This window comes from Citrus clementina, unplaced genomic scaffold, assembly GCF_000493195.1.
Source record: "Citrus clementina cultivar Clemenules unplaced genomic scaffold, Citrus_clementina_v1.0 scaffold_2, whole genome shotgun sequence".
NCBI classification, from domain to species: Eukaryota; Viridiplantae; Streptophyta; class Magnoliopsida; order Sapindales; family Rutaceae; genus Citrus; species Citrus x clementina.
This window is the reverse complement of record NW_006262688.1, coordinates 26,942,045-27,072,655: the sequence shown is the minus strand read 5'-3', so window position 1 is coordinate 27,072,655 and position 130,611 is coordinate 26,942,045. Positions and strand designations below refer to the sequence as shown.

Below are 130,611 nucleotides of genomic sequence, written 5' to 3'. Positions count from 1 at the left end.
ATTGTGAGTCAGTAGACTCGTTGACTAGATTAAAAAGAATATAATATTACTTAAATTTTAAAAAAAAAAATTGCAAGATGCATCTAATATTAAGTTGATTTCTCATTGAGAAAATTATTATTATTATTTTGCATGGTATTGCTAGAGTAGGAAAATTACACCAAACCACTTGAATATATTGTCTTAAAAGAACCCTAGCTAGCTATCGAGCTAGCTAGTAGCTATTATTAAATAACATTTTCTCATGCTTTTCGATAAAACCCATAAAAATCGGATGAAAAAAAAATAAAAAAAATGCATTTAAGTTGCTGAAATCCTTCTGCCGTGTCCGAATTTAACCCTACATTTATGCATTACAAGATTATTAATCGCAAATTTAATTAATATTAGGTGGGTATGTCCGATCTTCATCTTTAGTACATAATTGTAATAAATAAATAAAAAGTAAATACGTCATAGTTATGATTATTCAAAGGAGTGGTGTAATCCCATAAAACAACAAGTGGCGTATTCAAAAATTAAAATTGCTTATTATTTTTTTTAATATGTGACTGGATGTTTACTAAGTACATGCGATGCCAGACTGCTGAGTTGTTGTGACGGTGAAAAGAGAAGAGACACGACTTTAATCCAAGCTAATATAATAATTATAATAAATAATTATGAGAATAAGACAAGTCTTGTAAAGAAGCGCGAAAAAGGCAGAAAGGTGGAATGTCAAAATCAAGGACACGATGCCGTTTGAACACCAAGCAGCACATGATTTGTTTCGTATCAGCGTATGCTTATTATTATTATTATTATTATTATTAGGAATTTACTGAATTGAATTTTTGAATTTTAATTTCAAATGAGAGAAAAAGGAGAGTAAGTTTGAGAGTTGTTGAGAGAGCAAACTACTATCAACCTCAACTCCAAATCAAATCCTTTTTCTTTGTTTATTTTATTTTATTTTTCTTTTTAAGTGAATACTCCCTTTTTGAATATGTACCTAGTGGGCATCGTTTTGTGAAATTGCTTATACAAAATGTGTTTGATATGCAATTTTGAATTATCAAAATTAGGAAAGGGACATTGTTTTATATATTTTAATGTTGTCAGTGGTTTTTTTTTTTTTTTAAAAAAAAGACCTTTTTAAAGTCACATACTCAGTTTTCTTTATGTTTAGAAAACATCTTTTTTTATTAGAAAAGTCACATACTCAGTTTTTAATTCTAGAAACGCCATATATAGTATATACTAAGCCCAAAAATAAAATCAATTTTAGACATATTAAAAATTTTTGAAGCTGTTTTGAAAATTACTACCAAATGGCAATCTTGATGTTTAAGAGCATGCTTCCTCTTGTCTTTTTTGTTCATGTTGATTCTTGAAGGGATAGCAACATTGTCCAGAGGCCAGGGCTGCAACTTTTGCTTTACTCTTTTTCAGTTTCTTTAATTTATCCTCCCATTTTCCTTCACACACAAAAAAAAAAAAAAAGAGCACAGAAATTCAGAGAATTGTTTGTGGTCCCGTACTAGAGAAAATGTCATGCATTTTCTGTTCTTGCATTAACTCAGGAAACCTTTATTTAAAATAAATAACCCATTTCATTTTAATTTCTTTGGTTTTATTTCATTAATATTACTTTAATTATTAATATACTTTGCCATATCCACATTTGAACCAATCATAAAAAAAATCATCATTATATTTTTCATTAATTAAAAATGATAAAGTTGTCTTCCAAAGAACAACTATAGCGTAAATATGCAAAGGAGGACTTAAATACTTCTTTTTGAAAAAAAAAAAAGTAATAAAGAAACTATTTTTTTTTAAGAACGTATTATATTGGATATTGTGTTTACGGATTTGGCTTCATAGGTCCCAACAAGCATGTTCAGTGGAAGCCCATTAAAAATCATTGAACCCACCAGAAAAATGTTTCAAATTCTAAATAATTTTTATTTGGTTATCATAAAGTAATTGAAACCTTTTGCACAAACTTGCAAGTTTGGATTTCCCTATCTCAATTTCAATCTTAATTTTTTTTTTTCTACCAAAACTTGGAATGGCAACTTCATGGAAAAACAGAGGCAAAAAAAAAAAAAAATGAATTGAATTGTGATCAACAAGCTTGTTGCCATTTTGGTAGATTAAAGCTTTTCAAAGGCTGATTTTGAACATGCTGTGGCTGTGGCTGTGGCCCAAGCTAGCTAGTTTCCTGGTTGAATTTTATAGAACTCGATTCTCTTTTGCTATTTGGCTTAAATGGATTGCTTTAAAAAATCTCACTATCCTAGCATAGGTTCTTTGACAGCCAATTATTTGAATTAGATGCATATTCTAAAGCACAAAGATTTGAAATGTCAATCTATTGTACTAGTTGCGTTGATTTATTTATAAATAGAAATATTTAGTTTACGATGTCGATCAAAATGATGGTAAAGTACAAATCTAATTATTATTTTTATAATTATATCATTTAGTGGGGCCGGGTTACAGTGCACCAGCCGTTGGATCCACTTAAATGAATGTGGTCCATTTAAATGGGTGGGAATCCAACGATTGGGTGCAACTGTAGCACGGTACCATATTTGCACCACAGTTTTATCTCATTTAGTGCCACTTTTTTTGAAAATTTCTCTCTCAATTATTGATGCATTTCCCTTAATTTAGTTTAGAGTACAGTAATAGTCTCCAATTATCATTTGAAGTGGGCAATTACCCCAATCAACGCCCCCAACACAACTCAAAATTTGGCATGATCAGCTAAAATTATGCCATAAAAATTCGGACTATTTATAAGAGACGACTAGACATATATGACATATGTCCATTGTTGTTATACGGTATGTTGGTATCATTTCCTTTTATCCACAATAAAGACAAAAACGTCTTCTCATATATAATTTTCTATTTAACTTTTATCGTATGGTACTTACAAAAATAATTGGCCCCTAATAATCTGTTGCCGGGTTGCCCGTGATTTTCGCACGTGTACCATATGACTTGCCGCTATCTCGCTTCCATTTGTTGCCTCATTGGCCTTGTATGCATATTGTAGTATGTATTTGTTTATATATATATAAATTATGAAGTGACTATTAAAGTTTTTTTTTCATATTTTAAAACTTGAAATTTTAAAATGAAGTATAACATAGTCCTCAATGGCGTATCATCAAGCGTGTGCTTTCATTTTTTTTTAAATTTATTTTAAAAAGTTATGGATTTTATCATTTTAGTAAATTACTTCAATTGTGACAAATAACACTGAGAGTGCTTGGATGATTTTTGTATCCACTAGAAGATTGTACACAAGTAAGTAGGGATGGCAATGGGGAGGGGAGGGGAGGGGACCAATCTCTCCGTACCTATCCCCGATATTTTGCGTATGTCCATGTCCCCTCCCCATTTCCGTCAAAATTATTTAAGAGAATCTACATCCTCTCCCTGAATAATAACAGGGGATCCCCGAATAATTAATACATTTTTTTGTTTTCGATTTTGAGTTAATCATATTAAAATAAAAAATTTAAATAAAAGTAAAGTTCGAAATATATCTTACATTAATATCTATTACAAAAGTCACATACATTAAATTAGTAAGTAACGCAGCATGCAAGGGATACAAACTATCATGAACAAATTAATAGTCTAATACAAAATTGTTACAAATAAAATCAAATTTAGATTCAAAATTAAATTTTCAATGGTGGCGTGGGCACTTTATAAATATGGACTATTCCCTTTACAATACAATAGTTAAGTCGAAGCAAATCAAGAGCAAATATTAGATTAGATTAGATATTAAAATTGTGATTTGCTGTGGGCAATTATAACATCTAAAAATAAATAAAAAATGGATTTAAGATAAATAAAAAAATAGATTTAAGTTTAAAATATTTAATGAATATTAAAATTAAAACAAAAGTTTTGGGCTAATAGAATCTGTCCGGTCTTTTTAATGTCATAAATAAAAATTTAGGACTTTAATTAGTTAATTAGGCCTAAAAGTTTAATAATATAAATATTTTGATATTTTTTTATTTTTTTATTTTTACCAATACTTATAATTTTATAATTCAAATTTCATTATTTATTTACTAGTAATTTTAAAAAATAAAAATTAAATTAAAAATTAAAATGGGGAAATGGGTAGGGGATGGGGATTCCACCTCATCCCCGTCCCCTCCCCGAATAAGAAATTGGATAAAAAAATTTCTCCATCCCCTTCTCCGAATAAGAAATTGGGTATGAAATTATCCTCATACCCTCCCCGAATAGGAAAAATCCCCGAGGGTACCCGTCCCCGTGGGGATTTTTGCCATCCCTACAAGTAAGATGGATAGAGTCTAATAAGCTTAAAAGGTGTGCACAATGCTACTATACATTTCATGCTTAATAGTCTTATATAATATATTTGGCAAACTTATTTAATATTGTCAAATACATAATTGGGATTATAATGGTAGTTAATTTGGTCGTCGTATCACTTGACTTTTTGGTTTTATAAATAAGGATCCATCAATAAAAATGAATAAAATTAATATACACATGATAACATATATATTAAGGTATTGATGAAACAATTCCAAACCTAAGTTAATGAAGAGATTCCACAAAAGCAATCAAAGAGAAATAATTTGTAGGTTCCAAATTAATTCGTAGTATTATTGTACCTAGCTCAAAATAAAACTACGTGATATTATTGATTTGAACGTTTATATACTTTGCAGTGGTGGAAAGGTGTTTGTGTTTCGGGTTGCTATTTTTGTTGCTGACTCCACGGCAATGCCATAGCAGCAAATGCAGCCCTCTTTTACCCCTCCAAATGCTATTATTACTGCCATTTTGACAATGTGACTTTATTACAAAGCACAACTGCTTCTGATGAAGATAGCAATTTAAAGAGAATACCAAACGGTTGTGGCTCAGTTGGCGGCGCAGGCTGGGTAAGTGGGAAGAGCTCTTGGGTTCGATCCCCACTAAACACACTATTTGGGAGGGGTAAAGAGCCTTAACTGTGACTATACCCCGAATCCGAATTAGTCGGGGTCCAATGCGGTCATTGGAAATCGGGTGATTTAAACAAAAAAAAAAAGAGAAAATGAAAAGTGACTGAAATTGGCTAATTTGAATCGATGCATAGTAAAGGCTTATAAAATGTATAGAGCTAGCTTGGTTAGGAGGTCAATTAGAATTTTTCAAATTGTGTGTTATGTATTTTCTTTTTTCTTAATGTATTTGTATTTGTCAATTAAGATGTAGGCTTTTACAGCTAGGCTAATGAGAAATTGTATTAAAGATCATGCTCATATTATTTAATTGCTAATTTAGTCTACAATATGTTGGAACAATTTTAAAAATAAATGATGTCTTATTGTAAAATCATTTCCAATTAATTACTCATTATAAAATAAGTGTCTTTTCACTTAAGAATACGTTCATTCATGGTGGTATTTCATGGAAAATGGTGATGATTCAATTTAGACCATTGATTAAGCCCAAATCTTGATTCAATGGCCATGTAATAATGTTTGAAATCCCAACATTTGAGTCATAACTTGAGTTTTAATGTTATGTGTCACTTATCTATTAGATGATGAATTTCATAACTAGTAAAATTACTTAATCGATATCCAATGAATGAATGCCACATTAATTAGGACTCAAATTGAGACTTATAATGTGGGATACCTAGCATTGTTCATGGTCACAAATGAAGGGATATTATGAAAGATGAAAATTCAAATGGAGGGGCACAATTATATTTATAAATATACGTCATGTTTAGGTCATTAAGACATGAAAATAATGATCCTATACCACTTTTTTTTTTTATCCTTCTTTTCTAAAATGAATTTTATCATATAACCTCTATGTTTTGTGCATCAGATATCTAATATATTGTTTTTTACATAAACAGTATATTGATCCTCGACAGGCTTGCAATATTCAAGAGTATTCATGTTTGCTTTCGACCTTTCGTCGATGCATAATGCAAACAAACAAATAAATGTTTTATTATATCATAAAGTCATTTTTATTTAATCCATGTGCATTACTCAATTGGTGAGAGCAAATAACATTTTAAAAAAATGACATTTATAACGTATCTTAAAGTATATATTATTTTTCTCTAATTTATCTATTACTATAATTTTATTTCTACACGTAGAATTGTAAACATAGTACTTATATAATAAGGTTCCACCATTACCACTACAATTTTCTATATTTGTCATTCCCCACGAAAATATATTCCCAACGTAATAATCAGAGATGCCATCACTGTGATGGAGTGTGAGTCAATACATTCATTTTATGTATTGCATATTTAATTTATGCTTTGAGTATTTTAACTTTGGTACATAAGAAAGTCAGTTGTTTGTTAATTAATTAAATATAAATGCCACATAATAAAGCAAATGGCATTGGCTGTAATTTTTTCCTATTTTATATTAATTCTTGAGTTTATATTAAAAAACTATTTTGACAAATTTCCTCGACGCCGTTTTTGATATCACTTTCTAAAATTTGGAATAAATATATAACATATGTTAATTATAAAGTTAGAAAACATTGAATTGTCATCATTAAAAAAAAAATCACCAGAACCAGAATGACAATCAATTAAAAAAAAAGGGACAATTAGACGCCAGACACGAAACCCACTTGCTAAAACGCGCCAGCGTGCGCATTACTCACACTTGCCTGGGTCACCTTCCATGCTGAAAACAGAGTGCGCAATACGCCAAGAGATCATGTTATCGTAGGCCCAAATCGAACCTACTGAACTTGAAAAAGCGCTGTTACAGTGTTTCCCCACTCTCTCGCACTATTGTCTGCTTAGCAGCAAAGCGTCTCTTCCTAAACACCTAACTAGTAACTAACCTTTCTTTAGCATGCACAGAGATAATATCATGCAAGTCCTCATTGTTTAAAGATTTTCTTAAATAAGGTAATAAACCCTATCCACAATTAAATAGATACTTATTTTGGGGGGAAGTCGAAATAATTTGACACTTAAAATTATGCTTGGTGCTTTTTTCAATATTAATATATACATATAAATAGGTTAAATAGTGTAGCCCACAATTGTATAGTCCACGTTAATGTCTAGGTTAAAAAAAGGAAAATTATCATTTGTATACCCTTAGTTTATTCTATTATCAAAAATACTACAATATCTTGAGGGTGTATCAATCGTCCATCTTAAGTTGACAAAATGTATCAGCTGATCACCAAACAGTTAGTTGCCGTTTAAATATGATGACGTTAGAAGGGTAATTTGGTCTTTTCATATGATACAAGTGATAAAAAGAGAATTTAAGGGTATACAAATGATAATTTTTAAGGGTAAAATTATCAATTTACTGTAACTCCGTTAACTTTCAAACGGCAACTAACGGTTTGGTAGTCGGCTGATACATTTTGTCAACTAAGGGTGGACGATTGATACACCCTCAAAGTATTATAGTATTTTTGATAATAGAACAAATATAGGGTATATGAATGATAATTTTCCTTAAAAAATACCTTTATAATACATAAGAAAACTCAAACTCTTAATATTAAAAATAAAGTGTAGAGTTGCACATAATTTAACTAAAAAGTGGTTTGAAAGTATATTTAATAATATATATCGATTATTAAATAGTTTTTAAATATTACTATTGAAGGTGCTTTTGATGAAATACTAGGCTTATGTGTTCTAATTTTTTTTTTCAAATAGGTGTTAGTCAATTTTTAAATAAATAATTATAAAATTACTTATCATTTTATGTCTTTAACAAAAGGTAGGTGATAGACAAAGTCAAATTATTTTTTTCATTCTTTATTTTCGTAGAATTTGAACTCAAGTGGTTAATCAAATGAAGACATTTGAAAACCACTTGGCTAAATTCTTGAAAGTATTTATTAAATTATTTCATTATTAAAGCCTGATTCTCATCTCACAAGTTTCTTATTTTTTTTTTATTTTTTTATTTTTGCAAAAAGTTGAACCTTAAATCTTACAAGATTAAAAAAAATTCTAAAATTATCGTTAAAGGTCTGGTGAAAATTAATTTTATTAACATTTGTCTCATGTTTAGGGAAAAAAAGTGCTAGTAGCTAATGCAAGTTTTAAAATTATTTTCATTTAATGCTTCACTCCAAGTTCATCTCTAGCAGACATTTAGTATTTAAATTCAAAATTTTTACTAATTTATTATTTATTTATAATAAAAGTCAAACTTTTACTAACTACAAATGGTACAATTATAAAGTAAGGCATTGATTTAACATTAAAAGAAAATCAAAGAATTTACAATGTTATTTTATATATTTTATTCTTTATCTCAAACAAGTCATTATATTTTCCCTTGAATTAGAATGAAGCTTATTTTACCAGCATTTTTAAGCCGACCAAACTACAAACACAAGTTATAATGTGTTCAACTATTTTTAGATATTATATTAATTTTGAACATATTTGTTATTATGGTTATTTTTAAATTATCTATTTTTAGAACATATTACCATTTTTTTACCAAAATAGAAAGTACTACAGTAAAGCTAAAAATTGATAAAGAGTACACTTTATAGTTTGAATTTCGTAACGTATATCGCTCGAGTTCATTGACTAGTTTTCCAGTACTTTTTATGATTTGTTAGTCTTAGAGATCATAGATTCTTAATACTGACAATTAGTCAAATTAAGCGTAAGCGAGGATTAATCTGCACGTATTTTGTCACAATTTTGGTTCGTTTAATAAACTTTAAGATAAGGGATCCAAATGACTTTATCCCTAAAATTATCTCTCTCTCTCTTTTAAAATTTTTAAAAAATGAAATGATAAATTTAAAAAATCAAATCACACTCAAATCACACACTGCCACTCTCTGTTACTCAGATTTAAATCACAGTCAGGAGAGAGAAAAAGAAACAAAAATAAACTTACTCTGTTCATTCTAGCTCAAAATCAACACTACACTGCACCTTCTCTCTATCTACCATTATTTGAGACCCTAGGATTTGGATCTTTGTTGTTGTCGTTGGATTTGAAACGGCAACGTTCTGGATCTTGTCGGAAGTAGCTCAGTTGGATGTGAGCGAGCGAGGGAGAGGAGGGTTGTTAGTTAGCTAGTTAGGGGATCTCAGATCGAGGAGAAAATGTCGGAGGTATCCGGCGACGGAGGGGCGGCGGCGCCGGAGTGGAATGGAAGTACTGGTGTGACGGCGACTCCGGCCCCGCCGCCGTTGATGTCGTCGGCGTCGTTTAAGGAAGGAGGTGGTGGAAGGAGTTCTTCGAGAAGGCGACCCGTGAGGCCGAGCTTCGACGCGGATAATGAGTTTATGACGCTATTGCACGGGTCGGATCCGGTGAAAGTGGAGCTTAATCGGTTAGAAAATGAAGTGAGAGGTGCGAAATGCGGTTCGATCTGGCGATTTGTATATTTATTTAATTTTTTGGGAAAAAAAAATTTGTTTTGTTTTTTATTTTTTCCTCTTGTTATTGTTTGCAGATAAGGACAGAGAATTAGTGGAAGCGCAAGCGGAGATTAAGGCGTTGAGATTATCTGAAAGACTCAGAGAGAAGGCTGTGGAAGAGGTCAATTTTATATTTCTAGTTTGTTTTTGAGAAAATATATTGCGTTCTTTAGATTTTCTCAAAAAACATTTCATAAATTATGAATGGGTATTTTTGTTATTTTTAATGTGGTTAAGCTGATCTCACTGGGAAGACCCAGCAGGTTTAGATTGTAATATTATTGCATTTTCAGCTAATGTGAGCCTTTTTCTGATTTTGCAAAGCTGAATGCAAAATGTGGATTATTTAGATCCTGGATTATCAGTAAATGTAAAAATGAAAAAAAATTACATTTCTATGTCCAGAGGCCCGGATATTCTACCTTTCACCAGATTGATAGGAGATAAGCGCCCTTCCATTCCTGAGAACAGTTATTGGCTATTATGAAATTTTGGCAAATTCCTCATTGTTTTTACCTCTGCTGTTTGTGGGAGAAGGGGCAACCTGTTAGCACAGTTTTTGCAATTTTAAATGTTTGATGTTCCATGCTGTGCCGTGCTGCCTTGTCTATCTTCATTGTAAGAATTTTGTAGTTGCCATGTCATATACATCTAGAGCAACAGTTTCATGACTATTTAACTGTTGCAGCAAAGGTAAATAGACTATTTCAAGTGTCTGCATATGTAGCTTTCAGAGAAGTCGTGGCATTGGGGTTATCATCTTTACATTTGAAGCTGTTTTAATATTAGTTGCTTCTTGCTATCTAGTATTTGGGGTTTGCTCCTGTCCTCGATGTTTTGTCGTTTTCGTGTTCTAGTTCTTCAATTGGTAACAGTTTTTGGAAGTTGTTTGGCATTTACATGTAGTTTATACCTATTCAAATGCGGACATGGTTACGCAAATAGGAATGTCTATATTCCCATTTACGGATTTCGATGGGACTTGCAACATGCAGATTTCTAATTTCATTAATTTTGATATGTGTATCTTTTCGATTTCTTATGTGGTGGGAGATTAATGTGGTTGCATCTACTCGGAACTTGGTTTTTCCAATGCTAGTCTATTGAGTTCTTCAAAATTTTGATATGCATGATTGATTTGATTAGTAACCTTTTATGTTCCCTTTTCTTTGCTATGTCTAAAATTACAATTCTATGTTCAATGGGTGCTGACTTTGCCCTCAATCTTCCTGTTTTTCCGAAGCTTACTGAAGAACTATCAAAAGTGGAGGAGAAGCTCAAGTTAGCAGAAAATTTGATCGAAACCAAAGTATTCTTTTAAACCTCTTGTAACTCTTGCTATGATTTTGTACTGATTTTCACAAAGCTATATTAATCAAATAAATTTTCTTGCAGAATCTTGAAATTAAGAAAATTAATGATGAGAAGAGGGCCTCCATGGCAGCTCAGTTTGCAGCTGAAGCCACACTTCGAAGAGTTCATGCTGCTCAGAAGGATGATGATATGCCTCCAATCGAAGCCATTCTTGCTCCTCTTGAAGCTGAGCTTAAGCTAGCACGCCAAGAGGTTTGTCCAATGTCTTCAGACATTGTGGTTCTATCTCAAAAATAGAATCACCAGCATTAAAAGTTCTTCTGAGTTCTTTCAATGATGATTTGTCTCATTTCCTTACAGATAGCAAAACTTCAAGATGATAACAAAGCATTAGATCGCCTAACCAAATCAAAAGAAGCAGCTTTGCTTGAAGCTGAGAGGACTGTTCAGGTTGCCTTGGCTAAGGCTTCTATGGTAGATGATCTCCAGAACAAAAACCAAGAGCTAATGAAACAGATAGAAATTTGCCAGGTATTACTATCATGCTCTTTTTTCTTCCTCTTTGGTGCAATAGAACTTGGGATATTGATTTGTCTGCCAAGTTTGTATATTCATCCCATGTGTGTTGCTTGTATATAGGAAGAAAATAAAATTTTGGACAAGATGCATCGGCAGAAGGTTGCAGAGGTTGAAAAGCTTACCCAGACTGTGAGGGAGTTAGAAGAGGCAGTTCTTGCTGGTGGTGCAGCTGCTAATGCTGTGAGGGACTACCAGAGGAAAGTTCAGGAGATGAATGTAATGAGCCAACGCATTTAAGTACTATATTTTGTTTTATTTCAATTGGTTCATATGGTTGTGGACAAACCTTACAGTGGCAACGATATTCCTTTTTTCATTTTCTCCCGTAGGAAGAACGCAAAACTCTTGACCGTGAGCTGGCTCGTGCAAAAGTAACAGCTAACAGAGTAGCGACTGTGGTGGCTAATGAATGGAAAGACGCTAATGACAAAGTGATGCCTGTGAAACAATGGCTTGAAGAGCGGAGATTCTTACAGGTTAGTTTTGATTTTTAGCTTCATTTTCAGATCCTGCATTTGATTTCTTGCTGGCAGTTTCTTTCCTTGATTGACATTGTCTACTCTTGCTCTTTGTATGTCCTTCTCATTACCATTCTGTCATTACAGGGAGAAATGCAGCAACTTCGTGACAGGCTGGCTATTACTGAACGAACTGCAAAGTCTGAAGCCCAGTTGAAAGTAATAATCAGACTATGCTTGCTTGTTCTTGGAATTGCTTACCTTATTATATCTGTGGTTTTAGAAATTAAGCATTTCTAATGTGTTTTACAGGAAAAATATCATTTGCGGCTCAAAGTGCTAGAAGAGAGTTTGAGAGGATCTTCAAATGGTAGTGGTCGCAGTACGTCGGATGGTAGGAGTATAAGCAATGGGTCCTCGCGTCGTCAGTCTCTTGGTGGAGCTGATAATATATCAAAGCTTACTTCCAATGGTTTTATATCCAAAAGAACACCGTCCTCGAGATCTTTGTCCTCTAGTACTGTTTTGAAGCATGCTAAAGGAACATCAAAATCATTTGATGGAGGCACAAGATCATTAGACAGGAGTAAGGTACTTTTAAATGGATCACCCAATCAGTCTATTGATGCAACCAAGGACAGTGATACACCTAATACCTGGAAAGGGAATCTGGAAGATAAGCCTAGTGAGTTCCAGTCAACAGATACAGAGGATAGTGTCCCTGGGGTTCTGTATGATTTACTGCAGAAAGAAGTTGTAGCTTTAAGGAAAGCTGGTCACGAGAAAGATCAGAGCCTCAAAGACAAGGATGATGCTATTGAGGTTGATAATCTTGTCTTACACCTATCTGTCTGTGGTTTTATAATTTATACTTTTGGTTAAATTTTTGGCTCTGACTTTTGTTTACAGATTTTAGCAAAGAAAGTAGATACATTAACTAAGGCAATGGAGGTTGAGGCGAAGAAGATGAGAAGAGAAGTAGCTGCAATGGAGAAAGAGGTGGCTGCCATGCGTGTGGAAAAGGATCATGAAAATAGGGCGAAGCGGTTTGGCAATACCAAGGGTCCTGTCAGCAGTGCTCAGCTGCTTCCTGGGAGGTACTTAACCTAGCAATTTATTTTTTCATTCTGCTTCTCAAGTAATGTCTTTGATTATTATTGTTCGAATCGTATCATTGTTGACAAGTCCTTTTACTTGTGCAGAAATGTTGCACGAAGTGGCTTAACACGCAGCACACAATGACGTTAAGTCACTGGGGCATCAGCAATGTGGAGTAAATCTGCATAGGCCTTGTTCGTTCATCTGTTCTATTTTTTATTTTTTTATCTTTTCTCCATTTGTGATTTTGACTATAAGATTGTAACGTGCATACCGAAGACCCCATGTTCACTGAAATTGGCTAGAAGAGAAGAAACAAAATCAGAGGAAGAAATCGGTGTGCTTCTGACATAGTCTCTTATTCCTCTGCTTTAGAGATAAGGGAAAACAAGATAATTGAAAGATATTGACTTTGGCGGGCTAACCTTTTTGTCAGTTGTTCTACTCGAGTGAGCAGTGGTTGTGTGGTTGTATAGGTAGCTTATTATTGGCTTTTCTGTCTACCCTTTCCCTTATTCGCAACTTAAATTTGTAATTTGCAGCTAGTGTGATTGTTGGTTCAGGTTTGTTAATATTCTTGTAATCAGATCGAAAAAATCAGATCCTTTATTGTTGTGGTGTTCAGTACAGTTCTTGTCGGACATATTATATGGCAGAATGATAAATTTGTCATTGTCACTACTATGGCCCCATGATACTTGGGAAGATTGGTTACTGCAAAATCTAGCCACATTGCTTTTCCTTAAATGGTTGCTTTTACCGAAGCTTTATTGATTTTGATGTTGCAGTTGAAATGCTTGGACACTTTGTGCATTCACGTTAAGTTTGCAGTTAAAGCAACAGAAGATTTTTAATCTTTTGCCCACAAGTGGTAATGTGGTATAATGGTAGTTTGATGAGCGAAGAAGCTAGTGTGCGTGATACGCTAAGCATCTTCCCCTGCCTTTTAAAGTAATGTGTGTTTCAACTTTCAAATACTGTTGTTGGGGTAGTTAACTTGGAGGAGCGCCTTCTGAGTAAACATTTTTATGTTTTGGGGGGGTTTTCATGTCCTGGGCTTAATTTGTAAGGAAAAATTACAATTAGGAGGAGGTAACTAATGATTTTAGGGTGCATTTGACTTGAATTGTGTTGCATTAAAATATTGTTCTTATGCTAAGTCATGATTGGCTGTAATTTCATTGCACTAAAACAGTGTTTAATGTAACCCATAGGGGTTACGGGTTGTATTGCATTTAAATAGTATTCATATTTTGAATACAATCGTATAGCTTTTTTATTTAATAAATTATAATAAATTTAAATTTATTAGATATTAATTTATTAATATATAAACAAAAAAAAACTTTAGTTTCATTAATAATATAAGATAATAATAAATCTAAATATTTAATAAAGAAATGTTCATGCATTATTTTTCTTTCATTACATAAAATAATTTTTATTATTTTACTTGAAATATGTAAAAAGTATTTTAGTTTTATTTAATTATTCATTATTAAATAAATAAAATAAATTTCTAATATAATATTATATTGTTTTATAATATAAAATAACTTAGATTATAGTATATAATTGTATAGTATTATATTTTTACAATGTAACATTAAATTATACTATACTAAAATATGATTATACTATATTATAATAACTCATATGTGAAAAGAATTATAGCATATTGTAATATTATTAATAATATAACATAATATTGATAATATTTTATTTGATTATATATATTATTATAAAAATTAATATATAAAAATAATTATTTAATACTTAATTTCGAAAATTAATAATAAAACCCTAAGATATTAACAAATTTAATATAGTCTATACTACATTTCATTACAACTTAATATAATGCACGTTAATATAGTGTATCAAACGCGCACTAAGTACTTTGAGGCATAACTTTGCTAGTTGTAATTTGTAAGTGGGTTGTTCTTTTTTGTCAAGTCTTTTAAAAAAGAAAAGGGGTAACGCTCATTTAGTTCTTGTGTTTTCATTTATATGTCCGTTTAATTCTTATATTTTTAAAAAAAAAACCCAAAACACTTGCGGTTAAATATGTTATATTCTTATTGTTGCTTTTTCTTTCTTTTGTATAATAATATCCTTCCAATAATATCTTGATATTAATTAATTATCTATAAAAAAATTTATTAGCAAATTAATCAATAATTATTATCAATAAATTAACCAGTAAATATTAGTATGAAGGAACTAGAATTTTTTGTACTTGTATACCATTCTTACTGATAATTATTTATAAATAAATTCGTATCAGCCAACTTTAAGCAATGTTTAATATTCATCTAATAATCTTACTAATAACTATTTTATAGAAAATTAATTTACCAAATTAATCTGCTAAATTAATCTTAAAAATAAAATAATAATATAAAAATGAATTAAGGTTTCTACATAAATAAGGTAGTCTGGTAGGCGCAATTTCAACTTGAAGCTTTCGGTCATCGTTCTCTCCTACTTAATAATTACCTCTGCAGCTAATCAAGGTACTTTTTATTGTTTTATTCATAATAGAACCTATAGTTGTTTCTTAACACGTGAAACCTAGCCGTTCGTGAAGCTTAGCCATGAAGGAATGCTTCAGCTGGTGCCTTCACCTGCAAGTTTATGATCATGGGAATCATTCGCAGCAGATTTTGGCGTCAGTCAGAAGAAGAAAATTGATTTGATTTCGAATATTCCAGACACAGTGATGAGCTTACCTGTTGAGATAATTAGTGAAATCTTGAGTCGGTAACCGGTAAAATCGTTGCCGAGGTTCAAGTGTGTTTCAAACAATGGTTCGTCTGAATAGAAGGTCGCCACTTCATCAACATGCAACTTTGGAACAAGTCACTAAAAGATACCACCTCAAGAACCCTGCAACCCGCTACATACTTGATTTGCCCACTCCATCTGTTATCATCAACAGCGATGGATATCGGTGGAGACCCCTTGACATCCCTTACTTTAATCGTCTTGAACCAGATTTGATAACGAGGTTGGAATCAGCACATTTACGTTGCTTGTTTCGCTGAAACAGGTCAGAGTCAGATATTCTTGGAATGGTTTCTATTGACATCAAGAATGAGTGTGCCACAGTTAACACTTCGTCCCAAGGTTGTTTCTCCGATTTGAACAAGGTAAAGGTTATCTTTCTGGGAAGATAAATTAGCATTTGCTAATGTTGATACAGTCAGTAGCAATCTTCGCGTCTTGGTTTTGGAACATCATGAGAAGCAACGCGAATTTAGTGACATTATTAGGAAGATTGATGTTCCCTCAACATTCAATTTTGCTAATGAAGAAGATGAAGTGATATTGGTTGAAAATCTAAAACCTTTTATAGTTTTTGGTTGTCGTGATCCGGTGAAATTTAGATGGGGAATTGATAAGCATATTTATTATAATTATAAAACCAAAAGAACACAGTTAAGCATGCATTTGAGAGTTAAGCATGCATTTGAGATTGAAGTTGAGTAGTTATATATTTTAATTATCGTATTAAAGTATTTGATAAACATTATCTGTTGTAGTTTGAAAATTATGTTGATATGATTTTTTACTTGTATGATGAAAAATTTATTATATTTAAAATTTATATTCACTGTATATTAATATTTATTTCATAATTACAGATTTTTTTTCACAACAGTTATAATTTAAAAGTTACAGCACCTTAATTACGACATTTGAAAAGACACAAAGAACTTGGAGTTTTTACTACATTTTAAGAGAATGCGATCAGAATACAATAAGGACGAAAAGAGACGATTAAATTTTTTTCTTTATTTTGTTTATTTTATTTTCGTTTATAACTTCAGCGATTATTCTTGGTTATTTCTGATAACTCGCGCCTCAATTTGAGATGCGTAATGCAACAGTTTACGTTGACATATTCTTAAATTTCTCTTGTGGAGACTATGTCAATAATTTATAGCGATACTGTCAGTCTGTCATGAATTGGCAGTGGAAAATTGTCGTACTTGCCGCTTCAATTCTACGTTGCCAGCGAGAAAAGCCCCGTGGTGAGAGTTCATAAATTGTGGTTAGTGAATGTAGATAACCTATGTGGGGCAGATAACTGAAATTAAGAAGGTCTGTATATTATATAAGTTGACGTAGTGATGTAGAATAGTTTTTGTAGATTTCTTTTTTCGGAATAAATTTAATTGAAGTTTTTGTGTATCCATCTCCTCTTCGAAGAATTGAAGCTGAACCAAGTAAGTCCATCCTTACTGATTAGCCTTTGGTCCAACAGAAAAAATCTTATACTTATAATATTGAATGCAAGAATTCGAACTTCCATAAGAGTTTTATAGGGGTTAATTTCAGTACTTCCTCAATTATCAACATAATTGAGTGGAGACAGTCTCTCCCTTACGAAATGTGAATGAAGTAGGCACCCCTCGAATATTAGAGTTGATTTAAAATATATAGGGAAGTGTTTCAGTGTGTCAATGTATGACGATGGTCCCAGTTATATAATATGATTATAAATATTAACTGTAATATCTGATTTAATGTCAGTAACATCTGTATAGAACAGAAAAAAAAAAGTCCATCCTTAAATTTGTAACAATGAAGCTGCTAGACAAGGGCCATTTTTCATAAAAAGTTGGGTGACTCTTCTTAGATTGAGTTAATTATCTCCATGAGGATTTCTTAGTGATGCCAATACTTCATTCTAATATAGAATCCTACGCAAGAATTAATTCTTACATGATACATTTTTAGTAAAATAGTTCTCTAATTCCAGTAAATTCTCCTTTTATGGTGTGTTTACTCGAGAGTTTAGGGAATGAGAATGAAACTCATGTCTGCTTGGCAAAATATAATTTAGGAATGAGAATAAAATGTGTAGGTGTCACACAATTTGATAATAAGAAATGTGAATCCCACTCCCATGAGGGGTTGGGAATGAGAATGAAATCCATGTTTACTTTTGTATCTCTCTAATTTTTTCATATTTTCTAAATTACCCTCGTTCAAATCACAATTAATTTTATTATTTTAAATGTCATTATTATTATTATTAAATTTATTATTTTAGTTATTATTAATTATTGTTATTATTATTTTTATTAATATTATCATTATTAACATTTATTATTATTATTAATTTTATTTTTTAATTAATATCATTTTTATAATAATATTTATATATGTATCTAGTTAATGAATATTATATTATTTAATATTATGAATATTTTGGTAAATTAATTATCATTCCCATTCATTATTCTCATTTATTTTGCCAAGTAAACGCATCAACGACATTTCAACACATTCTCATTCTCATTTATTTTTGCTAAGTAAACATTAAAATTTCATTTTTATTCTTCATTCTCATTTCCAGTCCATTTCTATTCCACCCCATTCTCATTTCATAAAGTAAAATCACCATTAATTTAAATTTCAAAATTACTCGGTTGGATGATCTTGAAAATGATCCCTCTTATGGTTTTCGATAGTAATTTTAAGTAGGGGATGTTGAAAATGAAATGAGTCACTGACCCAATCCACTCCAGAAGGTTTGCAAAGAGAGTGAAAATATTCTTCTAAAATTGAAAATAAGTAAAATATATTTGTTATTTTTCAGTAAATTTGTGAAGAGTGAATTTACGCAAGAGTGATGACATGTCCAATTCTTCGCCTATTAATTATAATACACATGATCAATAGGTAATTTCAAAATATATGATTTTTTTTCTTCTGAAAGTCAAAATATGTTGATTAATACATATCGGCGCGAAAGTAATGGAAATTAATTGTTTATTTTCCTATTTTTCACATCTTAGCCTTTGTAAAAAGCCAAAAAAAAAAAAAAAAGAAAAGGAAAAAACAAAATATAATTCCAACATGCAAATGCAAGGTGCAACTACTTCTTAAATCTTGAAATAAACGTCTGTCCGTCGATTCTCATTCTGTCACTTTGCTTTGCTTCCGGACCTAAACCCATCTGCATCTTTGATCCCGCATTGCCTTACTTCTCTGATCCAAATCTTCGCATTTCTTGATCCAAGACCACAAAAAAAGAAAAAAAAAAAAGAAAAAGAAAAAATGGCGACGATGACGAGCTTGATTGGGCTCATCAACAAAATCCAAAGAGCTTGTACTGTCTTAGGTGATCATGGCGGCGAGGGCATGTCCCTCTGGGAGGCTCTGCCTTCTGTCGCTGTTGTTGGTGGCCAGGTTTAATTTCTCTGATTCTTTTTTAATTCTGTAAAAGTTTAAATTTTGGAATCTGGGTTGTTGTGCTTTTCTTGTTTTTGATCTGGGTTTTTGTTTTTAGAGTTCCGGTAAATCTTCGGTTTTGGAAAGCGTTGTTGGGAGAGATTTTCTGCCTCGTGGATCCGGTAATGTCAGATTCTTTCGTTGTTGACTGTTTTTTTCTTTTTTTTTTGTTTTGCATGGTTTGTCAGAAACGAAAGGAAATAATTTGACATTTGGGATCTTGTCATTTATAGGGTTTTGTAATGAAAGAGATTGGAGTTGTCATGATCTGTCTACTTAGTGGTCAATTTATGCGTGTCAGTGATGAATTGGATGTGAATAATGTTAGCTTATTCATGTTAGTTTTTCAATGAAGAATAATCTATTTCCTTTCTATACAGTTACTTTCTTCTAATCTTGTCTTTATTTAACTAAAAGGTATTGTCACAAGGAGGCCATTAGTGCTGCAACTTCATCAGACAGAAGGGGGAACTGATTATGCAGAGTTTCTTCATGCACCAAGGAAGAAGTTTACTGATTTTGGTATGCTAAGTTTCTGCTGTAGAACTATTAATTTGGTAGTCAATTTTTGTTCTCAAAAGAAGACTTAGCTTATAAATGTTTGTAAAAGTCTGCCCCAAGGGGGTAGCCCAGTTGGTTGAGGGCTTGGGATCTGGTGCTTATTCTGGCGAGCTTAAAAATTCCACCCTTTGTTGTCACACGGGTCATGGGGTCACACCTAAGTTTTAGGGCTTGGCTGGGCGGATCCATGGTCCCAGTCAGTGCGGGAGTCTGAGTTATCAAAAAAAAGAAAAAAAATGTTTGCAAAAGTCTAATTCCTTTTGCCTGGTAAAAGATCCTTGCTGGCTTTGTTACTTCAGTGTTTCCTGAGACTTGTAGGCATGGTCATAACTATTCAGTTGCACTCCATCAGAATGATAAGACATATAGCATTTACTCCTTTTGAGACTGAATGTTGTCCAGAGACTGTCAGTGTATAGGCTGAGGGTAGGGTTTAGGTGTGCTGGGACTTCATCCATATTATATGTGAGCTTATATGCCAGAATTCAAATCCACATACTGTACTATAAGTTTCTATAAAGAAAGGTCAGCTTATTTAAGGAATAATTTTATTATTAGATTTTTCCGACTTGTTCTTAACTTGGGTCACATGGGCTGACTACATAAATCATTTTATGCCTCATTTAGCTCCATATAATACATATTCTTGCTGAAATCCTAGGCAAGCATTTCTTTTTACAACCTCTACCTACCTTCTCTTTTCATCTGTGTTTTGTGTATGATTTTAGGGTTCTCTTATTATAAATTCAGATTTGACCTTTAAGGTATTAATTATTTAACAGATTAAAAATTAAAAATAAAATCAATCAGTTGAATTGAAGAGGCAATTTTTAGCGTGGTGACTATTTGGGTTCACTTATTATTACTGCATAGGCAGTAGACAATGATTTTGAATCTTGATAAAATATTGCTGATTGAGAATTTGACATAGATCTATTTGTCTTTGACGGTCATAATGATTACATTTTCTTTTTATGTTATCTGTAGCATTGAGAATTTGAGATGTATCTATCTGTCTTTGACGTTCATAATTATTACAATTTCTTTTTATGTTATCCATAGCATTTGAAAGATCTTTCCATTGAAAGAAAATAAATTTCTTCTTAATCGTCCACTTCAGTGGATAATAAGCAACGTAACTGATAATCATGTGCCATGGCCATAAGAACATTTGGTCTTTCTTGTAGTTAATTTTCCTGTTATTGGTTCTCATCGACAGTGAATGTGCTTCAAACAATCATTTCCTCAAATATGGTATGCAAAGCAATAAGACATTGCATTGCACCACTTTGAGTTTATTGACATCTTTTGAGTTTATTGACATCTTTCATTGATTTTTCTGTCTTTTACTTGTCTATGGAATGAGAATTATCGGTTGCTTTGCCTCCAAATCATAGTCAAAATTGCATGGGTACAATTAGCTCATGTTAAACTATATCTGTGATGAATGTCTTTCCTATTTATTCTCCATTACATTTTTAATGAATCACATTCATGGAATAATTGTGTCACTACATTATTAACAAATATCAGGTTTTTTTTTTATTATTTTATTTTAAATTTACTAAATGTAAAACAAGCAATGGGCTCTTTGTTTTTCTCATGCAGCTGCTGTGCGTAAGGAGATATCAGATGAAACAGATCGCATAACTGGAAAGTCAAAGCAGATCTCTAACATTCCTATTCAACTAAGCATATATTCTCCAAATGGTTTGTATCTATATTTCCTCTTAACAACTTGCTAAATTTTATGAAGAAATGAGTTTAAGGCAAGCAAGCTGCAATAAAATATGTTCTCCAGTTTGTTTTCTTCATAATCATGATGCTTATGAGTATCTGTATGCTCTTCTCTCTCAGTTTTCCTCAGAAGAATTGTCTGTTAAGTATCCTGTGTATGCTTGATGTAATTGTCAACCTTGATTTGCAATAGTATTTGGCAGCATATGGCAAATGCCAAAAGTTTTTTCATATTGTTATGTTATTCTTCCCTTTTCTGTGTTTTCTGATTTTCCTCTCCTTTGAAGGTTTTCAACCACATTTTTAATTTCTCTAGTTTTTTACTGTTTCACATTGTCCTGAATTTTAGTTTTTTCATGTTTTTTGCCTGCCCAAGTAGGAAAGACTGATCCACCCTTCAGGACACTGTTTTTATGTTTGGTTTAGAAGTTTCATTATCTTTCCCTGCTCGTTAAAAATGCACTAGTTTGCGTCTCTTACATATGATTATATATGTAACAACATTCTATGGAAGCATGGGTTCTCATCTGTTTCTTTGTTGCTGTAGCTTTCATGGTCACTTGAAAGGTTGAGTTCCTGATTTTGTTCCTCCCTTACGGGCTATGATTTTTATCGTCTAAGAGCAGGCAGTCTAATATGTCTTGATTACTAATATTATAGCCAACAGTTGAGGAACTGGGAAGGGACCAGATTTCAGTTATCGTCTACCAGTAATAAAATGCAATGACTGACAAAATCTGAATCATATTGGTTTTCCATTATGGCTGTGCATTAAAGAATGATTCATGTTCATATTGCCAGTTATCTATGCCTGTCATATGCTTGAGGCAGTGATATATTATTTCTTGTAATCATTCTGAAGTTTCAATCTTACTTTTAATTTTCATTTGTTGTGCCCTTGTCAGTTTTATTTTCATTAGTTGCAATTATGAGATTTCCTTGTTGTAAATTCTCATTTGTTTTGTTAGCTGAATTTATGGGTTGATTTCTCATTTGGTTGTTTATCAAATTTGTTTCCCCTTTTGGCAGTTGTTAACTTAACCCTGATAGACCTTCCTGGCTTGACAAAGGTTGCTGTAGGTAATTTTTAGAACGCCATTTATTTTGAATCTGAACTTTTGGCATTGAATCCTTGATTTGATTTTCAATGATATGAATATATATTCTCAATTATGCAATCATGTAATTTTGACTTTTGTAGAGGGCCAGCCAGAGTCTATAGTTGAAGATATTGAGAATATGGTTCGTTCTTATGTTGAGAAGGTGAGAATTGATTGCATTTGATTAAAGGCATATGATTTCCAAAAGAGAAGATAAAATGCTGATGGGTACAACTATGTGATGTTCTGTGATACTGAAGTTCATTTTTGGGCTGCAATGACTGCCTTAGACATTCCCTTTCTTGAACTTTTGAATTAGTCATCCTTTGGTGAAAAAACTGTGCTAGCACCTTGGTGTTGTATGGATTCAAAATTTAAGAGCGAATCTAGGGATTTAGCCTCGCCATGGAAAGCACTTGCTTCAATGTCCTTTTCCCTCTGTTGGTTATCTGCCTGACTTCTTTGGGGAGTACTTTTGTTCTTTCTTTTCTGTCTTTGCCTTTATATTTTTTTTTTTCCCCACTTGAGTTAGCCTTATGTTACTTTGAACGACATCTTTAAACAGATAAAGGGTCTATTACTGTAGGAAAATAAGCAATTCTTTGAACGATACATCATATTCTGTCTTCTTTTTCACTTCTATGGTTTTATAACCTAGCTGCATTATGTGGGCTGGCCCTTCTGCTAATAACGATATTTATACTTCCGATTGTTGTAGCCCAGCTGCATTATATTGGCCATTTCCCCTGCAAATCAAGATATTGCCACTTCAGACGCTATAAAGCTGGCCAGAGAAGTTGATCCAACAGGTATTGCTGTTTAAAGCTAGAATGATTGGCTTCTTCCGAAGCATTGCTTTCCAATAACAATGATAACGGATGAAGATGCTAACGATTGCATCATGTTTTTATGTTTAGGTGAAAGAACATTTGGAGTGCTAACAAAACTTGATCTAATGGACAAGGGAACTAATGCTCTGGAGGTGGGAATTTGCTATACTTAATGCCGCAGCTGCTTGGACCATTATTTTACTTGTATAAAATATAAACACAAGTTACTTTGTATAAATATTTTAGGTTCTTGAGGGAAGGTCGTACAGGCTTCAACATCCCTGGGTTGGAATTGTGAATCGTTCACAAGCTGATATCAACAAGAATGTTGACATGATTGCTGCTCGTCGGAAGGAGCGTGAATATTTTGAAACTAGCCCTGAATATGGACATTTGGCTAGTAAAATGGGCTCCGAGTATCTCGCAAAACTATTGTCTCAGGTCTGTCCCCATCCATATGGTCTTCAGTATAGTTGCCTTAAACTACAGAAGTGTTGATTTTCTAAAGCTATAAAATCTTGTTCATGTTTAATTGTTGTTTCACTTTTTCCCTTATCAGCATTTAGAACGTGTTATCAGGCAGCGAATTCCAAGTATTATTGCTTTAATAAATAAAAATATTGATGAGATTAATGCAGAGTTGGACCGGATTGGCAGGCCTATTGGAGTGGACTCAGGGGTAATGATTTAGACCCATGAGGAACTTGTTTACGTACGTTGGAAATAATGTTGTTTCATGGTCCTAGTTTACTTACTCAATTTACCTATTCTCTCTGAGCAGGCTCAGTTGTACACAATCTTAGAAATGTGTCGTGCATTTGAGCGTGTATTCAAGGAACATCTTGATGGAGGGTAATCTCATGAACTTTTTCCTACCTTTCTTGACAGTTTCATGTTTGAATAATTTTGTGTAGGTTGTATTTTGAAATATTGTTTGATGGTCAACATTGCAGAACATCATTCTAACAGTCAAAATCAATTCTTTGTTTTCTGTTGTACCGTATAAGTGCAATTTTGAAAATTTTGAGTGTGTGTGTGTGTGTTGGGGAGAAAATCAGAAGAATGATGTGAAAGGATATGTAACTAGCTTCATAATGATTCCTGCTCAAAGGAAAAAAACCATTTCCATCCAATTTAGCAATAATAATCTATTTTTGGCGCATATATGGCTAACTTTGCCATTTTTAAATCTACTTTCTCTTCTCGTGAAATCGTTCTTTAGAGGAACTCTTGCATTTATGAATATCCATTTTTCCCCAACTCTTATTATTTTATTATAAAAGAAATTGTATGCTCCTCCAGATATTATTAATATGTTGAGATTTAGCTGAAGAGAGTTGCAATTCACACTATAAATCAATTTTTTAACCTAACTTGTGGTGAAAGGTTGTCAAGCTTCTTCAACATGGTACTTGAGTCAACCTAGGCAGTCATTATGAATTTGTCTGAATGGTACATTATATGTGAATATCTTCATTTTTAATCTGTTAGACATGATTAACATTTAACTTTTATGAGAAAGGGAACTGTAAAAATTTACACAAAAAGCATTTGCAAAAGGATTGTGAAATTTGGATACCACCAACCCGATAGTGACAATGGAGATCTAGATGTATCTTTTTACAATGTTAACTTCTTGACCTCCAAAACCATCTCTGGAAATATAATCTTTTTTGAAATATGAACTTGTAAAGTTTTTAGTTGGCTTTTAGTTTACATGGTGGGCGTCAATGAACAAAAATATGAAAGAAAGAAACAACTTGTTGTATGTAAATATTATGTTTGTTTAGATGTACAATTATTTGATTTGAATACGGTATTCTCTTGCAAAAGCAAAACCAAATGTAAGACTGGCAGATAGGAGGCTTGGCTGTTTTGTTATGGACAGTTCCATTTAACAAATTCTAGTAAATTTATTTGGTAGATGTTCGGAAATGTTGGTCACATTTGAAGCAGGTATTGTCTTATTAGCAGTTAACTTTGGTAAAAAATTATGAAATTTATGGAAGTACTACAATATATCTTTAAAGTAGCTTGAACTGGTCTAGTATTGGATGTGGCTTCTTGTACAATGGCTTGAAACCCTGCACTCCACATATTAGCTTAAACTTTTAAGATGAATTTCTTAATGGAACATCAATGCCCAAAAGAACAAATAATATTCAGAAAATGCTCCATTTGCACATTACATTGTCTGAAGAATGTGAACAATGGGTTGGAGTAGCTATGCAATTTGTTATAGCATATTTCTAAAGGGTCTCTTGACAATGTCATAAATTACTGTTTCAGGAGGGCTGGTGGTGATCGAATATATGGAGTGTTTGACCATCAACTGCCAGCTGCTTTAAAAAAGCTCCCTTTTGATCGCCATCTCTCAACTAGAAATGTCCAAAAAGTTGTTTCGGAGGCTGATGGATACCAGCCACATTTAATTGCTCCAGAACAAGGTTATAGGAGACTCATTGATGGATCTATCAGCTACTTCAAAGGCCCAGCTGAAGCCTCTGTGGATGCTGTAATGTTCTTACTTTTGCTGTTTCGAAGTTCATCATTTTACATCTTTTTAAGTGTTTAAATTAATTATAATTATGGATAGTAGTGCATAACTATTGTTATTTGGACTCTACCCGTCTGCTTAACTTTATAAGATTAGGGTTTTGTGCCAAACCATCATGTATATAACCTGAGGAAGCATTCATTGTGCAAAATGCATAGTGAATGGAGTTTAAGGCTGGTTGGCCATGCTGCTGTTTAGCCTGTGTTATTCATATTTGAGCCACGTTGGCCGCATGATGATTCCTTTCTCTTTACACAAGGGGCACTACCTGAATACCCTTATGAATACAGGAAAAATTACAACAGTTCACCAAGGGACTTAAGTGTCCAAAAATGGAACGAACTTAAGTATTCCAAAATATAACCCTTTTTTATCCTCTTATCTTTTTGTCCAACTCATGAAACCAATATGGAATTTAATCCTTCTTCTTTGTCTTCTTCTTATTTTTATTTATTTATTTTCTCTCATTCCTTATATTAAGTATGAATACGGGAAAAATTACGACAGTTCACCAAGGGACTTAAGTGTTCAAAAATGGAATGAACTTAAGTATTCCAAAATATAACCCTCTTTTATCCTCTTATCTTTTTGTCCAACTCATGAAACCAATATGGAATTTAATCCTTCTTCTTTGTCTTCTTGTTATTTTTATTTATTTATTTTCTCTCATTCCTTATATTAAGTATGAATATGGGAAAAATTACGACAGTTCACCAAGGGACTTAAGTGTTAAAAAATGGAATGAACTTAAAATTCCAAAATATAACCCTTTTTTATCCTTTTATCTTTTTTTCAAACTCATGAAACCAATATGGAACTTAATCCTTCTTCTTTGTCTTCTATTTTTATTTATTTAGTTTCTCTCATTCCTTATATTAAGTGTTTTACATAATATTGCCTTCTTCAGGTGCATTTTGTGTTGAAAGAACTTGTACGGAAATCAATAGCCGAAACAGAGGTAAGCAAATTTTTGGTCTTTGGTGGTGAAAACTTATGTATTAGATATAAAATAAAACTGTTTATTTGGAATCATCTTTTGTCCTCTATCACACAATATTTTTTTTTAGATTTGTGACTTAATAGTTACTAAGATGAAATTATCTTTAGTTCTCTGTTCAATGGCTCTGTAAGTTTACATGGTAACTGTGTATGAGATTCTGTTTCATCTCTTTGAGTTTCAACATTTAAATCTTTCCCTTAAAAATCAAGATGATGGAAGGATGAGGTGAATGAAATTGTGTTTGTCATGTGTTGAATCTTGTCAGTCTAACTGGCAAAACATGGGACATATTGAAAAAGTTAAAAACTATTCAAGTTATATACCTTGGGGTGGAGTTTATATTATTCATAATACCAGGTTTGACATTCTTATTTAGCTTGGTTTGAAGTATCAGTGTTAACAGAGGAATAGATTAAGTGTCCTGGTAGATTTTTGTGGAAAGTATTTTACCCTTCTTACACCACATTATAGATATATTTGCTGACAGTGTACCAGATGTACATAGATATTGACATGCAACTTTAAGCCTTTTGAAGTGTTCTTATGACATACAATAGGATACAACTCTTTTAACCTTCCAAGATAATCACAGTTTGAAATGGATATCCTGATAAAAAATATATCCCAATGATATACTTTATTTCCTTACCTTGAAGTTAGAAATGGGAAATGGTGCTAGGATCCAATTTTGAGCTGAGAGTGAGAATGGCATACATTAGTTAGATGAACTATTTGTCAATTGATGTTGAGCCAGTCTACTCTTCTTTGATTCTATGGGGTTTTGCAGCATGTATAGTAGAACTAACATATATTGTTTGTGATGGAAGCAGTTTCTTCCCAAGTGAATAACTGGTCCTTTTTTTTAGCTACTATGTATGTGCTTAGTTCATACCAGTGCTATTTCATGGCACTGCAGGAGTTAAAGCGGTTTCCGACTCTTCAATCTGACATAGCTGCTGCAGCAACAGAAGCTTTGGAAAAATTTCGTGATGAAAGCCGGAAAACAGTTTTAAGGCTCGTGGATATGGAGTCTAGCTACCTCACAGTTGAATTTTTCCGGAAGCTTAGTGAACAACCGGAGAGGAGTGCATCTGATAAAAATGCATCAGACAAGAATGCACCAGACAGGAATGCACCCCCACCAGGACCACAAAATCCAGAACGTTTTTCTGACTATCATTTTAGGAGAATTGGTATGCATTGCTTTGTTATTGAACATGCTATATTGATTATGTTATAATGCATTTGGCTTAAATACTCTAGGTCCTGAAAGATTTGGTTTGTGACAGCTAGGTCCCTTGTGCATTTTCTTTTTTCTTATTTATTTATTTGTTTATTTTTTGAAAAAGAAAAATAATTTATTACTATCAAAAGTAAGTACAAAAAGAGATGGACTAGAGCTCCATCACCATGTCTTCAAAAGATCTATTTTAAAAAAAAAATTAATCCTATACACAAATTTATTCATTTATGCAGAGAATTAAGGACCTTGTTGCCACGAAAAGTACCAATCCGTCTCAAATGAACCTCACTCTACTTGATTTGAATATACAAGAGGCCTTGTAAAATTTCCCTAGATTTATCTAGATGACACTTATTATTTCTTCTCATCACTCTCTTTCTCACTTTCCGGCTTCTGTGTTAACGTATTCAGCTTTGGGTCTCATGTGCCATGAGATATAGTTTTCTTGCTTCAACGCTTTTGATACTAGTGTTCCCAAAATGCTAGTTCCTCAAGATGACAATGTATAATGAAAAAAATTTGCCACTAAAAAATAAAATTGATTGTCAGATACTGACACATCCTGTAATCTTTATATAGGGTCAAACGTCAGTGGTTATATTGGCATGGTCTGCGATACACTGAAGAATTCTATTCCCAAGGCTGTGGTGTATTGTCAAGTACTTGCTGCCAAGAGATCATTGCTAAACCAATTCTATGCGCATGTCGGGAGGCAGGAGGTAAAGTATTTCAACTTCATTTATTTTACTGAAATAAAGCAAAGGAGGGAGAGTGACGGGTTACATGTGACATGTCTTTGATTTTGCACATATATGTTTCTTTTTTGTCTTTTCATCTGCAGCTTAATCCCCAGCCCTCCTAATTTGGTCTGGAGGCCACTTGTACACCTATAAGAGAGACCTGACCAGCTATGGAAGCCATCACCTGTGAATTCTTTGTTAGTTGACAAAGAAACAACAGATACATGGCAGTAGGTGTCTGACAAGGTCTTTACCTAGACAAAGTTAGAAAGTCCCAATAGATTTGTCTCTTCTACTTTCCGACTCTAGTCTGAATTTCTCAGTTCTCCTTAAAGAATTATTAACCTCCCCTATCTTGTCCTATTTTAATTCAATTATGTTATTTTCTAAGATTTTATTCTGTCAAAAAGTCGAGAACCAGAATATCTCTTTCCTCTTTTACATGGGCAAAAATCCAGCCCATGATTTGCTTGGTGAAATGGTTGAATGAACACATGTGCTCTTTGCATGTGTATTAAATAGATACATGCATGTACCACATGTGTTTGTGTGTGTTAGCATTCACGTGTAGGAAAAACATCCTAACATCTGTTAGGATATACTGTTCAACAATCATTGACAAGCCAGGCATGAGCCTATATGTGAACCGGTATAACAATCTGTGCCAATTGTGATGTAACATTACCAGCCAAGTAGTCTATCAATTTGTTCTTTTGTCAATGTTATGTGTATGGGGTGGCTTGTCTTTCATAATTTGACAACAATATTGTTCTGTGTTATATGCAGAAGGAGCGACTTGGTAAAATGTTGGATGAGGACCCACAGCTCATGGATAGGAGGGCCACCCTCGCTAAAAGGCTCGAACTGTACAAATCTGCTAGAGATGAGATTGATGCTGTAGCATGGAAATGATTGAAATTGTATTGCATGAGATATGACACCGGAGCACGATTTTTTCCATGTAAGCTATATCACACTGTAGGTTTGCTCCATTATTGAACTACTTGCTCATTCTTTTTGTACTTGATAATAATCACAGTCAAATTTGATCTATGTATTTGAGAGCTTGAAATTAGCATTTAATATCATTACTCAGTTGCCCTTTCAGCAATATATTAACTTACTGTTACAAATGAAATGTGATGGAGGTTTGGTGGTTTTGCTACCTATGAGTTGGATGTCTTCTGGAGTCTTGAATGAGTTTGTTCATTGCGTTTAAGCCATTTTTCTTAATTCCTTTTCTTTCCTCTCTCCAGAGTGTTAAAATAATTTAACAAATATTAATTGAAATAGACAAAATCAGTTTTTACATTAAAAAAGAAGAAATTCAGCAGCAGTTATTACATAAAAATAAATAAATAAATAGAAAACATCTGGATGTCTTTTTCGAGCATTCTTACTCCAAAGTTTTTTTTTTTCCCTCCCCGGTAAAATCACTTTTGATGACTTTGTGTAAGACTACTTATATTTAGTAGGAAATATTGGCCCGAATAAGAATTAATCCCAAATCGGAGTATAGGTCTATGGGACTAGCCAACGCAATAAAGAAACTGAAGAAGTATGCTAAAAAATAAAATAAATAAAAGCTCCTAAAAAACTAACAAAATAAAATATTCATCGGTTCAATTATTCTTTTAAACATGAATATACGTTCAAGGGATTGCATTTTCGACATAATTTCACCCAAAAAAACAATTTTGATTTTGAAGAAGATTATTAAATGCATATTGTTAACGGGAAAACGGTAAATAAAATCTCATTTTTGTTTTTAAAAAAAATCACAATAAGATACTACTAAATAAATGACAACAAATGCACGTACGCACAGCTAATTTGAAATAATTTTCCAACGGTAACATACTAACACTATATAAAGCCTTGGCGCTGGCGGTTCATCAGAGTCACTCTCTCTCTCTCTCTCTCTGTTTCTTAGTCTCTTTTCCACTCTTTCTCACTCTGCAACCCTAAAATCTCAACCGAGAAAAAGAAAAAAAAGGGAAAATGGATAAAGATTACGAGAAGAAGAAGAAGAAGAAGAAGAAGAACCCGAAGAGATTTGAATGTTTGAAGAGGAAGGCCAAAGAGTTATCTATTCTTTGTGACGTTGAGGTTCTGTTTCTCTGCAAAGAAGATGACTCATCTTCAAATTCTTTTGATTCCTGGCCCGAAGACCGCAATTCTTGTTTGTCTTTGATCGATAAGTACAAGAACTGCTCTGTTCCTGGAAAATCCTGTAATAAAAAGAGTACTGCCTTGGGGAAGAGGAAGCAAAGGAGCGAGAATGCGGAATTCGAAATGGGTGGCTTCGTTGACGGTATTGATTTTGATGTTTTTTACGGAGAATTTTGTGAATCAGTGGAAGCAACCCAGACGGATTTGTGCGAAAATGGGGGATTCGAGGTGGGTTTCGTTGATGGTTTTGATTTGGATGACTTTAACGGTAACTTTTTTGAATCGGTTCAAGAAACCCAGAATGTCCGGTGCAATAATGTCCATCAAAATGCGGAATTCGATTTGGGTTTTGTTGAGGGGCTGGCATTTGATGAATTGATTCAAGAAGGTGAAGAGACACAGATTGTGTTGTGCGAGAATGTCAAAGATTTTGACAGACTCGAGTTGAGTTTTGTCGAGGGGCTATCATTCGATGATGAAAATTGCGTCGGCTTTTGTGAATTGATTCAAGAGAGTGAAAAGTCAGAAATTGTTTTGTCCGAGAATGCTCACGATTTTGATGCCACGCTCAACGTCCTTGGACATCAACAATTACTTGACGTTTTGACACGCCTTGATTCTTTGTTGGATGGGGCACAGCCACAGAATCACTAACCTGTTCGTGAGTTTATTTTTTTATTTTTTATTTTTTGTAAAAAAGAAAGAAAAGGGTTGTCCTGTCTTAAATTTTGTATTAAGATGTAAACTTAACTGCCAATATAAGCGTGAACTAAAGATCTTTTATTTTAAGTTTTGATGGTTTGGAATTAGACACTTCTGTAAAGATTCTCGTATGTAAATGATATGTAGTCTGAAACTTCTTTTGTAACATTAATTACACATGTAATAAAGTTTTTATCTCCTTTTGTTAGGCTTTTCATTTTGGTTAGAAATTGGACAAACAACTCGTGGAAAAACTTGCCCGCTCCAAGAATCATGTAGTACGAAAATTCATGCCTGGAACTGGAAGTGTGCATGTCGGTTCTTGTTAAGAGTTGTGTCTGACTTTTGCGCTAGTCAAAAGCTTGGGTTTTGATGATTGACACTACCGCATGTCATTGTTTCGCTAACCCAGAATTTCAACACAATTTATTGGATAGTAATAGTATTTAACCTGTATCAAAAAGAAAAAGAAAAAGAAAAAAGAATTTAACTATTTTATTACTGATTTGGTCCCTGGTTACTTTCTTGGGCATCAAGTTGATTACGTATTTGTGAATTTGCATGTCAAAGATGCGTCGTGGATCAATAAGCCAACGTTGGATCATGATACACCTAAATGAGCCCCTGCATGTGGGGTGGAATGAGCCTGCATTGGTCCACTCCACGACCTAAATGCGCCCTTCGCGTGAGAGGGGAAATGCCATTTGGTTGCACGTGAAGGAAGGATGCTGGATGCCATATGCTATTATGCTCTATTAAGAAGCTGTTCTGTATAAATAATTCAATTAATGATTATTAGTCACGATCAGTCGAGCTGTGGCTAATTAATTCATATTCAAGCTGGTCTATTGAAGAACGTTTACGTGTGTTTCACCGAATTTTTGCAAGAATCGGATTCAAACAAATTGGTGGTTTTCACTTACCCAGCTTTAATTTGATTTAAATAAATAAATTTATTATAATGGGGAGAATGACTGAATTAATAAGAGTTTAAATCTGTTTTTTTTTTTTTAAATGATTGGAGTCATTTCTAATCAGGTATCTTCTATTAGTCCTTTGTTCTTAGGCTAACAGATACAACTTTTACTGATAGATGCTAATGTTGAGAAAATGGAAAATGATAAACAAACTAAAGGAAGACTAAAGGAGACAGAAACAGCAGCGTGCGCTTGCCGTTTCACGCGTCCTTTAGTCTTACTTTGGAAATGTTGAAATCGAGCGGTTGAAAACGCAGAAATTAGTTGTGTGATAAGTGAGATGCAGAGAGATAGAGAGGATAAGAAATTGATTTTTCCTTGTTAAATGCAGAATATGGCTCATGTTAAATACACAGCTAAAAGAGAGGTGAGAGATGCAGAGAGAGAGAGGACAAGAAAAAAAATTGATTGTTAAATGCTATATTAGCTCACGCATCATGTTCAATTTAATTTTTTAAATTGATTGTGGGTCCAATTTGAAATTCACACGTGCTCATTTTCGGAAGAGAGAGAGGACATGCTGCTAAATAGCAGCACTCTTAGAAAATACATGTGAGACCCAAATATCTCTTATTTTATTATATTTTTGCCTTCTTAAATAAATTAATTGTACTAAGACTGTTCTTATCCCTGATTGGTTCGTGTGGGACGATTGAGGTGTCATTTTTTCCTCACCATGTGTTAACTTGTTATTGGCCCATAAATAACCTTCTAAATTTACCTCCCAACAACATGAATTTTTTTTTAAATTACCCATTTATATTCGAGAAGTAACTGAGAAATTAAGATCATATTTGGTGTATCTAGTTGCTCACGTAATAAATTAGTATGGATGCTTTCAGTGTTTGAATATGTGTTCAATGTGAGCCTTACATAAGTTTCATAATTCATAACTTAACTAATTGAGGAAAACGACATTAGAATAATTAATACTAAACTAACTTTGGGAGGAAAAAAAAAATCAAATATTTGTGCAACGCAACGCTGCCTGCTCTGGACTCTTTATCTTTTTGAACACGAATCAGGCGATGAAACCGAAGAGAAATCGCATTATCAGGAGCCACGATGCCAATTGCAGCTGGATTGATTGTAACTGTTGCTGCATACCCGTAACAATGCTGGTATTTGCATTTGGGGTATCACGTTTGAACGGAGACCGGACGAACATTCTTTGAGGTTTAAGCATTGCTTCAGAAAATCCAATGCCTACTTCACAACTGCTTTGAAATTCTTCGTTATTGCTGTCATAACATGCCAACAGAAAGGCACCATAAACACCTGTACGTTTCTTATCCCCATGAAATGCATCAATGGGCATTGGGTACTAAATCTAGCAAGTCTCCAATACCATTAATATAATCTTTCTTCCAATTTACCCAGTTAAAGTGACCGCTTTAAAGGCTCATATGTGGCACCCGATCCACTTTTTTTATAATTTGACCCTCACCATCTCGCCCCAACAGCAGCAGCGAGAAACTTTTGTATGAGGCATTATTAGACGGTTAAAGTTATCGCAAACTGAAAAAATCAAGGCTCTTCCTAAAATGAATCATTAAGTTTGCTTTCTATGAGCTTTCAGTTGTTGCTGAAACAGCCGTTGGCCAATGCGATACAACGTGTCAAAAGCATACATGCAGACAACAACCTTGCTGTGACCGACATCACGCTGAGAGGTTTCTGGAAGTGGAAAATTTGCTGTTTTTCCCGCTCACAAGCAACAACTTCGCAGTCCAGAGCAAAAGATCTTAAAGAGGGCTTCTTTAATCTTAAAACCGCAAGAACAACATCAGGAAACATCTGGGTGTTGTGTTTAGTGTCTCGACTATATTTCTCAACAGAATCGTCCTCCATGTAATGCATCTAGGCACGCTCTCCATCATATTTATATTCACATGTGAATTTCTCCGCATCTTGGAATTTATTTAAAATATCCGAGAACCCTTCGATTGGTTTTGCTAACATAGGTTCGACTGGGACGCCTGGAGTGAAGCCGCATGTATTTGGAAGATTCTGACACGTCCGTCTCTATGACGCAGCGCAGGAACAGTTTAACCATAAATAGGAAAGTACGAAGTAAACTTGTTTCACAATCTTTGCAGCCTTGTCCAAATCAGAAGGGGATTGAATGTTTGGTCTAGGATGTGGGTCATTGTTACAAACAGCAGCTTGTCCCAATCCAGTTAAGAGAGTCTGCCCTGCGGATCCAATCCGCAACCGTGACTGGAGAAGACAAATCAAATATTGAGCTTCACAGTCAGGGGCTGCAACAACAAGTGCCTGGATCCAATTCTTTTTCTTCTTATGACTGTCCTTGCCAGATTCCACAGCAATAAGCCGAAATGTATCGAAAGTTTTGGTAACAGTTAATGGATGAGGCTTGGGTATCATACATTGAGATGAACGGCTTGCCTTGGCGACAAGACCCTGATCTCTCAATTCCTCGTACGGCTTCTTGACATGAGATTCAGTCATTCCAAAGGCCTCAGCAGGAGCATTTATAATAATAGTAAAAGCAGTATCCCCAACTCCACTCGAGATTGGCTCTCTCTACCAGGTGTTCTGCCTGTGGCTTCCGCGGATATTCACGTTTGGCGTATGTCTGCGTTGACCGAGATCTTTGAATATGATTCCGTACAAGTCGTACCAGCTCCAGTCCCTCGCGACTAGGTGCAATCTCTTTGCCTGTCAGGGACACAACCGGCAACAAATCATCCGGCATAATTTCCATAACAGTCCTCAACATATTACAAAGAGTATGATTAATTACGATTCGCTCCTTTTCTGTCGATATCATATCAGAAACCAATCTCAAAATGATAAATGGAACCCTCTCTCCTTTTCCCCAACATGGGACCATTCCAGGATCAGATTCATTCGGTGCCTTCTTCAGTAACACGATTTTGCTTTTCAATTCCGAGATCTTCTCCTCGTTAACACCAGTCACCGAATTCACACTCCCATTCACATTGACATTCTTCAGTGAACTTGGGTTTTATAGTCCAATAAGCATGATGATGATCAGTGAGAGCGTTGGTTCATAAGCTATATACAGGACGACATGTCAATTTATTTTTCTAATAAATTGTTGACACACACTGACACACTTTAGCACACGACATTAACGCATTCAATTGTAAGAATAACTCCTATACATATAAAATTTATAGAGCTCAACACCATTAGGTGTCATATCAAATTAATTTTCTTCTCATGTCTAAAATATGAAGAAGAAAATGATGAAATATACTCTAATATATAATATATAAGATAATTATTCACCAACCACTTTTTTTTCGCATTATTTTAAAAATACATAAGTTTTAATTTTTTTGACTGAACTCCACTTTAAAGTTATATTATTTTACACATGTCTACTTTCGTATTCAAACTGTTAAGAAAACTAACGAAATATTGTATAAATAACTTTTTTACCCTAAATATAAAATTATATTTTTACTACAAACCGTGAAACAAATTAAAAAGTAAAAATAATAATATAAAAGAGTTTTTCCTTTTTTTTAATTTTTATTTAAAGTCTCTCACTTTAATAATAATAATGACGACGACGATGACGACCTGCTAACCCCAACCTCCAACCCTCCAACCATACAAAACAAAATCAAACCCAACTTTCACCTACCTTAAACACCAAATAAAAAAAAATAATAATAAACTCACTGATTCTTTTATGGCGGCATAAGAAAAGAAAAGCATCTGTAGCTTCTTAAGTTGTACATAGGAATAAGCTTCTAACTGTTCCTAGCATTGCTGCCGAAGAACTCATCGGAAGCGAAGGAGGAGCTAAAGGTGAGGCTAAGGGTGGCGGAGGAGCAACTGAAGCAAATGAAGTCAAGGAGGAAAGAGGACTCAAAGGCTAACGCGGGGTGGTGGAGATCTTCGTGAGCCATAGCAGCATGCGGCAGGCGGAGGAGAAACAACTGCTCCAGCAAATCAATGCGGCGACAGAGGAGATGGCGAGCTTGAGATCGAAGATTGAGGAATTGGAGAGGGAGAAGCTGCAGTTTGATAAGAGATTTCAAGAATTGGAAGATATGATCGGGTTTAGGTCAAGGAGAGGTTGTGAGTTTGAGGTGGAGCAACAGATTCTAAACAACGTCATTTTAAAGCGCAGGTGAAATTATCATTTTATCATTACGACGTCAGTAAAGTTATAACAGTTTGAAGATAAAAAAGGTGCAAAATAATATAATTTCAAGTAGAGTTCAACAAAAAAAATTAAAAATTGTGTATTTTTTAAAAAGTGCAGGTAGTTCGTGGATAATTATCCTAATATATATGCCTAAATGGGAGAAATGTTATGAGAACTGTCTTGGCTAGACAACATATTAGACTATTAGCTAACACTAACATAACATTCTATTGATGGTTTCCAAATGAACAATCTTCCCTCTAGATTAATGGTGCCGTGGTGCGTTTACTAAATTATAATCAGAATGTGTTGGAATTAAAATGAAGAATGGACTGGAATGAAAATAAAAATAAGTTATTTACTTGGCCTATATGAATCATAATCAAAATGAGGTGGATTATTATTAATGTGTTTAATTTATCTTTGAATTAGAACCAGTTAGATTGTAATAAATTACTAAAATATACTTAATGAACTATTTTCATAATTATTATTTTATATTTTAATTATTGTAATTATTTATTCAAAAATTATAATTATTAATAGTTATTCTTAATAATATATTAGTATATTAAATAATTGTAAAATTTTTTATCATTAATAATAATCATCATAAAAAATTCAAAATATATAAATTAATTAGAATAATTATATTAATTATTTATAATAATATATTAAATGATTATAATTATTTTTAACTAAAGATAGTTTTTTTTTTTAAGGACAAAATAATCAATTTTAAAAATAATTCCCGCCAACCTATTGAAATCAATCTCTCATTTCACATTCTCAAATTTGAGTGAACTGCACGATTCCGATTCTCATTCTTATCTCTATTTTGCAAAGTAAATATTATTGATGATTCTAATTTTAAATTTCGATTCCCAATTCAAGAAGTAAATGCACCATAAATGCTAAACTCGCTATTTAGAAATCAATGTCCTTCATTAGTATAATGTGAGCATGTGCAGAAGAAAGAGAAACAAAGTTTGTAGGTTACATGCATAATTTTTTGTAAGATGGCCAATCTCAAAACAAGCCATTCTCAATCTCAGGGAGGGAATATAAAATAATCCAAAATTACAATCATGGTAACATCATACAGCTGCCAGAACTATGATAATGCATACACATTAAAATTGCAGATGCAGAAAATTGTCTTAAATTGTATTTCTGTCAGTTACAAATATCATGCACAAAAGTAGAGGCACTTATACAGAAGCATACCTGAGCAACACACAATGCATCAAGAGAACAAATCAAGATAAGGAATGCAATATAAACAATGTGGAAAGAAGCACCTCAACTACGTCTATAGCACGCACCAATCTTCAAACAAAATTTCTTTCAAGCAGAGTGAAAATTTGACTCTTGTAGAGCGGCAATTCATCATTAAATCACTGATCTGAATCTTGTTTGCTCGCTAAGCACAGCTCATGCAATTCATTAAGTACCCACTCCTCTCCGGTGTGCCCACCCAAAACCAGAACTCTGGTCCCTCCTACCACACAGGTGCTATGACCCCAAGCAAATTTAGGCGGTTGACCAGGAACATTAAGAATTCTCCACGATGGTTTCTCCTCCGATGGATCTAAAAGGAAGAGCTGAGAAGGAGAGTGCAGCCCAGCAATGGAACCACCAAATATAATAATTCTCCCACAAGGCATGCTAACTGCAACATGGTCAAGTCTAGGAGGGGGAACCACAGCACTCTGACTGCCTACACCAGTGAATGCATTGCACTCTAGTTGCTTCCACTGTGGCTCTTCATCTCCCAAATCAATGGTGTAGGACTCACCTGAACGCAGCCGCAAGTGCCCACTCTTTGCAAGCCCACCAAACATAAGGACTTTTGTCCGACCATATACTGAGAGAGAATGTCCTAATCGAGAAGGAGGTGACCATGAAGTTGGAATTTCTCTCCACATTGGCTTGTCTGTAGTGAGATCTAATAGGTATGTGTCACTGAGAAGTACCCCGGCATCTGTGCAGCCGCCTGAGACAACCAATTTGGAACCTTCAATTATGCAAGAGCTATGCCAAGATCTAGGAAGAGGAGGAGCTCCGCCAGAAACTTCTATCCATGTTGGCTGTTTGGCATCCAAGTCCAGAACAAACACATCGTTGAGCAATCCTTGTCTTCCGCATCCCCCAAATACTACTAACCAGGAACCATTCAGATTGGATAAGGTGTGGCCCCATCGCCCTGGTGGAGATGATTTCACACTCACCCGTCGCCATTCTGGATTTGCAGCATCAAGGTTCAAAACAAATGTGTCGTCCATTGGCTGCATGTTAACTCCTTCGCCTCCAAACAGAACAAGTCGATTGCCAGCAGCACATGCACTGAAATTGCAACGTGAAGGCTCCACTGCTCCTCTAACGGTAAATTTTCTCCAGCAAACCGCCTCGAGGGTTGTCAGCTCCCTAGCAAGACGGCCCCAGCCTAACTTCTTGGTCATCAATTCTAATGCACCCGTGACCTCTCGTCCCCATGCATTTTGACATACCATCTTCCTTACATGTTCATTCTTTGTTAATTGGCGAATCCTTCTACACACAGATCCAATAGATGCTACATCTCTTGGTGTCAAGCGTGAGAGAATGTTGTGAGCCAAAACTTCATCAGAGAGTTGAAGTATTCCACATATATCTTGATGCTGACTGAGAGGTGAATGTCCACCCGAAAAATATTGAGCTGACTGATCATACTGTTGATTACAGTTCTCTTTAAATACTGGATAAGACACATGATTAAGATCTATCTTTGCTTCAGAAAAGATTTGAATACCAATTATGTGTGTTACAGTTCCATCATCATCACGTATGGGTGCAAGTCTAAGTCTGTTCACCAACGGGGTACCATCCTTCTTGAAGTTGAGTAGCTCCCCTTGGAATTCAATGCCTTCTTCAAGACATCTTCTGATCTCAGAAACAACAACAGGATCGACCAAAGGGTGCCGTCTTTGAGCACGAGGATCCCGGTACTGTAAGAACCGACTAAACAGAAAGACAAAGGCATACTCAGACAAAGTGGCTTCAAGAAACAAGATACAACACTTTCCAATTGAAAGAAAAATACATCAATTTAATCCCTAAAGCAAGAAAAAATAAAAAAGAAAGAAAGCAAGGAATTAGCTGACATCAAAATGTTACAAAAAAAGAAAAAAAATAAATACTGAGAATATTTAAAGTTTTGTGCATACAACAATTATTATTATTATTTAAGAGATCAAAGTAGTGAAAGCACAGCGAGTACATTTGGTAGGAGGAAAGAAAAAGAAAAGGAAAGGAGAAAGGAAAAAGAAGAAAGAGAAACCATATAACATATACATACAAAATAGCACAGAGGATAAGCAGTGTTAGATTCCAACTATGTCTACACTATATACACTAGTCAAACCACCAAAGAAAGAGATACTGCAGTCTTCATATACTTAATTGTATATGTATATATAGGAAAATTTCTCCAGAAAACCACATTACATTGTCTCAAAAAACCTTAAAGGGAAGCGGAAACTACTTGGAAGTTTAGGAAAGGGAGACTACCCATAAAAATTCATACATATAAAAAGAAGTAAACAAAAGCAGAGAAAACAGTGAGCAGAATAAGAAATCTCCACAGCAAGTTGCTCACTGAATGGGAACAGTAGAATTTTTAGCTTTTGTAACAAATACAAAAGAAAATAAGTTACAGCACCTGCCTAGCTGTTGAAAACCTCATTCCATCATGCCTTTTATTGATCCATCAAGTTAACAATAAAGCTAGCTCTCTCACTGATTTGATTTAATCTCATCTTTATAACTATTACGTGACTCTTGAGCAATGGCTTTCTTGAATATGAGGTTTTCTTTCTTTTTGTCCTCTCTAGTACAGTCGATGGGCCCACTAAGACAGGTCATCCAAATTTTGGAGCCAGGAGGAATTAGATCACTTTGCTCCAAATCTCAGGTCAAAAAAATAATTTAAGCCCACCAATAAGCAACTCTATTGTTTAGCATCAAAACACCGAAGTAGCTACAAGCTTGAGAATGAAAACAAAGAGTTAAACCTTGAGCAGCTACAACTTTGAAAATTAATTCATCATGCAACACATGTTCAGACGAACCTTATGATACTGCACAAAGGTCATCATTCAGCATATTCATAGATATTGTAACTCACTTCAATCTTTTAAGGACTATCCATGCACTTGATAAACATTGATAGGCAAAATCACAGGAAGTCACAATTTCATACATTGATCTGAAAATAGATTATATTTGAAGGCTTATTTAGCAAGGTTTTGCACACAACAACAGCAGAAGCATGTAAGGGCATGCGCAGTAAGCTGAACTGATACAACTATCATATGCCATCAACAATTCCTATCTTCAAGAGCTTAAAAACTCAAAAATAAAAACAATTGATTTAAAAAGACATTTAATCACCATAAAGCAAGCTAACTGCAAGACGGCTTGACTTGCAATGGTACAACAGGGTCTCAGATGTAGCAAGTTTACATTTTTGTAGTCTATGGCTATGATGCTTAATTGACCAGATTATTTGCTTTTTCTGTGCACTTCTCCAGCAGTGAACCGCCTTGATCTTTTCCATAATATAATTTCAGATTTTATTAACTCCAAATGCCTTCCATTGAGATGTGAACATTCTATTGAATATTTAAAATACTCTTTCTCTAACTTCTTGTTTCCTCCATGGCCAAAATCAGAACATGAAAACTTTGACTTATGTGATTTTTCTTTTTCATTATTTGAGCTACAAAACTCAAGGCAATGCACCAGATATACTTTACTGTACCTGTCTAGATTTGTTTTCATTTTGGCACCAAAAGAGCAAAGCACCCCCTCGACCATGCAAAAAAGGAATATACAATTTAAGTTGTCCCAAGGTTGCCACAGATTCAAACAAAAAGAATAATTATACAAACGAGCTTTCCATCTTCTTAACTAACAGAGTCTATGTATTTGCATCCTTCGCCAGTGGATTTTTTCTTTCCATCCTTCGCTCCTCATCCAAACAGAGCAAGCAAAAAATAAAAAATAAAAATACAAACTCTAAAACTTAAAAATGAAAATTTCACATCATTTTTCAACCAAAAACTTAGTCATAGTAATGCAACCGAAAAAAAAAACACTAATGAATAATCACAACAAATTTCATCTAATCCATTTTTTTTTTCTCATCGACCAAACAAAAAAATAAACCAGGAAATCAAATCAAGCTAAATAGCTTTCATACCAGTTTCGACCGAGGACCTCGTCAGCGCGGTAACCAGTGAAGATCTCGAAGACTTTGTTGACGTAAATAATCGGAAAATCGGGGTCGAAAGCATCGGCAACCACAAAAGATGTAGGCGTCGTCGGGTAAAATAACAGCCCCGGCTTTAGCGACAGCTCAGTGTCGTCTCCTCCTCCTCCTCCTCCTCCTTCGAAACTACATTTTTGCCTCTTACCCGAGCCTTGAATCACGCCCTCCCCCTCCTCCTCCTCTTCTTTATCTTTCTTGCTTGTCATGATTTTACGATTTGTGTGCTCTTTCCTCTGTGTGCGAAATGCAAGTGGTTTCATCGAACCTTGGCTTTTGCGAATTGCCAGTGGCTTTGGATTCTAGAAGAACTGGAAGATATTTATTGTGTCCGTATCTCTCCATTGAAAATGCCCCATGTTGCTGCCTATATTCCCAAATTGCCATCGCCTGTTCTAAATGAATTAATTAATTCGTTTCATCCAATATCCATAGTCCATCTCATTATTTAATTACCAATACAATGTTCACCGCCAGTTTTATTATGGCCAGTTTAGATTGGATGTTAAAATAAATTATTTTTTATTGTACAGATAAGATAAATTATTGATTAAAAAATTAATTTAATATTTTGTAAATTATGTTATTTCTATTGAAATGAGTTTGAAAAATAAAATATATGAGCTTAGTAAATTTTATTATAGTAGTGCTTTTGTATTAATAATGACTAAATTAAATATAAGTGTATATTATTTTTTATTTGTATATAAGGATTTATGGAAAAGTAACGTATAATTGTCATTTTGATAAAACATTAATGTTATAAGAAGTACTTTAAAAAGGTATAATGATTTACTTAATAAGTTACTTACAGAAATAATTTTTTTCTACTTCTAGGAGCTGATATTAAAATAGAGAAATTTATGAAAAAATTAGTTTTTAAAAAATTTACTGAATATTTTTTGGGTCAAGCCTTATTAAATAAGTTCCAAACGAAGCCCCAGTGTGGTTGTTTTCTCGACTATGATGTAAAGCAAAAAAAAAAAAAAAATTAAAATGTTACTTATTTTTAATTTATTGGAACAAATTAATCTCAATATTACAATCAGATGAACTTAAATTTCACCAACTGACCCTTTTTTCTGTTAATATTAAATGAATATTTAGGTCCAAAACAAGTTAAACATACCTATAAGTATTTAGATAAATGTATCTCTAACTAATGCGAACAACAACATGAGAGACTTCAATACAAGAAGTGGAGTGGTTTAGTATAAATGGTTATCTCTTATGATAAATGATAAGAAAAAAAATTATCATTTATCACAAGAATTTTTTGGTTTTTTTTTTTTTTTGACAAGTCTTGTACAAATTAAGATAGATTTTGTTAAACGTAAAGAAAATCCTCGAAAGATTTTAGTAATTTTAAAGAAATGAATGACTTTTCAACTGTTCAAATTTGTTACATTTCTTTTTTTCCAAAAAAGGGAAGGTATTTGAGTTCGTTTGTAAAATTCTGTCTAAATAGAGTGATAATCAATTAAAACAATCCTGTCACGATGATCAAAACTGCCTGAGACTTGAGAGTTCATCGTGGACAATACATTTTGCCCTCACACAAGCTTTACTCATTAAACAAATAATAGCTGATGAAGAAATTTTCTAAGCAATACGGTCGCAATCTTTGCACGCCGTCCAATTGAAGCGCCACTCTAATAAAATAGTTTAAAATTTATCATCATCATGGGTCCAACAATGTTCAAAAATAATAATTAATCCATTTTTCTCCTTAAAATAATCGATCCACTGGAAAATAAAATATAATTCTTACGATGTTGTTCCCTTTGGTTGCATATTTAGCAATATTTGGTGCAAAAATTTGCATTTGCTTCGGGGAGATATGCCATGCTTTCGGCAAAACAAAAGATTTGAAGTTAGCCGCATCTGGGTAGTGGCATCACGGTAATTTAGGAAGCATATGAGGGCGTATGAATTGGAAAGTCCACGTTGATAGTGGAGAACACGTGTACAAGAAAAATCTACAGAGAAAATATCTGGACAAAAGCTTCCGCTACAGTGCCCCGGATAGACCAAACGTAAACCGCAGAGGTGCCACGTCATCGAACTGTTAACAACCACTTAGTTTGTGTTATACGGCGGGAATTATCGGTGGGAGTCCTCAGTGTAATTCCATTTCCACGGACCCTTTCCTTATCCAATAAAGTCCAAACAGTCTCCATTATGATATGCTGCTCCATCACATGGCAGGAACGACAGGTAGTAGTACTCACTTATTTTAAAAACGACGTGTGTGTTTTCTTTCATTTTTTGTACGAACTAGATTTCCCTTCTGGAACAAAACAGCTTCTGACTCAACCAGCTAACCCTATCATGGGATGGCCTCTTGTTTACTTTCTTTAAGTCGTACCATGAAACCAAGCTTAACCTAACCATGGGTTACATTAGGGTTGGTAATTTGACCGAGCCGGGCCCGACCCGATCACACAAACAAAGGACCCAAACCCAAAAGATGATCCTACAGTTTTATATTCGGGTTGGGCCAAGCCCGATCCGGCTCGGGTTTTATCTGAGCCCGACCAAATTTTTTTAATTTTTTTAATTTTTTAATACTTAAATAATTAAATTTAGCTACCCTAATATATTAAAATTTTAAAACTTGTTTAAAATAGCATAAATATAAAAATCATTCTAATGAAGATCTCAACCATAAATTTTAGGGTTATTATCATTTTACTACTTTAAAAATTGCTAAATATCAAATGACTACAACAAGTATTGTCTCCTATCATTTTCTTATTATATCTTTATAAAAATATCATTTTACTATTTTTCCGTTACAACAATTATCATTTTACTACTTTTCCGTTACAACCGTTAGTTGACTCGTTAGTTGACCAGTTAGTTGACTAACAAAATACCAATTTTACCCTCCATGATTTAAAAAAAAACTTCATTAAAAAAATAATAATAATATGTATTTTGTAAATAAGCTTCATTTTCATAATTCCAACAAAAAAAAAATTATGTTGGTATTTTATATCCATTTTAATAAATATATTACAAATTTATTTTGTAAATAAATTTCAAGTAATTTTTTTTAATCCTAAAGGGTGAAATTGGTATTTTGTTAGTCAACTAATTAATCAACTAACGGTTATAACGGAAAAGTAGTAAAATGATATTTTTATAAAGATATAGTAGGAAAATGATAGGAGACAATACTTGTTGTAGTCATTTGATATTTGATAATTTTTGAAGTAGTAAAATGATAAAAACCCTAAGTTTTATAAATAACAAAAAATAAACAAAAACAATGTCTAATAATTAAAATAGAAACACACAATTCAATCCTACAATCTAAGTCTAACCAAGGAGTTCATCAATTTAACAAAAAAATAAAAACACAAAATTCAATTCCACAATTTCAAGTTTTCAACTAGGAGAGTATCATTTTAACAAACGACATCGACAATTCACGACCCAATATTTAAGAAAAAAACTACTCTAATGACATTAGTGTTTGTTGTTTATGTCTCACAATGGCAAAGGTCTTTTGACACTTTTTAAAAAAGGAGGTACTTGCCTCTCATCCTACATACAAGTAACGTTGGCTTATTAAGGCCTGCTTTTGCACTGTGTCGTGCTAGAATGAGCAGCTGTAATTCCTCAAAATTAAAAATATTTCTTTCTTTTTTTGGATCTCTTGAAAACAAGTAAATAAAACACATCTTCATAGCTTAAGTAAGACCTTGTGCATCTTGTACTCATGCATTGTGGTGAAAATGCAATCTTAGACTTTTTGGAATGTTAATAAACCCATGTGTAAAATCCTTACATAAGGTATCAGAGCTAAATTTGGCACCACCATGAGTTTCGAGGCTCCTATATATATATATATATATATATATATATATATATATATATATATATATATATCTATGAAATTCCTTGGTTCTAAGGCAGTAAAAACCAATACATGTATGAATTTTATTATAATTTTATGTTAAATATACTAAAAGATGAATAATATATCAGCTATAAGACATTGATATAGGTCATGAATATGGTTTTTGCCTTTTTTGCAACCAAAATTGTATTTTTGAGAAAATCGAATTCAAGACCCATTTTGAGCTAGTTTGGAATTGCCGTAACTTTTAAAATAATTGTTGTTAGTTGTGTTATAAAAATAACCAGCTGTAAAAATAATCAGTTAAGTGTTTGGTAAATTTTATTTTTAGAAGTACTGTAAGTTTTGAAAGCAGTTGTGGACGTTTGGTAAATTTCATTATTAAATTACTGACAAATGGCTAAAATATACATAATGTAGGATAAAATTTACTTATACATATAAAAACATGTACATACAATATTTTTAGTTGTGTATTATAATAATTTTAACTAAAAATAAAATCTATTATATATAGATTTTAATTTTTTTGTCTTAAAATAATTGATAATTAAATTTATAATATAGTGAAACAAATTTAATAATAATTCGACCAACAAATTGATATTAATAAATACATATTGATGAATTATAACAAAAATTTATTAAAATATTGATTTTATTTCCAATTTGAATAAGGATAATTTTGGGTTTAGGTAATAATTTTAAGGATATTTATGGAATTGGATTAAATGATAAATTTGATTATAAAAACCATAATATAATCCTGTTTTTCAAAATTAGTTGTAGAAGAGGTTGATTTTGACAAAAATGACTTTGATTTTTTTTTTCTACTAAACAATATAATTAACTTTTATATTTTCAAAATTACTTTTAAGCTTTCCAAAAGTAATTCCAAAAGGATGCTTAGACCCATCACAACTAGTGAAGTGTAGAAGAAAGACAACTATTTTGGGTGCACACTGAGTTATCAATCAAAGGACTAGTATTTAATATGAGCCCAAGTGATAATTGCTTTTCTTAGCATGGCCTAAGCATATATGAGACAATATAGAGTAGGGATGACAAACAGCGGGCCTGGGCCGGGTTTTTTCAAGCCCATGTACAGGCCCTCTGTCATCTAAGTGTATGGGTCTGGGCCGGGCATGGCTTGGGCTTTATTTATTTTAAATTTTTTAAATTATTGTAAATTTGAAATAAATTAATGATCAACAAGTTATTACAATTATAGATAAATTAAAGAAAATTAATATTTCAAATTAAAATAATAAATAAAGCAAATAAAAACTCATAACTTTAATTTTCTTTAATACTGAATTTTCTAATTCAAACGCTCTCTTAAATAATTGACACAGAAGAGAGAATTTAGTATCATAATTTTAATTTTTTTTAATCATAATTGATTTATAAGTTAAGAATTTAAGTTTTCTTTTTTATTTTTAAATTACTTTTCAATTTTAATTATATTATTATAATTTATAAAATTATTTTTTTAAAAAAGTAGTGGGCTTGGGTTTTGTCCGGGCTTTTTTTCTTGGGCCCTTGTCCAGGCCCTCATGGATGAGGGCCGGGCCTAAGCCCGCTGGTCCGGGTGGGCTTGGGCCGGCCCAGACTTTTTTGCCAACCCTAATATAGAGGAATTCTCATCCACCCATGGGGTAGAGGTAACCACATTCATTGAGCTAACAACATACATAACAAAGGCAATGGAAATTCTAACCTGATAAAGCAAAGGAAACTCTAACTTGAGATAAAGCACACTAGTTGAATACAGACTAATAAGCACACTAAGCTACTCAATACAAATACCGAACTAATCTCTTCATCATCCAAGTAACTAACTATGTAATGATTAATTCACAGGGTATAACAATCGTTTTGATCTCTCGTCATATCCATAACTAAGTTAAAATCAGCTCCTTTATAGATAATTTAACATAGTTACGTAACAGGTCTAGAATATGTATTTTGGCCATGAAAAATCATTTTTGTGGTCTGAATCAGAATTCTATACCAAACATATTAATAAATTAGGAACATATTTAATACAAGTTATAACAATCAGAGTTGTTTGGGATTTAACAAATCATGGCTTTTACAACCTTTAAAGACATCCTTTAAACTCCTGAAAATGTCAACTTCAGCTGTGACATCACTTGTTATCATTTTCAACACTTACCAGAATTAAGCATCAAAATGAACTTAATATTGCATTTTCACCACAACATAAGAGCATAAGGTGCCATGGAGATATGCTTTTGTTCTCTTGCTGCAAGAGACCCAGAAAAGAAAGAGATCCTCAGAGTTGAGGGGTTACTATTCTCTTCCCTAATGTGGCAAAATGCAGAAGTCTTAATGGGCACCCCTTACTTGGTGATAAGGGTGGCGGTCTCCTCAAGTAGAAATAAAGAACGAAAGTTAAACCATTATCAATCATAAACTATGTTCCATTAAGGTCACACTTACCTAAAATCATACTACTAGCTAATGGGGATGTATTAAAATGGTGATCACTAGCTAAATGAACCTACCAATAATGCTTCTAAATATTTGACATTAACCTTGCATTAATCAAATTTAATTATAAAATAAAAGAAAATTGAACCAGCCCAATGCCACTAGATGTGGGTAATAAATACAACATAGGAGCTTTCAACAATAAGAATTAGAACAAAATATCCCAGCAAAAGTAAAATAGTTACCATATGAATGAATAATCCCCCAAAAAAAATTGAGAAGAACCAAGATAGAACTACAAAGTATAAATTCCATCCCGTCACATAATCTAATATCAGTAGAAAAATCATTGCACAAGCTTTTAACGTATAAGGACCAAATTACTAACCTTCTATAAATTGCATTTTTCACTTTCAAGATCCAAAATACTACTGGTACTGCATTTCAAAAATAGACGGCACTGCATTTTAAATGGTATATCAATTCCCAGTCATCGACTCCTCCTACTCCAGAATAACAATAAAATCAAAGTAACATTACAAAATGACCTGACTTGCGGCTGTAACAACCACGAAACCCACGTAAACATCGATGATCTGCGAAGAAAATTCAAGGGAAAAAAAATTGGGTTAAAGTATAGACTTTCTAAAGGATTAAAAACGTTTATATATTAATGTTAGTGTAGGATGAGACAGAGAAAGAGACCTTGGACGTAGATGGAGTGGCGGCATAAGCTAAACGAAGTGAGTGGATAAGCGCCTAAGCTTCTTTACTTGTCGATCTCGCCATTCGCCATTTCCACTTCTTCAGTACACAATCTGAAATGAACTGCTTGGAGAGTACTATTGTTTGTGGTTACTAACATTTGAATCCCTGTTTTATTGTAATCTCTTAGGTGAGATTGTAATATTTTCTCATTTATGCCAAAAGAGTCCTAATTCCTTGAAAGAATTTCACCTGTACAATAAAATAATATAGGAATGTAAAATTTTTTTCTTTAAATTATAATAACCTTCACCGCACATGGAATTAATCTGTGTAATGTACTAATGTAGTCCTCAAGGGAACATCTCAATTGATTATTTAGACTCTTGCAGTATAGAATTAAGATGTTAAGATTTTCGATCTTATATATATAACATTTTGGATATGTGTCTGTCAATTTTTTATGAGTTTAATGGGTTCACCTAACATTTTTTTTTTCTTAAATCATAGTATATTTATATAACCCATTGTATACAAACTACAAATTCTACTAACCACCGCAACTTCATTCCTAGTTACATATTGTAAAATTATACAAGTTAATTTTAGAGTATCTTTTCTAGCTAGAGAATGATATTCGAAATTTTGGAATTGGATATACATAGCCAAAACTTGTAATATATATATCTAGCTGGTCAGACGGCATGGTCGCATCCGGACAACAACTAAATTGTGCATACTGGCACCCAAAATAGTTTGAATAAAATATAATATTAACAGTTTACTTAATCTTGAAAGTTCCATAATCTGTCCAATTACTGCTTGTCATGGTGCAACAGTATTGGACGAATGATCTGTATTCACACAACCTATAAAACCAGCATTAACACTTAGGACATGCTACATCATCTAGAGGGTAAATTAAAATGGCTGAGACAGTAATGAAGGTTGACGTCATAGCTAGAGAAACCATCAAACCATCTTCTCCAACTCCAAAAGCCTTAGAAGATTTCAAGCTCTGTCTCATGGACCAGACTGCTCCCGCAATGTTCACAGCATTGCTTTTTTTCTACCCTGCCGCAAATGATGCTGATCATGACACCGAGAATAAAATTGCTGAAAAATTGCGGCATCTTAAATCATCCTTATCCAAAATGCTCACTCAACTTTACCCATTTGCTGGAATAATCAAAGATCATATTATCATCGAGTGTAATGACGAAGGAGCTGAGTTTGTCGAAGCTCGAGTCAGCTGCCGTTTGTGTGACATTCTCAAGCAGCCTGATTCTGTACTCCTCGGGAATTTTCTTCCCGTTGAGATTGAATCCACCGCAGCTCAATCTGGTCGGTTACTGTTTGTTCAGGCCAACCTTTTCACCTGTGGCGGGTTGGCCATTGGTGTTTGCATTTCGCACAAGATTGCAGACGCTGCCACGCTCGGCACATTCATCAACAGCTGGGCCACTGCAGCCGCCGCTGCTGATCCCCATCACCATCATCATCATCATCATCATCATCATCGCCCCACTCATGAATCTCCCGCCTCTCCTTTATTCATGGCATCCTCTCTTTTCCCGCCATTAGACACACAAATCCCCACGATGAGGCTGATTCCTGACAAGTATGCTACAAAGCGGTATGTGTTCAACACCTCAAACCTGGCCGCCCTCAAGGCCAAAGCAGCCAGCGCAAGCGTGCAGCAACCAACACGTGTGGAATCAGTGACTGCACTGATGTGGAAGTGCATGATAAACGTTACAAGATCAAACAAAGGGTTAAAAGAGCTGTCACTGGTGAGCCACTCCGTCGATTTACGCAAAAGGGTAGTGCCGCCGTTGCCGGAAAACACCATTGGGAACATTGTGGGGATGTTCTTTTCGGCGCAGCCGGTGGCGGCAGAGGAGGAAATAGACTTGCCGGGCCTGGTGTGGGCACTGAGGAAAGCGAAAAAGGAATTCGACAAAAATGCCCTGGAGATGATAAACGTGGAGAAAAGGACGTGGCTGAAAATGTGTGGGGTTGTGGATTTATTTGCGAGAAGGAATGATGTAGATTATTGTGCTTATACGAGTTGGTGTAGGTTTCCGCTTTATGAGGCTGATTTCGGATGGGGAAAGCCGGTTTGGGTGACTCTTCCGCATACAATGCTGAAGAATGTGGTTTACTTGTTGGACACTAAAGACGGTGAAGGAATTGAAGCGTTGGTGAGTTTGACCAAAGAAGACATGGCCGAATTTGAACGTCAGGAAATGTTGCTTCAATTTGCTGATGTTAATCCAAGTGTCTTGGACGAAGCCCACGATGAGTCACACTGAGGGGTTTGCACTAATAGAATAAAGATAGTTTGATTGTTTGCTTGCTTTCGATTGTCGGATTAATTGGAATATTATTTATAGAAATACACAAATTTGTGATCTGCAGTCAAAACTCACGTTCTCAGACTTTTCAGAATGCAATTGTGATTTGGCAAAGGAAGTACATTAATGTGATATAATTTATGAGTTAAATGGGTAGATTAATCATTATCCGTACTTGATTCTACGATCATATAAATTTATGCAGGATCCAGACGGCTCTTAAAGGCTTCCCATTGAAGGTCTTTCTCGATGTACTCAATATTGGAAGGATCAAAAGGTCCCTTGATTCTGTCTATGGCCTTTATCACTGCCCTTGCTGGAAGCACGCTCTTTGATGGGTCTGGTGAAGTTCCATGGCTCAAGCTTGAAGAAAATCCCTGAAATTATTATATACACGTATCGAATGATGAAAACATAGTATTGAATAGTTAAAATTGCACAACTCTAATTCCCTGGCTTAAGCTTCCTTGTATGTCTTGTAGAGTTGTTCAAATTAAATTCAGCTTCAATTTCACAGTCGCTCTGCCTATTATTTTTAAGCCGCAGCAGACAACACTACAATATCAAATAGAGTCAAGAAAAAAATTGATCAATTCTTTAGTGTTTTGAAAAAAACTAGCCTTAATACCTATCTGTTATTTAATAAAGCATTGGCAAGACTTAGATGTTGTTTGTTAAATGTCTTAAAATTGAAATTTTATTAATTTCAAACTTTTTTAAAAATTTGTTTGTTTGTTTTTTGGAACTTATATATGATTTTTAGACATTTACATCTGAATAGAAAAAGTAAATTTTTATGATTTTTATCTGAATAACAAATAAATATTATATTTCAAAAATATCTCTGTAAAATAACTTATTTCCTAAACTATAAAATTTAATCCTCTTTTTTGTTTTAATTTACAAGGATATAAATGTCTAATACCCAAGTTTAAGATATTTTTTTATTGTAAAAGCAAACACGATACCACTTATATTTAGACATTAAAAAAAACATATTATTTAAATTTTTGTATTTAGACTCATTCAAACTTTAAAAAAAATTTAGACCCATTTAAATTTTAGACAAAAAAATAAACGCTACCTTAATCAAAATTTTAATACATGTCTCATTTAACAAGTCTTCTTTAATTATTTAATATGATGAAAATCTATAATATTTTTTTATTTTTTATATAAATTATTTTACCATGAAATAACAACTTTTATTTTTTACATATAATTTTTTTCTACTGTAATTATAATTTAAGAACTAAAGCACCTCAATGAAAAAATAGAATAAAATTAGACTTATTAAAAATTAGACTGACCTTGAAAACAAGAACTTCGAAGTCCCGGTCGTCCAAAACAGCCCGTACAAGAAGCGCTTCCCCTCGGGCAGAAAGACTATACGATTCTAGCGCTACAATCTCTTCATTATGCCCATATTCTTCTTCATCTTCTTCATCATCTTCATATCTCACTCTCCTCCTCACGCGGCAACGAAAGTTCCTCATCAGCATGACTCTTCGATAATTCCTTATTAGCTGCAAAGATTTGTCAATGTTGGTGAACTTCACGGTGGAATTAGCGCTGCAAATACAAGTGCTTTTTGAGTTCAAGAACGCCGGTAACATGGCGGGTGAGGATAGCACGGTCCATGTTACCCCTAACTGCTGCTTCAGCATAGCGGCAATAAAAATACTACATTCAAATATAGAACGATAAACAAATTAGAGTCTCTGTATTTGAGTTGTGGATATGCAAGTCAGCAAGTGCTTAAAGATAAGGTCAGAAAAGGCAAATTTTCCTTTTTTTCCCCTTCTTTTCTCTCACTCTTTTAGTCTTTTAAGTTCTTAGCAAACATAGGCTAATTTGGTAAATTTAAATTATTTTTATTTAGAAATAGACTAATATACGGCAGTTAATTTGATTGTGAATGCCTTTCCGGAAAAAAAAAACAAAAAAAGAAGAGTTGGACTATTGGCACCCCTCTCATCCCCTCATAAAACCCCCTTTTAAGTTATATTTATTTTATTTTAGAAAATGCCCCTTTTTTTAGATACACTTTTCTAAGTTCTCAATTTTCATTTGATTTGTTTTATTGTTAAAACTCAAAGTATTATTGTGTTATTTTTTTAATTATTTTCAATTTTATTATTAATCTACACACAAATTAAAAAGTTATATGGTTGATAAGTTTTTTAATGTTAATCATTGGATGAAATAACACATATTTCAAATTATAATTTCAAAACAATTTTAAGTATAAAAATATTTAATCAAAAAGAAATCAAAAGAGAACAATAGATTATTATAAATTTATACAATTTATTTAGTTAAACAGGAAGTAACATATATATATATTTTTTGAAAAGGATTATTATGAATTAAGTAATTTGCTGGGAAAAAAATCTATATGTGTTTAATTTTCAATTATTCTTAATGGAAATTTTATTTAAAGTGAAGTTTTATAAGAATAATGTAGGGGTGCCAATAGTTCCACTCCAAAAAGAATTGTGAATGGATCTAATAGAAATCCTGAACCGTCGCGCTGGGCCTTACAAAGTTGGGCCAAGTATTCGCCAGTCTTCTTACCATTCGTGAGATTCTACATGCCCTCTGCTTATCACAGAGAAAACACCCACTTCTCCACAATTCAGAAGAGGGTTGTAGTTAGGACAAAGATGGGGGACTGTTTAAAATCACGTTCCCTTGGAGCAATCATTGGAGCCTCCCAGTCAACCAGTAGCTGACGCGACGTTTTGTTTGCTACTCTGCTTTTTCTGAAAAATATAAAATTGGATATTATATAGATTTAAAAATTTAAAAAAAAAATATTTTTCTTAGAAACGAATTTAATTTACTGATTAATTTTCTTACGATCACTTAAAAATAAAATAATTTTATGAAACTCGTAACATCAAGTTTAATACATATTTTATTATTTATTTACATTCATTCTTTTCAAATTTACCAACGACAACACATTACCATCCATTTTATGAACATTTGTCGTATCATTTGAAATAATAATTTTAAGATTACTTAAAGGGATTTGGAAGGATAGTATTCTCATTTTAATTTCAATCATAAGTTTTTGAAATTCGTGCAATAATTATGAAAAAAAATAAAGCAAAAAATTTCCGGAATTGATAGAAAATAATTTAGGAAGGCATCGTTTTCTAGCTTGTATACAAGTGATTAGACAAGAGTCGGTGTTAGGCATATCACTGCCCCCACCTTAACCTTTCTTTATGTCTCGCCCATTACACAACTCGTTAAGAATTCAACCCTTTTGGAAAAAAAAATTAATTAATTAATTAATTTTATGTTTGACATGATGATACACACCTAACTCTAATATTTTTCAAAGTATTGGTTAACCAAAATTCCCCAATATAGTCTAAATATTTTGTATCCTAAGTCTAACTATTCAAGTTTTAAATGTTTAACAACAATGTTGAGGATATGAATCCGAGCCTAACGGTGGCTCGAGCGTCTTTTTACAATAAATTATGAAATAAATGTAGATTTAGTTCTAATATTGTTAGTGGGAATATATATATTTCCAAGTTAGTTTCTACGGATTTTTAGACTACTATATATAAATGTATGTATTTAATCGTATGTGAATTCATAAATGCTAACGGTATAATAAAATTTCTTTATATTTTAAATTTATTAACCACCAATCATGAATTTATTAACCACCAAAAAAAGAAAAAAACAAAGCAATGCAAATAAAATTAGTGGACTAATTAAATTTTCCACTCCATCCTTCCCTCGCACCCTAAAAATTAAGTAAATATTGTTCAATTAGTCCACTAAGTTTATTTGTATCGCTTTTTTTTTTCTTTTTTTGCCCCCCAAATGAAACTCACAGTATTTGTAAAAGAAGATGAGTGGAAAATTTTCCACCCAAATGAATATTTGTATTTCACTTGGACCAAAAGTTAAAAAGAAAAATTACCAGCTAATTACTAATATGCCAGCCAAATTAAGTACCAAATTAAGGTTAGAACTAGTCACACTACATGTTGTAACAGTTATATTAAATAGTGGAACATGTTAACACATGCAATACAGCTTTTGTAATATATATATATATAACATGTCTTAGCATATGTCTAGTAGACTCGACTATTAAAACGTCAGAGGAAACATAAAAGGAAACTGAAATGAGACAGATAAAGAAAACATTGAATGAGAAATATTATTAAAAAGAATTTAATTTATCTCAGAGATGTGATTGCCAAACCGGAGGCAAGAAACATAATTTCGTTACAGCAACAATAATCCATGAGCAGAGTAAGCATAACGTCTGCATATTGTGTTACTTGCACTTGCATGTTTTTGATTTGGACCATACGAATTAAAGTTTTAGATGGACCGATGGAGCTAGCTTGTCCTCATTAATGAATAAGGGAAATTCAAAGAAACCAGACAACATTATGAAAAATGACATTAAAAATTTTAATGGAGCTGGGCAATAAATGACAAGCTAGCTCTTGGCTCAGAGATGATTGCCAAAATGGAAGCAAAGGTAATTAATTTTTTTTTAATGGACATATAATAAAATCTGTTAAAAACTGGTGACGACTGATGCGGCAGCAATATAATAGAGCAGAGTAAATGATAAATTTATGGTAAGTTTTCTAAACGAGGAACAAAATGAGTAAGAGTTGAAAACGAGGACAAGAATGAGTAAGAGTTGAAATAGGTAGAAATTAGAATGGGTTGGAGTGAGAATCAAATTAAGTTATTTACTTAAATTGTAATAATTAGAATCGGAATTGACTGTATTCTAATTAATGTGTTTATTTTGTTTAGGAATCAGAATAAATTATTTTAGATTATTAAAATGCCCTAAATTAATTGTTGTTGCTGTCAACAACAACAACAACAACAACAAAATGACATTATTTTTTACTAATCAACAAGCGGCGGCAATGGCTAGACAATTAGCAAGCAACAGTGAATTTTCGGAGAGTGGTAGCAAAGATCAATAAGTATTGCATATGATCAGTGGCGCGAGGCTGATGATCAGGCTCTGCTGCATTTGATAGGATCGCGTGCGTCATAGTTACTTGATGACCGGCATACAATGGTCATGGCTTCTTGTTCTCATCATCAAGGTCGCAAATAGATCTGATGTGCCTTTTTTTTTTTTTTTTTTTTTTTTTGAATTGAGGATAAAATTGAGTTTATGAATTTTGTTGGGAGAGCAAAATCTCGACAACAGTCTCTTATTCCCTAAACTTAAATTGAGGTGAGTCCCACTAATTTAATTTTGATTCTCATTTTCAATTTATGAAGTAAATACTATCAATAATTGTGATTTCGAATTTCGATTCTCCAATTCCATAACTAAACGTACCATTATGGCAATTGCTTGAGCCTTGAATTGAGTTGAAAGATAACAGCATGTGAACGGGAATTAACAACCACGATATTACCCAAGGTGGAATCTTTGCGTAAAATTATTGACGATGAAGCATAAGCAGTTATAAGTTGTCGAAATATTTATGAAAGGTTACTACCCGGTGCATTCAATTTAAGATATTGAATATTTATGATGTAAAACCTTTTTCTTTTCTTTTTTTCTTATATCAATAGATGTGAATATGATCGAAGCACATATGAGCATTTTAATGGTAGTATTTAAAGAACAATATTATTTGTTCAGCCGAACACGCGGAAAACATAATACTATAAATTATCTAGTGAGTAACGCCGTTTATCTTATAAAATAATATTAGACAAGCAACACAATTTTACAACACATTTAAAATAGAATTGAATTATAAATTACATAAATTATGCCATGTAATATTGTCATTTATCATTATGTAATCAACACTATCAACTAAGTTCGTTACATAACTAATATTAAAAGTAATATGTAGGAAATGAATAAGTATAAAATCAACAAGAAAGATCATAACGCAACTAATATAAAAAAAAAATGATACGTACTAAATTATTAACTAACTAAAAGAAGGCAATTTGCATTTTATATGCGTTAGGGTTTTTATTTTTTTAATTTCTTTGGATAAAAATTGCTGATAATTAATTTTTTTTTTTTAAAAAAAACACATGTCATGCATGACAAAATTAATTTCTCATACGAGCAGAGAAGATAAGATTACTGCTTGGCTTCTGAACCGTCGCTGACAAATCTCAGGACCGCGGCTGGCCAATCGTACGGACGCTTAAACGCGTGAGATAATTAAGCCGGTAGGCTTCTTTCCGTGGGGCCCACATCCTCATTCCTGTTCTCATTTCCTTTTCATTTTATTAAATAAATAAAATTACCCCGTCTTTCCAAAAATATAAATAAATAAATAAATAAATAAATTTTCCCCGTATGACAATTACAATTAAGGACAACTTTATTGCAATTTTTTTATTTGAAGTTCCGTATTTCTCTATATAATACAACTCTTTCGCCTTTGGCCTTTCCTCAAACTCAATAATTCAACTCTTAGTTAAAAAAATCACTACACTCGAAATTCCCTACAATTTAGCAACGAAAGCCAGCAATTCACTCACTTGGCTAACAAATTCGATCCCTGAAAGTCTCCAAATTATCTTCAAATTTCCCCATTTTATCCCGAACTTTAGGGTTTTCTGTTCACTAGATCTAACTTCAACTCATTTCTGCTCAATTGCAACATTCGGTCATAAAAAATGCTGAATTTCAGCTGCTTCCAGTGAGATTAGCTGTTGCCGTTGCTGAAAAATGGCTGCTTTGCAGAGAATAGTGCAGTCCTCGGGCGGCAGTGGCTACGGCTCTAGCAGGGCAGCTGACGTGGCAGTACCTGATCAGTTTCCTGCTGGACTAAGGGTTCTTGTTGTTGACGATGACATTACTTGTCTGCGAATTCTCGAGCAGATGCTTCGTCGATGCCTCTACAACGGTTAGTCCCTTAGCCTTTTTGTTCCCCTTTACTACGTTATGGATAAAAATATGGTAGTTTCATTTTTCTTGTATGTCCTAGCATGGTCTTAATTCTAATGTAATTTGTGTGTGTGTGTGTTTTTTTTTTTAAATTGGCTTTTTTTAAAAAAAAAAATTGGATTCTGCTTAAAAGTCACATCACTCGAGTCTCAAACATACCTTTAAACTTTTAGAGCTTAATGTCAATTAATTTGTTTTTTTTTTTAAAAAAAAAAACTTTTGCTACCGTATGCTATTGATTATTCGTTTTATTTATCCATGTTTGGAAATTACGAGACACGTTTTCTCGGTTTTTGTGAATTTGGATGGAGCATATTGTGATAGTGTAAGTAGTTGTGGGTGTTGGTCAATTTGATCAAGCTTGTACTATTTGCTGCAGTAACTACATGCTCCCAGGCAGCTGTTGCTTTGAATATTCTACGGGAGAGGAAGGGCTGTTTTGATGTGGTGTTAAGTGACGTTCACATGCCTGATATGGATGGCTTCAAACTTCTTGAACATATTGGACTTGAAATGGATCTTCCTGTTATCAGTAAGTATTGTTTTAATTGTTATTTGTATGGAATCTTGATTTGCTTCTTGAGATTAACAGTATAGTTTGTGCTCTAGTGATGTCAGCTGATGGAAGAGTATCTGCTGTTATGAGGGGAATTAGACATGGAGCTTGTGATTACTTGATTAAGCCTATACGTGAAGAGGAGCTTAAGAATATATGGCAGCATGTTGTTCGGAAAAGGTGGAATGAAAATAAAGAACATGAAAATTCTGGCAGCTTGGAAGAAACTGATCATCATAAAAGAGGAAGTGATGAAATTGAATATGCTTCTTCTGTTAACGAAGGAACAGAAGGAACATTTAAAGCTCAGAGAAAGAGGATTAGTGCTAAAGAAGAAGATGATGGTGAACTGGAAAGCGATGATCCTTCCACGACAAAGAAACCACGTGTAGTGTGGTCAGTAGAGCTACATCAGCAATTTGTCAGTGCTGTAAATCAGCTTGGGATTGATAGTATGTTCTTAACATTTTCCTCCTTTTAATTAATTCATTATATGTCTGATAAGAACGAGAGATGTTGCATGTTTCCTTCCAATCTGTGAAATAATTTTGTGAATGTTTATTGTTTTAATTTAGTATTTCTAACTGGAATATTATGGCTGCAATGTCAGAGGCTGTACCAAAGAGAATTCTTGAATTGATGAATGTACCTGGCTTGACAAGAGAAAATGTCGCAAGCCATTTGCAGGTTTGATTCTGACATTATTTAAAATTTTTACCAGTGCACATTTTATTCTTATACTCAACCAACGTTGTTGTTATCTTCTTCCTTATGTGGGAAACACTAAACAAAAAGTCGATGTAGTACGTACTTGAAAGGAAGGAGAGTTTTCTTTCCAAGAAAATAAGCTTAAGATAAAATGGCAACTGGAGAATTGAGGTTTTGCATTTAAAGGCAAATGGGGAAGGGTAGTTGTAAAGAATGGCCATTGCTGCCTAATCATGGAAACAAATATATGCCTAAAATTCTGTTGTCTAAATTTTGACTAGATGAGCATAAATTTATTTTCATATCAGTTCTTTAGACATTGTTTCCTTTGTGAAACTTGATTCTTAGGGTGAATATGGCATCCAAATAGTATGAATTCAGTATGGACAGATCTCTATGTTTCATAAGGTTTGTCTCGTAGCCTTTTTATGGGCCTCCAGACAAATTACTTTTTATAGCTTTCTCTAAGCATCTCTTAGTTTTTTGGATAGTCAAGGGGGAGTTTGGTATTATTTTACCAAATATCGGTTTTCATTTTTGAAAAATAAAAATGAACAAAAAAATGAACAACATATAATTTATTGGGTAATAGATTTAGATATAATTCTACCTAAGCATATTTTCATTTTTTTTCATTTTCAAATATTGTCTTCCAAATATGATATCAGACATGTTTTCAAATCTAAAACCAGCAAATTGAAAACACCAATTTCATTTTGAGAATTTCAAAAACACAATTTCAAAAACATTAACCAATTCTATGTGCACTGCATGTGCATTATATGTGTTGAAACTTGTGAACCATGATAGTGAATATGAGAGTTTTGTTAATATGAAGAGATTTGACTTACCAGGAAATCAATTTGCAGAAATTCCGGCTATATTTAAAAAGATTAAACGGAGTGAGTCAACAAGGTGGAATTACAAATTCTTTCTGTGCGCCTATTGAAACAAATGTGAAACTTGGTTCACTTGGAAGATTCGACATCCAAGCATTGGCTGCCTCTGGTCAAATTCCTCCGCAAACATTAGCAGCTCTGCATGCTGAACTTCTAGGTCGTCCTACAGGTAACCTAGTTACAGCAGTGGACCAGCCAGCTCTTCTACAAGCCACCTTGCAAGGACCCAAGTGTATCCCTGCTGATCATGGTGTAGCTTTTGGTCAGCAATTAGTAAAATGCCAATCCAATGTTCCAGAAAATTTACCTCAATCCATAATATCTGTTGATGATGCATCTACAGGTTTTGGAGTATGGGCATCTAACAGCCTTGGTGCAGTGGCTTCCACCAGCAATCTTGGAGGGTTGAACCCTCAAAATGGTAACATGCTGATGGATATACTGCATCAGCAGCAGCAAAAACAACAGAACCAACAATCTCAGCAGCAGTCTACATTATCTGAGACCAGCCGTTCAATTAGTGTACAGCCGTCTTGCCTCGTTGTCCCTTCTCGATCATCAGCTAGTTTTCAGGCAGGGAATAGTCCAGCTTCTGTGAATCAGAGCTGCAGCTTTAATAGGGGTGCTGTCGTTGATTATAGTCTTCTCTCAAGTCAGTCAAATAATTCGTCATTGAATATGGGGCAAATCTCTGATGGTGACATCAAAACTACAGGTGTTATTACTGGTTACTTGGCCCCAGGTTCCCTTTCTCCTTCAGCATCATCTTGTTCAGTAACTGCAGACAATACCAGTAGTCAGCAAGTTCAAAATTCGAACATAGCATTTAGAGCTGCCAGACAAGTGCCTGGACTCGTGTCTAATGTTGGTGATATCCAGGGTTCCTATGGTGCTAAATCAGGTGAAGTGTTTGATCTAGGGTCACTAAGAAATCATGGGTTCATGGGTAAAGGGAATTGCATTCCAAGCCGGCTTGCTGTAGATGAATTTGAATCACCAATGAATAACTTAAACTATGGAAACATCTATTTGGATAACAATGCTAACAAAGTGAAGGAGGAGCCAAATTTGGAATTTGTGGATAATGCAAAAGTGGGCATCCCGATGTATCAACAGTATGCCCCAAATGATCTTATGAGCGTCTTCACTGATTAGGTAAGTAATCTTCATGGCTGCTGCTAATTTTTTATTTTTTTATTTTTTTATTTTTTTTTGTATATTTGTGTATGAGAGAAGTTTATTTCTGCTCTTGGTTAATGGTAATTCCTTTATCTAATCAGACGAAACTGCTTAGCTGCCTTGTATATCTACTGTGGTCGCTTAACGTGTGCTGGAGGATAAATTTGTTCCATTTTTTAATGTATGGGGTGGGAAATTAAAGCCTTGAGAGAAGTTTGAAATTTGAGTGAGTTTAGGTGCATGATTGCACTTTCCTGTTGTCATCATTAATTAAAGGAAAGAGCTTGGTGGTTTGTCTATGAACATCAGTGGTAATGCTTAATCATCATGGTAGTGGGAAGCTTTGCTAGCAAAGATGGTGGTGGTTTGGGGTGATCCTTGCCTTCATAGTCGTAATAGTTCTACAAGGGTGGCACTCTTAGAAATGGGACTTATGATTTTAAACTTAGCCACCAAGGAGTTCTACCAATTATATCACTGGTTAAGTGTGGTTACAACTAGTACTATGTAGATTGGTGCTATTCAGAAGCTGTTAAGAATGTTATTATTCCAACCCCACATTTTATCTTACCGAACCCTGTTTCTAAACATTAAGCATTAAAATTTTAGTGATATCAGGGTTCACCTCAATCTTCATCTAGGCTTGTACTTGAGACAATGTTAGCCACTTTTCTAACTCATTTATACTAGGGGATAGATGTTATTTTTCTGTAAATAGAATTTGGAGAAGATCTATGCTGTGATGGCCGAGTATACTGTTGGCAGCATAGTTTCTGATTCTTTTTATTCATGACAGGTTTGTATTCAGCCGTGAGCACAAATATCATCCCATTTTTATGAAGATCAAATCTTGAAGTCTGTATTATTCTTAGTATAGATCTAATTCCCAGTGTTTACACCAATCTCAGGTGCTCTACGTAGTATCACAGCATCAGCAGCTTTGATTAAAATGTTTATTTTACCGAGTTCTAGTAAAGCTTCTGCATATGCGCTTTCAGTTAGGTGGTATTACGTAATATCCTTCAGTATGTGTGTAGGAAAATAAGTATATATCATCAGACTTCAACAGCTTGAATTGATTCAGCATTAAGGCCTTATTGCCACGTAATTGTGTAGTTATTTGTCTAATGGCAAGGAAATGCTTATGTTATGTATTTTTTATCACTAGAAGTAATCAAGAATTCCTCTCTCTCTCTCTCTCTCTCTCTCTCTATGTATACGTATATATTTGCACACAACACGCACTTATCAGTATCTGGCATGAATGTTGGGTTCCCCCACTTTTTGAATGAAATATGATATTCTTCATATTTCATGGTAACTCAAGAAGCACGAGAGAACTTCGAGTTGAATCGATTTCGATGTTGAATTGCCATAACGCATTAAGACATTTGTATTTTATAGAATGTGTGCGGAACCAAAAAATAAAGAGACAAAAAGTTATTAAAAAAAAATTGCGGGTTTTCAATGCAAGCCCACATTATCACTCTTAGTGCTTCTATTATTGTTTTTCTTTTCTTTTCAAGGTGAAGTTATTTGTAACTTATCATTGGATGAACGTTATTGTATGATGATGTTGTTACCCTTCCAGATCAAACGTTCAAATGATTTGAGTTCGAACATGGCATAATCTTTCGATATTACTGGACAATTAAATGAGTTTAGTTGTTTAAAAAAAAAGGAAAAAAGAAAAAAGGAGCTTTGTTGATGAAGAAACTGGTAGTATATTTTGATTTTGAATTGATGACTTGTATACTTATAATGCGACGAATTCTTGGTAGCTTGCCATTCCTGGGAGCTGAACTAACCGACAATTTTGGATATATGCCTTCGATCATAGGTGAGATTCGATGACTATTCCCGCTGATTAAAGCCAATAGCTATGGTGGAGTTGCTCCACCGCACAGGGCATTGATGATGACCATAAGGTTATAATAGTAAGTGCATATTTAATATTTATCTCTATGATCGCACGGTCATCAGTAATGCTTTATCGTAAAACAGTTCCAACATAGTTGAAACCTAATTAAAATTACCAAACTCATAGTACGACTCTTTTTACACAGTGTTGTGTACGATAAATTGATAAATTAATCAATTAATATTTGATGAAATAAACAATACAGTTCATGTTATATTAAAAATAGAGTAATGATAGAGGCATAACTATTTTTAAAAAAATGTATATAAATTGATGTATTATAAGAAGATTAGTTGTATAAAATTATTATGAGTCCACATAACTAAAAAAATAATTGTTATCACTTTTCGACCAGCTCTTCACGCCAAATCAGTCTATACACACTAATCTATTTGTAACCCTATCATTATTATTAAAAATATGTGAAGGTTCAAAAATACTTTTAATATTATTAAGAAGAATTTTAAGTTCAATAAATTGAGATTTCTTTTTGTTCTTCGAGTATATATCACACAAATTTGACTCGAGCATGTATTTGTGATGACACATTTAACGCTTTTGTTTTTAAATTTTTCTTAAATTTGGATTTAGTGTTCCTTTTAACAAGTGAAAAAATAGTTAGAAATTTTCTCAATTCTTTTTACTTGTATTTATAGATCGAAGAAAGCATACTTGACGAGCGATCTATAATTTCAAATCTCAATCTCCACCGTTCGTTCTTTTATTTCATTTCACTTCGTTGGATTTGTTAACGATTTTTGTCCGTATCTAAACGATTGACACATGATTTTTGTTAACAATCACGTGTTGCTTATTGGTAATATTTAACAAAAATTATCATGTAATTTTTGTATTATCACTTTTTTTTATTCTTAAATCCAAATTCTGAGTAATATAAAAAAATTTATCATTTTCTTTAAATATGCGGTACGGTGTAAATGATATATTTTTTTAGCACTTATAATATGAACTATTACTACACTAAATACCAAATTATTGTTGTTTAATGATAAAATTGGTGTTCGTTTCAATTAGAAAATAATGTCTTAGGTCACCCGATGTTTCAACGATTCCCAGTCACATGCTTCTTTCTTTTTTCTTTTTCTCTTTTTTTGCGGCTCATTCGTGTGAGATTTGTCTGCTTCTAAATTTTTCACGTCCCCTGGAAGCTGAAAAGTAAGCAATTTTTTATTTCCATATTTTAATAGTTTGATGGTCCAGCAGCAGCCGGTCTCTCACGTCTCTTTGCCTCAAAACTTCTCTTTAGTGTCAACTTCACTTTTCCCATTTTATATCAGTCTCTCTCTTTCTCTCTCTTTTTCTCTCTCCTTCGCGCATACGGTATTTTCTTCTCTCTCTTCATTTCTTCTAACTACTAACTAACCAACATCCAATAAATTCAATAAACCTCTGGAAGCTGTGTCTCCATCCATATTCCATTCCATAGAGTCTCCTCTTTCATCTTGCTTTGAGTTTTGCCCATCTTTTTGATTCTCTGAAACACATAAAAAGAAAAAAAAAAAGGCTAAAGTATGGAGAAGGAGAATCATCGAGAAATTGCACTGACCCAGATGAGAAACTCAGTTCAAAAGCTCGGTTCTTCCACTGGGGTGATTTACCGATCTACAGTCACAATGTGTTGAGTTAATCCCGGTTCGGTCAGCAAGTTTAACGAGTTTGTTTCCGTTTTGTAGAAATATGGGGATCCGACATTGATGAGGTTCTTGATTGCAAGGTCAATGGAATCAGAGAAGGCGGCAAGGATGTTTGTTCAGTGGCAGAAGTGGAGGGCTACTATGGTGCCAAATGGCTTCATTGCTGACTCCGAGGTTCCCGATGAATTGGAGCCAAGGAAGATTTTTTTGCAGGGCTTGACCAAAGATGGATTACCACTGCTGGTTATACAAGTTAGAAAGCATTTTCCTTCTAAGGATCCTCTCCAGTTTAAGAGTAATTGACCGTTGGATTTCTATTTTGCTTTCTTTTTTCCTTGCGGTTCATCCATTCATTTGTTTTATAACTTGTGGTTATGCTTCATTATCAGAAACTGGTTTAATCGTTGAAAGAACCCTATAAATTATTAGAGCCTTATGGGCCATCTTAATATCTCATGACTGTGCCCTGAGAGAATAAGCTTATGTTGAGTTGGACAGTTCGTTTGGACTTTATCGTTTGGTTTCTAGTCGATGAACGGTTTGTTTGGACTTTATCATTTGGTTTCTAGTCCATGACTCATGGGATCATGAATTGTTTTATATTCTAGATTTTATTTATTTTCTCTTGGACTCCGGGACTACATTAATATTTCAAGTTGTTTAGTTATTTAGGAGTTTCGAGATATTACTATCAAAATGCAACACTGTTGCGGTCGTTGCATCGCTATCATCGAAATCATCGCTAACTTTTTCTATGGGTAGTTTTCTCGATGCAATTTTTTTTCTATGGGAATGGGTTAGGCATGTGAAATACATCTAATTAAAGAAGTAGTTTGACAAGAAAATTTCACAGCTTGTGGTTGTTAGGAAGGACTAATCGTGTTGAACTATGGTAGGCAGATTTACAATAGGATTGGCCAATAATTTATGGTATGGTGGGCCTGATCATTCATTCGGTTGATCTTATAATTGTTGCTTTTATCTGGATGTACTGCTGGCCTTTTGCGAACAAAGATGAAAGAACCGGAACTGATTTTCTACCTCACTTAAACTTATTAGATAGAGGTCTTACTAGGTTGTTTTAATATTTTTGCTCCCACATTAGTTCTTCATTTTGTTGATCCTATAATTGTTCAAGAGAATTGTGGTATCCCTAAAATCCGCTTTAATCAGTTTTTCTCCAAAATTCCTATTTGCTGCAGTATGATCAACTGATTTTTGTATACTCTCATGGTGAAACTTTGAAGTCCTTTTAAAATATTTTTTGGCAAAATGCAGACACCTAATGTACCAAAACTAAAATCAAAATAACATATGATGGTTTATCGTACCTCACGTGGTGGAGCATATTGATGCCCAGGGGTGACCAGTATTGACTAAATCTAAAAATTTCACTCTCAAAAATGTTTCTATTTTATTTCTATATTTTTGTTTTTAAATTTTGTATTTTCACTTAATGTTATGTTACTCATGGTGAGAAATTTCTTACTGTAATTGTTATCATCCTAATGAACCAATTTATTGTTCTAGTAAGGGATAGTTTCTTTTCTTATTGAAATCTAAAAATGACTTAATGTTAGTCACTGGGAAATTTATTTATTGTACTTGTTTTCTTACTTAAAACTTATTCTTAGCCATATTTGTGAATGAAGAAAGTTATTTATCTAACTTGTATCATCTTAAAATAAAAATACTTATTTTATAGTAAACCCATTTATATTTTTTGTTTACTTTTTTAGACATTATTTTACTTTGTTAGTAATATTTATAAGGACAATTATGTCAAAACGTTACTTTTAAGATATTTCAACTAAAAAAAAAACGGAATCATATTCTAGTTTTAATTGAATCCATATTTAATTGGATTTCAGATTAAAAAAAAAAAAGTGTTACCTACCTTAGGCTAGATATATTAGTTATGGGGCAGTCTACATTATTTTGTATTATCAACATGCTGAGAATCAGCTTCATAAAAGATTGAAGTGCGTGAAAATAAATTGACCAGCCTCCATTTATAAGAACAACTGCTTGGTGAATATTTGATTCATTTTGCTTGTCTCTTGGTGCAGAATTTGTGGTCCACCTGCTAGACAAAACAATTGCAAGGTATTAGCCAATTTCAGTAAATTTTTTAAAAATATTTCTACAAATTGACTTATGGTGTATCTCAGACCATCTGCATGCCTGGATCAACAATGAAACATGTGCGGGTATGTTTTGGTGTGCTAGATAAGGGTGGGATAGGATTGTCAATGATCTTACACTTTGTTTAGGGTGATCATTAGATGGGATATGAAGTTGATATGAGCTAAGATATATTCAGCTATGGTGTGATTAGAAATCCAGTGGGTGGGATATTCCACTGCCATGTGATATTAGTGTGATCTTATTCCATCATATTATTTTTGTCCTATCTTGTCAGGAAATCTTATGCTATGTTGCATGCCAATAACAGCCTAACTGTTCTCTGTTGGAGATGGTTGTTTACACTTAAGGGCCATTGTTTTATGTTTACTTGGCATAGTTATATATATCAATATGAGAGAAAATGCGTTTGAAAGTAAGAAAATTTTTTATGCCTGTGGTTGGAGTTCTTTTGAGCCACGTTTATAAATTTGTATAATTTTATTTGAAATATAGATGTGTAGGAATCATTTTATGTGGTGCTTTCTTGTGTCTGTTTTAGTTCCTTTAGAGGAAGTGAAGTTGGAAATGAAAAGTTGACTGCCATTCTTGATCTGCGACAAATTTCATACAAGAACGTTGATGTACGTGGAATGATTACTGGATTTCAATTTTTACAGGTGATTCTTTCTTTTTAATTATTTTTAGTCCCTTTTTGACAAGAAATCTGTTGGCATATATGATAGAGAGCTATTACTTCAGTAAATGACATCTTAACTTCGTCAAATCTTATTAGGAATTAGAGGCAGAGTTCATACACCTATGAGTTATATTGCATTGGTCTATCAGACTACTCGTTCATGGCACAATCCTATCTGTGATCACAAATTTTTCTTTCAAAACGTGGTTGGTTTCCAACATCGAGAGTCTTGTTGCCCCTTCTACCCAATGCAGATTGTATTTGGCCAAATTTGTTCCTTGCTGATCTAGCTCGCGCATTTCATTCTTTTCAAGGGATTTGAGCAAAAGTTCCTTCCCTTGCCATGAAGGACATAGTTCTCCCTTGCATTATTTTCCTTTTCATATGGAGTAGATGTCTTCTCTTTCTGAATGATCATTCTTTTATGTTAGTGGTTTTGATAACGAGCACAAATATATTTTCGTCTTTCTTTGAAATGAAGAAAGCAAACCATTTCCTCTCAGTGAACATTGGTTGATACATCTCCTCATCCTTGTTTCTATTTCATTTTATTTATTAATTTCTTTCAATGCTAGCCTTTCATGTCTAAATTCTGCATGATGGAAAAAAGTCATAATATTAGTATGATTAGAGATATATGGACTTAAAGCTATCCAATTTAAGGCATTGAATCATTTTGAAAGAAAGCTGCATTAAAAGTGAAGTTCAGCACTAGGTAATAGACTAGAGCTTATCAATGTGCCAATGTGCCAATGTGCCGTGATTTTTTAACCTACACTGATCATAAATATTATGTTGTTGTCCATGCAGGCTTACTATCCTGAACGCTTAGCAAAATTGTACATCTTACATATGCCCGGATTCTTTGTCAGTGTTTGGAGGATGGTTTCTCGTTGCCTTGAGAAGGCAACACTTGAAAAGGTACGTCTTATTGTTAAAAGTCATAATGGTCCAAAAACATTGCCTCAAGTAGAAAAATGGTTGAGTACACATGTGAAAAATGCAACTTGTCTCCTTCGTGTTATAAAATTAAGTTTACTTCCAACATGTATTTTGAATATAATAGGTGTAGATTCTATGTTTCTATACTCTATGGAGTCAGTATTGAAGTTACTGATCAGGACTATATTCTGCAATCCTTAATTCGGCTTATTTCCTGATGATAAATGCAGATTGTGATTGTGACTAACGAAGAAGAAATGGAGAATTTTGTAAAGGACATTGGTGAAGAAGTACTGCCAGAAGAGTACGGTGGTCGAGCTAAGCTCGTTGCTGTCCAAGATGTTACATTGCCACAGTTGGAAGATGCATCTCGCTAAATGTATGAAGAGGGATCCATCTTCTAAGAATGTTATCTCTAAATATTACTAATTTAAACAAAGTAAACCTCTAGTTCCAACTTTTTACTTAGTTTCCTGGCATTGCATCCAGTAAATTAAGAGGAAAAAATGAAAATAAATAAATAAGTGTACTTATACGCTGGTCTTATGGAGAATTCATATATAATTGAAACGATGAATGCCACACAGAATTGAAAAGTGCTGATTATTACATTCAGTCACACACTCACACGAAGGAAACTACTCGTAATTTGAGAGGTTGCCCATATGTACTTCTTGTGACCTTCAACACCTAAAACATATATAGATGGTTGTTGCCATCCATCTGGTCGTGGTTGCATAGTCTCGCTGTTTTGGGTATCTATTTGACACGCATGAAAAATCTATGCTCTTATTTGAGAAAACATAAAAGACGTGGGACTCAGATGTTATTATCCCATCCCTTGTCATGTATCGATCACCTTGCTTAACCTCTAAAACCCTAGTAAAAAACTCAAACTGAGAGGATATTGCGGTAGCCAACAATTTAACTACAATTCACTTGCATACATACATTAAGATTACGTTACAAATAACTCCGATTCAGACCCCACAGACGATCTTTGAAGCAACCAAAAACCCCATATCTGTTTCCAACTATCAAACTCAAAACCTCACTAGCCGCCATCCGCCGCCGCAGCAAACATGGCGACTTTCTCGTCACATCAAACACAGACCCACTTCATATCCAAACTGCCCGCCAACAAACCCAGAACCAAACCCATGTTCACAAGAGTCCGAATGTCCTACCAAGAATCGGCACCCTCCGTGGCGGTCGTCGGCGTGACTGGCGCCGTCGGCCAAGAGTTCCTCTCCGTCCTCTCCGATCGCGACTTCCCTTACCGTTCGATCAAAATGCTGGCCTCCAAGCGTTCTGCTGGGAAGCAACTCAGCTTCCAAGACAAAGCGTACACGGTCGAAGAGCTAACGGAGGATAGCTTTGATGGCGTTGATATCGCGCTGTTTAGTGCTGGTGGGTCGATCAGTAAGAAGTTTGGGCCTATTGCTGTCGAGAAAGGGAGCATTGTTGTGGATAATAGCTCGGCTTTTAGGATGGTGGAGAATGTGCCGCTTGTGATTCCTGAAGTGAATCCTGAAGCCATGAGTGGGATTAAAGTTGGAATGGGGAAAGGTGCTTTGATTGCTAATCCTAATTGTTCTACTATCATTTGCTTGATGGCTGCCACGCCTCTCCATCGCCGTGCTAAGGTATGTAGTGATTTCATTGATAAAGGCCTTAAGGATTGAAATTTGATAACTTTATAGTTAGATGAATTGACTTAATTGATGAAATCAGTAGCTATCGAGTAAAATAAGTGGGCGAGTTAAGCAGAAGCTAAAACATTTTGTAAAATCTACAAGTTGAGTTTTTTGAATTGGAATGACTGATACTATGGGATTGCTATTATTGCAGGTTACACGTATGGTGGTAAGTACATATCAGGCTGCTAGTGGTGCTGGTGCTGCTGCAATGGAAGAACTTGAGCTGCAAACTCGTGAGGTTTCTATAATCTATCGCCTCCTCATTAACTTATTGCATATAATTTGCAGGTAGTTGACAATTATATTTTATTTTTATCTGTTATAAGTTAACTTTTCATTTTATTTTTTATTTTTTAAGGTGCTGGAAGGAAAACCTCCAACTTGTAAAATCTTTTCACAACAGGTACTGTTACCCTTGCATCCAACAACCCCTAAAACTTGTATGTTTTCTGAGGTAACCTTTTGGAAATTTTCAACTTTTGCAGTATGCTTTCAATTTGTTCTCACACAATGCACCTGTTCTTGAAAATGGGTACAATGAAGAAGAGATGAAAATGGTAAAAGAGACAAGAAAAATCTGGGTAAGTTTTAAAATGAGTTTTTTTGTTTCTCCTTGTTCATGTAATTAGGACTTTTATTAGAATTTCTTTGGTGGACTGGGGTGCAAGTTTGTTTTGTCTAGACACCTTGTTCAAGTTTCTTTTCTATTCTACTTTTGTAGAATGACAAGGATGTTAGAGTGACTGCCACATGCATACGAGTTCCTGTCATGCGTGCACATGCTGAGAGTGTGAATCTTCAATTTGAGAAGCCCCTTGATGAGGTAATATCACAATTGTTGAGTACATTAATGCTTCAAGTTAATTCAATCAAATTTTTTTAGAAGCATTTTTTTTTAAATAAATTTTTTCTTTCCTCTCATAGGGAATATCAAGAATTAGAAAAATACCACTTTAAGGTTGATTGTATAGGAACTGATGGATTTGGCCTTCCACTTCTAACAAGCTTTGAAGGCTCCCTTTTTCTTCGTTATTTGCGCTGGATTGGTTCTTGTTTGTGTTTTGATTCTTGATCATCTTTTTTTTTTGTTTTCTGTATTATTGCTAGTTTCTATTGAATTTCTTGTTTATGTTACTTTATATGTCCTTTTCCCATTAGGCAATTAATTTACTGAACAACGAAGCAGTAGTGACCCTTTCTTTTTTGATTTCTAATGGGCATGGGACATAATGTGACCACTTTTGCTTAAGTTTTGGGCTGCATATATTCTCCTTCGAAAGTGGAATTTTTTTAATCCTTCTTGGTCAAATTGGAAGAAAATGTCCTCGTCGTAGGATAAGAATTTGTCTTTCTTGACACTGAAATTTACTCCGAGTAGTTTGACTGCAGTCTTGAGAGTTTCTTTTCTCTCCTCTCTCTCTCTCTCTCGCCTAAATAAGCAGATAACAACAGCTGCCAAGCATGCAAGGGTACTTTAGGGTTTTTGAATTATGATATATTTGTTACCGCTTTCTGTTAGGGGCACTTCCTCATTTTCTCTAGCATGCATGCATATGATTGTTCTGTTTGATTATTTGGTAATATGGTGGACTGGCAGTAATTCTATTTTTTTGGCTAAGATATTTCTTTTATATACTTGAACAAAAAGATACAGGACAAATAGCATTACCGAACAAAAGCTTAAGAGATAAATAGAAGCCAGGACTTCTCCAAATGCATCATAAGACCCCAAGCTGCTTAAAACTTAAAGGATTTCATTTTTGGGTAAACAGCTTGTATTATAAAGCTATTAACCTTTTTTTTAAAAAAAAACTTTAAATGAAATACAGATAGGTTCTTTTTACCTGGACTAACAAGGAGAAAACATTTATGAAAAATTATATGCAGAAGTGGTCCTTTTTCTTCTATGTCATATGCAGTGTTCCTTTTAGATGATTTACATTTACCCCATGTTCTGTCCTCTGCTGTTCCTTTTTCTTCTATGTCTTGTATGATTAGTATTTTCATGCTTGTTGCTATTGCATCTGTTAGTAAACTACAAAAAAAGATATTCTTGACACCCTGGCTTCTGTTTTGAGCATAATATAAGTAACATAAGAATGAATCATATGAATGCAGTGTATTTTTCCTGTTGACTAAAATAATTGTGGCGAAGTTCGTTCTTCTTGTTATTGGTTCTGACATGATAAATTTGCTGTATTTCCAGGACACAGCAAGGGATATTCTGAAGAATGCACCTGGGGTAGTTGTCATTGATGATCGGGCGTCCAATCACTTTCCCACACCATTGGAGGTATCAAACAAAGATGACGTTGCAGTTGGCAGGATCCGCCGTGATGTTTCTCAGGATGGGAATCATGGGTAATGGACTAATGATCCTGGCCTCTCAATCAAATGTTTTAAGTTTTAATTACAAACCTCCACACTAACATGGATATTTCAAGCAGGTTGGATATTTTTGTCTGTGGTGATCAAGTTCGCAAAGGAGCTGCACTCAATGCTGTTCAAATTGCCGAGATGCTGCTATAGTTGACCTTTGGGTTTCAGTTTTGAGGGTTCATCTTATAGATTTACTACACTTCATGTGGTAAGCTGTAGCGATTGTGATTGTGATTGTGAGTAATTTATCAAGTCCAGTCTTTAGATGCGGATATCTACTCTTGCAGTTGAGGTTTGAGATTAAGAAGTTTCACCTGTTTTTGTACTGTAAACATTAGTCTTAGTAGTAAGCTGTTTAATTTCATTTTTTACCCCCCTAAATGTCCTCTGAATTATTCCATCTGCAATTTTGCCGGCATTTGTCACTTTTGGAACAGTATTAAGTAAATATATCATTATCAAATAAATTTATATTTTTTTTATATGTTATCTGCATATATGTGCCTATATTACAAATAAGTGGTGCGACCTGTGGGCGGGGGACTCTTTCGCGCTTATAGGACACTTCCTCAGAAAGAAGATAAGGAATTTATAAATAATTTTTGTATTGAATGATTAATTACCTTGATGAATTGAAATGTCCTATTGATTATCTATTTCTCTAACCATACAAATAAAATAGAGATTAATTATGTGACAATAGAATGGGTCCGTGCCCTCTTTATTTGTCGGTTTGCGGCCAAGTCGTAAGATTATAAAGAGTCTAATCCAATGGCTGGGATTTTGAATAAAGAGTCTAATCCAATGGTTGGGATTTTGAAAATGAATAGTGAATTAAAGTTGGGCCACCATCCCAACCCGTTGCACCTTCGTTATTCATTTTATGGGTCTGTAAACACTGACTGGAATTGGGTATTTTGACAATCGTTGGGGAGTGATATGAGATTTGGGGAACAGTAACGTGGGCTGCAACATTGTGTGTGTTTAGATTTTTCTAGTGGATAGCGGTGAGTTGCAGTTCCTCGTGGTACTATGGAACGAAACGAAGTGAAGGATTGCGGAAACTAGGGTGCGTTCGGTACTGTTTTTATTTGTTGTTTTTCGTTTTCAAAAAATGAAGAAGTGTAAAATTTGTTTGGTTCACTTGTTTTTAAATAGTATTTTATTCCAATTGAGAATGATTTGTTCTCATTCCCTAATTTTACAAAAGAAAAAGTGGAGAATAAGGATGCGTTTGGTAACGTTTTCTTGATGGATGTTTTTTATTTTTTAGAAATGAAAAATATAAAACATGTTTGGTTAAACCATTTTTTAATAAACAGTAAAAAAAATAGAGAACAAAATATTTTCGTTTTCTAACTTTTGTAAAGAAAACTTAAGAACGCCAAATTAGCATTTTTGAGTTGCTGGAGAACAACATAAAAAAAGGCAAGATAAAAAGTTATTCCGAATCCACCACTCTCATTTATTAAATTATTATTTTATTAATTCTTTATTCAATTTTACTTTTACATTTTCACCTCATCTTTTTCTTTAGAAAAGCAGCCACTTTTATAATTTCACTATCTTATCTTCTTTTTCTTCATTGTACCGCTAAACAAGACATTCTTCTTCTTCCTCACTATATCAAGTAACAAGATCCAAATACATTTTTTTTTTTTTGTGGTTTTGTTTATTGTGCATTAAAATTTTGTATAATTGATTCCAAGAGTAATGTGGCATGATTATACACAACATAACATGTATGTTAATTTTTATTTGTTATATATTTGAGTTTTAGATGTTATTATCATTATTAAATATCCTATAGCTATTTTTTTTTTTTTTTGTAGGTGATGCTCTTCATGTTGCAAGAAATAAATGTAGATCTTTAGGCTTGTTTTGGATGCAAATATTTTGTACTATTTTGTTCTTTATATTTTGTGTTGTAAAATATAATTAACACAAATGAACTATTTAAATGTTTATAATAAATATAATTGTAATATGGTTTTTTTAATTTTTTATGCTAATTAATTCTACATTTATTATTTTAATTTAATTTCTTAAACTTAATAAAATATAAGAGGGTTTTCTGAAAATTATTATTGCTGTATAAAATTTGATTTCATTTTGATTAAAATTATAATAAAAATAATAATATGTATAAATAAATTGAAGAAAATTATTTCATAAAATATTCTATAAAAATTATATATTTTCAGATAAACAATCAAATGTATTTTTATTATTTTTCAAATTTTTAGACAAACAACCAAACACATTTTTACTGTTTTCATTTTCATATGCTGTTTTGAAAACATACTACCAGACAAATTTTCATTTTTAAAAACAACATTCTCTTTCTCTAAAATAAAAACTGAAAATACTAGTTAAAAAATATTACCAAACGCACCCTAAGGAGTTGATGTTTTTTAATTTTCATTCTTTAAATTGGTCCCACAAGTCCCACTTACACAATTTAAAAAAAAAATTCACATCACTTGTCTTGTGGACCTCATCACTAATATTTACTTTGTAATACATTTTAATTATTTTTTTTCTATAATGGTAATTTATTATTTTAGTAATTTTTTTAAAAAATAATTTCTTTAAAAAATATTTTATCTCATTTTTATAAAATAAAAAATTTATAATTACAAAAAAATAAATAAAATATATAATGATTAAAAATTTTAATTTATTACAATTTTTTCATTATAATACATTTTTTTCTCACTCTCATTCATTCTTTTCATTTTTCTAGACAAACAACGAAACACATTTTCACTTTTTCATTTTCAAACACTAGTTTAGAAACAATCAACCAATCATATTTTTATTTTCACTAAAAACTAATTATTTCTAGTTTATAAAATAAAAATAAAAATATCATTTGAAAAACAATACCAAATACACCAATTTAAGGCAAGTATAATTTGAATTTGAAATTCTGAATAACCAATTGTTGTTAATATAGCTGGTGGGAAATTAGATTTCGTATAGAAAATGGCAAAATTGTGAAGTACAAGGCATTAATTTTCAAAATGGTTTAGGGATTATTTATCAACAGTTCAGTGATGTAAATATTTTTTAAAAGTTTATTTGTTTTTATTTTTGTAAGTCCATGTATTGGAATATCTTCGAATGCATAACAGTCAGTTTCACAGTAGCTCGGGCGTTATTAAGTTTTACAATGGACATGTGTTCAAAATTAGCAACCAGAAAAGTAATATTGCAAGTTTGCCAACTAATATAATAAAGTCCATCGCTGGCATATCTCTCTGTTGGATTAAAACAATGACATCACAAACTAAGAAATTTAGGCACAATCTTTTGCTCCAAACATTTAGTTATTCACAAATATGAACTACCTGCAATTAGGGTTGGCAATGGGACGGAATGGGATGAGATTTACTAATCCCACTCCCATCCCGTATATGCAAATGAGATGAAAAAATGTCACAGTTCTGTCCTTATATTTTTTTTTGGGACAAAAATATATCTCAATCCTGTCTAAAAAGAGATGGGATCCCGCCCAATTGGAAAAATTTCCATTCTTAATCGGTAATGAGACGGGATGAGACGAAATTTGTCAATCCCACTCTCGTCCCGCATATGTAATTGGGATAAAAATGTCACACTCCCGTCCCTAAATTTTTTTATAGGACAAAAATATGTTTCAATCCCGTCTCAAATGGAAAATTGCCATCCCTACATGCAGTGTATTTTGTTAAGTATTCATAGTTTTCTAGGATATAATAAAATGTCGTGGAAGTACGGTAGTAAAAGCTCATTTAATCCTTATATTTTAAGGTTAATACCTATTTAATCCATATTCTTTTAAAAATATCTCAAAATAACTTGTTAAATTATTGATACTTTTATCGTTACTTTTTATTCTTTTTGACTTGTTTTTATTATGTTATCCTCTTACAATGATTTTTTTTTTGCATTAATAAACATGAAAAAATTAAATTACTAATTTAACTCCCAAAATAGAATAACAATAAAAAGAATATATATTAATTTTTTTGGAAGTTCACATGTGTCCAGAAAAATTAGTATGTTTCAAAAATTAAATTATTTATTTTTTTACATTAATAAAATATTAATATATTAACTCATCATCAAAGTGTTTCACAAAAAAATAACATATATTCTTTTTGTTTCTACTTTATTTTTTAGGAATGTCTAAAAAAATTATTTTGAGAGAATAATATTAGAAAAACAAGTTAAAAGAAACAAAAAGTACAAAGATGTTAATAATTTAACAATATAGATGTTTTGATGTATTTTAAAAAAGATAAAGACAAAACGGACAAAACGGAACTCAATGAGTATTTGCCGAAATAATATAATGTTAAAATATAAAAAGTAAATGAATTTTTAACCAAAGTATGACTTTTATTATGTGTGTGGAACTTATATTGTATATTTGTTCTCTCGACATTGCAGCTTAGTTTTCGAATTCCAACCACTAAGAACTACAGTATTAGCATCTTTTGGAAATTACATATATCCTTGTAGTATTTCCACATATTAAACTTGTCATTTAATATTTTTTTTTCCAATTAAATTTGCTGCACCATTTACTCCATTTAATTTATGGTCACTTGCAATTCAAAGAGGGTTGAACTGAACTGTTAAATCGATCACTTATACTTGTCCGTATTGATTTCAGTCCAAAATGAGGTCATGGATGAATCAAGGAAGCAAATTCAGAGATGTTGGGCATATGGTCATTCAAGCATCAATCAAGCACCCAATTTCGGAGATAATTATTAATTGAAGCCATATCTATGGTGATAGCAGCATACAACAGAGCACGAACGGGTTTTTTCAGCTACCGTGAACTCCAATAGGAGTGATGGTGGATCAAATGTTGTGAATTGGACATTAATCCACATTTAATCTATATTTTTGTGGATTATTAATTTTTAATCTAATTCAAGCAATCGGTGAAATTTAATTCAAATCTAATCCATATATCTACAGGTCAGATGTGAATTTATTACAATTTACATTCAATCTACTATTTTGCAGATTAAAATTTTTTCACTTTGCTCACTCTACAATTTGTTGATTTTTTTTTCATTGTACTGTTTACGCAGTTATATTTGTTTTTTTTTAATGATTCAATTATTTAATTATTTTATTTCCTATTTGTTTTGATAATATATATTGTGGTGTTACTTTTACTACATTTTAACGTATTTGTTTACGAATAATACCACAACTACAAGTTTTAGTATTTTTAAATTAATTACCCCCAATTTACCGATTTATGGAAATAATTCCCCATCCAATTCACCGATTGCAAATTTTAAAATTTTTAATTCAATTCAATCCATGAAGGCACGTATTAGATTTTTTAGGATCGAACTTTTATAGATCGAATGGATTAAGCGGATTAGGCTGCGTTATGAACACCCCTAAATTCCTACTTGTACTTCCTATCCTTTCATTCTATTTTTTTTTCTTTCATTAACGTTACAGAATTAGTAATTCAATTACATCTTATTTACTGCCACATTCAACTACATTTTGTGCCGATTGCAACAACAAAATTGTAAATAATGTCGAATATATTGTTCCTCACAAGCTAATTGCTTCTAACAAAGACTTGTTTCGGCTAACAGACTTATTGTTATATAGAGCAACATTTTCTTGTTCCCTTAAACAAAATTATTGCGATATTAAGAGTTCCTATCTCATGACTTGCATTCCTTGTTTCTTCATTTGCCTCGTGACCACTACACGATATTGCTCCTTTTCCTCGAATGGTGACTTTACTGATGCAAATTAGTCTACTCCCCAGCGTACAACCGAATAGATATTCCCAATCCATTTGAAAATGGCTTGTGTTCACATTTAGTTTTCTCCATCATTTCAACAATTGCATATGCATATTTATTATTAAGTAATATTATGTAAAGGATGACTTAGACGCCTGCCTGTAAAGTAGAGCTGGCAAAATGGGTCATCGGGTCGTGTTCGTGTCGTGTCAGCTTCGTGTCGTGTCAAATTTAGGTCGACCCAAACCCGACCCATTTAATAATCGTGTCAAAATATTGAGACCCAAACCCGACACGGAAAAATAATCGGGTTACCCAATAACCCGTTTAATATCTATATATTGAACAAAAGTTACATAAAATATTTACACACTATCATACATACGTATGTACATAACTACATACATACATACATACATACATAATTTATCGATATTATAAAATATACATATCTACCAATATATTACACATTTACACTATTGAGGTTTTAATTATATATATATATATATATATAATATTATATATCAATATTATAAAATATACATGTCTATCAATTTTTACACATTTACACTATTGAAGCTCTAAATGTATATAAAATTTTATAAATAAAACACTGTGTTTATATTCACCCTTTTAAAGAATAAAAAAAAGAAAATCATCTCTAATATTTAAGTTTTAATTATAAGAATATGTAAATTATTTTAAAATAGAAAATATAATCGGGTCATTGATCGGGTAAATGGGTCAAGAATTTTAACCCAAACCCGACACTGAAAAAAATCGTGTTGACCCGGACCCGACCCATTTAATAATCGTGTTAAATTTGACTACCCATACCCATTTATTTATGTCGTGTTCGTATCGGGTAATCGGATCGTGTCAAATTTTACCAGCTCTACTGTAAAGGTTTAATCGAATTATTTTTTGATTTAGGCTTTGCCCTCGCTGTACCTTTTATAATAATAATAAAAAAAGATTCCTAATGTTTTTTACTTTTATCATTTAGGTTACTTTTTTTTCTAAATTACTCCAAGTATTAGATAAATCATTGATTAATTAAAGGTACTCTATCGAAATTAGATAGATTAATTATGTCTTTGTTTTTCCTAAAGAAAAAAGAAAAAGAAAATAATCATTTAATCAATCCACGGTAATAAACAATATTATCTGGAGATCCAACTCGATTTGTTTTTGCTCATACATACTGTGAGACTAAAGAACCTTACCTGACAATTATTGATATTACATGTGCTGTTAGACTGTTATTGAATGTGAGAATCTGTGGCTGTCCGCAAATCCTTCCGACGCAAGTCGATGAAAAGTTGTCCAAGGTGGGCCATGGCCTATATTATTTTTATCATTATGTCTCAAAGTCACAAAGCAGCTGCCCGGATGGGCTCAAATCAATCACGCTTTTTAATCGAGAGCGAAGCTTTTTTTTTTTTTAACACCCTTTAAATTTTTTTATAATACCCCCCTTTTAAATATTATTTTTTAAAATACCTTCAGTTTAATTGATAAAATATACATCTACGCTCAATAATTATGTATCGTTACATTTAATCAATAATTAATAAAATTCAAAATTAGTTAAGATAATATTTTATTTTCAATTACTTAAGATTTAAACTTACTAATTGCTAAATCTGTTTACCGTATTCTTTAAAGAGCAAATAACAAAAAATATATAGGTTGTAGTCTATTGGAATTTTTATATTTTCTTTTTAAAATTATGTATTCTAATATTAAAATGACTCAATCTTAGTTTATCCTCTTATTATAATTTCTTCCTCAACAAAATTATATTGGTCCAATTATAAATGACATAAGATTGTATAATCCATATTTTTTATTTATGCATCTAAATTAATTTGTATATTTCCATATTTAATTTTTAATTTTATAGGTGATTTAGAAAATATATATCAAATTATAAAAACTAAATTATATCCACGAACTTGAATATCATCCATTAATTGTTAAGTAATTACTTATTTATCTATTAAATTAAAAAAAGGTAAAGATTAAAACATTTAAAGCCAAGGATCGATCCATAATGACCCATTATCAATACTATAAAAATTCATACAGCATTATAAAAAAATTCTAAAAAAAAAAATCATCTTTCCATATAATTTTACCCAAAAAAAAAAGTTTCTTATGAAATTCATACAAACCCTTAAAAATCAATTTTTTTTCTTATCATTATACAATTTCTATCTTTATAACCATCAACTCTTATAATTTTCTTAGAAACAATTAACTAAAATTTAAAATATAAATATATATTACAAAATAGAGTGGGTGTAAAAATTTTGTCAAAAGAATAATTTATCTAAGTGTTGAATTGAATTTTTATTCAAAATAAGAAATGAAATAATTTGTATCAGGTTATTTAGATAATTTCAATAGTAATTTTAAGGGGTTCAAAAGGCATGTTAAGGTCCTGTTTGGGATTGCGGTTGGGTAAAACGTTCGGTAAATATTAATTGCTGTAACTTAAAAATTATGTTGATATAATTTTTCATATAGATATATAATGAAAAATTTATCGTATCTTTAATAATTATAACTACATACTATTAATTTTTTTTTTATTTATAATTTTTTTCCACAATATTAATAACTTTAACCTACAACACGTCAATTTAAAAAAAAAGCTACAACACTTGAGAGCACCTCATCTTCAAAGGGACAGACTTTTATTTTCCAATGCTTTGTCTACTTCCTAGATTTTAATTAAAGGAAAAAGAAAAAGGCACTTACAGTAGGAAATGAACGCGTGAAAATTGGTGACATATTTTTCAACAAAAGCTTCTCTTTTTAAAATCAGAATCGGGCTTTTACAAAATATTTGTGGTCCCCACATGTGAGAGAAACCTTAAATCCCAAGAAAATTCCAAAACCAAGACAACGAACGGATAAGGGGAAGACCTGTGTTTTTTACTACAGTCTGGGAAGTGTTTCACTTACCTGTGCACAGATTCATTTACAAGAAAGCCAGTAGCATCCATCCACGCCATCGGAGGTAACGTGATGTGGCGGATAATCATTAGCTCTATACTACTATGGTTGTCAAATTCATTTCGCAATTAAATAATATATATATATATATAATTCACAAAAAATAAAAAAAAATCTTTTGTATAATAATTTTTTTAAATTTTATTTATCAATTATTCACTGTATACTATTTTTTTCCTTGCACATAATATCATCTTTGTTCGTTCGTAGTTTATTGTTAAAAAGTGAAATTTTAGCTTAAAAGTTAAAATAGCAAACAATAGAAATTAGAAAACATGCTGCTAGTTGCAACGTCAGCAATACACGTAAGCAGATTTAATGTAAGGAGAAAAATCCGCGAAGGAGGGAATCAAAATCATCACTTATTAGCTGACTGAGAGGAAGTGGCAATTAAAGAGTAAAGAGCGTAAAAACTAAAATGAAAATTGACTAGCCATTGACGATCAACAAGAACAAACTCTTCACACTTCACTTGTACTCTTCTATTTCTGTTTCAGATTCTGCGTTATCTCCTGTGAGTTTCTTTCTCTCTTTGTTTCTTTTCTTCTCTGTGCTAAAAGCTTAAAACTGAAACATGGGTTGTTTTGAATTTTTTTTTAATGGGATTTTATTTGCTGTTTCTGATGTTGTAGTTGAGTCACAAAATGGTTATTTTTCTTTTTCTTTTTTGGTTCTTGACTCGCAAAACCTTGTACCACTCTTGCAAATAGTCTTGCTTGACTATCATTTTCTGTTTTTAATTTTAATTTTTTACGTGTTGTTCATGTATTTTTTTTATTTGGTTTCTCTAGTGACATTGGCTCGTTAAATGAAGTTTCTGGTTTTAGTGAAAGTGAACCCTTGGTGGGTTTCAGTATGCATGAAATGATAGAGACAAAATTTGTTGTTTCAATTTTAAATGTGGGTTTGGCTTTCCGAAGAAGGGCTTTGTTTCTGTGATCAATGAACATTATCCACAAAAGACAGAGCTGATTGACATAAATTGATTTTCTTTAGCCGGGAAGGTTAATTTGGATCACTTTGATGTTCATTTTCTTTTTTAATGATTTTTGTAACACCCCATACAAATCACACATCGACAAAGCACACGAGAGCCTATGCAAATCCCACATCGACAAAGCACAGGAGAGATGCTGGGTTTTATAGCATTGATTTACACCTTAATTGACAAGACGCCTTTTGGGGTGTATGGGTGCCCTAGAAACAAAACTTTGGGGTAAACCTCAGCGAGGATGCTAAGTCCCTGAGGAAGGGTGTGGGTAAACACTCCTGTGCTGGGTTTATAAGGGGTGATTATGGGTGCCTTAAAAATAAAACCGTACGGACCTTGTTAAGGCTCAAAACGGATAATATCTTGCCACATCTGGGTTGGGTCATGACAATTTTGCTGCCTTGACAGATGTGGAATGATTGAAGTTTAGGTTAATGACAACATTTTTGATATGCCAATGATGATGTTATGTTTTCTAAAGTATTATGTGTACAAATAGGGATCCTTATACTTGCAAAGACTGATTTGTTGTATTACGTATGATACAAGTGCAGAAATTCTTTGGTTCATGGGTAAGACAATTCAGGTGTTTGGATTCCCTGCTGGTGTGACAGCAGAAGCAGTTAAGGACTTTCTTGAGTCAAAGACAGGTGGAGGAACTGTTTATGCTCTTAAGTTGAGGACTCCGAAAAAAGGGGTTGGAAGATTATATGCTATTGTGCAATTCACAACGAAGGAAGCTGCTGACACTATCATCTCATTGGCTTGCCGAACAGAAAAACTATGGTATGGGAGGTCATATCTCAATGCTCGCAGAATGGAGCAAGATACTGTGCCAAGGCCAAGAACTTTTATGCATACCATGGAACACATAGAACTGCATTTTGGCTGTAAGATCTCAAATGAAAAGTTTGCTGTTCTCTGGAGAGGGGTGAATGTTACCGTGAATTTTGGATTTGGAATGCGAAAGATAAATTTTCTACTTTCTCATCTAGGAGAGGAATACAGGCTTGAGCTTGATTATGAGAACATTTGGGAGATTGAGCTGCACTGTCCTCGTTGGCAAATGACCAAGTATCTTCTGATTCAGGTTGCTTTAATACTTTTCATCAATATGGGAAGTCTGCTGATATATGCTCTCATCACTAATCTTGGACATGAAGATTTTATTTTTTGTATTGTGTGGTTGAAAATTTTGCTCGTTCTATGCTATGAATGCTGACTTTTCGTTGATTTTCCAATTTACAACTCAGTAGATGCATGCTTGCTTTTGGTAAAAAGAGGTCGTTCTACCATTGGTTGGATCTGTTCCAGTTGTCTCCTTCATTGTTATTGACGAGCGGTGATTGAACATGCTTGTTAAAGAAAAAATTAGGGCGTGGATTGGTAATGAGAGTTCCTCGGATTCTCTCTGCCTTTTGAAAATTCATATATTTCAATTCTGTGAAATTTTACTTTTCAATACTTCTTTATTTGATAAAGCATTTTGGTAAATTTAGAAAATATCAGTTCTTTTAACATAAGGAAATTTCAGTATGGTTGATTAATAAATATGGTGTTTACATTTCAAACCTGAGACCGCATACTGAAATTGAAATTTTTTTGGAAATATACAGATGGCAGAATCCAATGATCAACATTCATGAGAGTCAGAAGTTGACATCATGCTTAGACTAAACATGTTTTTGATGAGTATTTGTTAGCTTACTAACTGCAAGTAATTCTTTTTGGATTTCTGTGATTAGTTACTTGGCGCTCCTCGGATTTTCCAGAAAGGTATACGCTCTCCAGATCTCCTGTATGAAAGTCCTGTATTTAACTTCTTTAAGGAAGTTCCTGATGATCAATGGGTCAGGACAACGGATTTTACGCCATCAAACTTCATTGGGCAGTCTACTGGATTATGTATGGAGCTGCCATACAGGCTTGAACTTCCAGATTTTAAGGAAAATTTTGCTTATTATAAAGAAAGTGAAGATAGATTTGTTTTGGAGACAGGTTCTGCTTATTCTCGCAGTCTGGATCTAGTCCCCATTGTCGGTCCTCCGGATGGAATTGCCTTGCCATATGAGATCTTGTTTAAGATTAACCTGTTGGTTCAAAATGGGTGTGTTGCTGGGCCACTGCTTGATTCTAACTTCTACCGGTTGGTTGATCCATACAGAGCACCCGTGAGCATAAGTTGCATTGAACATGCTTTAGACAAACTATATCATTTAAAAGAATGTTGCTATGAACCTTCTAGGTGGCTCACTGATCAGTACAGAAAATATATGACATCTAGGAGTAAGCCAAGCTCGCCTGCCATATCTTTGGATGATGGTTTGGTGTATGTACACCGAGTTCAAGTAACACCTTCTAGAGTTTACTTTTGTGGTCCTGAGATTAATGTATCAAATCGCGTGCTGCGACACTTCAGGAGAGATATTGACAATTTTCTTCGCATTTCTTTTATTGATGAGGATTTGGATAAAATTCACTCAACGGATTTATCTCCACGTGGATCTTCTGCAACTGATATTACAAGAACAAGAATTTACACAAGGATTCTTTCCACTCTTCGTAATGGCATACTTATTGGTGATAGGAAGTTTGAATTTCTTGCCTTCTCATCAAGTCAGTTGCGAGAAAGTTCTGCTTGGATGTTTGCGTCAAGATATGGGCTCACAGCTGCAGAGATAAGGGAGTGGATGGGCAATTTTCGTGAAATAAGGAATGTGGCAAAATATGCTGCCAGGCTAGGTCAGTCCTTCAGTTCATCAAAAGAAACTCTTAGTGTTCACATGGATGAAATTGAGATCATTCCTGATGTAAAGATTGAAATAGGCAAAACTAAATATGTATTCTCTGATGGTATTGGCAAAGTTTCTGCTGAATTTGCTAGGAAAGTGGCCTCAAAATGTGGCCTCAAAGATAATCCTCCATCTGCCTTTCAGATTCGATATGGTGGATACAAAGGCGTGGTGGCTGCTGATCCAACTTCATCAAAAAAATTGTCATTGAGGGACAGTATGCGCAAATATGAATCTGAACTCACGAAACTGGATGTTTTGGCTTGGAGCAAATATCAGCCTTGTTTTCTGAACCGTCAGTTGATTTCTCTTTTATCTACCCTCGGAATTTGGGATGAAATTTTTGAGAAGAAACAAAGAGAAGCTGTACGTCAACTGGATGCTATCTTAACAGATCCCTTAAAGGCACAGGAGGCTTTGGAGCTGATGTCTCCAGGAGAAAATACAAACATTCTCAAGGAACTGCTCATCTGTGGTTATAAGCCAGATGCTGAACCATTCCTTTCTATGATGCTCCAAACATTCCGGGCATCCAAATTGCTGGAATTGCGGACTAAAACAAGGATATTTATTCCAAATGGAAGATCTATGATGGGATGTCTAGATGAAACCAGAACCTTAAATTACGGGCAGGTGTTTGTGCAAATTTCCGGTGCTGGATATAGGCAGTTGCATGGTGAATCTTCCTTATTTAGCAGCAGCAGATCACGGCAGCGCTTTATTGTTCAGGGACTGGTGGTTGTTGCAAAAAACCCTTGTTTGCATCCAGGTGATGTACGTGTTTTAAAGGCTGTAAATGTGCCCGCTTTGCATCATATGGTGGACTGCGTTGTGTTTCCACAGAAAGGAATGAGGTACATCCTTACAATGCTGAAACCTAGATTATTGTGGTATGAATTGAATTCTTCACATGCGTTACCCAGATTCATTGTGGTATGAATTGAATTCTTCACATGCATTATCCAGATTCATTGTGGTATGAATTAAATTCTTCACATGCGTTACCCAGATTCACTTGCTATGTATCTAAACATAGTTGTTACATATCATATGTGGGTCAACAACGTGCATTTAAATATATATTGCCAATCTAGTAAATAACTTTAATATAACTTGAAAAAAAAAGAAAAAAAAGCACTTATGTATATATGTAGTCAATATAGTTGACAACCCAACAAAACTTGAGGCTTCAGGTTTCTAGTTGGCCATATATTGTTTCCCGGGCCTCTTAAACAAGCACTTTAGAAAATATTAAACAAGCACTTTAGAAAATACTAAGCAGTATTATGGAGAAATGACTGAAATTTCGTAAGGATGGTGAGAATGCTTACATGTGCGATAGTTCAGTTGGAAGTAAATCTCACTAGAGTTTCTGACACTGCAGACAAGGTAATATTTTTCTGGTTCATTGAAACTTTGAAACTCCTTGCATGTTTTAAGATGGTATTAATCTGTCAAATGAATAAGTGCATGTCAACCAGAAATATCATATGGTATTTAATCTTGATATAAAGACAGACGATAATTGGGTGCTTTACTCAGTTAGGGTACTCATCTCCTGATATTTGCGAATGCAGCAATTTGAAATGCACTTGGACAAACTTTTGTACCCTTTTCTCCCATTTTTACTTCTGTTTTCTTTTTCCTGGATCATATGAATGTTTGCTCATAAGTCTATCTAATTTAGCTCAACTGCTCAAGGAATTTTCACAGCTGCAAAAATATATTGATTCACTATGCATTTCATTTAGGTTAATGAAATTTACTTTGTTTATATGCTCTCTACAAGCTTTAATTCTTTCATGTGTTAATATTTCCCGCTCTTTTGACTTTTTAAAATCTATAACAAAGTGATGTCCAACTGTTTATAAATTTTGCGTTGTACTGATTTTCAAACTATTGAAATATTAGACCGCATCCAAATGAATGTTCTGGAAGTGATTTGGATGGAGATATCTACTTTGTCTGTTGGGACGATGAATTGATTCCACCACAGCAAGATCCACCAATGGATTACACTCCAGCACAAAGTATGCAGTTAGATCATGATGTTCAAATTGAGGTATTACACTTTCAAACATTGTATCTTTCAGGAGATTTTGCAGCTTGTTCTTTTCCAATTTGTATACGCCAAAATTCCTTATTACTATCCTTAAAATGCCGGCATACAGTATAATCTTCGTACCAATAAGAAAGGGGAAATGACATTTGGAAATCCTTGAATCCAAAGACTGATTGAGATGCATTTTTGTATGCATGTAGATATCGGAATGACAATTGGAAATCCAATTTGTATGCAATTTTTTTATGCTATGCAAAGAGTACAAGCTGTGAGATATATTTCTTCAGTTATTTTCCTCATGAGAACGTAATTTCCTTGGTTCAGGACGTAGAGGAGTACTTCACCAACTACATAGTGAATGACAGTTTGGGGATCATTGCAAATGCTCACACTGTTTTTGCAGATCGGGAGCCTCATAAAGCAAGAAGTGAGCCCTGCTTACAACTAGCGGAGAAATTTTCAATTGCGGTTGACTTTCCAAAAACCGGTGTACCTGCTGAGATACCACCGCACTTATATGTTAAAGAATATCCAGATTTCATGGAAAAGCCTGACAAACCCACTTATGAGTCACAAAATGTGATAGGAAAGCTCTTCCGAGCGGTGAAGGACATTGCGCCACATACAAGCTGTATTAGGTTGTTCACAAAGGAAGTGGCAAGGAGATCTTATGACCCTGACATGGAAGTTGATGGGTTTGAGGATCACATCGATGATGCTATCTATCACAAAGGCAATTATGATTACAAACTGGGAAATCTGATGGACTATTACGGCATCAAAACAGAAGCTGAAATACTCACTGGCAGTATCATGAAAATGTCGAAATCTTTCACCAAGAGAAGAGATGCAGAAGCAATTGGAATGGCAGTCAGGGCCTTGAGGAAAGAAGCTAGAGCCTGGTTCAAAGAGAAAAGTGGCTCAGATACTGAGGATGATGCATATGCAAAAGCATCGGCTTGGTACCATGTCACTTATCACCCTGATTACTGGGGTTGCTACAATCACGGCATGAATCGGGATCATTTTCTTAGCTTTCCGTGGTGTGTTTACGACAGGCTAGTTGAAATCAAGAAGGATAAAACAAGTATTGGAAATGCTTTTCCAGCTCTGGAGCAACAGTTCCGTCAGGGTTTGCGTATGTATTGAGGAAGTATGGTTGTGTCGTCCCCTCCTATATAAAGCATTGAATTGTATGTGACATATTCTGTACAAAACTCTTTTAAGAACTTGAGCATGCATGTATTTATATAATAAATGGTAACAGCGTGTTGGTTTTTATGCTTTGTCAGACGAAAATGCTCCATGAACAGGAATGAGAAGCCAAACCGTATGGCATTTGTAAGCGTGTCCATGAAATATTTAAAGCTTATTCGAATTTAGAGATCGGTATTTCAAAACTAAATTTTTAATGAATTAGTCTCGTTTGTGAATTATATATTTAGATGCTATATTTACTTAGCTGGAATTCTTAATTTGTAAATTAATTGATGTGTTACTAATTAAAATTTATTATTTGAATTAAAAACATTAAAACTTAAAACTTAATAATTATCTATCACTTAAATCAATTAAATAATAATACATCTTTTACCACATTAGTTGGACACAAATTAAGTATCCAACTAAATAAGCATAACATCATTTGTTATATAATCCATAGTGCAAAATTTCAGTGATATTCGAAAAGAAACGGGAGTGATACTCTCAGTGGTTATGATGTATAGCAATTAAAATGATACTTAATTGCCCCATTGAGTTTTCTTTTCTGTGTTCTTCTCCTTCCCCTCTGAACGCCCTCATTGAGTAATCTTAAATCTTAGTGAGCTGTATCTTCCATGTTAAAATGATACCATTGTGTCATTAATCTTTTCAAGTCCTACGTACTCTCATCTGTAGTCTCTTATGAAAAATGTTTGTTGAACATTGTCTCAGTTGCAACTCTTCACATAATTTATATAACCCGGCATATTGATCCGGCCTTTCAGCTAGAACGACAGATTGGTTAATGATTATCTATTTCATATTCAAAAACTTAAAAAAAAAAAAAATTGACACCAAATCCGAAAACGCTCTCAAGTTTTGAAGACCTTGGGGAAGAGGAGGTGGGAAGTGAAAGTAAGGAGAGGGATACTTTTTATTAATTTTGAAAATACCACGGGGATCTAGGCATTTATGTCCTATTATTAGCTATTATTGCATAATTTTCATCCCGTATAGTGAAGAAAAAGAGAAATGCTAAATGTCGGGAATGTTGAGAGAACACTGAGAGAAACGGCAGCTTGTGCTGCCGTTTCGTGTTCTCTCAGCTCCCCACTAAGAAAGCTAGTGCCCACGTGAAAAAAGACTTTAGCTTAAGTTACTTTTGCCAAAAGCTGCCGTTGGCCCCACACTCCATCACTTTTGCCAAGTGATGTCTACCCCCCCACGTGAAAGTCTTTGTTCTCTCCTTGCTCATGACTAAGCAAAGCTACATTTGAGTTCTCCTTAAGCTAAAGTCTCAGCGATGCTCCTTCACTCGGTTCATTTCTCCTTCGTTCTCCTTTACTTATTTGCTCATCACAAACCATTACTTCAGCTCATCCAATCAGTGAACCAGTGGCCATTTCTTCAGCTCGTTCATTTTTCGATCTAGATCTTGAAGCAACACCCAGTTGGTAATTATCTCAGCTTAAAGAATAATTTTTTATTTGTTTATTATTTTTTGTTATATCATAATAATAGATATATACCTGCATTTATTAATTAAATGATAATGTGTTTAATTTAGATTTTTTAGAAATCTTTTTATTTAAATGATATGTTTGATTTAGAATTTTTTAATTTAAATTTTGTTTGAACATATAATTATTTTTAATTTAAATTGTGTCGATTTATAATTTATTTAATTTAAATTGTTAGAACTTTAATGGATTAAATTATTACTAGAAAATTTTATAATAATTTATTCTTAATTTAAATGTTGTTTCCACATTGAATTTTTTTATTTAAATTGTGTTCGATTTATCATTTTTATTTAAATTGTGTTCGATTTATTTTTTTAATTTAAATTGTGTTCGATTTATTATTATTTTATTTAAATTGTGTTCGATTTATCATTTTTTTAATGTTTAGAATTTTAATGGATTAAATTATTACTGGATGGTGTTTGTATAAATTGATCTTACATTTTGCTTAATACGAATATTAATTATTTTGTAGAAATGGATAATTTGGAACATGAAGATGGAGTCGAAGATTATTTGGCGCATAGATAGAATTAAGGAGCAAACCCAAACAATTTATTAATGCATTGTTATAATTGTCTGTCATGTCGGCATGCCAGTATTAATTTGGTGGGTAAGTTTCTGGCCACTAAAGAGATGCATATATATGGCCATTAATATATGTAGACCAAGCACCACCCACTTCCGGCACACCTACAGCAGCTCCCGAGTGCATATTAACATTTAAGAACATAAATTTACCTCAAATTTGACAGAATTATTATTCATGTTGCAGGCAATTTCAGATTGTAATTAAAATCAGTCTTGATTTTATAAACGATGACCAAATTAAAGCGAGCATGCTTTTGCTTTGCATCAAAACTTGAAGCAGTTCATTCATGTTCGTGGCCATATACTTAATTATAACCATCTTGCTTTTTGTTTGCAATATGTCTGGATAATGTTGGTATCGTCATCATATACTTAATTCTTTCATTTTCAATCTTAATTCTATGAAGTCAAAATAATCATTTTTTTCCCTCAATTACAAGGAGAAGATAAAAAATAGAACATACGAATTAGTTCCAAGAGCCGGCTGTACCATGCTCGTTACGGAAAGTGACATTCTAGCTCTTATTATATGATATAAGAATTTACAAAATATCTTGGATTCCATATAATTTTCATACAAGAGATGGTAAGCTGAAAACCCCACATATTAACTCATAGTCCTGCATAGAACTCTAACCTATAATATGAAGATGATCAACGAGCCTTTGTATATGTCACAATTCCAAAACCAACAAGTCATGAGGCTGATTATATTAAGGAAACCTCTAACTACGAGACAACACAAATAGATTGATTCTTGCAACAGCATTATTGAGTTTTTCAAAATTTTCTCCTTTTTTACCAGAACAAATGCCTAAGAAAACCAAAAAATAAACAAGCAGATTGTCTCTGTAAATTGAATTAATAAGTTCTATTACTAAAAAAAGAGTAACAAGGAAAGAAAAATCCAAAAAATAAACATATTGAAAGTCCATTTCAATTGCATGGCACAACATTAAATTGAAGAATTTCTCAAAGGAAATTGAATCCAAACTACAAAACTAAAAGCATACTTCACTCGTGTGTACAAACTACATGCTGATACTCATTTACCATCAAATATTGCAGCATTGATTACCGAAGAAGCTTCTAACATAAACAGGGACATCTGAGAACTTATCTGGTTTTAATTCCAGTCTAGTCACCTTTGGGTTTAAATCTCTTCTAGTCAAATATAACAATATATCTCCAAAATAACTCTTTAAATATAAATTACTCCCATGCCAAAACAAACAGCAGCTTTGGCATGCTTCGTAACCAAAAAATACTGACCAACTCAATATTCCACAGAGGAACACAAATCCACATAAAACGTTAGTTTTTATCTTCACAGAACAGCCTAAAGCATAGATGATAGTCATCACAAATTCGTGAAACAAAACAAATGAGTAAAAGTGAGTAAACTAACCAGAAAAACTAAAAGATCAAGAGAAAGTAAAAGAATAGCAAGTAACAAGGAAAACTCAATATAAGCATAAGAACAGCATGTCTCTGAAAATAAAAACATGAACTCTGTTGTCCTTAGTTGTTTCTCAAGACCCTTTATGAAACATAATTACCAACTAAACGGAGACGAAGCTGCTGTAATGTTGGGAACGCTGAGACGAAGCGAGTTGCTGCTGGAGTGAACAAAAGGAAAGGAGTTGGAGTTAATGTGGGAGTGCTGGAGAAGGAGTTGAAAATAGAAAGGAAAAGGAGTTGAAAGGGAGTGCTGGAACGGCTGGAACGGATCTGTGAAAGCGAAGAAGGAATGAGTGCTGGACCGGATCTGTTGAAAGCGAAGAAGGAAGAAGGAGTGCTGGAACGGATCTGTTCTGTTGAAAGCGAAGAAGGAAGTAGAAGAAGAAGAAGAAAAATGATTTGAAAGGGTGTACTTTTTCTTTTTCACATGGGGACAAATATCTGTTACTCACGTGTGTTGGGGGGGGGGGGGGGTGAGAGAACGAAACGGCAGCACAAGCTGCCGTTTCTCTCAGCGTTCTCTCAGGATTCCCGATGTTTAGCAGCACTCGAAGAAAAATAGACGTAGCTTCCATGTCACTTTTGGCTATCCTTCTTGAACATAATAAAACGAAGGGAAACAAAAAAAAAATTAGAGAGAGATTTCTGGTTTTAAAATGTTTGGCACTCAAGAGAATATAACCACTTTCTCTGAACCAAATTGAAGCACATTTTTTTTAAAAAAAGAAAAAAGAAAGGGTATTAGCAAGAGCCAAGAAGCAAGAACAAAGCAATTAAAGATACATTGATTGAAAACAGTTTCATTTACGCTTTAAAACAAGCAAAAGTGATGTTGAGAACTTTCTGGTTCCTTCAAGCCCTTCAGAAAGCGCGATGAACTTTTCAGTCAAGCGCTGAAATATTTCATCAACAATATTTTCGCTTCCAAAATGCCTTGTAAAATTTCCTTCCATAGTAGCCCTTATATGTGCCACCCATTCTGGTATATTTATTGGCCGCCCTTTAAGGGCTGATGCTGCTAACAGTGACTCCATCTTCTCGATGTTGAAATTTCCATTTTTCTCTATCACCTCTTCCATTTCATTTGGACATGGACAATACATTGGTATGTTGAAGGAATCCACTTCATCTTCAACTATTATTCCCTGAAAAAAAGGAAAAAAAAAAAGAGCTGGATTGTTTGGCTATGTAACTTAAACAACAATTAACAAAAAGACACATATTCAAGTTCAAAATAGATCTTTAACTAAATTTTTCCAACGTGCTTTGGGTAAAATAAAAGAATTTGATGAAAAAGACTCACCAATTTGACCATATCCATGAGGCTAGATGCCATGCAATTGAACGTAATACCAAATGCATTCTGAGAGCGGGGCAGCTTATCGTCGGAAGCCGGAATAATTAGCACCATCATTCCTCCGGATACAATCTCTTTAGCTCTAGCATCAAAAAATATCTGCATGTCCTTGGCAAAATGAGCTGAATAAGCTTTAATCACTTCATCTGGGGCACTTGTATAATGTATCCTCCCCTTGTTCCATGCCGCAGAATTTCTATCCCGCAACTCTTCGGGTACCCTGGAGAGCCAGTGAAGTGCAGTGGACGAATACACAAAATGGATTGAAGACTCCGGGAATAACCGGCCGTAGAAAGAACCCGCCACGCCGGCAGTAAAATATTGCCTGTCTTGGGGAAGAGATCTGAAGAGGTTGTTGAAATCGTTCAATACTTGATCGTTAAAGAAAACTTGGAATTGGGGCAATATTTGAGAATGAGCAGGGCCCTGGTCTTGGTACTTGAGTTTGATGGCTTCCATAAAATTTTACATGGCAATTACAGTATTTGGGACGCTCGAAACAGAACATAGAGATTTTACATCCAATTTTGCTGAAATGACCTCTACGATTTTGTCTTTAACAAGGTCTGCAAATTGCTTCTGTAAAATGTGAAAGGAACAACAAACAAAACTCATCAATTAATTCAGCCGTTTCGAATTAAATCTTGTTAAATACTTATAATATAGAAATTGCAGGTTAATATTCCACCTGGAAAAGAAAAAAACAGTAGATACCTGGTAGAAAGAGTTCTTGCTGTAACTGTGTGTGCCATTTCCACCATTCATTGGAGCTGAATCCGAGTGGGTTTCCATCTCTCTTTGTTTCTGTGTGATTGTAAGAATGGGTTAGTTAGTTTATAGCATTGTTATTTACAAATAAATAGTTAGATCATGTGAAGGGAGAATGGACTTACACGACCCCAGTATTTGGTACTCCACGGCATTTGATCCGCTAGCCATTGGGTGCTCCAGTAGTTTGTGCCATCACATGTAAAATGTCAATACCCCACCGCAAAAGCAAAGAAAAAAAGGAAAGAAGACAAAAGAGGAAGAAAAAAAAGAAAAAGAAGGAAGAAAAAAAATGGTGCCGCGTGGTAGAGCGAAGAAAAATAATAATAATAAATAATAAAATAATAGTACACAATAGTCATTTGATTGCTATAAATAGAGGGGCGTTTCCCTCATTTTATTCATCGAATTCTTCGCTTCTTTTTCAAATTCCAGAGTGTAAGAAGCAATTCCTGCAAAATAAAGAGTTTTGTAGAGCTTAAATAATAAAAGTTCTTGTTTAGTGATTTGAGAATTTGAGTGTATTAGGGTTTTGGATAGTAAGCTAAAATACTGCAATACTTGTAACTCCTTTTCACTAGTAAAATATTTTCCTTCTGTTTTCGCCCGTGGACGTAGGCTAAAAGTCGAACCACATAATTTCCTGATGTCCTCTTTTGTACTTATTCTTTATTTTCTTTCAATTTCACTTTAGTTGCGTGTCTGCTTCACCCATCAACTTCCCAACAGTGGTATCATAGCTATTGGTTGTCTTTTTTTTTTTAGTCGGGTACTATTCACGTAAGGGGTATTGTTCATGTATACGACACTATTTACGTATACGTTACTGTTCACGTATACGGCAATGTTCATATACGATACTATTCATGTATACAGTACTGTTCACGAGAAACGGTGAGAGCGATCCAAGCATTTTGTAGTACAAAGTAAGAAATAGTGGTGTGAGTAGAGCAACTGTGTGATTTTGTACATGTCTAGGAAAGTTCTGTCACAAAGGCAATAAGATATTATTTACGTATACGGTACTGTTCACGTATACGGCAATATTCATATACGATATTATTCATGTATACGGTATTATTCACGAGAAACGGTGAGAGCGATCCAAGAATTTTGTGGTACAAAGTAAGAAATAGTGGTGTGAGTAGAGCAACTGTGTGATTTTGTACATGTCTAGGAAAGTTCTGTCACAAAGGCAATAAGAGATTAAGGAGTTTGAGTTTTAAGTGGGACCATTGTGACCCCTCCAGTCTATCTCGGAAACTTTTCTGATGTGCATTCTCACACATACTCACAATTATTCAAGGTGGTACACTAGCTTGTGTGCGGTATTTATCAACAAAATAGCGGCAAAATATGAAATTGAGAAGTTCAACGGGAATAATTTCTCATTGTGGAAAATAATGATGATGGCAATTCTAAGGAAAAATAATTGCTTGGCAGCAATTGGAGAAAAGTCTACGGAGATAACTGATGATGACAAGTAGAATGAGATGGATAGCAATGTCATTGCTGATTTACACCTGGCACTTGCAGATGGGGTGTTATCTAGTGTAGAGGAGAAAAAGACAGCGAAGGAAATATAAGATACTCTCATAAAATTGTACGAGGCCAAGTCACAACACAACAAAATCTTCTTGAAGAGGAAACTATATACTCTTCGAATGGCGGAATCTACATCGGTGACCGACCATACAACACCTTGAAGACTCTATTTTCACACCTAACAACGTTGGGTCATAAAATACACGAAAATGAACGTACAAAGCTTCTACTTTAAACTCTACCAGATTCATATAATCAACTCATCATGAACCTGACGAACAACAATCCAACAGACAGTCTGGTTTTCGACGATGTTGCAGCCTCTGTATTAAATGAGGAGAGCAGACGAAAAAATAAGGAAAACAGACAAGCAAATTCGCAGCAAGCGGAGGCGCTAGCGGGACGAGAAGGAGATCAACGGAATGTGGCCCTAGTGAGAGTCACAATCATGGTAGATCAAAATCCAAAAGTAAGAATGTTAAATGCTACAATTGCGACAAGAAAGGGCACGTCAAGAAAGAGTATTGGAACAACCAGAAAGAAGAGATGACAAAAAACCTGAGTCATCAAATGCTCAAAGGTGTATAGCAAGTACCTCGGATGATGGCGAAATTCTCTACAATGAGGCAACAACATTTGAGAAGACAGAAAACGGTTATCTGACGTCTGGCTCATAGACTCAGGAGCTACTTGGCACATGACCTCTCGGAGAGATTGGTTCCACACATATGAACCTATCTAAGAAGGATCTGTATATATGGGAGATGATCATGCCTTGGAGATCGTTGGTATTGGTACTATCAAAATCAAAATGTTTGATGGTACAATTCGCACAATTGAGGAGGTACGACATGTCAAAGGCCTGAAGAAGAATCTATTATCTCTGGGACAAATAGATAGTCATGGGTGCAAAACTCATGTTGAAAATGAGGTCATGAAGATTACTAGAGGCGCGCTTGTATTGATAAAGGCAGAGAAGATTGGTGCTAATCTGTTCATGCTTAAAGGGGAAACACTACAGGAAGTTGATGTGTGTGTTGCGTCAAACAGAGAAGAATCAACGATGATGTGGCATCTCAAACTCGGCCACATGTCAGAACAAGATTTGAAGATTCTCTCTGAGCAAAAATTACTTTCGGGGCTCAAATCGGTAAGCTTACCATTTTGCGAGTATTGTGTTACAAGTAAGCAGTATAGATTAAAGTTCAGTAGATCTATTGTTAGAAGTAAATGCATTTTAGACTTGGTTTACTCTGATGTTTGAGAATCACGAGACATATCCCTGGGAGGTGCAAAGTACATGGTGACTTTCATTGATGATTATTCCAGGAGATGTTGGGTGTATCCAATCAAGAAAAAAATCATATGTGTTTCTAGTGTTCAAGGAATATAAAGCGCGGGTTGAACTTGAATCCGGGAAAAGGATTAAGTGCTTAAGGACAGATAATAGTGGAGAGTATACAGACGGCGAGTTTTTTACTTTCTGTAAGTAAGAATGTATTCAAAGGCAGTTCACGGTGGCATACACTCCTTAACAAAATGAAGTGGCAGAGCGGATGAACAGAATCTTACATAAATAAATAAGAGTTATATTGAGGACTGAGGGACCACCTCATTCTGGGCAGAAGCAGCCAAAACTGCCTGTTATATAGTAAATCGGTTCACCATCCACAACAATTAGGCTGAAGACAGCGATGAAGATGTGGACTGGAAAGCCAGCAGATTACTCTCACCTACATGCATTCGGATGTCCTGTGTACATGATGTACAATGCCCAAGAAAGAGCAAAACTGGATCCAAAATCTAGAAGATGTATATTCTTGGGATATGCTGATGGAGTAAAGGGGTATCGTTTGTGGGATCCTACTGCCCATAAGATCATCATCAGTAAAGATATTATCTTTGTAGAAGATCAACTGCAAATGAGATATGAAAATAATAGCACTGTAAAAGAAATGTCAGAGACCGTGCCGGTATATGTAGAAAATAATCTAAAAGATTCATATTCTTCTGAAGCAGCACTAAAGCACGAGGAACAAGTACCAGTCGAGTCCGAGACTTCAAAAATTCATCGGTTAACTCGTGAAAGACGACCGCCATCGTGGCACTTGGAGTCTGTCACAGAGATCAATGTTGCATACTGTCTTCTAATAGATGATGAAGAGCCATCAACTTTCCATGAAGCCTTAAACAGCTCAAATGTTGCTTTGTGGATGACAACAATGCATGAAGAAATTGAGGCTTTTCTACAAAAGAACAAGACATGAGAACTTTTACGGGTCTACAATATCAAATGTGATGGCAATAACCAAGTAGAGCAGTATCGTTCAAGATTAGAGGTGAAAAGATATGCTCAGAAAGAAGGCATTGATTTCAACGAAATATTTTCTCCGGTGGTTCGACTCACAACAGTCAGAATAATCTTGGCGATATGTGCTACATTTGACTTACATCTAGAACAATTATATGTGAAAATTGCCATCACGTTGGATACAACAGACTCAGTTCAGACCATTGTGCATATTACAAAAGGTTTGAAGATAATGATTTCATCATTTTGCTGTTGTACGTGGATGACATGTTGGTAGCAGGCCCCAACAAAGATCGAATTCAAGAATTGAAGGCACAATTGGCTAAGGAGTTTGAAATGAAGGACTTGGGACCAGCAAACAAGATTCTAGGGATGTAAATTCACCGAGACAAAAATAACAAGAAGATTTGGCTTTCTCATAAGAACTACTTGAAGAAAATCTTGCCACCCTTCAACATGCACGATTGTAAGTCAATTTCTACCTCACTTCCTGTTAATTTCAAATTATCCTCAAGTATGTGTCCTAGCCATGAAATAGAGAGGAAGAAGATGTCTCGAGTACCGTATGCATCAGCAGTGGGAAGTTTGATGTTCGCTATAATATGTACTAGACCAGACATTGCACAAGTAGTGGGAGCAGTCAGTCGATACATGGCAAATCCTGGTAGAGAGCATTGGATAGTTGTGAAGAGGATCCTGAGATATATCAGAGGAACCTCAGATGTTGCATTATACTATGGAGGATCAGAGTTTACTGTCAAGGGCTATGTGTATTCAGATTTTGCAGGAGATTTTAATAAAAGAAAATCCGCAACTAGCTATGTGTTTACACTTGCAGGAGGAGCTATAAGCTGGGTTTCGAAACTGCAGACCATTGTGGCTCTATCTACAACAGAAGCAGAATACATGGCAGCTACACAAGCTTGCAAGGAAGCTATTTGGATACAAAGGTTAATAGAGGAGCTCAGGCACAAACAAGAGAAATTTTCTGTGTTTTGTGATAGTCAGAGTGCCTTGCACATTGCAAGGAATCCAGTTTTTCATTCCAAGACAAAGCACGTAAGGGTACAATATCACTTCGTTCGAGAAGTAGTGGAAGATGGAAGTGTGGATTTGCAGAAAATCCGTACGAACGAGAACCTAGCAGATATTTTAACCAAGCTGATAAATACTGACAAGTTTATATGGAGTATATCCTCTTGTGGCCTAGCAAAGGCGTAAGCAACATGACAGAGGTGAAACAGAAAAGATGGTGTGGAGATTGGTTGGTTCTCAATCTAATCTTCAAGTGGGAGAATGTCAATACCCCACCGTAAAAGCAAAGAAAAAAGGAAAGAAGACAAAAGAGGAAGAAGAAAAAGAAAAAGAAGGAAGAAAAAAATGGTGTTGCGTTGTATAGGGAAGAAGAAAAAAATTAATAAAATAATAATAAATAATAAATAATAGTGCACAGTAGCCATTTGATTGCTATAAATAAAGGGGCGTTTCCCTCATTTTATTCATCGAATTCTTCTCTTATTTTTCAAATTCCAAAGTGTGAGAAGCAATTCCTACAAAGCAAAGAGTTTTGTAGAGCTTAAATAATAAAAGCTCTTGTTTAGTGATTTGAGAGTTTGGGTGTATTGGGGTTTTGGGTAGTGAGTTAAAATACTACAATACTTGTAACTCCTTTTCACTAGTAAAATATTTTCCTTTTGTTTTCACCCATGGACGTAGGCTAAAAGCCGAACCACATAATTTCCTAGTGTCCTCTTTTGTGCTTGTTCTTTATTTTCTTCCAATTTTACTTTAGTTGCGTGTTTGCTTCACCCATCAATTTCCCAACAAAAAAGACTAGCAAAGGTCATCTTAACCACAATAATCAAATAATACCTTATGCTTCTCTCTCTTACCCTGCTCACCTAAACTGAATTAAACTATTAACCTCTTTTGTGAACCAGAATTAAATTTATGTTTTTTTGTTAAAATTTGAGAATCACCTGCATTTTATAATCAATTAACCAGTACAATTATCTGTAAAGCAAAAGAATTGGGGAAGGTCTCTTTTCATTGTGTATTAATAACAATATTATTACTTGTAGACGACAGTTAAAAACCCATATACTTAGGCAGCAGAATTGGTTCCACACAATCAGACTAATATGCAATTATTGTTGAAGTCAAATGAAGATTTTTTGGCCAAAGATTGAAATTTTTCAATAAACTTGATAAATTGGCAAAGATTGGATAATTTGTCAATAAACTTGACAAATTGGCCAAAAAATCACTTAAGACAAATTGCAAAGGAGTAAGTACAATAGTTCCATTGATTTTCTATAAATAGAGGGGTAATTCTTCATTTGAAATCATCTCAAAATTGAGAGCAACAATTCAAGTGAAGAATTGTTGAGAGAGTGAGCAATTGGAGAGTGTTTGTAACTGAGAGGTTTTTCCTTTCAAGTGTGGAAGTGAGATTTCTTTACTCAAATTTTGTGCTCCAATAATTGTTAGTTATACAATTATTTTCTCTTGTTCTCGTGGACGTAGGTATATTGCCAAACCACATTAAATTTTGTGTCCTTTATTTTTATGTGATTATTTGATGTGCTTGATTCCGCATTCCGTGCACAATAATAATAATAACAAAAGCTTATATTATTTATATAACACTATAGCGGAACAACCTGAATGTGTGCGATATGCATAAATCCTAAGCCAATTTTAAAAAGCTTGCAAAGGTTTGGATGAAGATGACAAATCTCACCTATGAAACACTAATTTTAGAGTGCTTTGATCATATTCAGCTTAGCTTAATTTGGAAGACGGCGTTTAATTCACATTTGTTATAAAATACAATAACTAATTGTTTATCCTCAAAGGATAATCTTATTAATTTAGAAAAATAATAAAGAGTCCTAATACAGTAGTACTCCCATAACAGTTGAAAAAATAACATCAAAACCATAGAGTATTATATATTAATTGAAAAATGATACTAAGTTTTTATTTAACACTATAACACCATAGAATTTTATAGTTATTTTATTACAATTGTGTCAGATTCTTCAGTTCAAATATATGATAGAAATAAGAGGTAGAGGATGTTTCATTTTTAAAATATCAAACCCCAAAATTTATCTTAATCACTAAGAAAAATGATTAATAAACTGAGGGAAGACAAATAAAATTATAATAGGGTATGGTGGTGAAATGTTAGTTGATTATTTTATTTTTTTTCTTTTATACGGTATGATGTTATAATTAATTTTGTCTTCTTTCTATTTATTTTTTATGGAAATTATCAATCGTTTACCCTATAGTTGCTATGTTATCAAAAATACTACAACGCTTTGAGAGTGTATCAATCGTCCACCCTAAATTGAAAAAAACTATTTGCTGACCACCAAACCGTTAGCTGTCGTTTGAAAGTTAACAGAATTATAGTGAATTGACGATTTTACCCTTGAAATTTAAATTAAAGTAAAGGAAAATTATCACTTGTATACCCTTAATTTTTTTTATTATTACTTGTATACCCTTAAATTATCACTTGTATTATATTAAAAGACTAAATTACCCCTCTGACGTTATCCTATTTAAACGGCTAGTAATAGTTTGGTGGACGGCAGATACATTTTATCAACTTAGGGTGGACGATTAATACACACTCAAAATATTATAATATTTTTTATAATAGAGCAACTATGAAATATACGAATGATAGTTTCTCTATTTTTTATGTCTAAATGCTAATGCCCAACCATTAAAAAATTTTGGAGTCAATTTTTCCTAACAAAACAGCACTGGCAGATATTTTTCAGCCTTGCATGGTTTGCTTTTCAAGGACCTTTTTGTAAGCCCAACTATTTGCATTGGTGTATCAGTTCTCAAACCCAACCCGGCTCCAAGCACAACTGATGGGCCAGTCCAGTAAAAAGACATGAAAGTAGACAATTCACAGCTTAGGATTGATTACAGTGATTACGCAGAATGATTCTGCTAAATCTAATTCAAATTTGGATCTCATATTTTTTCAACATAAAATTTAGATCTTGTGTTGATGCAATACATATAAAAATTGTAGCAAGAATCTGTAGTTATAATATTATTCTATATATATATATAGATAGATAGAGTGTTTAAAGAGAAAACAAATGAAGTTGTGATGAAAAAAATTCTTAAAATACTGATGAAAAGCATGAAGTGCATAATACAATTATGAGGGGAGAAAATTTCCCCTTGTAATATTACTCTAAATTTTCAACAGTGAACAAAACCAAGCTAGATAAACTTCCAAACTATAATTAATTATCTTCGAGAATCATGTAAACTAATTTATAAACGTTGCAGCACAGCAAATAGTTGAACTCCATCCCTATAACATGACACCATCTTGTCATTAATCTCTTCAAGTCTTTCCAGTAACTGCCTGAACATTTCTTCAGTAACCTCGTATGAAAAATGTTTGTTGAACATTGACTCAGTCGCAGCTCTTACATGCTTTATATATTCTGGCATATTGATTCGCCCTTTAAGCCATGGCGATGGATTCGTCAATCCCATTACCTCAATTCTGAAATTGCCATTTCTTTCTACCACTGCCCCAAATTCCCCAGGAGGGCAAGCATATATAGGTAAGTTGAAGGAATCAACTTGAGCTTCACTTAATAATCCCTGTCGCATCATTCAGATTATGTACGTTAATCGTCTGGTTCCGAACAATTAAAAAAAAAATTCATAGGGTTATATCTTATAGGATATACTATTATTGAATTCAATGGCGGAATCAGGATTTTAGTTCAATCAGTGGAGACTAATTTGAAAAAAGAATATTACAAATTAATTTGTGAAAAAAAATTCCTATATTTAGGGATTAAAATATACATTTATTAAAATACATGAAACTTCAATAAAATCTTTATCTTGAAAAAGAAGACACTTTAGGCCAGAACATAAAAGCCTGCCCCTAATAGAATCGTTACTTACGATATTATAGCTTTATAGTTCAAATGATAATTTTATGAAGCCTTTTGTGACCAATGAATAGTTGGACTTACCACTTTTACCATGTTGTAGAGGATGGTACCCATACAGTTATACATGAGACCGTTTGCGATCTCCGAAAAAGGCATTCCGTCCGGGATGCTTGGATTGGTAATGATGATCATTCCTCCTGGAACAATCTCTTTAGCTCTATTATTCAAAAATCTTTCCAAGTCTTTAGCAAACTGATTTGCGTACGCCTTCACTACTGCCTCCGGGGCAAATGCATAGTGAATTCTACCTTTGTTCCAAGCAGGAGAATTCTTGTCAAGTAAACCTTCCGGCACCTTAGAGAGCCAATGGAGTGCGTAAGAAACATGAACAAGATGGAGAAATTTCTCCGGGAACAATCGTTTGTGAAAAGAGCCCGGAACTCCGGCAACGAAGAAATGGATTTCTTGTGGAAGAGAAGTGAATAGGGTATTGAAATCATTGGAGGATTGATCATTGAATGAAACATGGAACTCAGGATTCTGAGAATTGGGGCATTGAGATTTGTACTTCTGCTTGACGATTTCTATTAAATCTTGCATAGCGTTAAAGGTATTTGGTCCAACTGCACATCCGCAATCTGCAAGGCGAATTGTGTTTGATGATGAATCTGCTAAGGACTTTACGTCGAGTTTCCGGATAATTGCATCATGGATATGGTCCTTGGTGACATTTGTAGCTAGTCTCTGTGACATAAGTGTATAGAACTTGTTGAACAGAACATACTATACTTTTATCTTGATATATTCAAGTAAAATTAGGCTATAAGTATATGACTACGTGGTTTTAGTAGTTACCTATTACAAATTCATGATTATGAAAAACCATATTTATCAAAATCACTTTCTACAAAGTTTGAATGGAAATTAAAAAACTAATATTGTAAAATCAAATCTTCATAAGGAACTTCTGAGCCAGTACTGTTAAAAAACTTAATGGTAAAATTGAAAATTAAATACAGACAATCAATTAATACATCATTCATTTTAATAATTCCACTAAGGGTAAAATACTTCTTTAATGCTACAATTTGAGCTAATGCATATATTTTTTTAAAATACCCAAAGTACTCTTGTTGTTACTTTTGTAGCAGTTGATTTATATATGTATGATATAACTTAAATTCAAATGAATCAGGCTTACAAACATGTGGGAATAAATGATACTAATTAAGAACATATTAATTAAAATTAATACACAACACAGACTCTTTGGATAATTTTAAAAACTATTGGGACTAATAAATTGGAAAATTATCTCAAACTATAAAAACAAAAATGGTATTTATCATTCTATTAGATATTTTAATCCCACAACGATATGCAAAGACTTGACTCTTGTAGCCACTAGATCAAGGAGTGGTTGATTACTAAAGTACCCTTAAGATCATATTGATTACCAATAAATTTAGGTTGAAATAAAATTAAATGAAGAGAAAAGGACATTTACACCCCCAAAATTTGGAAAAATAGTCACCAACACCCCATGTTTTCAAAAAGGGACACTAAGACCCCCTTTTTTTTACCATAATACCTCTTACCCTTATTATAAAAAAAAATTGATTCTAATGTTTTATAATAAATAGAAATATAACAATAAACAAATGGAATAACATATAAATTTTAAAATGATTTAAATATTTAAAAATATGATATTTTTCTATCAATATAATATATTAAAGTAAATTTTTACAATAAATAGAATCATAATATTAAAATAATTGTATTAAAATTTAAATTATTTTGAATACTATGCAAAATAATAATTTTAACATTATTAGTATGTGACTTTATTTAATTGTAAAATGTATTTATTGTAAATATTTATTTAAAATCCTACAATAAATAAAAATATATTATTAAAATAAATATAATAATTTACATATTTAAATTTATTAGAATATTCTAATATTCTAATATTGTTAGTTTACTACATAGATTACATTATTTATATAATATTTATATTTATAAAAAATTTAAAATCAATTTTTGTGGGATAATAGAGATAAATGATATAATGGTCAAAAGGAAATTTTGGTTTCCCTTTTTTAAAACTTGAGGGTATTGGTGATAATTTCTCCAAATCATAAAGGTGCAGATATCATTTTCTCTTTACGCCTCCTCAGTTACCAAAAAATTAGTGTAGCAAATATTATCAGCCATGTAAAATTATTTCTCTAACTCTGCAGTAAGAACAAAAGTCAACTTTCTAACTCTGCAGTAAGAACAAAAGTCAACTTATTCCAAATAAGTAAACAGAGTTGAGATTCTTATTACGAAAGAATTAAAGTCTACAAGTATATATGCTTTGAAAGACCAACGAACAGTTGCATAATTTCCATTCTTTTCTCCTGCTGGCAGTTGTTGTAACTTAGATTCTCACATGCCCATTATCATGACAAACAGACAATTGGTGTTTCAAAATCAAAATTGATCATGATCTGATTATTTTATGGACAGTGATGTGTTGACTTTTTCTTGGTTTGGTGGGAATATTATTTGGACATGTGAATGATCCAGTAGTATATACTATATAGTATATACATTGGTCAGACTCAGTGGTTTTCGGCCCAAAGGTTAATTGAAATGCGATTTTGGAGTAACCAAAGCTAGAATTTATATGGGCAGGTTAATGTTAGGAGAAAATATACACAGGGCTTGAAAGATTTAAAACAAATACTTTAAAAGCCTTAATTCGAAAAATTTGGATAGGTGCAAAATTAGCCAATTTGGCATTGAAGGATTAGTAGGAAGTAGGAACAAAAGGACTTAATCTTGAGGCTGATATTATACCTCTTTATAAATTAAAACAACGATAGATATGTCTCTTTATAAATTCAAGAAGCTCTTAGGGTTATCCAAATTATAATTATAAACAATTTCTGGTACTGTCAAGCCTCACTTTAAAAAAAAATAAAATGTAAAGCCAAGAAGTAGACCTGATAGAAGGAGTTTTTGAAGTAGCTGTGAGTGCCACATCCACCCACCACCTGGATTGGTGTCTCTGAACCCTCAGGCTTCTCCGTGAATGTCTGATCGGATATCAATGTCGCCATTTTTGCTGTAAAATATTTTTGTGTATATATGTTTAGTATGTGTGTGTGTGTGTGCAGACAATAAAGAGCAATATCTGGTAAGAGTGATCTTCACAATTTATAGAAGCGAAGAAAGAGAGAAGCAAGCTTGAGTAGTGATGTTGGTGCAATTAATCAGTAACGGGTTCGCATAAGTTGATAATAATAATAATTATATGTTAGAATAGTGGGTCCAAGCTAGGCTGACTTCATAAGAAAGAGACATTGCTAATAAGTTCTGTTTTCCTCAATTTCGTTAGGGCTTGGCCATGAATTTCTTTTCAAGAAATTTAAAAAACAATAATATTATGCTTATAAAGTTGTGGCATATGTGTAGCATTATTATAAATTATCTTGTGTTAAATTATTACTTAGTTTATCACCTATCATCACATACACATAATGGAGTGTATGAGGATCATGTGTATGCTGCATGAGTTTGTATCCTAACTTCGGACTAATAACATTACTCCATAAATGAGAGGTCATTATCTTTTATTCTTTCTTTTTCTCAGGTTTAAAGAATGAAGCAAAGTTCTGTATTTCATTTAATACAGAGAAGATCATCAAGCTACGCTTAGAAGAAACTATTGTGGCGCAAATTAAATAAATGGAACACCCTTACCATAGATTTGAATTGATGGTTGTTGCCACTTGGGCTTATGGCCCAGTGGTAAACTATTGTCCTTGAAGTCAAGCATGACTATGAGGGCAATGGTTCGAGTCCCCACAGATTTAACCTCTCTCAATTAAACATAATTGTATGGAGATTATGTACTTTATAGAATAAAAATGTAATAATGTAAGTAAAAAAAAAATTGATGGTTGAATTATGATCCTATTTACGGCCGTTATAAATTAGTAATCTTCCTTCTAATTTTTTCAACTTAAAACATTTACATATTTCCGCCTCTTGTATATGTTCAAGATATGTTCGTTCATTATTTTCTTTTTCAAAGAGTACGTGACGATAGTTTTGATGGGTCATGATATATCTTGACAACAGGCAAAGGATCAAATAAAAGAAAACGAATTCGCAAGCGAAGAGAAATGGTTAACAAAAAGTAATTAAGGTCATGTTTTTAACCTGTTTCTATTATTAAAGTTGTGGGATAGATAATAACTATATATTCCTCATTTTCTGTCCATGACTAATTAAGAATGCAGTCCATATGGGTGAGAGAGAAACGGAAGGAGAGCAGACAATTTGATGGATATTAAAAAAACCCAATTGTTATTTGTATTTATTAATTTTATTTTATTTTACATTTTAAAGCATTGATTGTAACTTCTAAGGACCACGTACGACATTGATTGATAAAGAACGTAACACTACTAACCCTAATCAGTTTGTCAATGTTGTAGCCATTTATTCCTTTAAACACACAGACAAGGATGTATGAACTGCATTTTGATATAAAAAACAAAAAATCCAATTAACGATTAAATTAAACAAATTATTTAAATTTATATGAGATAAATGGTTGTTTTCTTGCAAGTTGTCTGTAATAAACAGATCTTGTGGGAAGCAAAATCGCCTCAAACTAGTGGTCCATATCGTTCGTTCTTATTGCTACCGTTGATACGTAAAAATTGATTATTATCATAGAATAATTTTCTGGTCAGAAATTTTAAAGTACGGAAAAGTCAGGGAAAGTCAGGGAAAACTTTAAAACCACACGGTTTTAAAGACTTATAATTTTAAAGGTTTCTCACACTTTTTCTTATTTTAAAATATCTTACTAGAACATTTCTCTATTATCGTATATGCATTCATGCATGTTTATTTGTATCCTTTTGACAAAAGGCTACGCTATATGTATTTCATTCATAGGTGCATGGAATTAAAAATTTCATTTTCACAGCTTGTCAGTTGTCATGGGTATTTAACTAGAAAAGTTTATTCTCCCAACTTGTCAAATTCATAATCGACGACCACATGCAAAAAATTAACTAAGCTAAATATAAAGTACTAATGGAATCATTAAATATATATCGAACTTCCTTATTATTATTTTTGCTTGATACACAAAAATTAAAATGAACGCAAATGAAGTGCTCATAAAAGTAATGAGGTCGTATTGGTTTGAGGCTCGAGAAATTTCTATATTCAGATTTCCATGTAATTCTTACTTGATGCACGCGCTGGATTTGACACTTTTTTTTAACAAATTCAGACAGTTTTGGCATCTTGGGATACTAATAATTATACAAGTAATTTGAAAATAAAAAGAACTAAAGCAATCGTATAGAGTTTTATGCAGCTCAAAAAAGATTTATTTTCTTCTTCGCAAGGTTCAAGATTTATTTTCTTGTTGGCAAAGTTCTTTTGACCAATATTCCATACATATATATATATATAAGAAATTATCAAATCGAGGATTGTGAATGTGATAAAATTCGACATACCTATTACATCATATGGTATAATATAATAATTATATTCCTATCATTCTTAAATTTTAATAAATTTCGAGATCCAGAAGCAAATTACTACTCATTATAACCTTAATCCTACATGTACCCTTCATAACCTTTCAACCACAACACTATTTCGTTCTCTTATCGTGGCAGGGGTATACTTACTAACTGGAAGATGGTGCTCAATTCTTTGTGCCTTCCAAACGAAGGCAGCAAAAGAGTCAATTCTTATCTCAAGGGTGCTCCTATGATGTGCTTTCAAAACAAGCCTATGACAATCCATAGGGGCATACATAGTTAAACCACCTCCATTAATAAGCGTGTGGGTGGGTGGGTAATAGGTAGATACCTCTTTGTGTTATTGAATGGTGTATTGCATGTGCATGAACGTGAAAAGTACTAGAGCCTCGAATTCATCTCAGAAATCTCTGGCTACATTTACATGCTAATTAGGCTTCGGTAAGGATATTGATACAAAATTATGGTCCCAATCATTAAAAAACTTCTTCCTATAGCTAGTAGTTTCCCCACCTCGCAAAGAAAAAATTATAATTAAAATAAAGTTCAGACGGCGCTGCTGTTCTACGTACGACAGTTATTATTATTTGGGAATTAGTTAACAACTTCGATTTTATTTCAATATTATGAGCTTGGAGGACTACCTAGCCAGCTATAGCTAGTCGTTTATATATTTTCTTGAAAATAAGAGAAAAAAATAGTTAGTTTCCAATTTCAATAAGTGTTTTGCCCTAATTCAGCTGCACGATCGAAAATCTATATCTTATAAATCCATTCGTGTATAGAATTCTACATACAATTTTTGTTGATATCTTTTAATATCTGTAAAATGTTATGAGAGTAAATGCTCCTTAGTTTAGTCTTTACAATAACTAATTATTCAATTAATCTTTATATTTTAAAAATTATTCAAAATATCTCTATTAGGACATTATAAGTCCATCTATAGTAAAATTCCCTAAATTATTTTCTATTTTTCACTAAAATGTCATATATATTACCAAAAAGTAAGATGCAATGGTAATGAAAATACAAATAAAAGCATCTCGAATAATTTTTTTAAAATATATAATCTATCTAGCTGATTGATCAAATCCTTAAGGATTAAAAAAAATAAATTACCCAATATCTGACATGCTCCAATCCATCAAACAAGAACTTCATATATTTTCATTTTTTTTAAATATATATTTCGGTTAATTGGATGCTTGAGTTTTAGAGATGACTGAACCCCATGCTACTACTCAATTACTAATGGTACCAGAATAGGTAGCACAGGTCCTGCCACAAGTATGAGGTGCTTGCATTGCATGTGGCTTAACGTGACGAACAGTACAATAATTTCTCACATTAAGAAAAGCCAATTATGCAATTCATTAGCTAGAGTAATGCACAGGGGCCTTGTATACTTAAACATTCTCTGCCCTTTCAAGATTTCTAAGATATATAGTAAAATCATGGTCCCGGCTTTTATATTCCCCACCTACTTTGTCTTTAAAAAAAAAAAAGGAAAGAAAGAAACAAAAATTGTCTGTTAGCTGCTTAATTAAAAATCGGAACATTAATTAATTAGGAGTATAATGCTTGATGATGTAAGGATTTATGTTATGCATATTTGACTCAAACTATAGAGATTGATATAATGGGGAAAAAAATCAAAATCTTCTGTTTTTTTTGCTAATCTTACTATTTTATCCTTTGTGATTATTTGATATTGGGAATATAAATACCTTTAATTATTTAATTAATCGAATAATTTTTTAATCATAGTTGATTTAAAAATTTAGGGAAAAAGTAAGAGAATTGCCATAATTTTTTCAATTAATTCTGAATAAAAACACGCAGCTATTATTTGACCAAACTAATCAAAACACTCTTTGATATTTTAAAATACATTCAAATCCCATGAGTGTCAACTTTTTTGCCAACCTCACCATTTTATCCTTGTTGATTGTTTGATGTTGGGAATATGAATATCTTTAATTATTTAATTAATAGAGTAATTTTTTAATCAAAGATGATTGAAAAACTAAGGGGAAAAGTAAAAGAATTGCCATAATTTTTCAATTAATTGCCCGTGCACACTACACACACATATACACATTAATATTAATTTTGCATTTAATTTCTCAGTTAGTTTTGAAAAGCTTTTCAGAGTTAATTGAAAATTATGACAATTTCCTTGCTTTTTCCCATAATTTTTCATTTAACTTTTCAATTAATTATGATTAAAAAATTATTCAATTAATTTAATAATTAAAGGTATTCATATTCCCAACATCAAACAACCATCAAGGATAATATAGTAAGATTTCAAAAATGTTAACATTAAAAGAGGCTTGGATGTGTTTTAAAATATCAAGAATATTTCAATTAATTTTATCAAACAACAGGGATAAGGAATTTCACTCTTTTTGCCTTGATCTAAATGAGCATTTACCCAAATAATTATGTTTTATTTGGTAACTGAACCGATGCTCAAGATCTCGACAAATTAATTATCCCAGTATGATATTATAAAGTTAATCATTGTTTGTCTAACCCTACGAAACGAAATAGACTAATAAAATAAACAAAATTTAAAATGTTGCCTGTCCAGTCAGTAGCTTGCTTAATTTCTCCATCAAATTTTATCATGGATGATGTAAGGGGAAATATTAGTTAATTCCCATTGAGAATGAGCCTGTCTTTCAATTATGTATTCATCTAGAATAATTGAAATTAAAATAGTATAAATAAATAGATTTTAAAAAAAAATTTGTCCCTTTTTTCAAGATTTGATATCTTGCAGAAGCATTACATACTTTCCATGAATACGTGCTAATACCACATAATCTATGTGAATTATTCCGTAAGACTCAAACCAAGTGCTACATATATGAGAGGAGAACGTAATAGAACCGATAGCATCTGAGAAAGAGATCAAAATATTGAATTCAGACTCTGTCTCTCTGTCTCTCGTGTGTTTATTATTGACTTTTAAAGATCTAATTATAATATACCTAATTTTATTTTGGATGCTTTGATATCAAGTAAAAAGGCATAGCTTTGCATCAGATTCTTAGATAACCAAATTGTATTTATTTTGGAATTAAGCATATAATCTCTCATTAATTTTTTTTTTCGGTAGGATTTCATAAATAGTGTATCTTAACTGATTGAAAATTAGCTCCAGACTCTCATTGGCCAAAGAAAATTTCCTTAAGATCCCTCCTAACTTTACATGATTTTTCATAAGAATATAGATTTCTCTCTTTTCTTTTATATATATATATATATTGATCTATACATAAATAAATAAATTACTCTATGGTTAAGCTACTTTTACAATGAGAACTTTCAATCTCAATATTATAAGAGTAATTTGTTGTCATTTCAGTTGGAGTTTGGGACATTTATATAAAAATAAATAATTATATTTTTATTGAAGAAAATAAAAACTTTTAAGGGGAAAATACTATTACTGCTTTAATTTATTATTAAAAATGCTAGATTTGGTCTAATTAAAAAAAAAAACACGTCAAATATATAAATATGGCCCCTAGAGACTTGACAGATGGTTTTCAAGCAACTTTCATTTACGCATTAAAACAACAAATAGCTGAGTCTTTTCTTTATAACCTGATTCCACCTTATCAGAAAATTCGAAAAGCCTTCTGATTAGACGATTAAACATTTCATCAATAATCTCAATTCGAAAATGTTTAGTGAACATTGCCTCCATTGCTGCCCTTACATGCATCGTCCATGCCTTAATGTCAATCGGTCCTTCTAACCAAGAAGTTGGGTTTGTCAACTCCACGGTTTTAATACTAAAATGCCCATTTTTGTCCACCAACTTCACCATCTCCTCCGATGAGGTAGAATAGATAGGCAAATTAAAAGAGTCCAATTCAGCTTCAGTAATCAGTTGCTGAGGAGAGGGAAAAAAAAAAAAAAAAAAAAGAGGTCATGTTAGTGTAATTTGCATATGATTCTGCATAAACTAATTATAGAGGCTAGTAATGCATGGAGAAAGAGTATTCGTTCTTTCTCTCTTTTCTTTTATTTGCTGCAATATCAGTATCAATGATAAACGCACAAAACTATAACATAAAAAATGGTCATAATAATAAGTGAAAACTCGCCTCGTTTGCCAATTCCATGAAAATGGTTGCCATAAGATCATACATAACACCGTTTGTGAGGTGAGAATAAGGCATCCCATATGGAATACCCGGCATGATTATCACCATCATTCCTCCACTCACAATCTCTTCAGCTCTAGCATTCAGAAAATTCTCCATGTCCTTAGCAAATTGAGATGCATAAGCATTTACCACCTCCTCCGCAGCATTCGTGTAATGAATTCTCCCTTTGTTCCACGCCGGAGAATTCTCATCCAGCAACTCTTCCGGCACCTTAGAGAGCCAATGAAGAGCATACGAGCAATGCGCAAAATGGATAGAAGATTGAGGAAACAGGCGATGGTGAAAAGAGCCCGGCACTCCTGCCGAATAGTATTCCCTTTGCTGAGGGAGAGATGTGAACAGAGTGTTGAAATCGTTTGATGTTTTGTCGTTGAAGAATACTTGAAATTCGGGTAATTTTGATGAAGGGCATTGAGAATGATACTTGTTTTTGATAACTTCTAGCACATCTTGCATGGCATTTATTGTATTTGAACCCACCGCACATCCCAAATCTGCAAGACGAATTATATTTGAAGCAGAAGAGAGCTCACATACATTTAGATTTCTTGTTATTGCATCAACAATCTTTTCTTTTACAGCATCAGCGGCTAGTCTCTGCCCAAATTCACATTTTACTATTAGCACTAGTAAAATATATAGAGTGCTGCCTAAATCATTTATTTCACTTAAAATTTATGTTGACAAATTAAAGTAAAAAAATCACCAATACTTGTTTTAATTATTAATTTGCTATTTTTTTCCCATTAGAAGTGATATGACATTCATTTAATTAGTATTACAATGGTGACATATTAAAAATTTAGTAAGCGATGAATGTCACATGAATAATATTTGAGAAATGTGCATACATAGGAGTATTGTTAATTTATATAATTAACGTGAGGAGATCGAATGCAATGGATCGGAGCAAACAAATTTCTAAATAAGCAAATAATTGTTTCTTACCAAAATAATTAAAAAAATTAAAAATTAAAGTGTAGAGACTATAAGTCTTAATAATTCTATGAATTTAAGTCGTACTCAACGGATGAATTGTGATAGTCTTAAGCTTGTATACATGGCCCTAGGTCACTTATAGGCCAATCTTTATACTTGACCCTTATCACTTGAAAAAGTACTGTAGATATGTTCGTGGGTGAGTTTAACTTAGATACCATATAGAAGTCCATCTACCCATGGACCTAATTCATGTTGAGCACTGCCTTAAAGGTCATATAATAGCCAAAATTCGTTCTCAACCAATATACGAGATTTTCTAGGTAGGCTAGTAGCAACTAGCAAAACTTTCAAGAATTTCATTTTTGTTAGTCCTAACCGTAGTCTCCTCTTCAGGAAACATAACAGCTCACAAAAGATTTCTTTGATTTAAGGTTTTCAAAATTTTACTGATAAAAGAGGACGCAACAGCGCATGCTTGATGAGGATGCAGATTATATATAAATGCTTAAGAAATGAATTCTTCTTTTTAAAAATGATTATTAGAAAATAGCAACAACTATTCAAGGGAGTAATGCAAAATGATGCAATAGAAAACATCTGCACAATAATTTTAGAAAACTACAATGAATGCTTATAGAGACAAATAAGAAAATCTTGTAACCTTGATTGCTTACTCATATATATTAACACTTGTATGGTAAGTTCATTGTTCATAAGCTACGCGCATATATACCTGATAGTAGGAATTTTTCTTGTAGCTAAAAGTATCATCTCCACCATTCACCCGGACCGGATCTGGTGCAATTCTTTCGCCATCCCAGCCGTTCATCGAGAGTACTGATTCCGGCAAAGGCGTTGTTATCTCTATCTCCCTCAATGTGTTGTGCAATAGTTTTTTGAGAGTGCTTTGTACTTTATATGTAGATGAAACATATATATAGTTGTAGCATCATCATCAAGCAAGCTATATGCATAATGCATGTGGTCCAAATGCCGACTTCAAAGGTAAATGATTCCTTAGATAAAAATTGATAGGATTGTAATAGGTATCAATCAAGCCACCAGCAAATTTTAATTTTAACAAATTTATTTTGTCCTCACATGTTTGTTAAATGATTCATTGCATACATTTTCCTCCCATCATTGACTGAAAAAAACTAGGAAAAAACCGAGCTATCAATTGACTTTAAAACTTAAACCTGTAAGAAAAATTTTAATCCTAGTAATTAGATTCAAAATATATATATATATATCATATTATGTGTAAGAATAACAGACTTGTTCAATGAAATATTCATATGAATGTATTTGACTCTGCGAGCATGTTAAGCGTTATTAGTTAACGTAAAAAATATTTAAGCTTATTACTGGAAAAGATACAACAAGAGTATAACTCTTATAGCTCTAATTAGGATTGTATTTTTTCTATTGTTTGTCTTTTTTTTTTTTCTATTATATGTTTTTGTTCATTATAAATTCAGATTATGACGCATATATTCGATCAAACCACAAAATTACCCCTCTACGCAATCCTTCACAAACTCTTGATGTTTATCAAATTATCTTTCCTTCTTTATTTTCCCCTTAAGTTAGAAACTTCCTTTTTTTCTTTAAATGAATGATTTCGACCTAGCGAGGTGCTTATTAATAAAATTAAAAACGTGACGAACACCTAATCCAGGGAGAATATAGTGATTTTTTACTCTTCAAAATGGAAAGAACAACAAACGGAAGAAACAAAAGCTAAAAAGAGCCAGCAATTTGTCAAGTAAATATCTAGTAAGGAAACACATAGTAAGCGTAAGAAGACTTTGGAGTGAATCAGGCAAATGTGCTATCTACGGAGAAAGAACAGCGTAAAAAACCTATTAACAACTATTGTATTTTTTATGTGAAACTATGAGCATGTATCATAGCATTTATGATCACAAAATATCCCCCACTAATAAAATTATGGTCAGTCAGTTTAGGAAAAAATTTCCTTTGTATTATTAGAAAGGAGATTTGACACATTTCCCCCCTACAGCTACAGGCTACCATTACTTCTGAATTTTAATAGTCACCTCTTACAAGATGGTGTAAAGATAAAACGAATCTCAATCTTTGCCCATTAGTTCAAAGATTAATTGATTGAACATAAAGTTTGATTCGTGCAATATTGTCAATCCATCAAATTCCGAATGTTAAGTTAATTTATCTTCTTTTTGTTGTCTCAGTCATTTTCACTAATACCCCCACAAAATTCATAATATGTACCCCTTGTCTCTTGGGAGTAAAAATTTTAATGAAAGATAATGATTCTTTCATTTTGAGATGAGATCTTCTACGAGGACTTTGACATTATGGGAGTAAAGGAATTTGCGAAAATATAAGGGAATATGTGGTAAAAGCTAAAAAACATAGCAGAAAAATTATTAATCCCCTTATTATAAAGATAGTGCTAACTTTATGAGAAAACGGAAATGGAGAAGCATTTGTCCACTAAAAACCTGGCTATGGTGAATTACAACCGAGCATATATATCTTTGCTCCATGTATATCTTCTTCCAAAATAGTTCAAAGATTCTGTGAAAAAGTATCAGTGGTATAAAATAAAATAGCAAAAAAAGTTGTCGAAAATCAGCGTTTTCATCTTTTGTTCTGCATCGTACATAAAGTCAAACTCACATTAATTACAATATACACATTCTCTTTAATTTATTCTGCTCCTCACGATGCCCTAAACCTACAACCAACGAAACTCAATAATACAAAAATGATAACAATTAAAATTCAAGGCACGTGCCAAAAATAAAATTATTCCACGGCTCAAAGAAATTGAGATTAGAAATCCTCCAACTACTCCCATGTTACATGCGAACAACACACAAGAAGTATACAGATGTGGTCAAAATGTTCAATTACTTATTTTTTTTCAAAAAGCAAACCCTAGTGAGGCTAGGGCTGTAGGTTTCGTTGGAGCAGCTTGTCAACGTTGTCATCACCAATGAGGCTTTACCTTGCATGCATGCCCTAGCTAGTTTATAAAGCTACTTGTTTGGCGATGGCAGCCTTAATATTTAATCAAGAAAGGCCGTGATTTTTCTGACAAAAATTGAAAGCAAACTTTGTGAATTAAAGAGATTACAGAGTGGAACTGTCAGAAGTTCATGTTTTCAAGGGATGTTTGAGATTTAAGGACCTTTGTGTCCGTGAAAAGCCCATCTTGATTTTCTTCACGGAGACAAAGATTCCTACCGAAAATCCAATCAATCAGTATATTCTAATCGCAAGAGGGTTAATTCAAAATTTGTATCTAGCTGGCTAGCACGGTCTCTCTCTCTCTCTCTGTGAAATTTAGCTAGTTATATTTTGCTAATCAAACATTCAATTTTAAGATTTATTTTCTAATTATTCTATGTTCATTGTAGCTGTTGTTTCAAATTAATTGCAGTTCTCCAAGTCTCGAATATAGAGAGTTTTTTTTCCCCAAAAAAAAAAAACAGAAAGATAAAGGTGAGAAATCTTACCTACAAAAAGTTAGTACAAAATGTATGCATTGATTCTTTTCTTCTTCTTATCTTTAAAATTTGTAAGAAATCCAGAGGAAAGATACATTTAATTTTTTTTACTTCTCTCTTTTAATTAGGGGTGGACAAAAAAACCGTGGTCTTAAAAATACCAAACCGAACCGGCGGTTTTTTCTAATTCGGATCGGTTTTTATTTTTAAAAAAACCGAAATATATCATTTGTAAAAAAACTAAAATGTCGGTTCGGTATTCGATTCACTCAGCTGAACCGAAAAACTGAATTAATTTTAGATTTTATTTAAATCAACATGTGTTAATTTTTTTTTATAGATCCAAATATTGAGTTGGAAAATGCCTAAAGTTGATGTTGATATTGATGAAGATGGGAGAATGTTGTTGGCGTTTGTTTCTAAATTTTCTTTTTATTTTGTGTTGTAAGTTGTAATTGTTGTTATTTTTATTTGTCTTTACAACATTATGATTATGTTTATGTAGATGGAGTATTGAAGTTTGGTTATGTATTTTGAAATTTTAATATTTTATATTTTGTGAGAATATTATTAGTAATTAGTAAGATATTAGTGATAAAATGTGTTTTGAATACTTTGTATTTATTGTTAATATTTGTAATGAAATTATGATGAACTAATTGTTGAAAAAAATTATTATATTTATGAGGCTCGATGGGCTAAAAATTTGAAAATTCAAAATAGGCCTAATAGGCTCAGAACCGAAAAAACCGAACCGATCCGAAAAGATCCGTTTGAATTTGGTTCTTATTGAGTTCGGTTCTTATTCGGTTCTTTTTATAAAATAACTGATTTAAATCGGTTCTACTTAATTTCGATCCGAACCAAACCGTGCCCGCCCCTACTTTTAATCTTGAATCTTGGTGGTGTTAAGTAATTGGATAATTTGTAACCATGGAACCTGCTGATTAGCAGCCCAAGACCAATACCAATATTGAAAGCCCAACTAATCGATTCCGCCAACGGGCATGGTTTGAACACTAGACATCAGCTTCTGATGATCCATCCAATCACAATGACATTCACCATCATCTTTAATTGATTTTATTTATTAGAGACGATGGAGGATGGATGCATCTGTTATATGTTTCTCTTGTATTCTAGATTTATCTCATGTTATTAATATTTGATTAGATGCATTTTGTTTAATGTCCATTTACGAATTACAACAGAATATGATAATGAAAGGTAGCAGGTGGAATTATAAAATAATTGAGAATTAAATTCTAATCATATAAAAGATTCGTTGTGATGTTAATGTGTTTTTGAATTATTACTAATTAATGGCATTATTATAGGGTTCAAAGTCAAACAACCGATCAATAAGTTTTTTAGAATATTGAATAATGTCTAAGATCAATAATTAGAAAAAAAAAATCAACCCACTCTAAAAAGCGTTGCTATGCTTTGACACTCAATAAACTTAATCTTTTGAATCAAGTTTAACAAATTGTCTCCACCTTAGTGCCATTTCAAACGTGATTTAGCTCATGATAAGATCACTTATAATCTTATCTTACTCATTATATAATGACAAGATGGTAGTCACTCTTGTAATTTTGCTAGGTGTATACTAATTGGGACGAACATATATACTCCTCTTATCCAAGTTTTCATCTTAGTAAATCCACAATTGATTTCCAAAATCACAGCATTTTTTTTTCTTAAAATGGATTCTCTTTCCAACTATATTTTCTTTTATTAATATTAATCACAATTTACTTTATTTCCACGGTGATTATACTGAAATATATGAGGCCTATGATTGTCGCAACCAAAACCTAGATCGGTAAAGAGTTTTTTCTTTACTCCACAGACACAGAAGCAAGAGTGTTGATTGCCTAGTCTGTCTTAATTTTAATTTGTTGATCTTTAGTTTCTTAAACAGTTGCATGAATATTGCTGAAAACGTGGCTAATATTCGAGCATCTCCGATCGAGCAGAGAGATACGAGAACTTTCTCTTTCTTTCAACGTACCAAGTGTACGTAATACACCCTTTTCTTTAATAAATTGTTGCCACGTGTGTACAAACTTGTTCATTATTGAACAGTTGAACATTTTAAACATACACACATGACAATAATTTATCAAGGTGCCCAAAAACTCTCTCGGATATACAGTGTAAACCATCAGAATTAAAACATAATTTTTCATCTTTTTCCTATGAACAAATGTTGAGTAACGAGAACTTAACTCGAAGACATATCTTTCCTTTCTCCAAATCCAGCTTCGCTCCGGTGACTAACCAATGGCCAGGGCTATCCTGTGGCCCGCTGCACAACTGTGAAGTATCCACAAATTTCAAAAGCTTCTGCGTTCGAACTGGCACCGGCGGCCCCGTAGGAAACACACTAGAATCTACAATCACAACTGGTTTCTTTTCTTTTTCTTGATTGCCCGAAATTGGTGCACTTATTGCAGAAAAAAAGCCTGACTTTTGGGAAAATTCGGACGAGCTCTGTGACCAACTTGATTGGACTATGAAAGCATGCGAAACCTTGGAGAATAAGAGCCGGAGATGGAGAATGCTCTTTGATTCGTGTTTTTGTACGTGAAGTTGAGCTCCGGTGACGATGAAAGAAACATCTTTTCTCGTAGCCCATTTGGGGTCATATTTAACTGGGGCTGTACATATGTGGGAAAAATATTTTCCACCGATGGCTTCAAAGTATTGGTGATTATCATCAGTAACGTCTGATCCTCGCCATAGTTGTGTGTCAGTATCTATCTTGCTGTCGAGCATGGTTGGTGTGATTGAGAGGTGTTGAAGGTGAACGGCTAGCCTGAGATAGAAGAATAATAAAGCTTATTGACACAGGAATAATATAAAGAAAATTGTCTCTATGAAATGTATAACAATAATGTTATACTTATTAAGTTGGGATGATGTGATATATTAAATAGTATTATTATAAATTATGTCACATTATTAGTTTTATACAATACTTATTGCATTACTCATTGAAGAATTAATTACCTGTTGCATTTCCTTCCTTCAAGATATAAGCGAACTCCTGTGACAGGTATTTTTTCTGTCGTTACCTGATGTTGAAGATAAATATTTTTGTTATATTTCTAAGTAATATTGAGGACATTGAAGAAATAAAAAAATAAAAAAAAAGCCACGGAACTACCTACTCCCCCAAGACTTAGTCAAATGAACACATAGACCCCATTAGTTTTAGAAAGAGTCCTAATGACTTTTTCTTTTTTTTGCCCTCCTAACAATTATGCCTTTTGAATTGATGATCCAACGGCATTCTACTTGGCTTAATCGAGAAAAAAAAAAAAGGAAAGGAGAGAGAGAGTTTGTATAGCACTTTTCGAAATCAAATTTATGTATACATTTGAACAAACCCGTGTAACTTTAGTGTCTTTTTCTCTAAAGAAACAAAAGGGCAAAAAAAAAGGAAAAAGGTGGCAAGATAATTAATTTGAGTGTACCTGCATGGTATTCACATAGAGCTTTGGACCCATCAAGTGGAAATGAAGGGCGGGTGATGGATTAGTCATGTTAGTTGTTGGCCCAAGTGGAAGATCATTGTGAATTGGAGCCCAAACTTTGTGAGCTTGGAATTCAAGAAAGTACTGTAAATCAGTTATAGGAGGCTTATCTGCAATTACAACAATTTGGGAGTCAGGTCAGCCTAGTTAAAATAGAAGACACTTGTAAATGAACGAAACATAAATTAAAAGCACTCACATCGAAGATAGAGGTTGATGGCATGAGATAAAAAGCCTCTGCCAGGAACTCCTTTGAGAAGAGAAGTGATGGGAATGAAATTAAAGTGGACTGCGTCTGGGTTTGAAGGCACTGTTAGAAGCCACTCACAATGGCTATAGGCCGATGGATCACCTCCCCTTCTCGAACATATCACACTGATTCCCTGCATTGCATCTAATTCTTCAATGTTACTTCAACTTATATAACTTAATAATGAGAACGACAGCATGTCATTAAATGGGCTATAATGTCAAATGAGGCCCAATTAGGATAGTGGATCGTGTTCGGGCATGCAGTCCAATTGGATTGCTTCCATCATAAAGAGACAATCTAGGTCTTTTAGCTTATCTATGAATGATTAGGGGTGTTTGCGGAACGGATTTTACAGATTGAATATCAATTCATATCTGATATACGATTTTACCGATTATAAATTTTTAATCTAATCCAATCCATGGATTGGTGAAAACTCAATCCAAATTCAATTCATACGTCTGTAGATCAAATATGAATTTGACCTAATTCATATCCAATCCACCATTTTGCAGTTTTATTGCAGACTAAAAGTTTTTAATCCTATCCAATCCATGAACTAACTAAATAAAAAAATTTAATATAAAAATAATTTTAACCAATCAAATTCAAAATTAAATAACATTTAAATAAAATTAATTGTTTAAATAAAGCTAGAAATACATTCAAAGTTTCAAAATATAACACACTAAAAAGAAAAAAAAAATCTCATTTGTTTAGATCAGTACATGAAAATTAATTGTCTAGGAAACTATATTTGTTTATTTAATTATTTTTTATTTTGTTTTATTATCAGAAAAAGATATAATATGATATTAATGTAACTATATTTTATCTTATTTATTTACTAGTAAGTACTAATACCATATTACAAGTTTAATTTCTTAATTAAATATTTTTTTTTACGTATTCGCAGATTTTTACAGATTTACAGAAATAAATTCATATTCAATCCACCGACTGTGGATTTTTAAAATTTCAATCTAATTTAATCCACCAATCTATAGATCGAATTTTTACGGATCAAATTTCTGTGGATTAGACAGATTAAGTGAATTGGATCAGATTCTGAACACCCCTATGAATGATAGCCATCCAAATTAACATAGAACACATCATAGCGGATCTCAGGATAAAAAAAAAAAAAATTGTATGACGAGCGTAAACTAAGAATTAGATAGTAGTTTGGTGAAAATATAACCTACATCTTTTGAACTTGTAGAAGAGAAGCTGTTGAAAGCGGCAGGTGTTGGATCAAAGACTTTGAAAGCTTGAGGTGGCTGCAATCGAAGTTAATAGAGAGAATTAAAATATCTGATATTTTAAGAAGCAGTCAATGTAATTAATGAAGATAACAAAATCAGGGATGAATATGATAGTCAGCCAAATCCAGAGCTTTTAATGACAAACTAGAACCTTATTCTTTTGTTCTTTAATATTCGGAGTGAAGTTACAGGTGCCAGTAAACAATTGATCGCCGAGGTCATCCAGATGTTTCTTAAGCTCAGATGGCCCCAAGTTTGAAGAATTATCTTGCTTGACTAGCACCACATCTTGGCCACCAATACTCAACCCCACAATGATGTGAGTTCCGTATTTCTCTATGAATCTGTCAAACAATATTACGCAAAATTAAAATGGATGACATCTTGCTCGTTTACAATTTCTGCGGGAAAACAACATAAATCCACCTGGTTTGAATTTGAAAGTGCAATAAATCTACTACTATTTTTATTCAGTTGTAACGATCACATTTCATCTGAAACTTTCAATTGTTGAAATATTTTGCCCTTATTTCATTTTACTGACAGAATACTAGTGGCTCTGGCCGCTGAATGTCAAAAGTCTCTGGTTTGAATGTCATCATGCAAACTCCAGACAAATCAAAGAAAATTTCAAACATGAGAAAAAGTAGCTTTTACTCTTTGTATAATAATGTGCCAAGTTATGTCGTTATCTTAATCTATATAAAGATGATACTATATAATATAATTTATCCCCGAATTTTTCAACTGAATTACTATTTTCTGAAGTATGAGAAATGCAAATTGCCCACGCCAGAGGCACAAAATTTTTGACAACCGTGCGATGCAATTCTTTGGAAATCAAGATATTACATAGAGGTAGGCGATAGCCATCAGCTGGGTAACGTCATTATTATATGATGATGATGCGAAATAAAATAAAATAAAATAAAGCTTCAGTGCAATTGAAATCGTTGACTTAATCTAAAATGTGGACCAATTCCAATCAAGAATGAATGTGTGGTCAAACAATAACAACGCAGTCTCCTTAAAATTTGCCATTTTTACACATTTTAGACTAAACTAACAGCTTGTTTGGCTGGACTTTGTAGAGATTAGTTTGGCTAATTATTTTCTTTTCCTAGTTTAATTTCCAATTCAAAAGATTTGAATTGTGTTATATACATAGTTTTCCACATATACTGCCAGAAAAAATTTTGACACAACAAATAATTGATTGAGTGCCGTCCGACGTTATATATATATATATATATATATATGTTAAATAATGACGTTGATGGGGTTAACAATAAATGTGATAATAAGAGTTTGGTTACAAAACAGTTGTGGGTGTTAATCAGAATTTAAGTTCTATATTTATATGTAGAATTAAAAATTAAAAAAATACATATAATCAAAGATTAAGTTCGCATTTATTCTACTTTTTTTTTCTTTTCATCACTAATAACCCAAAACAATTAAAAAAAAGGAATTAAAAAAAGAAAAATTAACCAGCATCAAGACAAGAAATGAAACAAAATTACATCAACTTATCCTTATCTAGCAAACATCTATAACCATTCATAATCTAATTCATTTAATTTGTTGTTGCAAAATAGTTTCAAAGAAGCCAAACAAACAAACCCAGAAGTAAAATATATTGTAGATAACAAATGTAAGGAGGTGACTAAAATTAAGGCACGTACGTTACCTTGCTAGGGCAAATGGGTCCCATGAAGATGGAACCGCATTTCGAACTTCATCGGAGAGGACGAGCGGGTACCGATCAATATGAACGTTGAAAAGTATAATATAGTAACCATCAAGGCCCAGATATTTTGTGTTGCCTGCATCTTTTGCCCACGAACCACTATGAAAATTAAACATGTTGTTGAACAACCCCGACGGGATTTTCCCCGGAATCGCCGAATTTTGATTGAAAAACTCCGACATCTACGACATGCACCAAAATTGATATTAATTAACTTCTTGTTAATTTAAGTTAAACTTTTTAATTTGATATATTGAGATCATGTAATTATTATTGCAATAGTAGTAATCAGTATGCATGGTACCTGGTTGAAGTTGAGAATATCGGATTGGTAACGAGTTCGGTCACCTTTATCGCATTTGATATCGATGGAGACGTCGTTGACGGATCCAAAACCAGGCACGGTGATCTCTCGTTCATGATCGGCATCATTGAGAACAACTAATCTTTCTTTGCCTTTGCAGTACTTGAGTCTGAAATCTGATGTTAAATCGAAGCCTTTCCCCAGGCTGCTTATAGCTCTCTCCACCACTACTATTCTTTTAGTATTACTCATGATTTCTCTCTCTCTCTTTAAAAGAATAATTATGATGAAATAATTGATGAAGAGAAGATGATTTATATATATATACATGTATATATAGAGAGAGGGAGATAATTATTCGTGAAGACTTTAAGACTTGTGCGTGTTGTGGTTATTTTGGGTTCTCATTATTTTTCCTTAAAAAATGTGATGGTGTCTGAATAGAGGATAGGAAATGGTATCATTTGTACGTGTAAGGGAAGTTTCGTTTTTGGTTTTGAGTAATACTTTGACCGTTTTCCGTTTTCTATTTCTGATTAATGCCCATTGGCGATGACCCTTCGAACTTCAAATCTTTTGAACTCCCCAAGTCTTCAAAATCCTTTCACATTAACTCCTTATGTGTGAAATCTCCAAATACACCTTAATTAAAAAAGTGTTGCTCGCATGATAATTGGGGATGACTGAAATCTCCAAAGAAGCAATACCCTAGGGTGGGGCCCTCCCCTTTACCGATCAAAAATCAAGAATGAAAATAATCCAAAATAAATTTATGAGGATGAGTGCGGGAATTGTTCCCATGCCCATTTCTTATTTGGGGAGAGTATAAATTGTAATCTGCATTCCTTCCCCATTAATTACCGTATTTTAATTTTTACGTATTTTATAAAATTGTTTAACGATAAGCAATATTTAATTACTGTAGTTTCTTTTCATATTCTTTTCACTAGCTAGTTATTGACCAATTGTGTTTTAAGTTTTATTTTTTTAAAACAATTCCTTATGTTTTAGTTTAATTTGAAATTTAGCCCTCAGGATGTAACTCAATTAGTCTTGAATGCGCATTAATGTTAGTATTTAGTGGGTGAGATTTATCATCACATATGAAGGTTTATTAATGTAATTATATGAAGTTTAGGACAAAAATGATAAATTATTCGGAGATTTTGGAAACGAGAACGGAGATGCTTGATTACATCCGTTGCTCGACCTAAACAACACTAGTTAGATAATTTTTCTTTATTGGTCAATTTAATTTGTCAAATCTCTCGACTAGGCTAGGAATGATCAGTCACTGTGGACAGAGGCACAGAACATAGTGTACTATTATGATCCTAAGTCTCACAGAGATTAAAATATAAATCAATTTCCGGATATACAAAATTATGGACTTTCTTCCGTTGATAAATTTGAAACAGTATCTGAATTCTTCTAAGAAAAGCATAGAAATACGTTACAACTTTCTGAAGGATGGATAAAATAAAATAAAAAAATAGAAACTTTATTATTATTATTATTTTTTTTTCGGGAGAAGAAAACATATTAAGTAACTTGGTTAAAGGGGAAATGGCAAGCCGGCCAGGCTAGTCCATCCACAGGCTTAAAATTTCATTATCAACGAAGAAGATAATAAAGGTAATTCGCCAAAGCCATATATGCAGAAAAAGATTCTACCACTCGCATTATTAGGTCAGCTTGCATTAACTTTATAACGTGATTACGTATAGTTACATCTGGTCTAGGGGATTGTTGGTGGTAAAATTTAGGTTATGTAATTAGAGTGCGGCAATAGTTCTATATCCAATATCTCCTTATAAAATGTGAAGAGGAAATTGAAAGGGTAAACATAAATTTTGAAGATGTCAAGAAAAGAGTATGAGTCACACTATTAATTTCGAAAGTGCAGAAAATGTCTTTAAAAATATCTTAAAACTACCACATATTGATAAAAGACTATCGTAATAATGATAGCCTCACCACCAAAATTTCTACACATTAGCATGATATGGTTTCCGTAGGGATTATCTCAAAATGTCTCCTCAATAATAACATGGACCAAGAGTGAAAAGAAATCATCCAACTATTGTCTGAGCCACCAACAGTGGAGTCAGCAGTTCCAATAGCTCAATTGGCTCATTTGAAATAAGCCAATCAGAGATTAAAACATGTTGTTACTAAGGATGGTCTCACAATTGACATGTGTCCAATTCTAAAGAAGTTAAAGGACTTAAGTTGGATATTCAAGTTACCCAAAAGTCCTATCTAAGGAGGAGAATAGCTTATTAAGCTTGTCACGTGTTCACAAAGACATTAAGATGATCTCAAGGACATTCCCCAACTATGTAATGTCTGCTCAATTCCAACAGAAGAGGTACTTCTTTCCTACAACCCTCAAGTTTTTCACTTGTTTTAGGGTTTCTTTGAAACCCATCATCCTTTCCAACTCTTACTTGACTTAACCGTCGGCGTCATCTCTAACGGCTACCATCTTAACTCTACTCATCCCCAAAAAACTATTCTAAGGTGAGTCAGCCTCTAATATTCACAAAGCCAACCTCAAAATCAAGCTCTTGCAATGTTTTTGGGTGAACCAAAATTATCCTAGAATAAGAATGATAGTTTGTCCATTGTAGAAATTTTATTTACTAATTAGGTTCTTTGTATATAAATTTTAAATAACTTATTTCATATTTAATATTAAAATATTAATAGCATGTAAAAAAATATTTGAAATATAAATTTGATATTTTAACATAAAAATTAATTACCAGACACATTTATAAACTAAAATTAATCAATTTTTATATTTAATTATCCCATTTATTTTTCAACATTTCTTTGGACAACAGTTAATTGAGAGACGAAATAAGGTATCAAATTTATAAGGAACTTAAATAATCAAAATAATGTTATAAAAGATGAAAATGTCCTTCTCTGTGGGATATGACAACATAAGTTCTTGTACAAAAATTCCCACGTAGCTTATTTTGTTATTGTTGAAAATCACCATCAGGTGAATTTCTTGCAAATCTCTGACTAGTCCGTCGACAATAATTTAAAAAAATCAATTATTGGCTTTACCAATTACCATTGATTGTTGATATATCCTTGTTGAATGGTCAAGATCTGGGATGGAATTGATAGCAATATAGCAAGTGATCGTCAATAAACGAATAAAATAAGACATCATTAATTCAACTTGTGCATATCGAATTGGAATATAAAATTCACTTCAGATCATCAGTTTAGCATGTTCTCAATTAAAGATAGACAAATTGGTATTTATAAGGAAAATGTTGCCTTAATTTCTTGATCGATATTGGCACTTCCTTGAGCTCATCATTTTTAATGAAAATACAATTGAACTCACCCATTAGGAACGGCGGCGACTTTTTGGGGTCTCATTAAGATATATAATTCATCCGCGTTGAATTAAAAATTCTAGTAGATGAGCATGCAAGACCTGGGAATTTCAGTAAAAGGATTGTGATTCTTGAAATGGCCTCATCAAACAATCTCATTGTTACAGTGTGAAATTGTTCGCCTGAAGCAGACGGCCATTATTGGTATTGACAGCTAATGATGACCAGAACTTGGTTGAACCCATCTGACACACTTGTCTTGACCGTTCCTACTGAATTGGGTTCACAAATTAAAGCACTGCTAGGTGTGAAAAAGGGAAATATCACTGGTCTAGGTTTTTATGCATCCATACATAAGTTCTTGCAGCACGGAAAATGGTAGAGACTAGCAGTCAATTAATTTGTGGTGCCAGTGCAAGGGACAAATTGATCAGACGCGCACTGATTTGGAACTTACATTAGACACGGCCGCCACACTGAAGCCTGCCGTGTGAGCGTGAGTTTGAGGGAGTACTCTAGGGGATTGACTACAAGAAACAAATCAAAGACTTGTTTTGATCTTGTTTGCTTTATTAAGCTGCACCAACCAAATGTTTTTAATGCGAGTAGAATTCAAATCTCATTCCTCTTATTTGAATTGCATTTAAACTTAAATTCTTATTTGATATTGAGGTTGAACGGTTGTATCTTAAAAATTAAAATATTAAAATATTTTATAAATACTAACAAATGTAACTTGAAAGATAAATTGATTTAATTTTATATTTGTATGATAAAAAATCTACTAAATTTTTATTACTTTTGTCAAAATTATTGTTCAGATATTATTATTACATACCATTTCATATTTACAGTTTTTTTTACGATACCTATAAAAACTACAACTTAATGCCAATCAGGCCTAAGAAGATTTTAGCAGCTAATAATTAGACGCCATGTCGTGGTAGCGGGTGCTTGATTCATGCTGAATTTCCAGTTTCCAGCCAAATATGTTTATAATTGATGTAACAAACAAATCAGGAAACAACATGCAATTCTCTTCTTTTACTTGGTTCTTTCGCCGGTAAGTTGTAATTATCCCAAACCACAACGCAAGATCTTGCCTATGGGAACACACTTGTGAGACGTTAGACATTTAGATGCATCAACAAACAGCCAAAAGCGCCAAATGACGAAAACAAATACTCAAGGACAAAATAAAACTCGGTAGCAGATAAGAATTTTCACATCAAATAATGTCTAACTGATAGATTCCACGTTTGAATGGATAGGCTTATCCACACCCAAAGATTGCCAAAACAAGAATCATTGTAACATCTACAAGGAGCTGATTGCAACAGGACTCGCAATTTTAAAGCATCAAACTTACTGTAAATTTCTAGGTTCATCTTGAAACTGATCACAGCAGAATTGGCCTGAGGTGAGGAGTAATGCAACATGACAAACTACTGCAGACAAAAATAAAGATCAACAGCCAGCATCAATTTCAGAGTTGCTTTCACGCAAATGAAGTCAGAGATGAATATAATAGGAAGCCGAACCACACTAGAAGCTGATAAAGAAAATAATCTGAATAACTTATAATTAAAGATTTAGTGCTCAGATTTCACTGACATGCATTTACAGCTTTCACCAGAAAAAAAGATAAAACACATACCCAAACAATGTTTCCCAGTTGTGGAACCTTTTTTTAATTTACATCACGAAAGAAACTAGGGCAAAATGGAGGAACCAATCACAGCCTACATCCTTAAACTTGCAAACACGAGACAGGAAAAGTGGTGACTGTTTTTTCATTGATGATATGCCTATACAGGAACCATTTGATCTGCAACACAAGCCAAACCCTGCATCAATCTGACTATTTCCACTGTATCATCCAGATAATACTTGGCTTTGCTGGGTTTTCGACCAACAGTACATGCAAAAACTTCTGCCCTGGGGGCAATGGATGGACCTGCCATGGAACTAATAATTACTTCAAACATATCCTCATCGGATCGGTCATCCCCTACACACAGAACAAAATCAGGCAACATTTCCCTTTCTTGCATGGTGGAAAGTAATCGCTTTGCAACAAGGCCCTTGTTTACACCCTGCACGCAAACAAGCACGTTAGGGACCATCCCCACCATTAAAAATGAACATTAAGAGCTGCAGCTTGGATAAGATAAAACCAGACCCACTGACCTTTTAGCATTATTTCACTTTAACACATAAAATTGATGTCTTTCTTTTAATAAAG

The 130,611-nt window shown here is 33.2% G+C and overlaps 14 protein-coding genes and 1 pseudogene across 22 annotated transcripts in view; 7 read left to right on the top strand and 8 right to left on the bottom strand.

Annotated features, from left to right (window-relative positions):
* Nucleotides 1-8,848: 8,848 nt before the first annotated feature.
* On the top strand, nt 8,849-13,590 carry LOC18052911 (microtubule-associated protein 70-2). Its single transcript, XM_006448095.2, has 11 exons — nt 8,849-9,392; nt 9,496-9,581; nt 10,704-10,769; nt 10,856-11,026; nt 11,135-11,305; nt 11,414-11,569; nt 11,683-11,829; nt 11,959-12,030; nt 12,124-12,633; nt 12,721-12,908; nt 13,014-13,590. The coding sequence occupies exons 1-11, from the start codon at nt 9,143-9,145 to the stop codon at nt 13,051-13,053; spliced, it is 1,857 nt and encodes a 618-aa protein (XP_006448158.1). The 5' UTR covers nt 8,849-9,142; the 3' UTR covers nt 13,054-13,590.
* A 5,162-nt stretch (nt 13,591-18,752) lies between these two features.
* Nucleotides 18,753-30,061, top strand: LOC18052910 (dynamin-related protein 1C). The gene is made up of 16 exons (XM_006448093.2): nt 18,753-19,113; nt 19,214-19,277; nt 19,573-19,677; nt 21,325-21,426; nt 22,483-22,533; nt 22,655-22,716; nt 23,272-23,362; nt 23,471-23,535; nt 23,630-23,824; nt 23,943-24,062; nt 24,165-24,235; nt 25,673-25,898; nt 26,848-26,898; nt 27,857-28,133; nt 28,763-28,902; nt 29,710-30,061. The coding sequence occupies exons 1-16, from the start codon at nt 18,982-18,984 to the stop codon at nt 29,833-29,835; spliced, it is 1,878 nt and encodes a 625-aa protein (XP_006448156.1). The 5' UTR covers nt 18,753-18,981; the 3' UTR covers nt 29,836-30,061.
* Nucleotides 30,062-33,706: 3,645 nt separating this feature from the next.
* LOC18052908 lies at nt 33,707-35,493 on the bottom strand (annotated as a pseudogene).
* A 2,577-nt stretch (nt 35,494-38,070) lies between these two features.
* On the bottom strand, nt 38,071-42,542 carry LOC18052906 (adagio protein 3). Its single transcript, XM_006448090.2, has 2 exons — nt 42,167-42,542; nt 38,071-39,924 (listed from the first exon to the last, which is right to left on the bottom strand). Exons 1-2 carry the CDS (start codon nt 42,493-42,495, stop codon nt 38,322-38,324), a joined length of 1,932 nt encoding a protein of 643 aa, XP_006448153.1. The 5' UTR covers nt 42,496-42,542; the 3' UTR covers nt 38,071-38,321.
* A 7,646-nt stretch (nt 42,543-50,188) lies between these two features.
* On the top strand, nt 50,189-51,577 carry LOC18052907 (BAHD acyltransferase At5g47980). Its single transcript, XM_006448086.2, has one exon. It carries the CDS (start codon nt 50,189-50,191, stop codon nt 51,575-51,577), a length of 1,389 nt encoding a protein of 462 aa, XP_006448149.1.
* A 239-nt stretch (nt 51,578-51,816) lies between these two features.
* On the bottom strand, nt 51,817-53,286 carry LOC18052905. The gene is made up of 2 exons (XM_006448087.2): nt 52,930-53,286; nt 51,817-51,996 (listed from the first exon to the last, which is right to left on the bottom strand). The coding sequence occupies exons 1-2, from the start codon at nt 53,284-53,286 to the stop codon at nt 51,817-51,819; spliced, it is 537 nt and encodes a 178-aa protein (XP_006448150.1).
* Nucleotides 53,287-58,032: 4,746 nt separating this feature from the next.
* LOC18052904 (two-component response regulator ORR21) lies at nt 58,033-63,101 on the top strand. 5 transcript variants are annotated; one of them, XM_024190445.1, is made up of 7 exons: nt 58,034-58,521; nt 58,942-59,094; nt 59,172-59,570; nt 59,729-59,805; nt 60,681-60,975; nt 61,069-61,880; nt 62,701-63,101. In XM_024190445.1, the coding sequence occupies exons 1-6, from the start codon at nt 58,344-58,346 to the stop codon at nt 61,878-61,880; spliced, it is 1,914 nt and encodes a 637-aa protein (XP_024046213.1). In that variant the 5' UTR covers nt 58,034-58,343; the 3' UTR covers nt 62,701-63,101. The 5 variants fall into 5 exon arrangements, with proteins under 5 accessions (XP_024046211.1, XP_024046213.1, XP_024046212.1 ...); XM_024190444.1 differs by having other exon boundaries at nt 60,681-60,987; XM_024190443.1 differs by having other exon boundaries at nt 58,033-58,521; nt 60,681-61,880; nt 62,813-63,101.
* Nucleotides 63,102-65,022: 1,921 nt separating this feature from the next.
* Nucleotides 65,023-69,781, top strand: LOC18052903 (CRAL-TRIO domain-containing protein YKL091C). Of its 2 annotated transcripts, none has more exons than XM_024190487.1 (6): nt 65,023-65,166; nt 65,520-65,775; nt 67,550-67,586; nt 68,167-68,284; nt 69,115-69,225; nt 69,477-69,781. In XM_024190487.1, the coding sequence occupies exons 1-6, from the start codon at nt 65,038-65,040 to the stop codon at nt 69,621-69,623; spliced, it is 798 nt and encodes a 265-aa protein (XP_024046255.1). In that variant the 5' UTR covers nt 65,023-65,037; the 3' UTR covers nt 69,624-69,781. The 2 variants fall into 2 exon arrangements, with proteins under 2 accessions (XP_024046255.1, XP_006448145.1); XM_006448082.2 differs by having other exon boundaries at nt 65,133-65,435.
* Nucleotides 69,782-70,078: 297 nt separating this feature from the next.
* On the top strand, nt 70,079-73,780 carry LOC18052902 (aspartate-semialdehyde dehydrogenase). Its single transcript, XM_006448081.2, has 7 exons — nt 70,079-70,892; nt 71,098-71,184; nt 71,305-71,349; nt 71,432-71,527; nt 71,668-71,769; nt 73,153-73,307; nt 73,394-73,780. The coding sequence occupies exons 1-7, from the start codon at nt 70,329-70,331 to the stop codon at nt 73,473-73,475; spliced, it is 1,131 nt and encodes a 376-aa protein (XP_006448144.1). The 5' UTR covers nt 70,079-70,328; the 3' UTR covers nt 73,476-73,780.
* An 8,728-nt stretch (nt 73,781-82,508) lies between these two features.
* Nucleotides 82,509-89,250, top strand: LOC112100790 (RNA-dependent RNA polymerase 1). 2 transcript variants are annotated; one of them, XM_024190569.1, is made up of 5 exons: nt 82,509-82,640; nt 83,672-84,207; nt 84,863-86,763; nt 87,821-87,971; nt 88,296-89,250. In XM_024190569.1, exons 2-5 carry the CDS (start codon nt 83,686-83,688, stop codon nt 89,118-89,120), a joined length of 3,399 nt encoding a protein of 1,132 aa, XP_024046337.1. In that variant the 5' UTR covers nt 82,509-82,640; nt 83,672-83,685; the 3' UTR covers nt 89,121-89,250. The 2 variants fall into 2 exon arrangements, with proteins under 2 accessions (XP_024046337.1, XP_024046338.1); XM_024190570.1 differs by having other exon boundaries at nt 83,667-84,207.
* Nucleotides 89,251-93,549: 4,299 nt separating this feature from the next.
* Nucleotides 93,550-94,706, bottom strand: LOC112101148 (probable S-adenosylmethionine-dependent methyltransferase At5g38100). The gene is made up of 2 exons (XM_024191595.1): nt 94,053-94,706; nt 93,550-93,894 (listed from the first exon to the last, which is right to left on the bottom strand). Exons 1-2 carry the CDS (start codon nt 94,563-94,565, stop codon nt 93,550-93,552), a joined length of 858 nt encoding a protein of 285 aa, XP_024047363.1. The 5' UTR covers nt 94,566-94,706.
* An 8,338-nt stretch (nt 94,707-103,044) lies between these two features.
* LOC112101023 (probable S-adenosylmethionine-dependent methyltransferase At5g37970) lies at nt 103,045-106,798 on the bottom strand. The gene is made up of 3 exons (XM_024190921.1): nt 106,682-106,798; nt 103,767-104,429; nt 103,045-103,383 (listed from the first exon to the last, which is right to left on the bottom strand). The coding sequence occupies exons 1-3, from the start codon at nt 106,796-106,798 to the stop codon at nt 103,045-103,047; spliced, it is 1,119 nt and encodes a 372-aa protein (XP_024046689.1).
* A 6,031-nt stretch (nt 106,799-112,829) lies between these two features.
* LOC112101022 (probable S-adenosylmethionine-dependent methyltransferase At5g37990) lies at nt 112,830-115,216 on the bottom strand. The gene is made up of 3 exons (XM_024190920.1): nt 115,121-115,216; nt 113,383-114,042; nt 112,830-113,168 (listed from the first exon to the last, which is right to left on the bottom strand). The coding sequence occupies exons 1-3, from the start codon at nt 115,214-115,216 to the stop codon at nt 112,830-112,832; spliced, it is 1,095 nt and encodes a 364-aa protein (XP_024046688.1).
* A 4,769-nt stretch (nt 115,217-119,985) lies between these two features.
* LOC18052901 (MACPF domain-containing protein At1g14780) lies at nt 119,986-125,334 on the bottom strand. Its single transcript, XM_006448080.2, has 8 exons — nt 125,005-125,334; nt 124,641-124,882; nt 123,102-123,294; nt 122,891-122,965; nt 121,632-121,815; nt 121,373-121,542; nt 120,906-120,970; nt 119,986-120,711 (listed from the first exon to the last, which is right to left on the bottom strand). Exons 1-8 carry the CDS (start codon nt 125,332-125,334, stop codon nt 120,090-120,092), a joined length of 1,881 nt encoding a protein of 626 aa, XP_006448143.1. The 3' UTR covers nt 119,986-120,089.
* A 3,905-nt stretch (nt 125,335-129,239) lies between these two features.
* Nucleotides 129,240-130,611, bottom strand: part of LOC18052900 (alpha,alpha-trehalose-phosphate synthase [UDP-forming] 6) — a 5,389-nt gene continuing 4,017 nt past the window's right edge. Inside the window, exons 3-5 of one of the 3 annotated variants that reach the window (XR_002907349.1) lie at nt 130,024-130,462; nt 129,736-129,814; nt 129,246-129,469 (exon numbers count right to left, since the gene is read on the bottom strand). Coding sequence is in view for 1 of the 3 variants with exons in the window: in XM_006448078.2 (XP_006448141.1) it covers nt 130,175-130,462 (288 nt within the window). In the remaining 2 variants the exon portion in view is untranslated. Of the gene's footprint in view, nt 129,815-129,919; nt 130,463-130,611 lie in introns of those variants that run through there. The other 2 variants (XR_002907348.1, XM_006448078.2) reach the window with 2 other exon arrangements.

Coding starts and splice junctions, on each gene's coding strand:
- LOC18052911 (XM_006448095.2), top strand. CDS start 9,143: ATGTCGGAGGTATCCGGCGACGGAGGGGCGGCGGCGCCGGAGTGGAAT. Junction 10,770..10,855: donor AAAATTTGATCGAAACCAAA/GTATTCTTTTAA, acceptor ATTTTCTTGCAG/AATCTTGAAATTAAGAAAAT. Junction 12,634..12,720: donor ACAAGGATGATGCTATTGAG/GTTGATAATCTT, acceptor TTTTGTTTACAG/ATTTTAGCAAAGAAAGTAGA.
- LOC18052910 (XM_006448093.2), top strand. CDS start 18,982: ATGGCGACGATGACGAGCTTGATTGGGCTCATCAACAAAATCCAAAGA. Junction 19,278..19,572: donor TTTTCTGCCTCGTGGATCCG/GTAATGTCAGAT, acceptor TTTAACTAAAAG/GTATTGTCACAAGGAGGCCA. Junction 23,536..23,629: donor AGGGAACTAATGCTCTGGAG/GTGGGAATTTGC, acceptor TAAATATTTTAG/GTTCTTGAGGGAAGGTCGTA.
- LOC18052906 (XM_006448090.2), bottom strand. CDS start 42,495: ATGAAACCACTTGCATTTCGCACACAGAGGAAAGAGCACACAAATCGT. Junction 39,925..42,166: donor GAGGTCCTCGGTCGAAACTG/GTATGAAAGCTA, acceptor CTTTCTGTTTAG/TCGGTTCTTACAGTACCGGG.
- LOC18052907 (XM_006448086.2), top strand. CDS start 50,189: ATGGCTGAGACAGTAATGAAGGTTGACGTCATAGCTAGAGAAACCATC.
- LOC18052905 (XM_006448087.2), bottom strand. CDS start 53,286: ATGCTGAAGCAGCAGTTAGGGGTAACATGGACCGTGCTATCCTCACCC. Junction 51,997..52,929: donor TCGAAGTTCTTGTTTTCAAG/GTCAGTCTAATT, acceptor TAATAATTTCAG/GGATTTTCTTCAAGCTTGAG.
- LOC18052904 (XM_024190443.1), top strand. CDS start 58,344: ATGGCTGCTTTGCAGAGAATAGTGCAGTCCTCGGGCGGCAGTGGCTAC. Junction 58,522..58,941: donor TCGTCGATGCCTCTACAACG/GTTAGTCCCTTA, acceptor TATTTGCTGCAG/TAACTACATGCTCCCAGGCA. Junction 59,571..59,728: donor AAATCAGCTTGGGATTGATA/GTATGTTCTTAA, acceptor CTGCAATGTCAG/AGGCTGTACCAAAGAGAATT.
- LOC18052903 (XM_024190487.1), top strand. CDS start 65,038: ATGGTCCAGCAGCAGCCGGTCTCTCACGTCTCTTTGCCTCAAAACTTC. Junction 65,167..65,519: donor CTCTCTCCTTCGCGCATACG/GTATTTTCTTCT, acceptor TCCGTTTTGTAG/AAATATGGGGATCCGACATT. Junction 65,776..67,549: donor GGATCCTCTCCAGTTTAAGA/GTAATTGACCGT, acceptor CTCTTGGTGCAG/AATTTGTGGTCCACCTGCTA.
- LOC18052902 (XM_006448081.2), top strand. CDS start 70,329: ATGGCGACTTTCTCGTCACATCAAACACAGACCCACTTCATATCCAAA. Junction 71,185..71,304: donor TTGAGCTGCAAACTCGTGAG/GTTTCTATAATC, acceptor TTATTTTTTAAG/GTGCTGGAAGGAAAACCTCC. Junction 71,350..71,431: donor GTAAAATCTTTTCACAACAG/GTACTGTTACCC, acceptor CAACTTTTGCAG/TATGCTTTCAATTTGTTCTC.
- LOC112100790 (XM_024190569.1), top strand. CDS start 83,686: ATGGGTAAGACAATTCAGGTGTTTGGATTCCCTGCTGGTGTGACAGCA. Junction 84,208..84,862: donor CCAAGTATCTTCTGATTCAG/GTTGCTTTAATA, acceptor TTCTGTGATTAG/TTACTTGGCGCTCCTCGGAT. Junction 87,972..88,295: donor ATCATGATGTTCAAATTGAG/GTATTACACTTT, acceptor TCCTTGGTTCAG/GACGTAGAGGAGTACTTCAC.
- LOC112101148 (XM_024191595.1), bottom strand. CDS start 94,565: ATGGAAGCCATCAAACTCAAGTACCAAGACCAGGGCCCTGCTCATTCT. Junction 93,895..94,052: donor TCATGGATATGGTCAAATTG/GTGAGTCTTTTT, acceptor CCTTTTTTTCAG/GGAATAATAGTTGAAGATGA.
- LOC112101023 (XM_024190921.1), bottom strand. CDS start 106,798: ATGGCGACATTGATATCCGATCAGACATTCACGGAGAAGCCTGAGGGT. Junction 104,430..106,681: donor TCAAAAACTCCTTCTATCAG/GTCTACTTCTTG, acceptor CTTATGTCACAG/AGACTAGCTACAAATGTCAC. Junction 103,384..103,766: donor TCTACAACATGGTAAAAGTG/GTAAGTCCAACT, acceptor ATGATGCGACAG/GGATTATTAAGTGAAGCTCA.
- LOC112101022 (XM_024190920.1), bottom strand. CDS start 115,216: ATGAACGGCTGGGATGGCGAAAGAATTGCACCAGATCCGGTCCGGGTG. Junction 114,043..115,120: donor AGAAAAATTCCTACTATCAG/GTATATATGCGC, acceptor GAATTTGGGCAG/AGACTAGCCGCTGATGCTGT. Junction 113,169..113,382: donor TCATGGAATTGGCAAACGAG/GCGAGTTTTCAC, acceptor CCCTCTCCTCAG/CAACTGATTACTGAAGCTGA.
- LOC18052901 (XM_006448080.2), bottom strand. CDS start 125,334: ATGTATATATATATAAATCATCTTCTCTTCATCAATTATTTCATCATA. Junction 122,966..123,101: donor TTAAAGAACAAAAGAATAAG/GTTCTAGTTTGT, acceptor CTTCGATTGCAG/CCACCTCAAGCTTTCAAAGT. Junction 121,543..121,631: donor CATCAACCTCTATCTTCGAT/GTGAGTGCTTTT, acceptor TTGTAATTGCAG/ATAAGCCTCCTATAACTGAT.